The sequence below is a fragment of the Lytechinus pictus genome, chromosome 10 (assembly GCF_037042905.1).
Source record: "Lytechinus pictus isolate F3 Inbred chromosome 10, Lp3.0, whole genome shotgun sequence".
Classification (NCBI taxonomy): Eukaryota; Metazoa; Echinodermata; class Echinoidea; order Temnopleuroida; family Toxopneustidae; genus Lytechinus; species Lytechinus pictus.
Genome location: NC_087254.1, coordinates 25888309 through 26002229, shown reverse-complemented (window position 1 = coordinate 26002229; position 113921 = coordinate 25888309). Strand labels below are relative to the sequence as shown.

The 113921-nt window shown below is 35.4% G+C and overlaps 2 protein-coding genes across 4 annotated transcripts in view; both read left to right on the top strand.

Moving 5' to 3' along the window:
• The first annotated feature begins 10545 nt into the window (after positions 1 to 10545).
• LOC129270399 (dynein axonemal heavy chain 1-like) lies at positions 10546 to 81368 on the top strand. Of its 3 annotated transcripts, none has more exons than XM_064105672.1 (75): positions 10546 to 10685; positions 17267 to 17442; positions 18246 to 18413; positions 18878 to 19259; positions 19767 to 19928; positions 20622 to 20748; positions 21580 to 21696; positions 22376 to 22533; positions 23580 to 23794; positions 24466 to 24633; positions 25096 to 25229; positions 26308 to 26458; positions 26929 to 27122; positions 27757 to 27982; positions 28419 to 28621; positions 29066 to 29207; positions 29633 to 29788; positions 30294 to 30492; positions 30828 to 31081; positions 31836 to 32048; positions 32606 to 32770; positions 32969 to 33196; positions 33638 to 33817; positions 34285 to 34422; positions 35000 to 35163; positions 35582 to 35786; positions 36047 to 36250; positions 36480 to 36593; positions 36955 to 37104; positions 38067 to 38153; positions 38622 to 38728; positions 39275 to 39446; positions 39901 to 40055; positions 40666 to 40843; positions 41295 to 41489; positions 42156 to 42275; positions 44534 to 44692; positions 45193 to 45309; positions 48051 to 48092; positions 49732 to 49872; positions 50360 to 50520; positions 50955 to 51112; positions 51635 to 51808; positions 52477 to 52623; positions 53246 to 53511; positions 53859 to 54055; positions 54465 to 54600; positions 57836 to 58044; positions 59030 to 59201; positions 59869 to 60060; positions 60421 to 60540; positions 61068 to 61244; positions 61691 to 61882; positions 62061 to 62228; positions 62779 to 62970; positions 63496 to 63627; positions 64473 to 64718; positions 65083 to 65232; positions 65588 to 65748; positions 66333 to 66558; positions 68709 to 68904; positions 69226 to 69377; positions 69900 to 70013; positions 70618 to 70700; positions 70960 to 71263; positions 71887 to 72018; positions 72737 to 72910; positions 73349 to 73531; positions 74031 to 74207; positions 74702 to 74872; positions 75624 to 75754; positions 76369 to 76513; positions 77304 to 77510; positions 78249 to 78483; positions 79070 to 81368. In XM_064105672.1, the coding sequence occupies exons 2-75, from the start codon at positions 17275 to 17277 to the stop codon at positions 79189 to 79191; spliced, it is 12660 nt and encodes a 4219-aa protein (XP_063961742.1). In that variant the 5' UTR covers positions 10546 to 10685; positions 17267 to 17274; the 3' UTR covers positions 79192 to 81368. The 3 variants fall into 3 exon arrangements, with proteins under 3 accessions (XP_063961742.1, XP_063961744.1, XP_063961743.1); XM_064105673.1 differs by lacking the exon at positions 10546 to 10685 and adding an exon at positions 15831 to 15922; XM_064105674.1 differs by lacking the exon at positions 48051 to 48092.
• Positions 81369 to 106347: 24979 nt separating this feature from the next.
• The window catches only part of LOC129270395 (G-protein coupled receptor GRL101-like), a 17010-nt gene continuing 9436 nt past the window's right edge, over positions 106348 to 113921 (top strand). The window contains exons 1-3 of the mRNA XM_064106075.1: positions 106348 to 106381; positions 107247 to 107354; positions 108316 to 108484. Of these exons, the coding sequence (XP_063962145.1) occupies positions 106348 to 106381; positions 107247 to 107354; positions 108316 to 108484 (311 nt within the window). The remainder of the gene's footprint in view (positions 106382 to 107246; positions 107355 to 108315; positions 108485 to 113921) is intronic.

The following is a 113921-nucleotide window of genomic DNA, read 5'->3' as shown; positions in this document are numbered from 1 at the left end:
GGAGTCTGGAGGATAGGGGGTGAGATAGGATTTAAGTGGGAGAAGCAGGTTGATGGAATAAGGGTCAACAGAACATTGAGTCCCCGCCCCCTCCCTCTTTCCCACCCTCCCCCTCCCTCTTTCCCATCTTCCCCTCCTGTTGTGAGACTGATGGCTATTGTCATGTATGCGTGAAGTCCAGAGCAGAATGTCGATTTAATGATAAATTCTGAATTGGGGCATCAACTTTTTCCTATCAATCATTGAATCAACAATTTATTAGTAAATCAACTCATTCAATGTGCAATGTGATCAATCAAACATTCATTTTTTTTTCAATAAATTATTTCATTAATCATCATAATCATTAAATTTCTTGGTAATGATTCCAAAAAAAAAATTGACCATCAGCCACCGGTCACTTGGCAGTTAAGTTTTGAATAGGCTACAATCCAGGAAAAGAGACAGAGAGAGAGAGGGGGGGGGCTGGGAAATGGAGGTGGAGAAGGGATGGTACATATGACTATTAATATGTAAAAAGGACAAAAAGAAGAGGAATGCCCTTTTAACCAAGTCTTAGCATATCTCGCCCTCTTGCTTGTAACAGGTACCATCATATTACTCTTCCTCTCACGAACACACTTCTGAGGTCCAAAAGATGAATATGCTACACTAAAATTACAACTCCGGCTCACTCATGCATTAAATTTCAATTTAGTAACTCGTGAAATTTGCCCAAGAAACCAAAACTTATCTTACTTATCTTATCATCAATTTAGCTTAACACCCTTAGCTTAGCAAGTTCCAAAGGACTAACCACTCCAAAAAACTGTAAGGCTAATTCCTGCCCAGTCTAGCCGAGCTTAATCTCTCAGAAGAGAAGTGGGGGTTGAGATGGAGAGAGGGGTTGCTTAAATGTTCTGTTGACCTTTATCCCATCAACGTACTTCACCTACCTAAGTCATATTACCCCCTCTTCTCCTGACTCTCATGAACACATTGTTGAGATCCACATGATAAAGACAAAATGCTGCACTAAAAATTGCAATTCATGATCACTCATGCATTAAATTTCAATTTAATAACGCATTAAATTTACACAAACAACAAACTGATCACAAATGATCTTTAATTCACCAAATAACCCTCAACTTTTAAGTACCAAACAAAAAAACCTGAAAGAAATTGGAAGGCTAATTCCGGCCCACCCTAATTTTCATACCCTTTGTTTCAGTGGGCAGTGCTCGCTCAAGCATGAATAGTTTTCCAACTTTTTGGTGTCATTTGAAAGTTGACTTTATTGGCTTTCCATATCTATAAGTCTTTTCCCCCAAAGTGCTACATTTTTTATTTGGCAGCCATTTCAAAAGTGTATAGTTTTTTTTGGGACGCACTGTATATACGGTATATAGAGAGAGACAGAGTGGTGTTATAGGGATGGTCCGGGCTGAAAATATTTATAGCTTAATAAATAGAGTAGAATTCACTGAGCAGATCAGCAGAATGCCGAAAATTTCATCAAAATACGATAACAAATAACAAAGTTATTGAATTTTAAAGTTTAGCAATATTTTGTGAAAACAGTCGTCATGAATATTCATTAGGTGGACATCCCCGTCACATCTCCACTTGTTCTTTTGTATTTTGAATGAATGAATGAATCTTTATTTCGTTTCAATTCCGATATCAAACAACAACAATAACAACAGTAAATTATTGGGAGAACAAGTAAATAGCAAAGAACAAAAGTAAATAATTACAGGATAATATACATAATACATGCACTACTTTTTATGGAACATTAGTAACACCCATGAGAACAGATGGAAATGAAACGTGGTGACCTACTAAGAAGCTTAGCCGCTTGTTGGCCATATGCCACCAGAATGTTAAAAACTTATATTAGCGTGAATCATTTTAAAACATCATAGAACAAGTAAACAAAAAATTGGAGTAAACAACCAAAGTACAGATATACATATTTACAAAAGATACACTAAAAAGTAACAAAAAGGTGAAATGCAGAATGCAAACATTCTATTAGACCTAAAGTATAAGAATCTGAAATTCGAAAAGAAAGAAAAGAGGAAAATATAAAGAAAATAGGCAAAGCTCTATTGTTGCATAGATAATTGTGGGAAGAATACAATTTCTAAAGTTAGACGAGATATAACAAGCAGGTATTCGTTTACTGATTTAAGTACTTCTTCAGTAAATCGGTCTTTAACTTGTTTCTAAAAACACTAAGGCTAACTGATTGGTTCAATGAAGAAGGAAGGGAGTTCCATAATTTTGGCCCTGTATAAACAAATGTATTTAGCCGAAAACTAGTTTTGACCAATGGCAAGTGGAGAAAAGAAACTTGTCTTGTATAGTAAAAATGGATTTGGTCATTTCTAGGGCAAGTGGAAGTTCTCTTTTATTTAATTGATACATAATGCAACCAAGGTTGAGATCAAATATGTCATGTAAATTAAGGAACTTGTTTTCATAAAACAAAATATTTGTGTGAGATCGTGAACTTACTCCACATACTAGTCTAATTACCCTTTTCTGGACTTTAAATAACCCATCCAAATGAACTTTAGCAGCGTTACCCCAGGCATTATATAAAAAATTAGGTTTATTCAAAGTTTTTCTCCAAGAACTAGAAAAATTGTATTGACAACTGATTTAGTGCATTAGATATTTATTGCTGCAACTTATTTCATGATATGGGAGACATATTATTCACACAAGTATGAAATAATGAAAACAAATATGATTTTATGTAATAACATAAGAAAACGGAAAGTGGGGATGTGACATCATCAGCCCACCTAATGAATATTCATGACGACTGTTTTCACAAAATAAACTTTAAACTTCAATAACTTTATTATTTGTTATCCGATTTTGATGAAATTTTCAGCATTTTGCTCAGTGAACCCTATTCTATGTATTAAGATATAAATATTTTCAGCCCTGACCATCCCTTTATTGAGTCAACAGATTTGGGGTACATTTTGTCTCATAATGCATGGCCCTGGGATGGGGGGTTGGGTTGGGTTGGGTTGGGTTGGGTTGGGTTGGGTTGGGTTGGGTTGGGTTGGGTTGGGTTGGGTTGGGTTGGGTTGGGTTGGGTTGGGTTGGGTTGGGTTGGGTTGGGTTGGGTTTGGTTTGGTTTGGTTTGGTTTGGTTTGGTTTGGTTTGGTTTGGTTTGGTTTGGTTTGGTTTGGTTTGGTTTGGTTTGGTTTGGTTTGGTTTGGTTTGGTTTGGTTTGGTTTGGTTTTGGTTTTGGTTTTGGTTTTGGGTGGTTGGTTGGTTGGTTGGTTGGTTGGTTGGTTGGTTGGTTGGTTGGTTGGTTGGTTGGTTGGTTGGTTGGTTGGTTGGTTGGTTGGTTGGTTGGTTGGTTGGTTGGTTGGTTGGTTGGTTGGTTGGTTGGTTGGTTGGTTGGTTGGTTGGTTGGTTGGTTGGTTGGTTGGTTGGTTGGTTGGTTGGTGGATGGATGGATGGATTTATTGATTGATTGATTTCATTTGGCAAGTCACCATAACACATACAGTAGCATTAAAAATAGAAATTACTCAATAGTATTTTGTACCAGGTACGATCGAAATACTATTGAGTAATTTCTATTTCTTTTTCTGCGATATATTAATAATTTCATAATTAAATTATTTTTCCTTTTAATAATGTATATAACAATGATGCCGTTTATTGATTTATGAGCCATAAATCAATAACCGTCTGGGATAAAACCTACACGGCATGTCAAATTGCGTTACAAATCCATATAAATTCACATCAAAATGGAACAAATTATCTGGTATACTAACATGTAACTATTAATAGTCACTCACCCTTAGTGGTGTATAAGCCAAGTCAGCTCCATCAATAAATCACACCCTAAACATGGCGTTCATTAAATTAGCCACGTCAGCATGCCCTATTTATATTTCATCTAGTATGCGATTTAAAAAAGAACAATCTCAATAATTATAGCCCTAAAATTATTTTAGATACGGCGAGCGAAACTAATGATAAAAATAATCATCAGTTTTTAAAATGCTTTCACAATTTATCAATTATCAAATTCTGTTTGGCGACCAGTGAATATCGAAACAATAGTAACCGCTTCAAAGTTCTAAAAGCGTCAAATACCAATTGATTAAATTCCTGATTACCCCAACATGATCATAATCAAACAAATCATGCTTTTCTTGCAAAAGGTATAAACATTCATCTGGAAATAACTTTCATCCCTAAAGTCACATGACCAGTACCGTAAGCGGCAAAATTTAATGCCACGCCCAAAACCCAATCTGTACCAACATTGTACACATGAGGCAAATTGTACAAAATTTAATTACTATGTCTTTCGACTAATGTTTGCTACGATTGATAATGCTAATATTGCTACGTACCATTTCAAAACGGTCGAAAACTTGGCTATGCCAACAAGAATATACGTACAGCGCCCGGACATCTGTCGGCTGCATGCTATTACTGGTATGCGGCGTCGGGTGTTGCCCGACGCGTCACCAAAAACAACTAGCATCGGTATCGTGCATTTATCTAACAATATAGTTCCCTTTTCAAACCAAAAACATCACAATTAACAATTCTGCGGAACTGAACAAATATAAACGTGATGAATCGAAGGAATCTACAATCTCAGTAGCTCCTCCTTAAGCAATAATTTCCATTAATTCATATGTAAAAATAAATAACTCGTTGCGGTTCAATTCCGATGGTAATTCACTCAAATATTCAATTTAATTGATCCGGATCTACAGCATCCGTAAAAATAGTAAAAAAATGGGTACTTCGTCACTACAGGGTCATTTAGGTCATTTTGGTACCGATAATTTTTTTTTAACTTGGCAACGCGAGGGGGTGGTTAATAAATCACACCCTAAACATGGCGTTCATTAAATTAGCCACGTCAGCATGCCCTATTTATATTTCATCTAGTATGCGATTTAAAAAAGAACAATCTCAATAATTATAGCCCTAAAATTATTTTAGATACGGCGAGCGAAACTAATGATAAAAATAATCATCAGTTTTTAAAATGCTTTCACAATTTATCAATTATCAAATTCTGTTTGGCGACCAGTGAATATCGAAACAATAGTAACCGCTTCAAAGTTCTAAAAGCGTCAAATACCAATTGATTAAATTCCTGATTACCCCAACATGATCATAATCAAACAAATCATGCTTTTCTTGCAAAAGGTATAAACATTCATCTGGAAATAACTTTCATCCCTAAAGTCACATGACCAGTACCGTAAGCGGCAAAATTTAATGCCACGCCCAAAACCCAATCTGTACCAACATTGTACACATGAGGCAAATTGTACAAAATTTAATTACTATGTCTTTCGACTAATGTTTGCTACGATTGATAATGCTAATATTGCTACGTACCATTTCAAAACGGTCGAAAACTTGGCTATGCCAACAAGAATATACGTACAGCGCCCGGACATCTGTCGGCTGCATGCTATTACTGGTATGCGGCGTCGGGTGTTGCCCGACGCGTCACCAAAAACAACTAGCATCGGTATCGTGCATTTATCTAACAATATAGTTCCCTTTTCAAACCAAAAACATCACAATTAACAATTCTGCGGAACTGAACAAATATAACCGTGATGAATCGAAGGAATCTACAATCTCAGTAGCTCCTCCTTAAGCAATAATTTCCATTAATTCATATGTAAAAATAAATAACTCGTTGCGGTTCAATTCCGATGGTAATTCACTCAAATATTCAATTTAATTGATCCGGATCTACAGCATCCGTAAAAATAGTAAAAAAATGGGTACTTCGTCACTACAGGGTCATTTAGGTCATTTTGGTACCGATAATTTTTTTTTAACTTGGCAACGCGAGGGGGTGGTTAAGCCCCCCCCCCCCCCCCCCCCCCCGTAGATCAGCCACTGGCCTGTACACGTTTCCCAACGAGACAACGATTATGTTATCACCCGACCCCAACACAAACTCTCCTCGCAACAATATTTGTCTTCTCGAGTCGGCACCTCCGTATCCTACCCAACGATTTAAAGATTCTCCAAGCATTGATGTTTCCAAATTTAAACTAAAAAAGATGCTGATTCGTCCCGGGATTTACAACACTTTACACCAACAGGTCAAGCTCATGACTAAAAAAGAATTTCTAAATATTAAGTCTATTTTGCTAAATTATATTCTAACTAATGATTGCCTAGCTAGTGACCTGTTATGGGCGGCTTCTCTGTCCCACTTTTCACTATATTTTACCCATACGGGCCACACCCCGCCCCTCTTCCCCTTTCTCCGTCTTTCTCTCCTTCCTTTGCATCGCCATTTCTATCTTGCTGATCTAGGTTTGTTAAAGAGGTAGGCCTACTTCGGGCCTAAAAATAGACTTTAAAATATTCATTGAGCAAAACACTGGCAATAAAAATCCGATAACAAACAACGAAGTTATCGATTTTGTATTTGTCTCTTTTTTATTTAGCATTTTGTGAAAACGTTTGCTATTATGACTACACAATATAGATGGGCTGATTGTGCCATATCCCCACACCCGATTTCTTATATTATTAAACAAAATCTTAATTAATTCATATTAATATGCATGTGTATAACTTATGTCTCCCTTGTAGCAAAAAAGGTTCCAACAAAGATCTGAAACATTAAATTAGGAGGCTTATTCAATCCATTTTTCTTCTTCGAGGACAAAATTTCAATAATTGTAATGTTCATTAAATAAAATACAAAAGAATACTGGGGATATTTCTCGCTCGTTGCATATGAAGAGAAGTGTTTCATCGACATAATGCAAAATTTTACAATATCATAACTTTGTTATTCCTCTGACCCGTAACCAGGGTTTTCAGGAATGGATCCTTTGTCGGGGGAGAGGGCGGAAAAAAAGTCATCCACAAGTTCCCCCGATCGGCCGCTTGCACAGCAAATAATAGGGTTTTTTTTTTTTTTTTTTTTTTGGGGGGGGGGGGGGCTGGGGAGTTTGAGTATAATTGAGTTTTATTTTTCAAACAAGATAGGTGTATGAGGCATTCATGATGCGACCGCGAAGTTCGAACTGAAAGTCGATTTTTTTTTTTGGGGGGGGGACCAAAATTGACTGATACGACGGATCGGATGACCACCGACGAAATATGAAATATTCTAATTTTCTCCTCATTGTCAAATGAAACGACACTTAATTGCTCTCGATCTGAACCAATGGAATTAGCACTGTTTAATCATATGGTTCAGTCAAGTTGGTCCTTATTGTCATAGGCCTATGTAAAAAATGAAATATTGTATAATTCGAACAATAAAAAACAAAATAAATAGTGAGTGAAGGACATCATCGACTGTCTCATGCATTTGCATGTCACTGAATCAGTGGCGTACCATGGGTCACGGCATTGGGGGGCACCAGCAAAAATTTTGAGTCACTTAGTGAGCGCGCGAAGCGCGCTGTTGCCAGATATACTGACCTAATAAAAACATTTTAAGGACAGTGCCATTAAACGAATATGTATCTCACTGATCAAATATTGCGAGTGCGAAGCGCGAGCTGAAATTTTTTTATATTCAGACCTAAAGAGGGACATTATAATTTTTGTAATCGTGATACGTACCTGTCTCAAACATTGCGAGCGCAAAGCGCAAGCTGAAATGTTTGTTTATACTTACCCCAAACGGACATTTTAAGGACTACATTTTAGGAATCCATTAAGAGCATACATATCTCCCCATAGTCATCTAGTGCGAGTTTCAAGTGCTTGCTGGTTTTGTTAGAACTACATCTAAACACATGAAGCACTTTTTGTGGTCATTATAATCATGATTATCATACACATCTCACTAATCATATATTGCGGGCGCGAAGCGCGAGCTGAAAATTTTTATATTCAGATCTGAAAAGGGGACATTTTAAGGACTGATTTTAGGAATTCATGAAGAGCAGACATATCTCACCAATCCACTAATGCGTACGTAAGCTCGGACAGGAAATGTTTTATAATAAGACCCTAAAATGGGGCAATCACTCTATGAGAAGCCATGAAAAAAGAAACATATGTCACTACATAAAACAATAACTCGAAGTGCGAGGAAATATATTTGGTGTATATTGACTTGAAAACGGGAGGTTTTACCGGGGGGCGGGGGGCAGTCAAATATATTGCTGTAAACACGCGTGACCAAAAAAAAAAACGCGTTTAAAGGGTATCAAAACAACAGATTTTCAAAAAGGGGGGTAGTTTTGAAAAACTGGTCAATGGTCAATCGCATGGTCAAACGTATTTAGGGTATGTTTTTTTTTCCAAAGCTTTTTTTTAAGACTAGCCAAACGTGTTTAAAGTATGTTTTTTTCCCGGGGTCATGTTCTGGCGACAAATTGTTTAGGGGCCAAATGTGTAAATAAAGCCCGCGAAAAACTTATTTATGGGGTTATTTTGAACACAGAGAAAAACTCGTTAAGGGGTGTTTGGAAATAATAATTTGGCCATGCGTGTGTACATCAATACATTTGACTGGCCTCACCGGGATGTTTTAGTACAACAGGATTATATATCTCGTTAAAAAGACAATGCGAGCACCAGGAACAATGCAGACATAGTCCCTGGGCAAATTAAGTTTTATAAAGTTATGAAAAACATATTTCTTATGTAATATAACATAACATAATTATAATACAATATATCAATATAATGAACAGTAATCTTTTCTTTCCCACTACGTTTCTCTTCCTTTCTCCCTTTTTTCCCTCCATTTCCCCGTTTTTTTTGCCAGCCGATTGGGGAGGGGGGCACGTGCCCCCATGCCCCCGTAGTTACGCCACTGCACTGAATTGTGACATCACTGTTTTGTGAAAAAAAACCTTTAAAATGTCATTTGTATTTATTTTGTATTTTACATCCGATTTTGAAGAAATTTTTAGCGCTATGCTAGCTAGTTTGATTTTTCTCTTTTTATTCAAATCAACATTTTTCTGGCCGGGTGGACTTGACCTTTCGATAGAGTTAGACATGGCTGTGATTGCACAGGCTCGGATCAAGGGGGAGGGGTGCTAAGGGTGTGCAGGCCCCCGTAGGATTAAAAAAAAAGAGGGGGAAAGGAAAAGAAGCGAAAATAGAGGAGGAAAAAAGGGGAAATAGAGGAGGAAGACGAGTGAATAAAATAAGTTGAGGGGAAGACTTGGAAAAAAATCTTTCATATCACTACCAAAAAAAAATCGCTCGCGCTTCGCGCTCACATTCATTTTCGATGACATACATATCTTGCTCGATAGGCTGATATAGAGCTAAATATCAAGTAGGCCTACTGAAGTCAATATAGAAAACATATTTCAGTTCGGACATCAAACTTTCAGTATTTTGTTTGACAAATTGATTTTCAAAAAGTGCTCTTTAAAATGTCTGTTTTCATTGTCTGAGTCAACATTTTTTGGCGCTGTGCACTTGCATTATTTGATTTGTCAAGTACCTTTTCTCTTACGTGTTCCATAAAGTTCTCAAATATCGATATCCCTTGTCAGGTTTGATTGTAAAAACCAATCAGCTAGCGCTGCGCGCTAGCATTTTGATTGGACAGGTAAAGATGTAAAGAATGAAAAGTAAGGGACCAAGAAGTGATCCTTGGGGTACTCCGCAAGATATTGATTTCAAACTAGAATTTATACCTGCATAAGAAACAAAATTTTCAACGAGAATGAGGTAGCTCCTGAACCAATATAGCAAAAAAGTGACTATTTTATCCCTTGAGAAACTAACAAAAATCAACTTTGAGCGGCCGATCGCGCAAAATATGGTTTAATTCGCCCCCCCCCCCTTATTGGTGAAAGCTTGATCCACTACACTGTAGTGAGCGCTATTAATCCGTTTGGTTCTGTTCTGAAAAAATTATGAATGTCAACTCAACCTTTTAACCTTTGCACTTAAACTAGCTTTCTTTTGATAAAAAAAAATAAGGATAGAGGAATATTTACGAAAAGCTAGTGTCCGGTTTAAAAAAAGGTTATACAAACAAGTTTATAGATAAATATGGACCAGTAAACTAAAGATTCATTACACTCAAGATGTCTGGTGTGTAGTCACAACATTCCACAGAAATGCATATTATGGAGGTTTCATGCGGCAGTTTCTGCTCATTCATAGAATTTTGGGACTTAATCAATTTCTTTTATCAAATTGATTCTGGTTTATATTTCTGTAAAATTGAACAAGAAACATCAATTCATTTGTTCTGTTTAATGGGAGGGGGGGGGGTAGGTATACAAAAAATAAGGGGGTAGTACCCCGGCCTGTAACCACCCCCCTGGCCCCTGCGTACGCTACTGTTATTAATATTTTTTTTCTCTTTCAATTTCATATTCAGAAAGAGTCAACATATAGGCCCTTTTGCCCTATTGCAGTGTGGATTTCGGAGTGAGTATAACCTGTCGGCCTATTATTTAACACTTCCCTGATTTAAGCATGCCCGAAGTACAGTATACAGACGAGATCGAGGCCTCGTATCTCTCGATCGCCTAGCCTAGCGCTGCGACATATGCATTTGCATTCAATAACCTAGCAACCGATCGATATCGCGACACAACGATTATACGCGTAACCTGTTCAACGACGTCGAAGTCGACAAGAAATATTGCGAACAAGAAAATCCAGTCCTGAATTTGTCCTTCCAGGTATCTAGAGGTCTAAGAATGACACGTACTTAGGTATGTAAAATATATCCTTTGATGATCTTACACAGTCGTCTTCAATCAATTAAGATTATTTAAGAATGGCGCGAGCACTTTTCGGGTCGAGTACCGGTATGTAGTCCCGTGTGCTTATCTACATGTACGTAAGTCTTCTAACCTCGCAATACGTGTATGTTTGCGATCCGCGGAGCGCGGAGGAAGAACACAGCAGCAAATTTCAAAGGAGAGAGAGTTTACGTAGAAATTAGAATTAGAAATCTGCCTGACGAAATGGCCGAAACTGCACATTTCTACCTAATTAGAAGCAGTGATCATAGAAATGAAATTAAATTTGTATTTTTCACAAAATATTAATCATCTTGGTCTAGGGCCTACCACTCCTAGACCTAGTAGTAGTACCAATGAGGTCCAACATTACATGTATGGTAGGCACGGCCGTAGTCACTAGATGGCGCTGTCGCGGAAGTGCTCAAAATTTGTACGCAAGCTTCGTTCGCATGTCAATCATTGCAATCGCATAGCGATGCGATATCGTCAAAATTAAGCCCCTGTTATCGCGGATGAACATGATATTTTCTCTTTGTGCTTGTCCTCCCGTGCGATGAAAAATATGTCATCATATTGCACAGGACTTTCGCGAGCTACCGATGTCATTTTCGTGCCCCAAATTCCATGAAATCTTCCGAAAATAAACATGAAAGTGTCGGTAAGTCGAAAATGTCTTGAGTTGCTTTCAATTCTTACCTTATTTAGTTGTATTTCTTGTAAAATGGGTCTCGAAGGGTTCCGGATTTTCCGTTGATTGTGAAACTTGAGTTGATTTCCTTTCTGTGTATTGCAGTGAAATTGCAGCGCGGGGAATCGCAAGGGCTGGGGAAGCCCTTCTCAGTGAGGTTTGCAAGCTGAGCTGCCCTTGAATTTGGTCGAATTTCGAGCCATTTTAATCGCGCGCGGGATGATTAATTTACATCATAATAGAGATTAAGATTACGTCACGTACGTGCGTACCTGTGATACACACAGAAATGAAATTGAACTTGAATCACACGGAATCACAGTCAAGAAATGCTTTGTTTTCTTCGTTTGCTGAATGATTTCCTGAATTTAAAATCATGAATAAACACCAGAGTAATGACATGAATAAGATAATCATGGTCATATTTGAGAAATAACTAAATATTTTCTGAAAACTAGTGAAGATGATGGGGCAGTGATGTGCATGCACTGGAAAATGAACATTCACTGTCAGTGTCAGTGCCGTGGTGTCAGTGTTTTACTGCCAATACTGGCTTTACTTTTGCACTGGTTTTTCTTTTGCCAACTAGATTAAAAACTCATTTATTGATATGTTTATTGCAATTTTTGAATAAATGGTAATACAAAGTGGGAAAAAAAAGATAAATGAAGATAAAAATACTTTTGACTAAAAACTTGTCATGCCATCACCCCCCCCCCCCCAAAAAAAAAAAAAAATACCCACTATCTTGAATGACTCAGGTAATTTAATTTGTATTGAAAAAAATAAACAATTGTATTTATGCATTTTATATTTCTGATTCTTTCTGCCAGAATACCAGATGCCATCATGAATAACCTCACCACCAGGTTGAACTCCTAAACATCTTGATGATGACTATCTCCCGAGATATATCTTGCCTTCTTGAGATTGGAAGTTTTAAGTTCAAGTCAGAGCGACCTAAGGCCCTACTACCAAGAAGAATCCAGATTTACATAAAAACAAATCCCACGAAAGATACAAACTGATTTTACTATTAATGTGTAGTGTGTGTGTGAGACACTGTGTTTGTGTTTATTTTGATGAGGATCTCCTGTCTCTTTTTATTATTTAATTGACTGAATGAATGATCAATACCTAAAAGTGAGAACTGATTTTTGAGGAGAGTAGATAAGTGTATGGTTTTGAGTGAATTTGAGTAACTTTTGTTTTTATTACCGGTATTTTTTTCATCATTATCATTATTTTGCCTTTTATTACATATTTTCAGTTTATTTAACATTAAGTTTAAGTAACCAAACTTGATCAAAGTGTTCAATTTTTGGGATAGAATTTTGTAATTTCATTTATCAGGTAATAAAACTGAGTTTGGTAAATCTAAAAAAGGACACTAAAAATATGAACACTTGGAGATGCTCACTAAGATGAGGAAAAAACATGAAAGGAACTGGAACTTAAGTGGATGTTATAGCATGCCTTTCGAAGATCTCCAAGCACCTGGAATCATAGGCGGTGGAAGTGGGGGGGGGGGGACGTATCCCCCTAAATTTTAGGTGGGGAGGGGACGACCCCCCCCCCCTCAATTTTTTGTTGATAACCTTTTTTTTTTTTTTTTTTTTTTTTGGCTTGTCAATTTTCACTTTTGTTTCCTGTGTCCCCCCCCCCCTAAGATTTTTGGTCACTATTTATTTATTTTTTTGTCAAAAAGTTTTGGCGGTTCCCCCCTAAAATTTTTGGCTTCCGCCGCCAATGCCAGGAATGATGATGTTCAACTGAAAGTCGCTGAAGTGGAACTTGTTGCAGAGAATGATTATTCCAGGACAAGTTAGATGATATTACCCAGCCCATACATCACAACAATGGAAGGGAGACAATATACCCCTGTACTACGTGAAGTATCATATTATCTTCAGGTTGGTTTGGAAAGTAATAATAGTCCTCTAGTCAATATTAACGTCTGTCCAACATAATGGTACTATCGAGCAATTTGGGGGTTCAATCACAAACAGCAAAAGTTTAGTAAATTGACACTAGTAAGATAATTAAACAAATATAATACAGCCAAACTGTCTGACCCCTTACTTGACTACTGACTTAACTACTTATTAAAAAATGACAAGTGATGCTTAGGCCCTTTGTAACCATTGTATTGGGCAGACTTTGAAGCAGATGACTAGAATTCATACTTTCATGAAGATGAAGGAAGATCAAAAGAATTATTACAATTTAGCAAATATGAAATTAGAACACTGTCATGGTTATAAAAAATAATGAATTTCTATCAAGTAAAATGACAATACAATGTAAGAAATAATTGCAATCAAGTAATTTCATTTGCAAAAGATATTTTCCATAATATTCTTCTGCACAGAAGTGTATGACACGCTCAGTGTAAATCATGCTGTTTATAAATCTCTAGGAAACCTTTTTTTTCAAAATGAAAATACATGTAAACTTAATGAAAACCAGGGGTGGATCCAGGATTTATCCTGGGGGGGGGGCACATTTTCATGATGAAAATTTGTCAAGCAAAAAAAGGGCCTTGCTTTCCGGGGGGGGGGGGGCATACTTTGGTGAAAATGGTATATTTTCATTACAAATCTCGACTGAGGCTCTCTAAGGGGGGGGGGGTGAGCCAGATGTGCCCTCCCCCAGATCCACCAGTGATAAAAATCAACATTTGTGAAAGATGGCATACGTACCTTATACTGAATTGGTAAATTCAATGCATATGTCTACAAAATGAAACTGACATGTTTGAATAAATTGCTTATTTTTGTTTCTAGAAAGAATTCATTAATAACAGCTTAGAGTTATTGAGAAAACATCAGGCAAACATAACATTCTGATATGCAATAACTAAATCTGTTTTAAATATGCTTTGTTTATGTCAAAGGCTTTATCGAAATAAGATTATGCTATAATTTATAAATTACTGCATTTTGGAGCCCATTAAAATTCAAAATGAATCATATAGGGCAGTGCCACACCTTATTCACTAAAATAAAGGAAGGGTGCAGCTGAAAAATCTCATCAGCAGGGGCAATAATTTTCACCGCCATTTCAATAGTACTATTAGAAATCCTGAAAACACATAATTAAAATAAAATTAACTTTCTCTCAGGAAGTGCCCCTGTATACTATTACAGCCCTTGACCAGTATATTCTCTCAAGAGGTTCAATAATTCCTTCTCTTCCCTTAATTGTAGAGTCGGTTCGGGTGCGAATGTGTCTGAAAAAATGATAAGCCAAAAAAAAAGATCATAAGTAAAAATTGTAGAGTGAACAGAACATATCATAAAAAAAAAATGACAAGCAAAAACAAAGATTGATCTGGCATTGGAAAATAAAAGGAAATTAATGAACACCGCCCCCCCCCCCCCGCTTCAACATTTTTTGTTGTTTGCTTCTCCTGCTTACAACTTTATAACTTTACCTGATACACCATATATGGACCTTTCAAAACTTTTGGCTCCATTATCATGACTTTGCCACTGTCCAAGTATTATTTATTTGAAACCAATGCTAAGACTATAAGGTGAAATGAAATTATATAAAGAAAAAAAAAAAATTCACAAAGTATAAAATCATAATGATGTAGGTCATGTTGAAATTAGACCCTGGACTGGACTCAAAATTAGATCAAGTGTAGTGTAGACCAAATGTAAATTACACAAAGTGTAGACCAAATGGCAATTAAAAAAAATTTATAGACCAAATGGTCAAGCCCATTTGGTATAAAGACTAAAAAAATATATATAAGTAAAAAAATATAATTAAGTAGGTCATGCTGAAATTAGACCAACTGGACATTTCGCAAAATGAGGATTAGACCAAGTGTAGACCAAATGGGTTTAGCCCATTTGGCATTAGACTAAATGAGAAGTGGGCAAACTGCATGTAGACCAAACGAATATATACATATTTCACACTGTGGAACTGCATGATTTAAAGCCAATTTTATGTACCGGTATTTGACAAAGTAAAAAAATTGTAATTATGTAGGTTATGCTGAAATTAGACCAACTGGACATTTCGCTAAATGAGAATTAGACCAAGTGTAGTGTAGACCAAATGGCAATTCAGTAGACCAAATGGGTTTAGCCCATTTGGCATTAGACTAAATGACAAGTGGGCAAACTGCATGTAGACCAAATGAACATACACCATGTACACATATTTCACACTTGGGACTGATAAAGAGAGCCGTAGCAGACGACGGAGATGCGTACATGATCTGCGTCCGCAAATAACGTGCACGCATGTATGTACTAACATGAAAAACAGCATATGGGACGATCTTACAAAAAATTGCACATGCGGGGCTATTGGAGAGTCACAGCAGATGACGGCTAGCAGACGCCGATGGGCGCGCGCATTTAGCGAGCACATCGTGATCGTTTTAACTATCGATAGTACGAACAGTGTATTAAAAAGGTACCGCGATGTCTATGGCTTTTTCGGACCATGTTGGTGCTATGAATTTGTTTTTTTTTACAGTTTAAATGAATTTTACGTAAGTTTTAAGTGGTTTCACATTATAAATTAGATATTAAGGAATATTTTGATATCATTCTTGGGACAACAAACACATTTTGAAATTCTTGTTGTCCTGCCTATGTATGGACCTCATAGGCGACATCAGTAGTATTTTTGGTTAGAAATCTCTGAGAACAGGATATTTATACATTATATCACAAGTACAAGCTATATTCCTTTCTCTTATTTAAATTATAATTTTATAGTGTAAATGCATCGTTAGCAACAACAAAAAATGAAAGAAATGAAGGGGAACTTACATTTTCACGGCTTTTTCCTGATTTTCTGGGCAGCTGCTCTTCTCTTCTGACTCGCGATCGAAGCTGATATGAAGATCACGTGATTCGCGTTCTCGTCAGCTGATCGGTTGGTTATTCTTTTCGTCAGACGTTAATAATATATATTTTATAATGCTAGCATTCATCGCTAATTTAGGTGAAAGAGATTGAAGTTAAACAGCGCCAGGTCGGAATCATAATTATTTTGGAAGAGTGTATTTATACACTCGATCTCATACCTGACGTAGACGGCGCTATTCAACAAATGCACAATCTTCAATATAAAAAATAAAACAGAAAGAACGCCTTGAACACAGGCCAAAATGCCTAACGATTTCTCCGCGGCATTAACAACTATCGTAAAGGGCGCTCCATTTATCAATAAAGATGGACGCTAAGCTGTCTATGGCGACAAAATTTGCCGCAAATATTTACGAAGAATTGTGAGAAATGGTCTGAAAATGCAACGAAAGAACCGGTGAGTACCGATTAAACATTATTAAATTTGTAAATAGATTATACATACCTTGTAGATTTAGTTTTTAAGGTGATATTAGTGCTTAGTTCTAAGCTAGGGAGGCCCAAACGCGCGTGAGTGGAGTCCCAGTTTATTAGCACGGGTAAGTATTGGGGTGTCGCCAAGAGTGGGGCCTACCCCTTCCTCAGAACCCACTCTAGTATGGATACTATGGGGTTTTGGGACCTCCATAACGTTGAAAAAAACTACCAGAGTAGTCAGACTTTAAGCATCATTTTACAAAATCCACAGATATTACCTTACAATGCATAAATAAATCTGTAATTTCTTTTTAATGTTTAGTGCTTACTTCTACCTTGGAATTCAATGGCAATTTTGAAATATTTTATATGAGTTTCAACTTTTTTTCAAGAGCAATTTTGAAATTTGGCATTTGAAAATATATGTATTTTAACCATGACCAGATCTTCAAACTTTTTGTTCACATGTATTTGAATTTGAAAATCTTATTTTTTTTAAAACTTTATTTTCCCATTTTCCCATTTTTTTTATTTTCATGTTGTAGTTCCAACCATGAGTTCAAGAAATTCCCTGAGGAGCAGAGATGGTGGAAGGCCTTTCTCTGCAAACAGAACTCAGCTTCCCCCAATCCAGACAGACAACAAACCTAAGTACCCTGAAATAAAACAGAGGGGATATTATTCTGATGTGATCAGCGGTGATGGACCAAAAAGAGTTGGAGTATGTTAACTTTATTTTAATGCTGCTCAGTCTTTTTTTTTCTCATTTAAAATTTACTGTAAATGAAACCCTATTTGCAAACTTTGAATGCTTCTAAGGATTCATTCCAATAGTAGCATGTTTTGTTAGCCTATTTTCATTTGTTGGAACTTATTCTATTTTTTGGTGTGTTTTGCTCAGATAATAGTACTCTGTGTATCCATTTGTAAATTATTTTCTTAATACAGTTAAAACCTGGATTAATGCAAAACTACAAAATACTAAACAGGAGGTTATCTTGTACCTGTTTAGCCATCTTTACAGAGAATACCTGTTTTTATAACAGAATACTTAGCCTTTTTGTCAATTTCATTCTTGATTGATCATCTTTTGAAAAAAAAAACATATTGAATGTACCTCAGATGTTAAAATCCAATAAAATTGATTTTCTGTTATTTGGCAAGTGTTCTTAGAATGGAAAGAAGGATTGATTCACTTATTTTCAAGAATACAGCTAGGTCTGCATAATATGACCTTCCACAAGTCAAGTATCCAAGTCAAGACTCAAATTAGTATGAAGACTAGAATCACTAGATTACATTTAATGTTATGTGGAGCGTGATATTTTCGCATTAAATTAAATATATCCAGAGCCGAAAATGAACAGATGTCTGTGGTACTTAGAGATTGACTGAGGCAGTCTTGCCTATATTTCAAATAATTTTGTAATTCTACCTTCTATTAATACCCCTATTCATACTGGATTTCATAAATTATTTCCCAATTCTTTCACATGGTTACATATCTCATATGATTTTTTTTAGAATGTTCTTAGTGGGGCTCCGACTCAACAAGATGTATTGTGGAATGTCGCCAAAGACGAGCACACACCGAAGGTCACAAACTTTACTGGACCTCAGGCACAAGAAGAGTTTGCAAAGGAGATGGACAAACAAGTTTATGGAGCAACGAGTGAGATCCTGGCAAAATCAGTATGTTTTTTAAGTTTTCTACAACTTCGTGGCTTATTTAGAATAATGAGAAATATGAGATTGGAATTTGGATTAAGTGTATTGGATATTAAACAATTTATTTTGCAATATAACTATTTTTGTTATTATTTTATCTTTGGCATGGAGGGTATTGAATTAAACGTTCACTAATAATGTAGATAGATCTAGAAATAGCTTTCTCATTGAATTGTAGGAAAGTAAGTAACAGTGAGATCTTTATTTATAGAATAATTATAGGAAAATGAGAAATACAAAAATAGAAACTCAAGTGTGGAATGTATATGTCATGTCAATATGAGAACATGAATATTTGCCACTATTTTAAGCAATGGAAATGCCTGTGTTATATCTGAATAAGTTTCTGAAATTGAAATGATTACACTGAAATGCTATCTGTTATGGACTATTCAGAAGACATCTCTTTTATTTCAATAACCTTACAGGATTTCCCAGAGAAGTCCTTCAAACCCAAAGTGCAGTTACCCTACTTCGTCCCGCCAGGCCGCTGTCCTCGAAAAATAGAGATTGAGAGACGAAAGCGGGACTACCAGAGCCAAGACCTGGAGCAGCTCTTGGAGCAAGTCGGAGCAGAGACCAGCCAGCTCATGCCCAAACAGATCCAGGGTAACCTGGCTGTGAAGCTCAATGGAGCCGGGGGCTCTGATCCGGCTCCCTTCCCACCCTTCCTGCCCATAGATATCTTCACCGATATGGAGTTTGAGTGCAGAACTCCAGAGGAGTGGCTTCAGCTTGGACAGGACAATGGCTGCAGGAAACCCATACCAGGAAGAGCCCTTCTTCCTGCATGGGACTCACCAGAGGAATGTAAGTTGCCACATCTTATCCTTTTTCATTGTTAGTGTGTGTGAGTGTGTGACTGTTTGCCATATCAAAGCTACATGGTCATAGCCTCAGGATTCTCATAGCCGACTTAGCACCCTAGAACAGGTTCCATTTGCGTGTTATATCCCGTGTGACTATATGAACAGCTTTGTGAAACATCAACACTGGACGCATACCTCTATATTACCCCTATTTACTGACAAGAAGGAAAAAAAATGATGTCACCTTAGGTTGTCTGAATGATTGTGTATAACTTACATAAGAATCATGGTCTAGATTCATATCAATTGGATCAAAGTGTTTTGATTTAGATTATGTATAGAAACTTTAATTCTTATAAATTCATTATAAAGAAATTTGTTGCACAAATGTGATATGATTGGGTATACACTGAACAGATTAGAGGGTTATTTCCAGAGAGGTCATGCAAAGTAGCAGAAGTGAAGGACGATTTTGTTTTAAATATTTTTTAATGCTTTTCCATTGCAGTGGACCCCAAAGATCCCAGCATTGAATATGAATGGTTTGATGTGGGTATGCTGACCTATGACCCAGAGACTCAGCTCTACCTAGTGCAGAAGACCGATCTGAACGGTCGCATCCTAGACAAAGACGGCAATGTGGTGGTTGATGGAGGCAACAATGGCAAAGGTTGGTCTGGAAACAATGAGAAATCATATTTTTCAAAAGAATGTGAAGCACCTTCAAGCAGTGTAAAAAATATCTAAGGCAGATGGACATGCTTTCCGTTGGTGCAGCCCGAATTTCCCCCTAAAATCCCCAAACACTTTTCTACTGCGCAATCTTTTTGGTCGTCTTCAATTAGTTTGCCACAATTTATTTTTTGTAATATTTCTATATGACACTATTTTTAATACTAAAGTGGATGTATGTTGCAATGGTATGCTAGTAATATTCAGAATGATGTGGTATTGTTTCCAAAAACTTTTAGAGACTGTAATCTTAATCAGGTTGGGAATTTTATGGCTATCCTTTACTAGGGATGGGGGAAGGGGACCATCCCAGGTAACGTATGTATTCTAATAAGTGTATGATCAAGCAAAATATCACAACAGAAATTGGATAGTTGACTTTGAGCAAAATTGATGTATTCTTTTTTAAAAGTATTTTTATATCTTTGCTTACTTAAGAGTTAATCTGATGCTATAAATCACCAAAGAAAACTAAAAAAATGATAATATCTTGAAGTTGATAGTCTTTTTATTTTCCATTGAAAATGTGTTTATGAAACTAAAATCCAAATTAATTTATAACATATTTTATTACATTTTGAAATGTTCTCATATATTTCCCATTCAAAATATTCTGACTTGTTGATTCCAGTCCTATCTCCTGGTCAGTATTGGGTCCCAAGAATCCGCTTGATGTTTGCTGCAGAGGACCCCACAAACTTTGCCATGGCTGTAGGCAAAGCATTTCATCTCAGACAACATACAGAAGCATTGCTCAGGTAAGCTAGTTCTCAAGAGGGTGCGTGTACTTGTAACTCGGCCCCTCCCTAAATGAGGGGCAGAGTTGACCAAACAGGTAAAAATTAATCAAAGATCAATTTCATGATTTCATTGGGAAAGATTTTAGTGAAAATTACCTGTTTGAGAGTTGGTGTATACCTGTTGTAATTCTAGGATTCTAGTTCTAGGATCAGGGTTAGAGTTTAGGATTAGGGATAGGATTTAGCATTAGGTTCAATATGTCATTCTTTAGGGAAAAGATAAAATCAATGTTGATTAATTCATACACTTCTGGATAAGTAGACCCTCAGTTGGCCGGATATTTGTTACCCAGGATGTCTTCCATATTATCTTTACATTAGGTATATTTAGCAGTTCAAGGAGATAAGCATAAGAGGAGGGAGAGGAGTAGGATGATTGGGTTGAGGTTAGAAGATGCACCGAATCTTGTAATAATAAGCTCATTATGACACTACATCTTCTATAGCCCTCAGCTGTACTGCACCCACAAACGCATTTACTGTCACATGAAAATATCAATACAATAATGTCATTCATATCAAAGGGTGGAATAGATGCAGGGGAAGGTGAAAAGGAGTAGCATATCATGAAATAGCCCTTTTCAAATTGTATTTGGTATTACATTCTATACCAGATATTTCACAATGAGGTTTGGATACTATTTTGTTGCATTGCGAAGGAGATAGCGATATTTCTAGTTATTTTCACAAGTGGCGAGACACAATATTGCTAATATGCCTTGTGTTCTTATTCTGCTATTCCAGAAATTCCTTGAGATTTATCATTCTTGAATATCATGATTGTTTCAGGTATAACCTCTATGTTGACTTCATGCCAATGGAAGGTGTAGGTGAACTAGATCCTGAGAGTCTAAGGCGTATGGTGGAGTGGGCCACTGGTGCTCCTTCATTAACAAAAGCAAAGAGGTGGGTATACCGATGAAATGCTGATTGCAACAGTATTCGGAGTATATTGCAATGCCACAATCGCTCTGGCAACACCAACTCCAGACAGTCAAAAGCTATTACATTACTACCAATTATATTACATAGGTTGCTATTGAGTTGGTTTTGGTGGTGTGAATACCATAAGTCCATACCGACCGCATATTTTTACACACACAAGCTTAATAGAGTATTACACATTGTGTGTGTGTTGATAAGAGAACAGTGGCAACAAGAACACACAAAAAAATGATCACACAAGAGGAAAAGTGGACTTAAAGGTCAGAATCCACAGAAGTTATCAAAATTTAACATTCCCACTACTGGTTGTTTATACTATACCTAGATCCATTCTCCATTTCAGATATTGGAAGTTTTCAGAACAATATCCCTGTCAATTGTAAGCTTACTTCATAAGTATCTAGACTTATTATATATTTTGACTGATTTTAATTTTGATTTGTATTTTATTTTTGTAAATCCATTTTGTTATTTATCAATTTTATTCAGTTATTCATATTTATTTATATTTTTACTCATTTCTTTTTTGTTTTGTCAGTTCTGTATCTTTCATCTTTCAAGATACTGTCTATTTTTGTTTGTCATTGTTTTGTGAGAGAAATGTACAATTAATTTTTCTTTTATATTATTATTTCTTTAGTCTTGATGACTATGTGCACACCCTTGAGAAAGAGGTCAACATTGAATTCTGCAGAACAATGAACAGAATCACCTTTGACAGGATTGTTGCCAAGAGTCCTGACACGTATGCTTTCGTCACACTACCCGAACCTGTCATTCCAGTCATTCCAGAAACAGGTGAGAAAAATATTTTTCTAGCAAATCCTACTTTGGCAAGAAGCATCCCGAGGGCCCTTTCATAAAGCTGTCCTTGAGTTGTTCAACTGAGGACTGGTTACCCTTGTGCTAGATATTATCCCTATGTAGCTCATGTGCCACTCAAGAACATGGTCCAGTTTATGTGTAAAATCATTCATAACTTTACTATCTACTTTTAATATGACACACCACCCTGTTGTCTATCTCTCAAAGACCTGAATTTACAGCTTCAAACATCTTACTTTCTCTATCACAGTCCTTCTTGCACCCCCAATCTTTTTGCTAAATGTTCATTATCTAATAGTGGAATGATGATCACTTTTTGTATCCATATCACTGTGAATCAAACCAAAGCTATTGCATTATTTCAAATGGCATATCATTGGTAGGTTTGGAGTCTGTTTTGATGTAGCATTACAAAGGATTTAGTGATGTTACATTTAAAGGTCAATTCCAACCCGGGAAAATGTGGATTTGAATAAATAGAGAAAAATCAAACTAGCATAGTGCTGAAAATTTCATCAAAACAGTGATATGCACAACTCAGTGACATGCAAATGAGTCAGTCGATGATGTCCATCACTCACTATTTCCTTTGTTTTTTTATTGTTTGAAATATACAATATTTCAATTTTTACAGATTTGACAATAAGGACCAACTTGACTGAACCATATAATATTAAACAATGCTAATTCCACATGTTCAGGGAGGAATTAATCGTTGTTTCACTTGACAATGAGGAGAAAATTAGAATATTTCATATAATAAAATACCAAAGAAATTAGTGAGTGGATGATGTCATCAGTCTCCTCATTTGCATACCAGCCAGGATGTGCATATAACTGTTTTGTGAAATTAAGCAAAACTTTAAAATGTCATAACTTTCTTATTTTACATCCGATTTTGATGAAATTTTCAGTGTTATTCTTGTTGCATTTTTCTCTTTTTATTCAAATCAACTTTTTGTTGGGATGGACTTGCCCTTAAGTATTTATGATTACCATCATTCTTTATTTTAATTCAGGTATGTGCCCCAATGTCCCATCTTACCCATTTGATGAGCAGTACGACAACTTTGCTTTCAACTCTCTCCTCACCCGGGAGGAGGCAATCTTTGCTGTCAACAAGGTGCGAGCAGAGTGCAACAAGGTGTCGGCCATGTCCCTCTTTCACGTTCCCATGACCAAGTACATGAGATTAGAGGAGTTTGAACAGACCCAGAGCCAGCAGAGTTCACAGGTTAGTAATAGGTCAAAACATTTAAATGCTTTTGGGATGTTTAGTAAAGCATAACTGTTCTGCCATATTGTCAACCGCTTGACCTTATGGAAGCTTGGAAAAAAAAAACCTTCCACCAAATATGCTTGAAATTCACACTTAACATCTACATGTACGTATATATAGACATCAATCAATGAAATGTGATATTCAGCAACTTCCTGTGTTGGTTAACTATAATCACCCATTTAGAGAAAAAAAATGGTTAGATGTTCTGCAAAATAAACATAATCACTAAGGACTAGTTAGTTGAGTATATTCTTCTTCATGATTGGTAAAATAATAAAAGCTACATGTAAGTTACAGGGGGGGGGGTGATTCAAATTTAACTTTAAGTCAAAGTTAAAGTGATAACATGAGCATGATACCTCATTAATATGTGGTAGAGCACATTACATGAATATGATCTGACTAATGTGGTGATACATCATATGTTCGACAACAACTGGGAATTTATGTTGGATTTTTAGTTATTGTGAAACGTGCCTTGTTCATAAAATAGAATTATGATTGGGAAATGTCGATGATAATGCATGATACAATTGATGTGAGCTTTAAGATTTTGGAATCTCCAAAATAATCAGAATATAGTGATTTGCTGTGAGTCACAGGAATGTTGTTTCCTTGTTTAGGTCCAGTTATTCTTGAAGGACACCTGGATCACCACACTCCGTGCTGCTATCAGGACCAGCCTACGTGATGTAGGCAAGGGATGGTTTAATCTTCATGAATCTAACTGGGAGGTCTACCAACGATCCAAACTCAAAAAGTTTATGGAGATGGTCAAATTCTGCATGCAGGTGAGTGATATTTTGTTTTTATTTGCAATGTTGCTCTCTCTTAATCCTTTGTCTGTGAATTTTAATTGGTGTTGCAAGAAAATATTTGCAATCGATTGCAAATCTCCTGTTGCATTTTTACAATGTATAGATCAATTCTAGTTTTAGCAAATCAGATTACACTCCTTTTTGAAAGAGCAGATCAGCAATCAATGGCAAATTTGTGTTTAATTGCATGACATATGACTTATTTAGGGAACAAATATAGACTTGTAATTGATCGCAAGTTTCTTGCAATACCCCATTAGTGTCTGTTTGCATCAGGGATAGGGTCTTGTCTAGATGTCTAGTTTTGATTGAACAATCATGAGACCTGCCAACTACACTTAAATGGTCCAATATATTTCACATTGTCAGAACTGTACTATAATTTTTTGACAGGTTTTAATACTTTGATATTTATCATTCTTGTATTTCCTTAAGGATTCTTTGAGGTATCTGGTCCAAGATTCCCTGGTGAATTTTACCCAGATGATCATAGATTCATCTTTCTCTGTCATGGAGCTGCCCGAAGAGGAGATGACCTGGGGTGATGATCTTATCAATAGTCCTTACAAGTAAGATATGCTTGTGTGAACATGCTATTCATTTAATAAATCATGAATGGTCAGCTCCTAGGATTGTTCTTATAGAAGTTAATCCTTTTAGAATCAATTAATGCATAATATATGATGATATTAATGCAATCTTTTGGTGAAATAAAGTGATGACTTCATCAACAATTGTTATAACCCTTGAATTTTGTGAACATTTATGAAGGGCAATCTTAGAAATATTTATTAAAATGATGATAAGGATGAGGATGACAGAGATTAAAATGGGGATGATTGATGATAAAATTGATGATGAATGATATGATGAAAAAAGTATCTCATTTAAAGAATTTTTGATTTATTTGAATTACTTTGCATGTATGTTTTTCTTTTAGTGCATTTGGAGTATTAAAAGATAAAGATAAAGGCTTTAAAGGAGAATGAAACCCTTGAAACCAGCTGAATCCATATCAAAGAGAAAAATCAAAGAAACATATTGTTGAAAGTTTGAGGAAGATTGAATGAATAATAAGAAAGTTATGAGCATTTGAATGTCGAGATCACTAATGCCATGTAGATCCTCCTATTGGCAATGCGACCAAGATCTGTGATGTCACACACGTACAACTCCCTCATTACTTTAGTACTTATGTCACTTATATTCTCACTTTTATAGAGTCTATCACAAGGTGAGGTGTTCTCTTTATGAGAGGACAAGTACAGAGGTTTCACAACATTATATCATTGATGAATCGTTTGTCATATGATTAGAATGAGCAAAAAGAGATGTTTTGGGGTATATTTTCAGTGTCCAAAAGGGGAGAGTTGTTCATCTGTGACATCATAGATCTTGGTCGCATTGCCAATGGGAGGATCTCCATAGCATTAGTGATCTCGACATTCAAATGCTCATAACTCTTATATTGCTAGTCCTATTTTACTCAAACTTATGTTGATCTTATTCTTTGATTTTTCTGCTTTCACAAAAGCTTACTTGCTCCAAGAGTTTCATTCTCCTTTAAGTACCACGGATGTTTGGTTGTTGAAATTTCTTTCACAAGAAAGGTCAGCATTTTAATATTTTATTTTCAATTCTTTACAGGCCCAAGAGAAATAGCTTGTTTCTTGTTGACCTGATTCTTGACAAAGAAGGTAGTCATTTCAGCACTAACCTGACCAACTTTGAGCCTTCTATGGCCGGTCTGTTTGATAAAGGCATTGGAGCTACGCAAAATGTCCCACAGCTTGAAAAGGTAAATATCTTGTCCTGAACTATTTATGTGAATTAAGTTACTTATATATGAAGTCGAGATAGTTGCTTCATCGGTCCTTCAATTGTTAGTTAATAAAATGTGGCCATCTGGCTGGGGTGAATAGAAATATCAATGTTGTTATTTTTGTTGGCATGTTGTATATCTCCTGTATGTACTCCTTACTGATGTCAGCAGCACCATCAGAAATCATGATCAGTTTCAGTTTTTATATTCTGTAATATTCATATGCACCTTTATCACCATTCACATGAACATTTTTCTGTTATGGTGATGATAATAACTATAAAGATGAAGAAGAAGGAGAAGGATGAGGGGAGAAGAAGGTGTAAAGGTGGAGGAAGTAGAAGAAAGGAGTAAAATGAAGGGAGGAAGATAAAGAGGAGTAGGAGAAGAAACATTTTGTAATCCTTGATATTTCGATTGATTCTCTGTTCCTTATCATATCATAGTATGTCTTAGAGGACATCTCCTGGGCAGACACTCCTCTTCTAGAGTCAGTGGGCGAACATGAACCCAGGGTGGAGGAGCTGAGAGATACCATCCGCACTGCCATTCGCAAGTCCCTCATTCCCCTCAGGGCATACGCCAGAGCGTATGAACAGTTCCTAGAGATCAACAACTTAGAACTCAGCGACTACATGAAGTAAGTCTGATAAGATTTCTTTTTCAATAGATGATGGAAATGTTAAATTGTTTTGGTGTCTTTAGTATTAAGCATATATTAAATGAAAGATCTTAATCAACATGATATAAATACCTTAAATCAGGTTTTCACCTTTTTCATCTCATTCTTCATCTTCGAATCTCTGGAATAGTTTTGGCACAAATAATAGATAATGCATCTTACTAAGCAGAACAGTGACAACTTAACAATTAACAATGTATCATTGATTGTTTGGTTACTACCTGAGACGTTTTATCAAACTTAAAATCATTTTATGTCAAATCAATTTTGGATTAAAAATTATCTTTATGTATTTTCCTTTCAAAATAAACGCAGTCAAACCTGTGTTAGTTGCAACCTGTCTAAAGCAGCCACCTGCCTATAGTTACCACTTAAATTGATTCCCATGGAGGCAGATTGTGTGTATAAGAACCTGTCTATAACAGTCACCTGTCTATTCAGGCCATGTTTAAAGTTTCCCTGGGATGTAGAAGGGCCATAAAATGGTTGTTTTTTATTCAACAATTGATTTTATAGACTTAAAACAGATTAAAAAAAAAAAAAATCAATTTTAAGATTGATGAAAACACCCCCTTTTGTCTTGTTAAAACAGGGAGTATGATGCCACAGAGCATACGGCATCCGAGGTTAAGAAGGAGATTGAGATGCATTTGGATCGTAAGGAGTTCCTTGAGAACACCATACCATCTAACATCATGATAGGACCATTCTTCATCAGTACAGAGAACGTCAGGCAGACACTCTCTAAGAAACGCAAGGCCATGGCCAATGCTCTACTGGAGCTCCTGGCAAAGAAGCTCCGCACCCAGGCTGAAGATGTAAGTTTAGTCCCAAAGCACACATACAAAAACATTTCTGGGAAGGAAGGGGGCTACAGGTTGCTATTTATATTTCATGGTTAGTAACCTAATAACAATGTTACCATATTCTATTTCCTTTATGAAACAGGCTTCTGTCTTAGAATACATGTTCCAAAAGAAGGTAAATTGGATTTCATAAATACATTTCCACATTTGTGAAAGATGATGTAATTGACATCACAAATATAGCAAAATAAAATAGTGGTAAAGTATATGATAAGTATATGATAACAGAAATAGATTGAAAATAAATTTAGGTAACTTGCAAAAGTTGGAACTGCATCTTGCAAGCAGGAATCCTGCTGGCATCAAATATAAATTTCATGCCCTTTCAAAAGAGAAAAAGGAATATCTTTGTAGAAATAAACAAAGAAGTTTCATTTTTTCCCCCCAGGCATGTGAAGAGTTCAAGTACATCTCAAGGAAGCTGTATGAAAAGCAAAACTGTATTGAGGACCTGGCTGAGCAGAAGGAATGGATGAAGACTATCCCTGATAAGCTCAAAGAACACCAAGAACTCATTGACAAGGCCATGACGGACTATGAGCTCATAGAAGAGTTCTACTACAGTCTCTCTACAGATGACTTCAATCTTAAGTAAGTAGCAGATTTTTTTTCTTTGAAATCTGCTAATTATGGGGTACAATGATTGCCTTATTGCAAAAGAGAGGATGTCATTTGTCAATATGAAAAAAAAAAATAGTGATTACATGTTTGTCTTTCATAACACAGAACTTAGTAATTTTCATGGTTGTTGAGAGGCAAAAACCTTTTTAATACTTTAATAAGCTCACTTTAAAATTATGATTTCCATGAAATATATATTTGAAAAATCATGATGAGTGATATATACTTGTTTTAAAAGTTAACTCTGCCAGTTGTTTAACACTGTACAGATGCTATTACTGCAAATGAGAGAATGGGATTTTTAACATGGGTAAGAATAATCGTTAAATAGTATTTATGGTGAGTAATGATAACAAAGAGATATTAGTAAAATAAGTTAGCAATAGTAACATAAATCTCTACTTTGTTACACAGATGGAATGCCATTGGCTGGCCACACAAGATTGCAGAGCAGATGGAAAATACCTATGTACAGCTGGATGAGGACCAAGAACGGTTCCAGAAGATCCAAGTCACAGATCAGAACACATTCCAAGATCGTCTTGATGGTCTTCAGGTGTGTATCTTGTCCCCTCACTTGTTCAAACAATTCTTGTAATTCTCAACTATTCTACAATCTTTCAGTGTAGGATACATTTTCAGCAAAAAGAAACATGATACAAACCCGATGAGAATTCAGCAAATTGATTGTGTTTTTAAAGAAAATTCATGCAAGAAATAATTTTGGAGTAGAAGTAATTTCTTACTGATCATCAAGGCATGGCATTCTCTTAATAGATGGATTTCATTCTAAGCAATTACATGTATCAGTACTCTTGCCAATCTTTGCATATGTGCATTGGTATTTTTCAGTCTTCTTAGTCTTCTGCTAGTTTACATTATTTCTCATTATTAGGGTTGCTTAAACTATGTCAGCCTTAAAATAGAGTAAAATCAAAGAGAGAAATCATATTGTATAATTATCACATTGTTCATCCGTAGATGGTAGTCGCTGGTTTTGCAGCCCATACTGATAACGGCAAGGCCCATGAGGTAGCCAATGAAGTCCGTAGGGTCAACAAACAACTCAAGGAATGTCAACAACTAGCATCAATGTACAACAACAGAGAACGTCTCTTTGAGATGCCTGTTACTAATGTAAGTCTTACTACGTACATCGTTTAAGGCGTGGATCTACCCGATCAGATACAATTCGTTGGATGGGCCTAGCATTGTGCACAAACAGTATGCCCTCTGAAATTGTATTGTATCTAACCTGGCTGTATTTGCCACTACCACATATTGCAAGATGATCTTGGTAATTATTGTTAACTTGGAATGGCATTTTAAAAACTATTTTTCTCTGTAATGCACAGTTAACTATATGGTTTTCTAAGCAATTAAAGTTGCAAATTATCATTATCATCATCATCATCATGGTCATCATCTTCGTTGTCCTCATCCCCAACAACACCATCATGACTGTCATCATCATTTGATCATCATCATTTTCATCATCCTCATCTAGATCATCATCATCACAATCAACATCATCGTTGTCATCATCATTATCATCATCATTATCATCATCATCATCATCACAATCAACATCACCAACATTTTATATGAAGTTTACTTTCCACCCCTCGTCTTCTTTGTACAGTATGACAAGCTGAGCAGGCTTGTTAGAGACTTTGAACCGTTCAAGAACCTCTGGATCACCTGTTCTGATTGGCTCAAGTGGCATGAGAGCTGGATGACCGACCCACTAACCACCATTGACTCTGAACAGTGTGATAAGCAGGTCAACGACTCCTTCATGACCATCCACAAGTGTGTCAAGATCTTCAAAGACATTCCAGGTTTGTTGAGGAATGATACCATTTCCTTAAAATCCATTAGTGGAGATGTTATTCATGTAAGCTTCATTATTTGAACAGCTTTCATTCAGTTTGAAGATTAATCCCTTTCAGCAGCTCCAAAGCTATCCCGGGATGAATAAAAATTCTGTGTATCAGTGTAAGATACCATTACTTCCTTCAATTTTCTGTTAAATTTAATGTATCAGAATGTGTTTTAAAGAGAAAGATTTTATGAATTGTGTAGTATAATTTTGTTGTAATGTTTACACATTGTTGCCAGTTTAGTGATTTTAGTGGTTATTTTTCTCAAATACATGTACTCATCATCTTTTCAGGTGTTCAGCTGGTAGCACAGAAGATCAAGGGTTGGATAGAGGACTTCAAGCCATTCATCCCCCTCATCCAAGGTTTGAGGAACCCTGGTATGAGGAGCCGTCATTGGGACATCCTCTCCAAGGAGCTTGGCTTTACCCTGGTCCCAAAGGCCACTCTCACCTTCAGCAAGTGCTTAGAGATGAACCTTGAGGCTCATATCGATAAGATTGCCAAGGTTGCAGAGATTGCTGGCAAAGAATACTCCATTGAACAGGTATGTGTTTATCAAACTTGCTCATTCAACAAGAAAGAGGATTAACAGAGATTGTGAGAGGGGGAAGGGAGGTGTTTCGTAAAGTTGTTTGTAATGTTATGCATGACCTTTTGAATGGCTGGATAACCTGTGAATTTAAGGAGCCTGGCTTTACCCTGGTCCTGAAGGCCACTTTCAGTTTTAGAATTTGCATGGAGATAAAAGTGAAGGCTTTCATTCTAAAAATTATCAGTCATTGCAGAAATTGTTTTTGATGAGAAAGTGTCAAAATGGGCCTGAACAAAGACATGCTTGAAATTTATTCAGCACCATTTTGAGATTTTGTAGTATCAAACAGCTTTTCAGATGACAAAATTGTTCTTTAAGAGATTTTCACAGGCCTTCAGCATTTCAGCATTGTGTTAGTGACACTGGGGGAGCATTCCAAGTTAAGCCCACAGCGTTCAAATGACCTATCACCATAGGGTTTGGGGGTCCTGGAATTGAGGGTCATAAGGTGTTAGAAAGATGTGTACAAATGTCTTTTTGGGTTGAATGTTGTCTTTGCAAATCTGAGCAAATCAGGAATGTAAAAAATGATATTCAACTTTAGAAATATGCTTTTCATAGAGACCAGGGTCCCCAGCTTTCAACTGTAAGACACATTTAGCATCATCCATAATTTTTTTCTTTCTTTCGTATTCTCATACATGATTTTTATCAATTTCATATTGTTAAGAATATAATGTTCTTACTGTGTTTTTGGTGAAACTAGGCTCTTGATAAGATGGAAGGAGAATGGAAGCCTGTTGTGTTTGAGATCATGCCATACAAGGAAACAGGAACGTTCATCATGAAAGGATCCGATGAGTGCACTCAGCTGCTTGATGATCATATCGTCATGACCCAGAGTATGTCCTTCTCGCCGTTCAAGAAGCCCTTTGAAGAGAGGATTAATACTTGGGAAGGAAAACTCAGAATGACGCAGGTGAATGGTAGCTTTTTTCTGAAAAATTTGTCATCCCATTGGGTTTGGGCCACAAGTTATGAGATGTCGTAACATACATAGATATCTACCATTTCATTTCCAAGGAAAGATTGATTTAGAAGTGGATAAGTTTTGTGTCAATGTGAGAAAGGTCTCCTTCCATTGTAATCCAGATTTGAGTTTGAAATCTTTTATGGGTTGTTGCAATTGAAATTATTATTTCCCCCCCTCCCCCCCCCCCAAAAAAAATGGACCTCACATTGATATTATCATTGGCAATAGACTCTTGGGTCTGGAATTGCAATATAGCATGACATTTGATTGGTAAACCTAATTGAGACACTAATTTTAGCTGGAGTGATTATTGGTAGATATTTGCCTTGTTTACATGAGATAATTTTTTTTGTTCAGTTCTGGTATGTCACAAAAATTTGCCCCAACCGAATTGCTCATTAAATTGATCCATAAAAAATCTATCAACGTTTGTATAAGAAATTGGGAAGTGTATTTATCTGTTGAAAGTAATGAAATTGTGTGATTGATATATTGTATTTCAGGATGTATTGGATGAATGGCTTGTGTGTCAACGCTCATGGCTTTACTTAGAACCCATCTTCAGTTCTGATGATATCAACAGACAGCTTCCGGTAGAAGGCAAGCGATACCAGACCATGGATCGCATGTGGAGACGGATCATGAAGAATGCCAAAGAAAATCCTCAGGTATGGTACAGCAGTTTAATGCCCCCTTGTGGCTGGAATACATCTTGGCAGTGACCAGGGTAATAAGGTCCAAGCACTGCAGGCATGATAATGTGACAGATACGAGCATGATACAAGTGGACATTGTAACAATTAAAATGTCTTCAGAATTTTACAACCCCTTTCAGGTCAGTTCTGTGTTGTCTTTCATCCCACTAGGTGATTTCATTGTGTCCTGATGCCAGACTCCTTGACAACCTGAAGGAATGCAACAAGCTCCTGGACCAGGTTCAAAAGGGTCTCAGTGAGTACCTGGAGACCAAAAGGGCCTCCTTCCCAAGGTTCTACTTCCTGTCCGATGACGAGCTTCTTGAGATCCTCTCCCAGACCAAAGATCCCACTGCAGTACAACCCCATCTCAGGAAATGCTTTGAGAATATTGCAAGGGTGAGTCTTGTTCAGTGCTGGATTATCAATTATCAAACTTGAACAATGTCTCATGGGTTGTCTTAAAGAAGAAACCTTTTTTCAAGTGATGGCAAATATCAACTACAAATTTGCATGTGATAGATCAATAATTAGCAGTTTAATTCATTCTTCCAATGGCAATGAGTAGCCTAGCAGTCAGTTGTAAAAATTTGCCATTACCAGCAAGACTTATTTAGACTCCTAAAATTGATGTAAGTTATTTGGAAGTTTATTTTGCAATGTCCTGAAAGCTCGCCATAAATGTTGCTTAGGTTGGTAGAAGTTTAAACTTTATTTTGTTTGATAATTCCCGACTGTTAAAAGTGTTCTGTATCAATGTCTTGTAGTTTTCTAGTAATCTACTACTTTTCATGTATTTTTCTATTGATATAATTGTTATTGTCTCATGTATGTTTTCAGCTGCGGTTTGAAGATGATCTTGAGATCACCCAGATGTTCTCCAGTGATGGTGAGATGGTGCCCTTCTCCCAGAGCCTTTATCCGAAGGGTAATGTTGAAGATTGGCTTCTGGAGGTGGAGAGGGTCATGAGAGAGAGTCTTCGGGAAATCCTGGGGAAATCCCTGGAGCAGTATCCAAAGGTGAGCAGAGCAGATCTCTGTAGTGGAGAGGTTTGCAAGGGTGGAATAGAAAGAAAAGATGGGGGAGGAAGGGATGGGATGACAGGAAATGAGATTGCTGGATGTGGAGTATCCTGAGAGAGTGTCTCAATACCTCCCCCTCAAAGCATTAAAAATCCAGGAGTTGGCTATTGCTGGGATCCTTGGGTGGTGTTTAGGGGTGGTTCGGGGACATGGGAGCAGGATGTACCGAAAAGAGGAATGGAACAGTAAAAATTGCACAAGATTGAGGAGTGTGAAATAGTGAGGTGTGACAATATATGGGTATTCTAGGAAAGGGAGAAGGGAGACTAAACATAACATTTTGAAGATGCACCTCTCTCTCTTTTCTTTCCTACACAGGCCTTGATAAAACAATTTGCACTTCGATGGAATCAACTACTGTAATTACATGTTTATCACTGTTTTTTATGCTTTGCTCATACCAGGAGGAGAGAACAAAGTGGGTGTTGAACTGGCCTGGTCAGGTGGTCATTGCTGGCTGTCAGACATTCTGGACAACCATGGTAGAAGAAGCACTCGAGAACAAGGTCTTGCCTGACCTATCAGAAAAACTCTACCAGCAGGTTAGTTACACTGAGACTCAGTAGTGTAGGGGAGCTTAACTAAAGTCATAGTCTAATATCTTTTGGGGGCTTTGCCACATGTGGGATCTCTCAGTGGCTTTTGGAGCCAACAGCTTATGTTTATCATGTAATGGGAGATGATGCTGTGCCAGATTCTTTGCTGAAAACCACTGCCAATTTTTTTGTTTCAAAGGGAAGAAACTTTTTAGAATATTTGAGAATATTTTTGTCAGTCTGCTGAGTTTCAACAGATCTAGCATAGTAGGCACATTTAATGTTTGAGTGAACCTTCAACTTTAATCCTCATTTTGTTCGTGTAAATTTTACCAGAAAAATTATCTTCATCACAGTTAGTAGTTATGTTGGTTAAATAATGTTGATCAATTTTGGTAGCTTATATTTAATTTTCCAGCTTAGGAAAATTGACTTTTTCAAACCAAATACAAATCTCAAAAAATTGATTTAAAAAAGAAAGCAACTAAATTATCATTAATTTGGAGCTTTGTGTTCATGTAAAAAAAAATTGAAACCAATATTATGCATTGATATGGAATCCCAACTATTTGACCCTTGATAGATTGCTGACCTTGTTGCATTGGTTCGAGGACCTCTTCAGAAGATTCAGCGAGCAGTTCTCTCTGCTCTCATTGTTATCGAGGTTCATGCCAGAGATGTTGTCGCTAAGATGGTGGAAGAGAAAGTCCAGAACAGCAATGACTTTGAATGGATCAGTCAGCTCAGGTAAGTTTCTTTCTCGACTGTACATTCATAAATCCAGTTTTAATTTTGTTTTTTATGGATGAAAATTGAAGAATATCAAAATGGCTTTAGAAAAATTATTGTGCATTGATATTAAATAAGGCAGCCAAGAGGTTGTTTCATTGCAAAACTGTATTCGTTTTTCATTTTTATAAGTTGCAGATTTGAGATTCTATTATTGCTTGATTATTATTTTTTTTAGCTATTAATAATTTGGCTTAAATGTCTTTTTATAGTTGTGCATGATAACAGGTTAATAACGTTTGAATATAGACCACTGGATGATGAAAAATATAACCTTCTTTTGGTTCACTTCATTTCATTAATTTTTTGCAAAATCTAATGATCTTTATTTACGTACTAGAGTGTCATTTTTGTGATCGTGGTTCTTCCGTTCCAGGTACTATTGGGTTGAAAATGGTCTGTTTGTCCGAGCTGTGAATGCCGAGTTCACCTACGGGTACGAGTATCTTGGTAACAGTGGACGTCTTGTGATCACACCCCTGACTGATCGATGTTACCTGACCTTGACAGGAGCACTTCATCTCAAGTTTGGTGGTGCCCCGGCCGGTCCGGCAGGTACGGGCAAGACTGAGACAACCAAGGTAAGTTACAGATTTTGAGAAGAAAGATAGAAGGCAAATTTTCAAAATTACTCTCTTCTTCAAAGGGGTCAAATGGTTGGTGCAAGTGCTTCTGATTCAAAACTTTGCTCAGTTCTTAAAATCTAGACAGTTTATCTCAAAGTTTGGATCCAGATAATTTTGTAAGAGACTTAGACCATGGCATCAGTTAAACTTGAGTTTGCAATATGTGCTAATAATTTTCAAACTGATACAATGTCACCTTCTATTTCTTTTCCCAGGATCTTGGTAAAGCCCTGGCCATCCAGACTGTAGTGTTCAACTGCTCTGATCAGCTTGATTTCATGGCTATGGGCAAGTTCCTCAAGGGTTTAGCCAGCTCTGGTGCCTGGGCCTGCTTTGATGAATTCAACAGGATTGACATTGAAGTGTTGTCTGTGGTCGCTCAACAGATCACTACCATCCAGAAAGCTCAGCAGCAGCGGGTAAGCTAATCTATGGTAATAAGTCTGTGATCATGTCCCTGGCTCACACTATACAATCTGTGCCTGGTGACATAAAGATACAGTAAACTGTTGATTAAGTGTAACTTTATGCCTATTGCAAACAGTGTACAGAAAGAATCAATCATATGTCTTGCAGTTGATTGCAAATTATTATTCAATTTGTTTTCTGTGATACACGTTTTATTCATACAATTGTTTGTTATTGCAGGTTGATCGGTTTGTATTTGAGGGAGTTGAGATTGCATTGAAGGCATCATGTGCTGTGTTTATCACCATGAACCCTGGCTATGCCGGTAGGACTGAACTACCAGATAATCTCAAGGTAACATATCACTTCATTCATAATCCTATAATTGGCAATGGAATTGTAATGTAGAAATCATTGTTTTGGGATTTGTGGGCAAATTTTTAACATGGAATCATTTTTAAACAATTTATAGTTTTCAGATGCAAAAATTAAATAAACATAGACTGTTGCTAATGTGAAGAATAAAAACTGATTACATAATGCTTCAACTAGTACATTGTCTTAGATTGGTTTCTTGATAATAATTTTAAAGAGTAATGCTTTGCAGTAAACCATATGATATTCTTCCCAATTACAATATATCATTTTATAGATCACAATGATAACTTGCATCTTTCCTACTACTGTAAAATCTCTTTTGATCTGTCTCCTTTAGGCTTTGTTCCGTCCAGTGGCCATGATGGTTCCTGACTATGCCATGATTGCTGAGATCTCTCTCTATTCCTTTGGTTTCAATGAAGCCAAGGTCCTCTCCAAGAAGATTACCAGTACCTTCAAGCTCTCTTCAGAACAACTCAGCTCACAGGTATGAGAACAATGTTTATACATAAATTCCAGTGTTCTGTGACACCAGAGATGTGAGAGTTCAGCTTTTTATCTGATTTCAGTTATTTTTTATTTTGATATTCAGCTTAATGTCAGCTAACTTCAGCTTTCCGCTGTTGCCCAGCACTTTCAATTTCAGCTCATCAGCTATTTTCAGCTCTTTTTATTTCCGATCATCATATACCTGGAAGCACAAAGCTTATCAGTTGATGGTAGGAATTGTTTTGCAATTGATTGCATTGCCCTTATTGTACAGTGTATCATGAAAATCAGTTTTAGAATCAATTAGTTAGCTGTGTGTTGCTGGACCCTGTTTGATATTGATTACAACATGAAGTCAAACAGGATCTAAAAAAAAAATGATTACCCAAGTGTTTGTGTCTCCAAATGAAAGTCATGTGTCAAATGGTTCTGGTAGAAAATAAGTAATTGTTTGGTAAATGGCAAAAATAAACATGGCATTGATGTTGTTTTGCAGCTCTTAATCCGAGCAATTTTTATTTACACGTAAATATCTGCAGTAATTTGACGTTTTTTCCAACATTGTCTGTTTTTCAGCCTATGTTTCATTATTTCATGTTTGGTTTACCAAAAAAACCATGCCAGAACTTTAATCTCAATCTCCTATGATTTTTCTTTTACTATGTAACTCACAAACACTCTACACAGTAGATTTTTCACTTTCTGATTCAGATTATTACAAATTTATATGAAGATTTGTGATGATATGGTGAAAACTACCCTTGGTATTAAAAACAATATCAAACAGCATATATGGGCTGTGTTTTATTGGAAATGCTATTCATTGAAAACTAATTTTCTCTTTACTTAGGTGGTCCTTCTATAGAGATGGTAAATGAAACAGGTTTGACTGCAGCATATATATTAGTTTTTGTAAAGATTCCAATAATATATTTAATATTTTTCTCCTTTCAATAAAAGGATCATTATGATTTTGGTATGCGTGCTGTGAAGACTGTGATTTCAGCTGCTGGCAATCTTAAGAGAGAGAACCCCAAAATGGCAGAGGTAAATAACTTTTTTTTTAAGATTACCATCTTTGTAGAATTTAATTATTCCAGCATTTTGAATCTATTGTAAAATTTGTTTTTATCACATGTTTATATCTCATTTCAATTTTTCCATGATCTTCTTGCCCTTATTCATGATGTTGGAGGGTGATGTAATGTATCGAATGAATAGATAGATAGATGGATGGATGGATGGATGGATGGATGGATGGATGGATAAATAGATAGAGAAGGAAGGAATTAGTTTTACTAAAGAAGTGCAAATATTTGTAAATGAATAAATGATTGAATGAATGAATAGATAAATCAATAAATGAACAAATAACGTAAGAGAATGAATGAATAAGTAAGAAAATGAACAACAAAGGAACATAAATTACTTAATAAATAGAAATTATAATAAATAGAACATTTTAAATAAATGAATGATGAAATCAGTAAATAAATGAATAATTTAATTTTTCAGGATCTGATTGTTCTGAGAGCCATTCGAGATGTAAATGTTCCCAAGTTCCTTCAAGACGATCTTAAACTCTTCAACGGTATTGTGTCTGATCTCTTCCCTAAAATCAAGTAAGTCTAAGCAGGTTTTAATTGAATCTGTGTGATTAATACATGATGTCATGGGAGTAAATCCAAGAGGTGAAACTATTATTTAGGGGGATAAATTATTGTTCAACCCCCCCCCCCCACCTGAATAGTATGACGTCATGGATTTATGCCACTGCATAACATATATGGGGAGTTGGCACCTTTGAATGTTTCTGACAGATAAATAGCACTAGATATTGTTTGTCATCATCTTCATTATCATCATCATCAGCTTGTTAAGTTGTGTCCTCATACATAGAAAAGTACAAGTACTAGTATTTCTTAACTTTGCATTATTTGTACACCAAAGTACATGTACTAGTATAATTTTTCAATGATCTATAATTTGTTTCAAGCCTCCTCCATGTAACATTTTATGATTACATATACAGTACTGTATTGTTGAGAATAGAGTGAAACTAAAGAAGAAATCATTAAGATATTAACAATATTGAGCTACCTTTATTGTATGTCTGATATGCAACAGGCTTTAGAACTAAAGTCTTATCTTTTATTTTCATCCATCAGGGAGGAGCCAATAGACTATGGTGAGCTAGATGCATCCATTCGTAAGCATTGCTCTAAACTCAGTCTCAAGGATGTAGATGGCTTCGTCACAAAGTGCATTCAACTCTATGAGACCACAGTGGTACGTCACGGTCTCATGTTGGTTGGACCTGCTGGATCAGGAAAAACTATGGTAAGAATTAACTTTAACTTGTTGACTTCTCAATTCCATGATTGATATAATGATAATATCATAGGACACTAAAATGTATATTACAAACACCTTGTTAGATTCCCAAGGTGCTGCTATACTACCCCAGTAAAGCTATGCTGCCAATTCCAGTGCTTACAGCTTTTTAAGGATTCCCTTCCTGCCTGTACCTATTTACCTCAACTTGGTTGAGTGCAGCGCAATGCAGATGAACTTCTTGCTGAAAAAAATGAACTCTACGATGGGATTTGAACCCCTGACCTGATGATTGCTAGGCAAATGTCTGGACCATGACACATCCACAGAGACTTTTTAAAGGAACCTGTCAATGAAGACCACCTGCTCATCATCCCATTTTTCTTGGGTGTTTGTTCTATACAGTAGAGGTTTCACCTTTAAATGAAAATGTTCTATTTTTCCCATGCTCCATCTGCAGTGCTATGAGGTCTTGAAGCGAGCTCTGACATTCCTGAGAGGGAAGGAAGCGGTAGGAGGAGGCAACTACGAGACTGTACACACCTACATTGTCAACCCCAAGTCAATCACTATGGGTCAGCTGTATGGAGAGTTTGATCTGCTCACCCATGAATGGTAAGAAAGCCTGCAGTATCTTAATTTAATTTGTTGGAGACTGAGCATGCATATATGCATACTGAAGTCTACGGAAAAGGCTTGTTGCAGCATAATCAGCTAGTCTCTAATGGGTTCATAAGATTACACGTTAAATATCATGTGTGCAGAGGCATTTCAGCATGTCTGTCATTCAGACTTGACTTCTTGTGAAACAGCCTAGAACTAATAACAATCCAGGCATGGGGGTTCATCTTTACTTTTTTTAAAGGAGAGTAATTGGAGGCATGGTAGCTCAGTCAATAGAGTGATGGTCTTGTAATTCCAGAGGGTTTGAAACCAAATCAGTGTGCCCATGCCCTTTGAAAAGGTATTTATTGTCATAACCAGGTCCCTTGATGAGGATCTGAAGCCATTTGTTCTCTGGTTGGTTACTAAAAAGGCACTCAAGCTTTCTTAGCAGTCAGGAGAGCATTTCCTCAACATTCTTCATATGACGAGTTATCAAATCTGACAACTTGCCTTGCCTTTGATTGGCTAAGAAGCCAAGATTTCTTACTTAATGTAAAATACGGACTTTCCTGAAACGCTCCCAACCACACTATAATTTGATATTTCTTCACCTATCCAGGACGGATGGTATCCTTTCATCCCTCATCCGCTTTGGTTCCTCATCAATGGATGAGGATGCTCGGTGGTATATCTTTGATGGTCCTGTAGATGCTGTTTGGATTGAGAACATGAATACTGTGTTAGATGACAACAAGAAGCTCTGTCTCAGCAGTGGAGAAATCATCAAACTCACTGAGGTACTAAGCCATTGGAGTGAAATATGTTGTTTGTTTTTTTAGTAAATTTTGTTGACTTATATTTCATTGTGCTAAAAGCCTGTATAAAGCTTTCATATAGGATCGTTAATGCATTATATTTAACAACATTAACTCTGTGACTTTAATCTCACAAATTTGTACTGACCTTTATATTTTTTAATTGATTCTTTTTGACATTTGAAGTTTTTCATCAATCAGAAGAGCATTTTTCATAAAGCAAATAGCGATTTTCACTGACAATTTATATCATAGCCATTCAGATGTAATGATTTCAGTAACATACATGTACATGTATAACAATGTTTTTTGCAGTTGCAGCGTATGATCTTTGAGATAGCTGATTTAGCCATTTTTTAACTGCTACGTTTAGCCTGTTCAGTATGTTGTACCCAGAACCTAATTTTGTTTTTGCTTTCTCATCTTATCACAGTTCCAGCGTATGATCTTTGAGGTAGCTGATCTGGCCGTTGCTTCACCTGCTACTGTCAGTCGGTGTGGTATGGTGTACCTAGAGCCTAGTATCCTGGGTCTGAAGCCGTTCGTTGAATGCTGGCTCAAGAAACTTCCCGAAGTCATCTATCCTCACAAAGACAAACTCCAAGCCCTATTTGATGCTTTCCTGGAGGTATGGCAATATTTTTAAAGATGAAGATGAGTTCTGGGGAGGGTTTCATGAAAGGACTTGTCAGACGTTTTATCCGACAAGTCCTGTTTTATCTGACAGTTACCATCGAAAGTAACCTGCCTCTCAGCTGATAAGAATCAAGAAGTTAGATCTGACAAGTTGTTGGACAAAAATGTTGATGAAACACTCCCCAGGACATGAATTATATTTTTAAAGAAACTGCCTATGAATATGATTAAAAGATCAATACATGATGCAAGGTTAAGCGGTATCGAGGTGAAATTTCGAAGATCACTATAGACCAGATGATTGCTTGTTCTTATGCTTCATGTAACTAAGAAAGAGTTTGATGGATCAATTATTCAACCTGAAAGTTGCCTAATGTATTCATATAGCAATTATGGTGATCTCATTCGTTTAGGGCTTTCAGGAACAATTGTCACACTGCTTTGGCTCATTTTTAAGAGCTGAAGAATAAATTTTAGGATGCACTTCAAACTTGATTCTTGTATGCATATTGGAGTCATTAACTGACTTGGTTTCGTTTATGAAATTCTAAATTTCAATTTGTAATATACTTCACGTCTGGCAATGATTGGAGGCATAAATTTTAACTGTGCAATTGAGAATCTGTTGATTTTTTGTTTATTATTACTTTGTTTACAGGAATCCATTGAATTCATGCGAGCCAACTGCAAGGAGATAGTATCCTCCATTAATAGTAACCTTACCCTCAATCTACTCAAGCTTCTTGATTGCTTCTTCACCCCTTTCGTTCCAAGAGAGGTAAGTAAAGACACCCCCTTCAGGCTTTCTAGGGGGGGGACAACAGGTGTTTCCTCTAAAGCCTATTGGAAGGAAAATATGAATCAAAATTCATATCATTCAAGTTATCCCTAGCTAACCTTAGATCACACATTTATACTTACAGAGGAGCAGTTGCTGAGTACAATTTTTTTGTATTGAGATTGAGCAGAAACAAGTATTCAGTAAAGGTCTTGAGAAAAGAAATTGAATTAATTTGATATGTATATTCCCATTATGTAATTAGTTTTGGTGCTTAGATTGTGATAAAAGGGTATGGGAATCGTATGATCCAATGTGATTTAATCAAATTATTTGCCCCTGGTTTGAAATAGGTCTGTGCTATTCATACCATACCTGTCTAAAGCAATTTATTATGTTATTCACAGTGTACAAAATTTGATGCATGCATGAAAATTGGATATATTTGCTCATTCGCCCCTCTCTCTGTCTCTCTTGACCTTCCCATCCCATCCCGCCCCTTCCCCACCCCACCCCATCCCATCTCCCACCTCACTCAGTTGCTTCTTGAAAGGAAAAAAAAAAATGCATTGTTCTATTACCATTGTCTATGAACAATTCCATTACTAATACATTAGTATTTGCCCATACCGTGCTTTTGTATGAATCCAGATTGTGTGTATTATAAAAATTGTTGCCATGTGTCTATCAGTTAAACAATGAACTCCCTTTGCTAATACAATGTATTTACCCTCCCTTGCTTATATCGCCTCATTCATTATTTTTTCATTCATTTAGGATAAAGATGATGTAAGTTTGAATAAGCTTTGGAGAAGAAGTGAATGTTGTGTGACTTCATTGCTGCCAATGTGCGGAGACTAATGCATATAATAAAACCTTAACAGCCTACTAAATACAAATCCTAATAACAGTGCACTCCGTAATGAACATTTACAAAATATGTACCCAATGGTACCTCAGAAATTAAAAGAAATATTGTAAGATTAAACGTAACTCTAATATCCCTTAATGGATTTTAAACACTCTCCAATATGTTTCATTCATTTTTCTGTCCTTATTGAAACCAACAGTTTCAAAACAGATTGTACTTCCCTTTCAAACAGTTGAACATGATTTGATTTTAGTATAATGTGTATTCCCTGTAGACCCTAGCTTGATTTAGACTTGGCATATTAATAGATAACAATAAACATCATATAAGATAGAACTTGACTTAGGTCTGAAGTTTTCCCCATTGATTCTAATGACAATTAATGTGTCCATGACTTTGTTAACCTTACATAACCATTTACGTTTAAAGATACTAATGCATGTTTGTGGTGCTGCTTTGCATATTCAACTGTGTCCAATATTGTTTGTCTATTATTGAAATAATTTGATAAGATATACACGTACATTTTAATCCAACTGGCATTGATATTCTCATAATTTCATCTTCATGTGAGGCACATTAAGTAAAATCTGTGATACAAAAAGACACCTTCCCTCACTTCTAATAAAAAAAGAATATGAGTGTACTCAAAGTATAATCAGTTAACCCATTGCAAATAGTTACAATAATTGTGCATTATTATCACATTAACTTTAGTTAGTTAACCGTAATTTTTAAAGAAACAAAATTTAAATTTCAAGTGATAAGAATACATCTTGTAATAGTGAATGTCAAAATTTGCATAATAATATTTCTATTGATTCTTGAAGGCAATGTTCTTATTATTTTATTATCTTATTGCATAACAACAATAGTTTTTTCAGCAATGGTGATCTTTAGAATAATTTCAGATGACAATAACAGTTATTTCAAATCAGCTCAGGTGAACTTTTTCATAATCCTGTGAAAGTTTATTCATATTAATGATATTAGATACATATATTTTGTATTTTCAGTATTTTCAGTATTTTCTGATTCTGATTTTTATTTTGTTCAAAATTAATGAAGATTGACAAACCAATTTGATTAAAACCTGTAACTATGTGATAATATTGTATATTGGAGAGATTAAAATGTTGTCTACCACACAGATTGCATCATTCAGACCAAGGCCCCTGTATTAAATTTCTTATTGATTAATTGTACAGTTGCTTACATAATTAATTGTACATAATGATCACTGCATTCTGATCATGAAAATCAATACTAAGATCAATTACAAATCTTTGAGTTGGGATTGTGTGGGACCTTAACGATACTGCACTACACTAGCATTTCCATTGCTTACATCCCTGATTATATGTGTTTTAATCTTAATGTTTGTTAGGGGGATGCACCATTACCTCAGGAGAAGATGGATCGCATCGTTGAGCTGATAGAACCATGGTTTATCTTTTCTCTCATCTGGACAGTGGGAGGAACAGTGGACATGGATGGAAGAACCAAATTCGATGGGTTCTTGAGGGAGAAGATGAAGAAAGAAAATGTAAGATAAGTTGGAGATTGATAAGAGGCTTATGGCTTATGGTGATGATGGTGACAATGGCAATGATGATGATGATGAAACAATATTAACGAATGCATGTTATGGTGATGATGAATATAGCAACGTTGATGGTGATGGTGATGATGATGAATGATGATGATGATGAGCATGATGATGACAATGATGATGATGATGATGATGCTGATGGTGATGATGATGGTTATGACTATGATGATGATGATGATGATAATAATGAAGATGGTGATGACACTGATGATGATGATGATGCTTATAATAATAATAATAATAAAAATAATGATAGTGATGACAGTAATGATGGCACTGAAGATGATTATGACTATGAGGACTTTGTTACCAGTGATGATTATGAAAATGATAATAATAATAATTGTATAAATAATAAGCATAGCATCATGATGACTCAGATGTTCTCCAATATATCATATTAGAAGCATTTATTTCTTTCCAATTTGGTCTAGGTCCAGTTACTAATGCCAGAGGAAGGTTTGGTCTTCGACTACAAACTGGACGATGGCGGGATTAGCAAACGCCCTTCAAGGGATGATGATGAAGACGAAGAAGGAGCTAACAAGCAGGTAAAAGTTCATTTAGATTCACAGTCTCCTTTTATATCAACCAAATAAAGATTAACCTTGAATACAAATAGTAATGCAGGATATATTTGTAGTGTACCTATATTTGATTCTAATAATTCTAAATTTCTAGAACCATCTCTATAGTTTTCGATATGTATCTAACTTAAGATTTCATCTCATTCTTCATTATGCTAATAGATGTGGCCTTATCTAATCCATGATGTATATTATAATCCTCCTTGGTACATTAAAATAATGCCTTTTCAAACATGAAATAAATCATTTGTGATTTCTAATTAGATATTCACTCACTTTGGTGCCAAAACCGTGTAACTCGAATGTAGTTGAAATCACTCCTTTGTTTTTATTAACTAGATAGCTTAATTAATTTCCTCTCCAATTTCCAGCCATTTATCTTACACAAATATTCCATGGTCTATTAAAGAGTCTATCCCAGTAGATATACAGTGTTATGGCAGTCATATTTGCATTTTTTTAAACATATTTTTTTTTAATACATGTATTTTTTTCACCTAAGCAATTTTTTGAGCAATGTCCATTTGATGATTTTCTTTTCTTGCCTTATGGTTCATTTACAAAACTGTGAATTTCTAATTACAGCTTAATTTTAAGCTCCTATGCAATTTCTGAAGCTATATTCTTGGTGAACTCTGTTCTTCCAGCCTCAGTGATCCATTTTAAAGAATTTCAAACATTCTCTCTTTCCAGCAATTTTATACTTCATATTACTCATATTTGTGTTAGTCTTTTTTCAGAGACTACAAAGTTCAGAAATTGTGAGATGAATTTATCGCTATCTATTTTTTCTCTGATATGTACTTCTACATAGGTATGAGCATTATTATTTCAAACTCAAATTCCACCCTCTCAAATATTTCATTTTTTTTTCCAAAAATTTACTTGTCAGTTGATAGTTTTGATTCCTTATCTGTATTTTATTTTCTACTCTGATGTCTGTTAAATATTGTTGAAAGGAAGTGAAATTTTTCAAAGAGCAGATCTGGGCCCCGTCTTACAAAGAGTTACGATTGATCCAATCAATCGTAACTCTATGGAAATCCATCAGTGTCATAATTTTTTCTACGGGTAATTTACACAATGTCCTCAGTAAACAAAGAGAAGCACAGTTAATTTTCAAGAAAACATTGAATGCATGATTTTACATCATAGAAAATATTTTGAACAAACATGCATAACAGATGTTGATGTTGCTGGCCGTCCATTGTTGTGATTGATCGGATCAATCGCAACTCTTTGTAAGACAGGGCCCTGCTATTCTAAAAACGTTCCTATTATCTAGACTTGAGTTTACATAATTGTAAACTATTTTAATTTGATTTCATCATGTTTCTATTCTCATACTAACATTTTCTCTACATCCTACTCCTTTTTAAATGGCGTTCTTAATCTAAGGGATTTGCCTTCTATCTTTTGGACGATGAACAATGTTCAACAGACCCGGTAATCATACAAGCACAGGCATGACAATGCATGATGTAGCTACGGTCTCAAATATAGACCTAGACCTGTATCATGGCAGAGTTCAAAGACCAGAAAATGGCCCAAAGATGAAATTAAGATCGGTTTCATCCAAAATCATGTGACAGAGTTTACTTGGACAGACTCCGCCCAAACATAACACTCAGTGATTGATCATAGAATGATTTTTAAGGTTGATTGCATGGACAATAATATGCTATGTCAAATGTGCTAATCAGATGTATGATCAATTACCTAAGTATGTGTTCCAGAACCCAGGTATTATATCCTCGATCAAGATCATTTTTTAGACATTACTCATATATTTGACATAGATCAAAATAACTTACTTTAGACCAAGACCTAAGCCATTATATTATTAATTACTTAGACTTTGCTCCTTACACTATATTGGACTTACATACATATAATGATCCAAATCCAACTGAGCACTGTGTCAGAAAATTGTTCACCACTGACAATCTTTTTTGTACTTTTATAGGTAATCAAAGACCATTTATTTTCTGTCATTCAAAACCAAGGATTTCATTTAAATTGTGATATTCTGCTCAAATGAATTATAACATTTTGTTACTTTTGACAACTTTTATGAAATGATATCATGGTGTCAACTTGGTAATTTCTAAAAAATAATATTTTGACATAGTAATGGCCAGTGATTGTATAGATTTTTTCTTTCCCCGTTCAAGGTCTACGCCATTACAACTAAATTGTTACCTTTATGAGTTTTCTCAAACCAAGACTAAAGCACAATGCCAAATCCTGAAAAAGATTTCCTAGTATTACTTAGACTGGAAGTTTTCACCTAAAGTTTTCATAAGAAATGGAAATATTGTTTCCAAATTGGCACCCTTACAATGACAATGACTAAGATATGTACTATTTTTTAATAGGACCTGACAAAGTTTTTATTCTTATTGGTAATTCTTCGAGACCTATGCATGATCATCAACTCACCCTTGATATCTGCACTGCATGTTAGTAGCCTTTTACAGTGTCATTCCAGATAACTTTATTGTAGCATTCAAGTAATCACTCTCATCTCTGTCTTCCTGTCTCTCTTTTATAGGCCCCTCACCTATATAATGCTGCATATTCATATTCTTTGGTTCCAATTGCTTTACATGTGTTTCTAATAATCTTGTCTCATTTATGCTAATGTGAATGATGTAGTCCATAAATTAAATTGAAATTGGATTGAATCTTCATACATAAAACAGGCTGAGAAACAGGCTTCTGAACCACGATTGGTCTTCACCGAGGTTTGTAATATGGTCAAAATTTCAGGTTCAGTTGAAGTTTATTTGGAATCAATTCTTACCATTCTCAAATTGCAGTTTACAATTTGGTTCTGTTTTTTGGGGGGGATTTTTAAAGATTTGTGTTTTCTTTTTATCCTGGAATGAGGGTATTTGTATTGTGTTGCAAGTTCTCCATATTTTTTGTTTACTATCCTTTTCTTTTTACATGTAGTTAGTTTGGTATGAATTTACCTATCATATATTTTTTTTCATTTATTTTTTTTCTCATGATAAATTGTCCACAAAAGTTTTGATATTGTCAAGAGACGCTCATCAGGGCCCGTTTACACAAACCTCAGCATTTTATTTTAGGGCTGAGTTTTAAGCTTGATTGAATTTATTAATTATGTGCTATCAAACTTAAAAATCAACTGAATGATTAATTTGCTAAGCTTTATGTGACAGAACCCAAGTTATTACAGCAAAACTAAATGTCATAGCTGTAATATTCCAGAGATTAGTGACTATCATAATGCATACAACATATATTTGCACAGTGTCTATGTAGAATTCTGTGTGTTGATTTTTAATGTCCTATTTGGGGATTGTCACATCACAGTTTCAAATGCATGATGACTTTGATTTTGTTATCATGCTATATTGTTTATTATCTTCACATTCACTTTCTGCACATTTTATTGTTGGCTGTTTCCGTACACATTCTTAATTTCAGTTAAAAAAGGTTCTTCCTAATACCTTGGTCACATTTGCTCTACGGCGAGTGGAAAAAAGCCGTTTTTACATTATATGTACGAGCTACATATAGGTGGTTTGTATAAAAATGAACAAAACGGCTGTTTTTGACTCGCCGTACGGCCGCCGTAGAGCAAATGTGACCAAGGTATTACTCCCTTTTTTTTTGAGGGACAAGGCATTGAGTGTAAATCAGAATTATTCATTCACTCTTCTTTTTCTTTCTTGTCTTGATCCATCTCTCCCTCTCTGTTTCTCGCTCACTGTCTCCCTCTCTCTCTTTCTCTTTCATTTCCTCTCTTCCTGTCATCTCTTGGAGTCTTTTCAGAACTTGTATCACATTTTATTGAAATATGTTACATTATACTGTCAATGCATGAAATGTAGATGGATTTATACAATAACATGATCAATTTATCAGTCAGTTTCAATCCTCGTGGATCAAAAGAATAACAATTTGGCACACAAACATGTAGTTGCTTCAGCTGTGGCTATGTTACTCAACAAATTTGTCCCAAGTGATTGGTATTATTTAACCACCCAGAAATTTATAGAAAGGGGAATAACATTGATAATGATAATAAATGAGGATAATGAAGTTACTGATGATAGTAATAATAATGATGATGATGATAATGATATATCGTGACTTCATCGTGGTAAGAGGAATGATAATATCAATAATGATAATGATAACTTTGCATCAAACTTAAGAGGGATTTCTTTCTCCCAAACCTAGATTCTGTTGTCCTTCACATCACCTACCATTTTGTGGATTAAATAGACCTATTGTTCTCATAGCAACTTGGCATATAATGATAATAATAAGGATAATAATAATAATGATAATGATGGTAATAGAAAATAATAATATTTGTAATGTACACAAATATTTTGTTTACATTAGATCTGTTGGAAGCATTGGATGAATGGAATTGCTGAGGTTCAGATATCTCCTGAGATGCAGTACTCTGATATCATTGTGCCTACTAGTGACAGTGTGAGAGGGGCTCATCTTCTTGATATGCTGCTCACCAATAGAAAACAGGTAGGTAATACAGTTAGGGTCCTGTAGTTTATTGAAATATTGTTACAAGTAGCAGGTCACCGTGACTCTATGACACTATGTATAGCCTCAATAGATTTTTTTATAATCTAAACCTTAAATCAATCTTAAAACTTTGACTCCTCACAACTGGCAACAATAATTAAGAAAATTACCAACTTAAATTGCAAAAGAAATAAAATTGTAGATATAACACATTCAAATGCACTCTGAAACAGTGGCATCATTGTTTTTGTTATGTTGCCAAATTAGAGAGTGCTCTGTTACACAGTTCATTTTAATAATATGTTATATTTAATCACTATCATATAGGATAAGGATAAACATTACACCCCAGTGACTTAATAGATGACACAATCATATAAGCTGTTGCTAAATAGTAAGATATGTGTACCTGAAACTCTCACCTGATTGGTTCCTGTGTCTGTTATGACTTTTTGTTTTCAAATACCGTGACCTTTGATCCCAGGTCATCTGTGTAGGAGACACCGGTACAGGGAAGACCATGACCATCTCTGACAAGCTCCTCAAGTCTATGCCTGCCAAGTACATCAGTAACTTCATCTCCTTCTCTGCTCGTACCAGTGCTAATCAGACCCAGGATCTCATTGACAGCAAACTTGATAAAAGGTATGCATACAGAAGACTCTGCATAAGTAGACCTTTCTTTAGTCTAATAATTGCCAAACTCAACGCATTATTTCAGTCCAGAATATGCAAAATTTGTGCTGTTTACATCCTATTAGTACAATTTCACCTAAGTCGAATAAATTTCTGTGGTCCCACTAGATTTAATTTAGACAGATTCACCTGTACATTTTCCTAATGGTATGAAATGTTATGTTGATTAGTGATTGCTAAGGACTGAATTTGCATGGGACCAATTGAAAACGGTCTCAGATTGTCTACTCATCATTGATGTTCCAAATGCATTTTCTGGTGATTTTGAAGTAAAATGAAGTACTACTTCAAGTCAAATTATCACATAAGTTAAAAGTTTTCTGCGTTCCTCAGAGATTTGAATTGAAATGAGTACCATGTATCTACTCTTTTTAAATTGAAAGGCGCAAAGGAGTGTTTGGTCCACCCCTCGGCAAGCATTTCATCCTATTCATTGATGATCTTAACATGCCGGCCCTCGAGGTGTATGGAGCTCAGCCTCCCATTGAACTGGTCAGGCAGTGGATGGACCACAAAGGATGGTATGACAGGAAACAGATTGGTAAGTTAATGATTATCATTATTTTGATATTAGGAGGAGGAGTATAATGATGGTTGTAGTGGTGATGATGATGATGTTGTTGATGATGATGATGATGGTGTTGAGTGGTGTTGGTGGCAATTGATGATGATGGTGATAATGGTGATAATGGTTGTAATGATCGTAATGAATTTGATGTTGATGATGGTTTTAATGACGATGGTTGAGATGCTGATAATGATGAGTATGATAATGTTTGTGATATTAACGAATTTGAGATGTTGATCATGATGATCATGATAACGATGATGATTATGCTAAGTTTTATTATTATTATTATGATAGTGGGGATAGATATGATGATGATGTTGTTCTTAATGATGGCAATGAAGATGATGATGCTGCTGGATATGATGATCATTATAACTATCATGTATCATAAAAAATAATGATGCAGGATTAAAGGGGACATTATTAACTCTACTACCACTGATAATATTAATCTCTTCTTATCCATCTCACACCCTTCCTCTAATGATATAGGTGCATTCAGGGAGCTTGTTGATATTGGGTTCTGTTGCGCCATGGGTCCACCCGGTGGAGGTCGTAACCCTGTGACAGCCCGTCTGATGCGTCATTTTAACTACGTCTCCTTCATTGAGATGCAGAGGAAGAGTAAGGTCCGTATCTTCTCCACCATCCTCAATAGTTGGCTTGGTAAGTGGTGGCTGCTTGTCTGTCTCATTCTCTATAAGCAGTGTCACATACTGCTGTCTTATGATGCAGTCTGAGAAACTAGTGTGTATCTTTATTTGACTCTTTGAATTCATTTGTCAGGTAGTATTTAGATGTAACATCTGCTCCAAACTTGGACTCATTCAAATTTAATTGTTACTATCTAACAAATTTTGTATTATATTACAGAGGGGTAGATTGTATTGTTATTTGGCAGTGTGTATGTTGCAGGAAATTTACATATGATCACAGTATAATAGCTTATACCTGTCCTTACATGTAGCTTTAGATTAGTAATTTTGAAATCTTCAAGAATTACTTGTTTTCTACCCTCTTGTAAAACATGATTCAAAATATTCAGTTATGAAATCTGATTAGAATTTGCATCTGTAATAAGAATTGCATTAATTTTCATTATGATGCCAAATTAAGGAGTGTGATCATTGACTTAAAGTTAAATTTATTTTATTCAAGAATGGTTAAGGATACTGCATTGGAAGTGGTATCTAATTTATGTCCTATATTTGTTGTGCACAATTGTCTCCTACTGGAGGCGCTTTACATCTATGGATTTTTCAAAGATGCTGTATACCTTATCAGATATTACTAAGAATAATAACAATTAATTCATCCCATTTTCCCCTATACAGCAGGTAACACAGCCTTGAAAGAGTATGCTGGTCAAGTAGTGAATGCATCTATTGATGTATACGAGACCATCATCACTCAGCTTCTACCAACCCCTGCTAAGAGTCATTATACCTTCAATTTAAGAGATCTCTCCAAGGTCTTCCAAGGTAAATCCAAATTTCCTTAGATATTTTAGATGATATATTTCAGAACTTCTGCCTGAGAAATTTTTCAGACATCTGCAATAGCCAATCAAAATTCCTTACTCTGAAAAGTGTTTTAGAAGATAAGTCTGAATTGCTTTAACACTGTAATGTATTCAGAACTTAGTAAGATATTTCTCTGAGATCTTCAAACACAAGTCAAGATTGCCTTACTATTGAGGTAATTTTTAATTGCAGCCTAAGCGATATTTCGAATATCTTCAGAGGCAATTCACACTTTCCTTACTCTGTATGGTATTTTAGGAAATAAGTTTGAATGACTTTACTCTGGAAGGTATTTCAGAATTTCAGGCTAAGAAATCTCTCAGATCTTCAAAGCTAAGTCAAAATTGACTTACTCTGTAAGGTATTTCAGAACATCATGAGCCATCTTTCCAATTTTCATAGATATCTCTGAATTGCCTCACTGTATCAGGTATATTAAAATTCAGTAAGAGAACTATCATTGGTCTTCAAAGGTATTTCTCATGTATCAATCCTTATGTATCTGTATAGTTTGTAATCTTGCTTCATCTGGATGTGAATAAATTTAAATTAACAGTTTGAAATTCACCTCCATTTTCAGGTATTCTCATGGCTGATGCTTCCAAGATGGAGGACGTGAGCCATCTCCTGCGGCTGTGGCATCACGAGAACTGCCGTGTCTTCCAGGACCGTCTGGTGAACAACCAGGACAGGGATTGGTTTGCAGGGTATCTTGAAGAAAAGATCACCAAGGATTTCAGCTGTAAGATGGAGGAAGTCAACCCAAGGCAGCCCATGCTCTATGGAGACTTCATGATCGCCAACGTGGACAACAAGGTCTATGCAGAGATCACCGATCAAGAAAAGGTATGCCATGTGTTGATGTGACTGACTTTGGGATGAGGGAAATTTTAAGTCTGTTGATTCCAAGAGATAAAGCCTGGGCCTGATCCATAGAGAATCTGAAGTGTCAAAATAAGAGACAGAAGTTTCCCACAATTTTACAAGTTTCACTGTGCTTCTAACCATTTTTAATGAATTGTTGAAGAAAAACTTTCATTTAATATTTGTATTAACAGCAATAGTGTTTAAACCACACAGACTCGGTAGCTTGCCTAATAGTTGTTACCATTCACTCACTAAACAGTCAATATTGCATTTTATCCCATGTTTCAATGATGTAACTGTGCAGTGTATGTTTTATTTACTATCAGATGGTGAACGTTATGGAGGAGTATCTGGAGGATTACAATCAGGTCAATACAGCAGTCATGAGATTGGTGTTGTTTGAGGATGCCACTAAGCATGTGTGTCGTATATCTCGTGTGATCCGTCAACCTCTTGGCAACGCTCTCCTTCTAGGTGTAGGGGGTAGCGGAAGACAGAGTCTCACAAGACTTGCTGCTCATATGTAAGTCTAATTAATCCTAGATTCAATAACTTTTACTATTCCATCCCCCAAAAGAAGTATTTATGTAAATTTTGATAATGTCAAACAGATACCTATTTCAAAATATGAAACAAATTCAGTAGATAATGAAATTTGAACAATAAAAAGCTTATGATAAAGAAATGGAGGGGACACTTGAAAATAATATTTTTTAGAGTACTTAAGTGTAAATTCATAAAAAAAAAATAAAAAAAACCTGTTCTTTCTTTGATTTACAGCTACCTCTCAAGCATAGAATGGGACAACACTGTGGAGTTGAATCTCTGTTTATGATAGATTTGGGAAAGCCACTGTCTGCATACAGCAAAGCTGTGTATATGACTTTTATAACAAAACCTAATCCTTTTCATGATTTTTTTTTCTCTGACAGGGCGGAGTATGATCTGTTCCAGATTGAATTGGCAAAGAACTATGGTGTGAATGAATGGAGAGAAGATCTCAAGACTATCCTTCTCAAAGCTGGTCTTGAAAACAAAGCCATTGTTTTCTTATTCAGTGATACTCAGGTATTCTTTATTATCTTTTGCTTTCTCTTTCTCTGCTATTTTTATGTAATTGATTTCTTACCTGTCCTCTTGTTTTTAAAGTCAGCTGTATGTTGACTCAACCATTGGTTTGTGAAATGCTATTAAATGTTAAGAATTACACAAAGCTATGATGAATACTTATCTGCAATATACTCCGTCCCAAAACAGCTACAATCATGATTACATTCTTAACTCTTACTGTGCCAGTACGAATACCCCTTGACTGCCAGGGGTATTCGAGGAAATCCTAAATTGACCGAAACGTAAGCAGAGACCGATTTTAAAACGGTCATAACTCTTTACCCGTACATTGTATAATGAAACCTTCTACACATGAAATCATGCATGGTTCATGGACTTTATGATCATGTTATTATCTTTCTTATTCGCGTTTTTAAAAAATGAGAAAAAATGTAATATTTTCCATTGTTTTTTTTTTCAATAAGTAAAACCTACAAATTATAATTTCATGAACATTTCAACAAGCAAGTAACCTGATGAATTGTAGAAATACCAAGAAATTAAGAAGATAAAATGAAAGTTCAATGTTTACCCTTTTAAATGACATAGATATTGATGAAACTGAACGAACAGAAATAACAAAAAATAATGCTCTTTTGAATGAAATACTATTTTGGCTATTTAAGTTGCTTCCTCTGAAGAATACACACACAATTGAAAGCGTTCTTTTCCAAAAAAGGGCATCGTCTTCGATCAAGTGACCAATCACAGAACAGCTGTGATCCCCACGCAAACACACACAGTAATATATCAGAACCCTATATCTTCAAAGTGTGGCCAACCGTAAACTTTCATTCGTGTAGTCTTCAAAATAAGACCCTGTGTTTTTTTTATTCGTAGTGTACCAACAAAGTTATTGCCAGTCAGAAGAAGACAAAATATAAATTTAAAGATGATATATCAAAATATAAAGAGGGATCGGACAGATTCACTACTAACAAGTTTGGGGTATAAAATCCCACAAACTGATATGGGCGTTCTTGGCAAAGTACAAAAAAGCAAGAAAAAAAAAACCGTTCTATTTTTCGTGAATCAAAGAAGAGGAAATGCAGATCAGTTACAAACAAAAAATCAATACAAATTTTCAAAAAAGAAAATAGGCCTATTTGTTCTGTATTACCGGTCTGACCAATGTAGCCAACTGTTAACATTCTCCTCGACTACATGCTTTTGTTCATGCCACTAAGTCATGAACAATGGATGCCCAGACTCTCTTTCACGAGGAATCTCTAATCCGCGCTCCCTTCTGACCTATTATCTAGGAGAGCAATTTAGCACAGGATGTTCTTAGAAATCGGGGCTCACGCACGTCTTTTGATTTGACTATTCAATACTTTCTAAGGTTCCGATATTTATTTCTTTTTACATTTTACTTTTTTGTGGGTGACCCAGGTAAAAAGAAAACAATTAGCCCCCCCCCCCCTACATAAAAATCCGGCGTCCACCCAGGGTCTCCCCAGCTCGTAGCACTATCCGTAGTAAAAACAGAATAATTTGTTCAGATAACATGATGTACAATATATAAAGGCCTGGTCACACCGCCCGAGCGTTGTTGGAGCGGAGAGAAAAAAATCATCACCGCTCGCTACTGTTCACCATTTTCGATTTCGATTGTTTTTTTTTCTTCTGATTTTTGTTTTTTGTCTAATATCTATTAATGCATTAAATCAGTTGTCAATTCAATTTTTCTAGTGCTTGGAGGAAAAAAGATTGAATAAACCTAATTTCATATAATAAAATACAAAAGAACAAATGAGGATGTGACATCATCAGCCCACCTAATGAATATTCATGACGACTGTTTTCACAAAATATTGCTAAACTTTAAAATTCAATAACTTTGTTATTTTGTTATCCGATTTTGATGAAATTTTTCAGTATTTTGCTCAGTGAATTATGCTCTATTTATAAAACTATAAATACTTTCAGCCCAGACATTCCCTTTAATAATAAGAAGGTGAATGAGAAGAATAATGATAATAATAATTACAATAACAATCATGATAATAATGATTATGATAAAAGTCATACTAATAATGATAATAATAATAACAATAATAAATGAATAAATAAATAATGAGTGTGATGATTGTAGTGCACAGACGAGAGTTGGAAATGTCAGCCTTCTTTACTCATATATTCATAGCGAGAACAATTTTTTGAAAATGCTAAAAACAAAGTATAAGACCTTTCCCCCGTCCCCCCCCCCCCGAAAAAAAAAAAATCTTCCACAAATCGTGCACATTTGCAGGCAGAAAAAAGCCTTGACACAAGAATACTACCATACCGGCCTGCAAAAGACCCGATCGATAGCTCATGAATATTCATATGACAATAGCGAATGGGCGAGTAGTGTTGGGTGAGGAACATCGTACCGCTCTGTCATCGGTCAATTCCGAGCTGAATGCCCTCGCACATTCGCCTTTGCTCTGCCCATAGAAGTACGTGTATTGCTACACACAACCGTTATATCACACGTGTCTATAGGGGAAATCTTAATTCAGATCGCGGCAATATCCGAAATCAACTCTTCAAAATAATGATGCAAAAATACAATTTTACTCAAAAAATGTCTATGTAAACCACTATTTTTTATATGATAAAATGAATTATGAATTCCTTGCCAGTATAACAACATAAAAAACACAGAATATGGTGTTGATTTTCTGGCTGTAAAATTGGTTAAACAAAAAAAAAGTTACTTGGGCACGTATACGTGCCAATGGCATTAGAGGCCTAAGGGCACAAATAGCTGCCAATGGCTCTTAAAGAGTTAAATAAATTTTGTTACATGATTATAGATCATTCCAAATGCATGATGATTACAAACATTAAGTAAAAGGTTCACATTTGTATTTATAATAGCGTTCACTATGTTCCCAGCATTGTCAATTAAGACAGAAATATATATATGTACCTTAGGTTAAGCATGTTATATGTAGAAATGGAGTAATGTAATCCAGTGGAAATGGTATCATGTTTTTTTTTTGTGTTTTTTGGTGTTGTGGGGGGCATTTTTCAGTATATTTTTCTCTTTTTTCTTCCAATGTGAAAAAATAAATGTACGATTGCAAGTAATCAGGATTAAGAGAAAATAGAAAATTAGATCCTCTATATAAAGTATTTCTTAGTTTAAAAGAGTGATTTAAGAAACATATTACCAAATTAAATATATTCTGTCAAACCCAAACAGATCAAGAGTGAGTCTTTCCTGGAGGACATCAACAATATCCTGAACTCTGGAGATGTACCTAACCTGTATGGTTTTGATGAGTTGGATTCTATCTACAACGCCATGAAACCCATCGTACAGGATTCGGGCATGCAACCCACCAAGGCTAACCTGTTCTCGGCGTACACCAAGAGAGTCAAATCCAACATTCATACTGTGCTGTGTATGAGGTAAAGGAATAGGGAATCGCATCTCATATTTGTTTAACTCCATAAGATATGTACACTTGTCCCGTGCATGTGGCACCTTTTTTAAATGATTTCTTTTGAAAAGTTGTACTGCTTTCAAATTATCACAGATTGAGCAGTTCATGAAGTAAAATGACAGTGGAAATAATTGGGGGCTAGATATACTAAAAGGTTCATGATTTAATGAGATTACCAATTTAGGGTGGGTTGGGTTTGTTTTTTAGCTACAAAGTGCCAAATAGCCAAGCTTCTGAATAATTGAGTGGATAATTTGATCGTTAAATTCATATCGTATTCACATATGATTAGGTGATACTTAAGCAACATGATCTACATGGAAATACAAAAAGTAATTATTGACAGTTATCTTATTTTTGTGAATTTTAGTCTAGATTCTATGGCCTGTATTCTGAAGTCAGGTTTAACTTAGACCATGGTCTAACTCTGCTAAAATTATGAGAAACCAAGTGTCAAAATTTTTATTAAGTTGTATGTTTCTTATATTTACTGTGCTCTTTCATGATTCTTCTATGGTGAAGACAATCATCTATTTATACTTCCTAGACAATTATGAATGATTTGAGAGCCAAATGAGCTTCATCTCTAGGGTTAGTGAATATGTAACAATTGGCTATCCATACTTAAGCCACAACTTTAAACCTGAGTTTAAGTTAAACTCGACTTCAGAATACGGGCCTATTATTTCAAATTATTTTTTTATTGCTAAACTATGACCAAAGTTATCATGGTGTACAGTTCACCATGATTCAAAAACCTGTCATCAAACCTATTGGCTGCTGTAATTATTTGAGTTTAGCTTTTAAATCACCATTGAGTTTGGTATGTTATCTTACTACCAACATATAACCTTTGTGATTTGTTTACTTCAGTGCTTGCCTATTGCATGAGAGTCCATATTTCATTCTATTTGATTAATTTGCTACCCAACATTGTTTGTTCCTAATAGTCCTATCGGTGAGGTCTTCCGTGCCCGTCTACGTCAGTTCCCGTCTCTGGTGAACTGTTGTACCATTGATTGGTTCAGTGAATGGCCGGACGAAGCCCTGCTCTCTGTAGCCAGGAACTTCCTGAATGACATCCCAGAACTGGAGGAAGGACCAGAGATCATAGATGGTCTGGTAGGTATCCTTGCAACTACCAACTAATTGTAAACTTGGAACAAATTGATTATATACTGTGGCCCAAATTCACTAAGTGGGTTTTAAATGCTCTAAAACCATGGTTAATGTGAAATTCATTTGTTAATTTTCTTGATTTCAGCATGTACATGTATATTTGTAAACTGTCTATTGATGAATGTGTCTTTGTTTGACGAGTGCTAAATTTACTCTTATTGTTATGGTGTGAGTCCATGGTTAATTAAATGTAGATTACGTACCCTTTGACTCATTGATTCGAAACTGAGGGCTCATTACTACCCAGACCATAGCGGCAAACATGAATTAAGTATTCATTACCGAGTCCTTCCTTAATTAACATGCTAAATTGAAATCAACAAATGCATGATATCTGGGGTAATAATTACGAGGTGGATGATGATTAGTAGTTGTTGTATAGTACTGTGGGAATTCTGCTTGTTATTAAAAGTATAAATCATATAAATATTAGTTACATGGGATGTACAAACATGTGAGCTCAACTTATATAACTATATCCAAAATTGAAATAAATTTCATCATGACAAAGTTGAATTTAATGTCATCTTCAATCTGATAATTGAAGTCTCTTTTAGTGAAATTGTAAACTTGTAATCTTAATACTGTCTTCCATTCATATTAATTCCAGGTCAGGATGTGTGTCGTAGTACATCAGTCTGTCGCTACCAAGTCTATTCAGTTCTTGGCTGAGCTCTCCCGTCATAACTATGTGACTCCCACCAGCTATCTGGAGCTCCTAGGAATCTATGGCAAGCTACTGGGGCTAAAGAAGAATGAGCTCAAGACTGCCAGGAACCGCACCAAAACCGGTTTGGATAAGGTATAAAGGGGGCCCTATGTCCGCCCACCTTATATTGGACTTGGGATTAAACATGAGATTTCTTAATGGAACATAACAAATTCATTTGACATTGTTTCCTTGTATTCTCAAGATTTTGTATGACAAAAAAATCATTTTATAAGTTGAGAAAAATATTGAAATTTCTTACAAAACACCAGATATCATGATTTTTAGATTTAAAAAAAATGATGGTGGCTATATCTGCGCACCATTTTGCTTTACACATGATTCCAGTGTTTTCGGTGAGGGACTACATTTTGAGGTCATTTTGCATGAAATTTCCTAAATTTAGCTTTTTTTTTCTTTGAATAAATCTTAGTTTGACTGTTTTCGTTGTAGCTCTTGAGGACGGCTGATGATGTAGCAGCCATGCAGGAGGAACTAGAAACCATGCAACCTATGTTAGAGGAAGCTTCCAAGGAAACCTTGGTTACCATGGAGAAGATTAAAGTGGATACGGTAAGTCATGTGACCTTCATCTATTCTGATATTTACCACTGACAAGTTACTTCGAAATTTACTCCTGTCCTCTTTGACCTGGATGACTTAGGGTTGTGATAGGGTGTTTTAGTTCTGAAAAAAGTAATGATTGTCATACTTGACATGTGAATATGATGATTTGAATATGATTATAATGAAGATGTATGTAAACATCTATAATATAAATATGATTATCATAAAAGTAAATATATCAAAGATGAATGAGTATTAAAAGGAGAACATTGTACAGAAGAATATAGTATAGATGATATCATAAAGGACAAAATTTGATAATTAAATAAAGTTAAGTTAAGGAAGGTGATATTGAAAAATTAAATGATTATAAATATGAAAAAAAAGAGATTAGCATGACAAAGTTGAAGATGACAAAGATGAAAACGATGAGAATGAATATGATAATGAATGTAAAAAATGTTGTATTCAGATGAAATGCCAACTTTTTTCTCTCTATAATTAAAAACGTCTTTCGTAACATTTTTTTCTAGGCTAAAGCCAATGAGACAATGGAGATCGTCCAGAAGGAAGAACAGCAAGCCATGGCTAAGGCTAAAGAAACCCAGGAGATTGCTGCTGATGCCCAAAGAGACTTGGACGAAGCTCTTCCAGCCCTTGATGCTGCTCTGGCCTCACTTAAATCACTCAACCGTAATGATGTTGTAGAGGTTAGTTTAAGAAATGAATCATTCTTTTTTTATTTGGAAATGTCTGTATTAATGTGTGTGAGGGGGTTTTTATAAATAGGGCAAAACTTTGTCTTTAGTATGGCGTAGTAATTTTGACTCTTGTGTTTCTATACTTTAAAATTTCCTTCAATAAGAAATTCCCCCAGCCTCGAGCTGTACCCAGGTGAAGTAAATTGGGACTAGGCAGGAATATATTACTAGAAACAAAGAGCGCATAACAGCTGCTCTGCTATAAAGAGACTGAATTGAGGAAAATGCAAATTGTGCTTCCAAACAAGATGAGAATCACATCCAGATGAATGATTATATTTGTGAGAATCTGATCACCACTATGTGCTTACCTATGTCATCAAAGACTATATCTTGCCTTGTTTATTCTAATTCACTCTTGATCCCAATCAAATCTCTTCTTTTCCCATCCTCAGGTCCGTGCTCTGCAGCGTCCACCCCACGGTGTGCGTATGGTGATCGATGCTGTGTGTATCATGAGAGGTGTCAAACCTAAGAAGGTTGCAGGAGAGAAACCAGGAACTAAGGTTGATGATTACTGGGATGCTGGCAAAGGTCTCCTACAGGATCCTGGCAAGTTCCTGGAGAGTCTCTTCGCGTATGACAAGGTTTGTATCTTCACCATCGTTTCCTGTTTATGTCATGGAGTGTTACATGATACTACACCCTTAATGCTTATTTTCATGAGAGGCAAACTTTTCTGTGGCGGTCAACAACTGCCTCATTGACTTTCCTTCTCAGATGCCGTGATGTTATTGAAGTTCATTATTTTTTCATACTCCATAGGACAACATTCCAGACTCAGTCATTACGAAGATCCAACCATTCATTGACAATGAAGAGTTCACCCCTGCAGCCATTGCTAAGGTCTCCAAGGCTTGTACGTCCATCTGCCAGTGGACCAGGGCTATGCACAAGTACCACTTTGTGGCCAAGAACGTGGCACCAAAAAGGGTAAGTCCTGTACAATCTCATCTATGTTATTTGTAGACTGTCCATTCTCCTCTTCATCTGGTCATCATTGTTATTATTCCAAATGTATTGCCTATAAAGTATTTTTAGCTTGAACGCTCTTGCAAGAATGCTCCTCAGAGAGTGGAGAAAGTGTATGCATTATGCACATACATGCAGGCCATAATATGATGAATGGTGTCATGATATATCTGGAAAATGACATTGTTCAGATGTGTATGGCATTATCTTCTAGCAGAATATTTGTAATACATAAAGTACAAGTAGTGGTATAAGCTGATATATCTGTAAAGTGCAAAGTGCTCCTTACAAACTTTATTTAGTATTTAGCACCATGAAAAAATATCTGCATGTACTACTACTACTAATAATAATAATAATAACGGCATATTTACCCAGGGTAGCCACTTCAGTTCTGAAAACTGTTCTCTCAGCGGGCCCTGCAAGGCCAGTACTACATGTACAAATATAAGCTTGGATGTATGTAATTGTCACTGATTTATGATATTAACAACTGGTTGTCCCTCTACAGGAAAGCCTTCGGATGGCCAGAGAGGATCTTGAGAAGACCCAGCGTATCCTGGATGCAGCCAAGGCTAACTTGAGGGAGGTAGAGGAAGGTATCGCTACCCTCAAGGCCAAGTATGAGGACACTGTTGCCAAGAAAGAGGAGCTGGAGAATAAGTGTGACCTTTGCAAGGCTAGGCTTGTCAGGGCAGACAAGGTATGTACAAGAAAGTGGGACTCAAAGTCCCATGACCCCAAATAAATTATGACTTATGATAAATTTTGCATATGAATGTTAATGTTACAGGAATGTTGTACCATGAAGCCTCTATACTGATTCATTCTTCGTCATGGAAACTCCATCAGTAATACACAAGGAATTTAATCTACTAAGATCAGATTTCAAATTTGGCTGATGGAAATAAAATTGATTGAGAATCTGATTTAGCTTCCAATAGTGTGTTACAGTCGTGCTTAGAGTCTTGTGTAAAGTCTCGCTTAACTTTCAGCTCGAGAATATGTTCATTGATGTGTATTCCTAATTATTTGTATATTATTACATGTATATCTGTATTATTGTAAAATGTGAAAAACGGTAATCTCTTTGTAGAATTTCCATTTCATCATCCCTTTGTACCATTCGAATTCAATATATGAATTGTAAATAGTTCTTTGCCTCTTTGGTAAATATTTTCAGTGAGAAAAGTCTAGATCATAAAGATGTTTCTTGTTTCCTTTGTAGCTTATTGGCGGTCTAGCCGATGAGAAGGGTCGATGGCAAGAGTCCGTTGACCGCTTAGAGAAGGTCATTAACCAGATCTCCGGAGACGTGCTGATATCTGCCGGCTATGTAGCATACTTGGGACCATTCACAGTAAGTGCCAATATTCACAAGAACGTTTTATTATGGATAAATCTATCAATTAATTTATTAATATGCTTCATAATAGCAAAAGTTTCCTAGTCAGTGATCAGGGTCCCGTAACACAAAGGTTAGCGATTGATCGTATGCTTGATTATTACGATTCATTGTACATTGTAGTCAATGGAATCAATCGTAGAAAAATGTTCTACGATCATTGCTAAGCTTTGTGTTACAGTGCCCAGAACATTGTTTTCTTCATTAAAGGAAGCTTTGCTAAAATACACAAGATACACATTGTCTGTGTGTGATAGAAATGGAAATATGGTTTTGTGTGTCAGCAGTTAAAAGGATTTGTGTTTATTTACAATAATGACTTTACCAGGGGCCCGTAAAACAAAACTTAGCAATGATCATAGAACATTTTTCTACGATTGATTCCATTGACTACCATGTAAAATCAATCGTGAAAATCAAGCGTACGATCAATCGCTAACCTTTGTGTTACAGGACCCAGAAGTTTATGTTTTCTGATAATGTGCCATTGAGTGATAACCTATTTTTGCTCCTGCCATCTCTCTCCTCTTTCATCTTCTCTTACTTTTTCCTCTTTTATTCTTTCATCTCATCTGTCATTCTTGTCTTACCTTCACTTCTTTCTCTCATATATGCTCAAATTATCTTACTTACCTCCCCTCTCTGATCATTCTTTGATTTTCTTGTACCACATTTACCTCCCCCTCTCTATCTCTTTCATTCTAATCTATATTTCATTCTATTCTACTATGTTTACATCCCCTCTCACATCCAATCTTTCTTTCATTCTCCTCTACTACCTTCACCGTCTCTATCCTCAGGGTGAATACCGAGCATCCCTATCAGAGGAGTGGCAGTCTAAGTTCGGTGAATACCATGTGCCTTGTACCACTGATCCTGGTTTCATCCAAGCCTTTGGTGACCCTGTCAAGATCAGGACATGGCAGATCGCCGGTCTCCCCCGTGACAATCTGTCCATTGAGAATGGTGTCATCATGCAGTTCTCCCGCAGATGGCCTCTCTTCATCGACCCCCAGGGACAAGCCAATAAGTGGATCAAAGCAATGGTAAGAAGCTACGCATTTTCATAGTTGTAGATATATTCATCAACATTGAAATCCTTCAAGAATCCTACTCAGTTGCGAAGATTGAGAATGTAGAATGTGCCAGCACCTTAAGATTAGTTCTGTTGTTATTGTCCTGTTTGCTATTGTTATTGTCCGTAGAAGTAGAATAGTAGCAGCAGTAAAGTAGTTTTAAAGTAGTAATGGTCAAAGCAGAATTTCTAGTAGTAGCAGGAGCATCAGCAACAACAGCAGCAGCAGGAGTGGCAGCGGCCGCAGTGGAAGTCTTAATACCACTCTGTGAATTTTATTCAAAAATTCAAAACTTAATTGTATTTCACTGTTTTCAATCACTATGTTTTTCCAGGAAAAAGACAATGGTATTGATATCATCAAGCTGTCTGACCGTGACTTTCTTCGTAGTCTTGAGAATGCTGTTCGTTTTGGCAAACCTTGTCTACTTGAGAATGTTGCAGAGGAGTTGGACCCCGCCCTAGAACCCATTCTCTTGAAACAGGTTTGTAAAGCTTTACATACATCACCAAAATTTAAACCTCCATTTATTGCCATTTTAAGTCTAAACAGTGAACACTCAACAATTTATGAAAATTTTGAAGGAGTAACATGCTTATCATGGCCAAATATGCCATGTGAATCTATAAGGTATTTCTCTGGTAAATTGTATCTCACATTGGCCTGTAGCACTGATGACTCACATTTAAGCCATTTGTGAAATTCAAAAGAATATGATGTGATATTCAACTCCAGAGAATGTACTGTATATGTATGATATACAGTATAATGATCTAGGAATCAGTGCCACAGCCCATATAGATATCCTCTAATGAATGAACCGTACTATCTTTATGCAGACCTTCAAGCAACAGGGTAGTACTGTCATCAAGCTAGGAGATGCTGTCATCCCATATCATGAAGACTTCAAGTTCTATATCACCACCAAGCTTCCTAACCCTCACTACACTCCTGAAGTCTCCACCAAGGTCACCTTGGTCAACTTTACACTCTCACCAAGGTAAGTGGTGTTTAGGATTGGTGGTTTGAAGTTCAGTGTTGGTGTAGAGTTCTACACACCACCACCACCAAGCTTCCTAACCCTTACTATACTCCTGAAGTCTAAAGTAAGGATACCCTGGTCAAAATTACACACTAAGGTAAATGGTGTAATGCCATGAGTGACTTCAATGCATTGTTGGTGTTGAATAGTCATATACTCGGGTCATGTTAAATCTATCGAGTATTAGGTGTAGTGTTTGTACTTTGCGCTTTACAACTTGCTCCACTCAATAAACCCGATGACCACTAATTAGTGATAATGTTTGAAAAGAGACCAAATGGCAGCAAAGACTTGTAAAAGATGTGTTGGAGGGACGAATGAAGTAAGCTTCAACTAAACAAAGAGAGAGGTGCAGAAGAGGGACAGGTGGGCGGGTTTGCGGACGGGCAGCTCAATATCTAGCGAGGCTGGTTCCAACACCAACTACATTTTACAGTTATAGAATTAGCCCATTATAAGTGATTGTAATTTATTTTCTTTCAACCTTTGTCCATAAATAATCAATACCAATGCAAAATCTGTCTTTCTCGCACTTTCTACAGTGGTCTTGAAGATCAGCTGCTGGCCCGTGTAGTAGCCGAGGAGAGACCTGATCTTGAAGAGGCCAAGAACCAGCTCATCGTCAGTAACGCCAAGATGAAGAGTGAACTGAAGGAGATTGAAGATAAGATCCTTGAGAGGCTGAGTTCATCTGAGGGTAACCCAGTAGATGATGTTGATCTCATTCAGGTCTTAGAGGCTTCCAAGGTCAAGGCTCAAGAGATCAAGGTCAGTATGATAAGGGCTCATTAAAACTTGACACAACAAAGCTAATCAAATATTCTCAGCAATGTATCTGTGTACAGAGTCAATGGAATATAAGGCATCAAAATAATGTTGTATTTTGACTACTGACACAAAGGAGACTAATAGGGAAGTTTGTCAAACTTATTCCCAGACTGATCTGTAGAACATATGATATTGATTTGTTCTTACTTATAAATGATTTTTTTGTCCTCATCAGAGGTATTTATTACATTAAAATCAATAAACAAACACAAACAAAATATACAATTAGTTTCACATTTCACAAGCTTTTGATTTCATTGTACTGTTTTTCTGTTATTTTTATCTTATTACTCTTTTCAAGAAATCTCAAATTAATGACCAGTTCTCTCTTGAAATCTGACAAGATAGAAAAATAACTGAATTTTTTTAAAGTGAACTGAGCCAACATATAGACTCTATAAATCGTATATTGTGCGAAAACCAAAATTACGTTCAGAAAAGCCATGTTTTTATTTTCAACATCGTGGCCAATCAATAATGTTTTCTCATTAATTTGAATATTCACATTAAACTGGATCTTAATGAAATACCGTAGTTTCGGCCAAAATAAATTCACATGTGGACAATGCAAAAAAACATGATCTAGAGTTTCAATTTGTTCACAATGGTTACAAGCCATGTCTGATATGATATTCCATCGAACTAAATTCTCTTTATACGGCAAAATCCGATGCAGCAATTTGAAATTATATTGTTTAACTCTCTTATTAACTAATTTTCCAAACTTAAAGTTCAGCAATTTGCTCCAATCATAATCTTCTGCAAGTGAAAGCCTATCTTGCCAAAAATATAACACCGCTGGGGTAAATTCTTTTTTAAATCTACAAAATATGTGTAGAATTGTTTTTTTTTTATATTGTAATGTCAATTGAGTCACCCGTTTTAATTTGAATAAATTTATCGTTTTGCATTGGTTGATCACCATGATTTTCAAGCTGAGCAGGGTTCAACTTATCGAACCAATATTTTGGAAAAGCGGTTTTAATTTTAGCATATTGAAATAAGATACTAGGAGAATTCATCGACAGTAGGTCTGTAATACTTTCAGAGTTTTTCCATGATCCATTTTCAATTAAATGGTGTACTTTTACTATAACCTTATCGTACCATACTTAGAAATTATAATGATATTGTAAAGTACCTGTATCCAATTCTGCTGTGTGATCCTCAAGGCATAAGTTACATACATTTGAAAATGGTCAATGTACAGTTTATACAATATATTTTTAGAGCACAGAAAGTATCCAACAAAAGCATGTGATACAAGAACTGATATTTTTGTAATTGATGAGTACATGCCGATGTGTCTCATGTTTTGATTTGAAATTAATCATAGATGAGACTTACCTGACTTTCAATCATAAGCTATTCTATAGTGTTGGTGCTAATTGTTGATCACCTTATGTTGTTCATATTTTGATAGTTCATAAGTTCATTTTATTTGTCTTCCAACTTTGAGTTTGAATACATGACAAACATACAAGTGTGTATGAAAAAATGAGCAGAGTACATGATAAAACATACAGGTATGTTTTACATAAAACAGAGTATGCAGAAAACATTGTTTTTAAATACATTATACAGCTTAAGACAGAAAAGAAATAATTTTAAAGGAAGACGAGGAGACCTAAGTGAAGCAATGCTTGTAAATTAAGGTTCCTCATTACAAATATGATAACTAAAGAGAGAGGCGGGGAGAGAAGAGGGACACATTTATGTACAAAAGGTACAAAAAAGGGGACATGAGGACAGAGACCAGCCAGGCCCGGGAAAGGGGGGGGGGGGGGGATGAAACGTATTGATAATTTAGCATTAACTGATAAATAACACACAAAAAATAGGCTTTACGAATCACTTCCATTGTTACTCAGTAATAAGATTTCAATTTTCGTTTTAACACTGTAGAACTGACAGCATGTGTAATGTCAGGGTCAAGTGCATTCCATAACCTGGGAAAGATGTAATATGTAGAAGCAAGAATTTCATGAACCACACAAATTGAGACAGATTATCTTTGAAACTTAACAATTCTGTGATGTAGATAGATGCTTGACCTAGAAGTGCTTTATACCCACATTTAAATCAATCAGGCTAAAGTGATTGTTGCTGAGCAGACTGAGCGAGAGATTGACGAGACCCGTTCCCAGTACATCCCTGTTGCTGTCAGAACTCAGCTTCTATTCTTCTGTACTACCGATCTAGCCAGTGTGGATCCCATGTACCAATACTCTCTCGGCTGGTTCATTGGCATCTTCTTAGCAGGCATCGCTAATTCAGAGAGAGCAGGTAACTGTGATTTATGATAATTATGGTAATGATAATAGTTGATGATAATGACAATGATGATGTGTTAATTTTGATGGTAATAATGATGATGATGATGGTGATGATGCTGATGATGAAATGACAATGGTGATGATGACGATGATGATAATGATGATGAAGATGATCATGATCATGATGATGATATTAGTCATCGTAATCATAATGATAAGGGTGGTCAATTTGTAGACTTTTATAAAGATTTTTTACATCAAATGCATTCTAATACAAGTAAACATGTTAATATTTACGTTTCATTAATTATATCTTTGATTTATTTGACAGACAATCTGCCTCAGCGTATTATCAACATCAATGAGTACTTCACCTTCAGTCTGTATTCTAATGTGTGTCGTAGTTTGTTTGAGAAACACAAACTCATGTTTGCATTCCTGCTCTGTGTCAGGATTCTACAGAATGAGGGCAAGATCAATATGGTAAGTGAATACCTTTATTTGCAACAAAATAAACAAATTATTTATTAGCAGGGTTGGTAAAGTATTTTTTTTTGTTTAAAAACATTTTTTTAATCAATTTGAAATGTTTTTAAATCAATTTGAAATGTTTTTAAATCAATTTGAAGTGTTTTAAGAAACAATTTACAATGTTTTAGATAAATTAAAACATTTAAAAACAGCTTGGATTTTTTGTAGATAAAAATGTTTTTATCACAATCCTGTTTATAAGAAATAATCATTTTACAATCATTGGAAATATAAAATTAGTTTGATATTAAGAGTAGTACAAATACATGTATGAGCAAGATATTAGAGAGTGTCATGCCACATTCTTTTCCACTATTTTTTTTCTCTTTTTTTACTGCATATGACGATTGACCTTAATATTCTTTAGGTGTTAAGAAATATGGATGTAATAATCTTTTAATAGCATAACCAACAACCATCTGATTGAAAGGCTAAAGTCCAAACCACAATATTTTAATGTTTTATTTTTCATAGGATGAGTGGAGGTTCCTGTTATCAGGTGGTCCAATCAAAGAACAGCTTCCCAACCCTACGCCAGATTGGCTATCAGAGAGAGCTTGGATGGAAATTCTTTCACTTAGTGCTTTGGTAAGATGGATAGATTGAAAACAAAATTATGAAAGGGAAGCAGTGAAATAGAGAGAATACATGAATGAATATTAAGTGAATTCTAAAAAAAAGAAAAAGATTAAGATCACAGAAGAGATCCCCAATCCTAACCCAAATGGCTAATGATGAATAGATGAATATATAAATGAATTATTCATTCATTGATTGAATAAAAGAACAGGGGCCCGTTGCAGAAAGAGTTGCAATCAAACGCAACTCTTAAAATCATGCGCTACTTGATTTTCAACCAATCAACAACGTGCATTTTGGACTTGCGATTGATTTTTTTACTTGCATTTAAACGCAACTCTTTCTGCAACAGACCCCTGATTATTTAATGAATCAATCAATTTATCACATAATTGTATGGCACCATGTATCCATTAGGTCTAATCTCATCCAAGTGAGTTGCATAAATGTATTAATTGAATGTCTGGCTAAACATGTAAGCCATGATGATGTCTTTGCTGCTGGACACTTTGCAAATCAGTGTCAGATATGACAGAAAATTATTTAAAAAAAAAACAGACATAAACAGAATACAGATGATATCCATTTGTTTCATGCGTCATTCTCCTTTCAGGACAAGTTTTCAGAGTTTTCAAGAGACTTTGGAAATCATTCTGCAGCGTACAAAGCGATCTTTGACAGCGCAGAACCTCACAGGTGAGATGATCAGGTTATATTCTATCCGTTTGGTTTCTATACTCCTGGCATTGTGCTTAATACATGCTGATTTTTTGTTTTGTTCTAACCAATCTTGAGGGTATGAAATTGATCTAAAAACTTATACCATATTTGGTGTAGAAACGTATGATTTCATGTCTGCTCCTTTGCCTTACTGCAAAATAAAAATAAGAAACATTTGAAACATAGAAAGTGATCCTACAACTTGGGACTTTAACCTTCACTTATCTTCTCCTAGGGAACCGTTACCCGGAAAGTGGAACACAGACCTGGACGACTTCCAGAAGATTCTGGTCCTGAAGTGTATCAGAGCAGACCGTGTCACCAACGCTATGCAGGACTATGTCGCTACCAACCTTGGACAACGCTTCATCGAGCCCCAGACTGCCGATCTTGCCGTAGCATACAAGGAATCATCTCCCACGACACCGTTGGTCTTTGTACTTTCCGTGGGAACTGACCCCGCTGCTGACCTCTACAAGTTTGCAGAGGAGATGAGATTCTCTAAGAAGCTGACCTCTATCTCTCTAGGTCAAGGACAGGTCAGAGTTCATCTTACTAATAATTCCATATATAACCACTCAATACACTTAAAATGTATTAATGAAGATGCCAGGCAAGGTTCTATGTGGTAAATCAATTTAGGAATTTGGCTTCAGAGATTTAGACAATTATTGGTCTGAAGGATAAACTCTTTCTCTTCCTACATGTATTGTCCAAATATTGAATTGAGAAAATCAAACATGAGTTAAATGTACAAGAATTTATTAAAGACCTTTATTCTGATTGCATAGATTTAAGACAGATTTTGCACAAGAGTGTTTGTGAAAATATTCCCAATCGTGATTCCTCTTTAAATACTGAAATGAAAACCACTTAACACTGATACATATTAGAGAATGAATGAGTAAAAAACAAGTATCATTGTTGAGCATTAATTATATATTGAATATTTTGGAGGGGTTGTATTTTTGCAAATTCATCAACTATTAAAGCAATCACAAAAATTTCACCTGACATTAGCGTACAAATTGGATTGAAAAAGAGAATAAACTAACTAGACTCTTAGGAATCTCCCTTATTGACCCAAAATGGTGAAATATTATGTAACTTAAATACATCATGTATGCAGTATTCTCATTTTCTATCCCTGTACTCTCTATAGGGACCCAGAGCCGAAGCGCTTGCTAGGAGTGCTATGGATCGTGGTAAATGGGTGTTCTTCCAGAATTGCCATCTCTCACCATCCTGGATGCCTGCCCTTGAGAGACTTATTGAAAACATTGACCCTGACAAGGTATGTTTATCTTTACTCACCATATAATGTTACAGTCACATTGAGAAAACCAACTCCAGGGTCCCATAACACAAAGGTAGTAAATGGAATCAATCATAGAAAAATGTTCTACGATCATTGCTAAGCTTTGTGTTACGGACCTCAGATAGATGAAAGCTACTATTAATTGTTAAGAATGTAATAACAATTTTACCAATTTCAACCAATTATTATGTTATTATATTATTACCAATAGCATACCATTGGTCACTTTGGAGTGGGTTTCGTTGACTGGAAATATATATGTATTTCTTTATGCTTAGAGTCACAGCGATCACCAGTAGACAGGTCTGCTATATGTGTTAACTCTAAAAAGACTGGGAGTTCATAATGCCTCCCCCTTTCTGTAATGATGTTCATTGGGAAATATAACATAAAACTGAAGATGAAACAATGGATACGTAAGATATGGAAAACAACAAGGGAATGTATAAAGGAAAACTTGGTCATATGGTGAATTGCCAAGATCGGGACGGGGTTTATCTTGCATGCCCCCCACCCCATATCCAATATGCAAAACAGTACACTAAAAAAGCCCATTCCTTTTGGGATTAAATTTTGAAGGATTTTAAGATAATTCTTTTGACCAAAAGAATTGTACAATTCCTTCACATTCTGTGTTATTTGAAGCTTAAAATATGTACTGATTTATTTCAAAAATCCATTTCTCTGATACTAGGTCCATCGTGACTTCCGTCTGTGGTTGACCAGTATGCCGAGCCCCAAGTTCCCTGTAGCCATCCTACAGAACAGTTCTAAGATGACCATTGAGCCTCCTAGAGGTCTTAAGGCTAACCTCCTACAGAGTTACACCAGTCTGAATGATGACTTCCTCAACTCATGTATTGGCAAGGTAAGTAATAAAGGGCTGTTCACATTAAATGTATTTTGACAATGAATACCATTAACAAACAACATGAACGATTAGGGGATGATAAGGATGATGATGATGATGATGATGAAGATGATAATGGTGGTGATGATGATGATGATGATGGTGGTGGTGGTGGTGGTGATGATGATGATGATGGTGGTGGTGGTATTGGTGTTGGTGTTGCACAACAGTTGGCTCGGTCAAAGAATTATGTCTTACTCAACTGTATTCCCAACTTATTATAATGATGATGATGATGGTATTAGTGAAAATAATGATTATAACAATAGCTCTTAGGATAAATTGTAATATAGATATCAATAGTAATAAAAAATATAATTGTCATTGTAATAATTATGATATTAATAATGATGATATAAATCATTCAGTTTGGATCTTTTTATCTGATCTTTACAGACACATGAGTTCAAGAGTTTACTACTCTCCCTCTCCCTCTTCCATGCCATTGCCCTGGAGAGACGTAAGTTTGGCCCCCTTGGTTTCAACATCCCCTATGAGTTCACCACCGGTGATTTGAGAATCTGTATCAGTCAGCTCAAGATGTTCCTCATGGAGTATGAAGATCATGTCCCATTCAAGGTAAAACTTCAAGCTGTTGCTTGTAAAATTTAAAGCAGAATTTGGGATGATGTCTGTGTAACTTGAATAAAAACTCAAGATGGATGTTGAGCAAAACTCAAGATGTTTCTGGTAAAAGTCAACGCAACACTCCATATATTGCAAGGAAAATTGAAATCACAACTCTCAATGTTGTGTGTAAAACATTAGAATGTTGCAGGTAAAATTTGTGATATTGCAGAGAGGAATAGTTTCAAAAGATAGTCTTTAAATCAAATTGTTACCATATCATCATTGATCTAGAAATTATGCAAAGGAATTAGAACTACAAGAGCTAGTCGAGAATAGCGAGAGAGAGAGGGAATCCTTTTTTCTTTGTAGGTGAAGTCCTGAAACCTTGAGTATGACCATTTAAAGCATGTGAATAAATATCAAAATAAGAAAGCTTAATTTTCTTGGCAACTTGAGTGTCTATGATTCTGAACGAATTTTCATATTTTTGTCTTATCCCCTTGTGTAGGTACTGAAGTACACAGCTGGTCATATCAACTATGGTGGTCGTGTGACTGATGATCGAGACAGACGTTGTATCATGAATATCTTAGCTGATTACTACTGTGCTGATGTCTTAGAGGAAGGCCATAAGTACTCAGAATCGGGCATCTATAATCAGATCCCAACAAACCATGATCACAATGTGAGTTCGTTATTCTCTCTGGCCTATATTCTGAAGCTCAGTTTATAAATGATTGTCTAAATCTATGGTTTAGCTATGGATAGCCAAATGCAACATAATTTTTTATAGTTGATATTCAATTTACCAGCATTCTTTTTATAAGTTACAATTATGTGGCAAGTGTTAGTTAGCTAAGGTACATGTACTATTCTTCACTACTGAAGCATGAAAAATAAATGCAGTGAAATATTAACATATACAGCGTTTACATGTTTGGCTTCCCATAAACTTTAATAGCATAGTCTCAGACCCTGACTTTAGTCAGACCAGAGTTCAGAATATAGTTTGAATGTTAAAAATCATTTTAGCATCATACTAGTTCTTGAAGGAATGCACTATGTTTATTTGCAAGAGTTCTATTAATCAACAAAGCTTTGTAGTCTATCGTGATATTTGTAGTCTATCGTGGTAAAAGACGAACTGCATTACTTTTATTTTTGTTGAATGCATTTTAGGGATACATGTCCTACATCCGTAGCCTGCCAATCAACGATACACCAGAGATCTTCTCTCTCCATGACAATGCTAACATCACGTTTGCTCAGAATGAGACCTTTACTACGCTCAGTACCATCATGTTACTACAACCTAAGACTGCATCAGGAGGAGGAAAGTCAAGAGAAGAGGTAGGTTAAAGGGTTTGAGGCTTATCGCATCTTAAATTTTGGGAATATTAATTTATTGGTTTCAGTGACTAGATTTTTATTCAATTTAGATTGTCAATTTAGATTAATATTTATGTTCTTCAGTTTAACATAAAGTGATTACATATTTTGTACAATATACAGGTGAATATGTCCAAGACAAGATCCCTTTGTTCCACAGAATCTCTATGTACCACACAAATCTGTTCAATACCAAAAAATCAATGTAAAACATGTAAATAATGCATGCTTCACAGAGAGTTAAGTCTGACTATAAAAGGTCATGCTTTAATTTCAAAGTGCACAAGATATTTAATGTGCAATCACATTAATACATACAAAGTAGTACATGCTTCCATGTGGTCATGGGTTTTTTACCCCTGTGGGAATTCAAGTGCTATTTTAAGTCACATTTCAATCTCTGTGATACACCCCCCCCCCCCCTCCTCTCCGATTTTTTCTGGGCTCAGGGTTTGAAGGAATATGGGTACAATATGAGTCGAGTTATAATAATAACAAAAGTAACTCTTATTTACCCAGGGTAGCCACTTCAGCTGTAAGCTTTTCTTCCAGCAGGTTATTATTACCATTCTCAATTCTCATATGTCACGCGCCAGACAAGAAGGTCCCATTTTTGTAGGTCTTTGGTATGACTCCCGTTCATGAGGTAAGCACTCTACCACTGAGCCACACAAAAATAATAAGCGATTTCCATTTCCTTTCCTGTCCTCAGGTAATTGAAGAGTCGGCCAAGAGTATCCTTGCCAAGGTCCCTCAGCCTATTGATTCTGACATGGTCTCCAAGAAACATCCTGTCATGTATGAAGAATCTATGAATACTGTACTCATTCAAGAAGTTTTCAGGTAATCCAGTCACTCCCAGCACTCTGTCATCTGCCTTTTCTTATACCCCTCCCCACTTCTAATGATGACAATACCTTAGCCCATAACACTATCAACAGTGACCCCAAAACGGATATGATCTGATGATAATATCATCGGATTCCTTTACACTCTTCGAAGTTTCATTCAAATAGCAAATACAAAAAAGTGCACTGGCTAGAAATTTTATTGAAGGGAAATACTGAGATCTATTCAAGTCAAAGCGGAGGTTGATAGAATGTCTCTCTTTCACTAAAAGACTAAACAATGTAATTTTGCGTCATAGTACGAATGAGGATTGGCTAATTAGATCATAGATTAGTGGCAGTTACAAAAAATTATAGAGTTCTTTGTCCAGAAATCAATGTTTTAAAAATCAGAAAATAATTCCTATCGCATTGTTAATTTTGTCAGTGTGTATCTTTTAAATTTTGAACCCACACCATTCTTATTGAAACTTACATGGCCAAGTAATGGTACATTATAATACTCACTTACAATAGTGTTGATAGTTCAACAAGCAATGTATGTATTTACAATGCTCATTGCAAATGCTTGATGTTGACTATGAACTATGTTCCATTTTCTAATTCTAGGTACAATCGATTGCTGACTGCAATCCACAGCACTTTGAAGGACCTCCTGAAAGCTCTGAAGGGTTTGGTTGTTCTCTCTTTAGAATTGGAGACTATGTCCAACAGTATCTTCAACAACACTGTTCCAGATCTGTGGGCTGGCAAGGTTGGTGGCTCAAGCATTAACCTATTGAATGCAGCAATTCTCATATTCTTAATGCATGGACCAACTGGTTCCAGTCGGCGATGGGGGATATGAAGTTGGTTTTGACCTTTTGGTGTTTTTTTTTTAGACCGATTTCTGTATCAGTGGCCCATTCCATAAAGAGTTGCAACTATTGTAACTTTGCCATAGAGGCAACTACCATGGAAACTTTGATTGTAATTATCCTATTGAGCCCTGTTGCCATGGTAGTTGCCATTATGGCAAAGCTACAATCATATAGTAGTGACTCTTCATGAAACGGACCCTTGCTCAGCATCAATCTTGAAATGAGGCTGAGATCAGTTTTGCAAACTTACATTAGTTGTTGGACATGTAGCTAGGGAAATGAAATATGAATTATGCTTTGAACACCAACAACTGAAATAAATCTGAACTTGATTTATGACCTCATATTTTCCAGTTCTATCATTGTCTTTCATATCACAGTTGAATAGTTTAATATATCTTAATTATAAGTTCCACAGAATTTGAGGTATAATTCTGTGTCAGGTTTTTCGTAGTATATTTAATGTATTAAATGTATTATTACTAATTTATTCACAGGTGTGTATTGAGCACTTTGTGACAGAATTGCGTGTTCATTTATAGACTCTTTCTTAATATACTTGCTAAAATTAAGAATAATTTATGAGTGAAATCTGCATAAGCTGTAATTTCAGACCACAGCTTCAAATTTCCCCTTTGCAAGTTTCGTCCATTAACTTCTTATCTCCCTATCTTGCTAACATAGGCTTACCCATCACTGAAACCACTCTCCTCCTGGGTGACTGACCTGGTGGAAAGGATGAAGTTTGTTGAATCCTGGATCTATAACGGCATCCCAAGCGTCTTCTGGATCTCTGGATTCTTCTTCCCCCAAGCCTTCCTGACTGGAACCCTTCAGAACTACGCCCGTCGTGCTATTATCTCCATCGATACCATTGGATTTGACTTCCAGGTAAGGCACCTGCTATGTACAGGGGTGTTAGTGTTCAGCTTTTTAGCTTTTTAGCATTTTAATTTGCAGCTTAATTTCCTCTGTACAAATGTATGGGAGGTTTACCAATTACAGTGTTATTCAACACTTTATCTGCTCTTTTTATGCATGATCACTCAAACCTTGCTTGCACTTGATAAGCTTTTAAGAGAATCTGTTCTTTTGCTAAATGGTCATATTCCTTATTGATATCATTTGCAATAAGTTGTTAAAATCATTCAATCAATCACTAATCAAGGGTGGTGTTTCATAATTCACACATGAGTTTGCTTATGACTGGTGACCCTTGGGTGCCAAATCAGCAATGATGATTCTCAACCACTTTGATTCTTATCAGCTATGTTTGAACCCTGAGGTTTATAGATTAAGATTTGTGAATCAGAATGCAAAGTGTATTATTTTTCATTTTGCGATTGAGGTTATATGGGAAATCCAATCTCACTTAAAAGTTAAGACAGGAAAAAGTGGGGCATTTCCTGCAATACAAGAAGAGGTCACCATACATGTAACGTGTATAACTTATGGACGGCTTTACAACACACCCACCAGACTATATATTGCTATTGAAGATAAGAAGTTCTTTAGCAAGAACCAAGAGACCTGTGCAAATACACCACAATTCTCCCATGTAGAAGATAAGGATTAGTTTTCTGTTTACTCCATACTTTCTTAATTCATTGGTGATATATATATATATAGGTGATGAAGGAACCCGCTGAGCAACTGACCAAGCGTCCCGAGACCGGCTGCTTCATAAGAGGTTTGTACCTTGAGGGAGCACGCTGGAGTTATGATTCTCACCTCCTGGCTGAGTCACGCCCGAAGGAACTCTACACCGATATGCCTGTCATGCAGCTCATCCCGGCAGCAAATCGCAAGGAACCTGAGACAGGGATTTACGTCTGTCCCGTCTACAAGACTCTTACAAGAGCAGGTATGTTACATGAACCATTACCATTACATGTTTCATAAGAATGTCAACTGTGGTTACTTTGCCATTATGGCAACTATAATGGTATCATGGCTCAGCAGCCAATCATAATCAAGGTTTACATTACGTTAAGGGCAAAGTTGGTATAGTTGTAACTCTTATGAAATGGCGTCTGATTGAAAATAGGCAGTGAAGTTTTCAAGATGATATGTTGTAAGTTGGCAGTTTTAAGTTCATATTAGGATTCCAGACTAAACCAGACCAATGAAAAGAATTATATTTGTCAATTGAAATGGAACAAAAGATTGTATACTTCTGATATTAAATATTCTTCTTTCATTGAATCCAATCACCCAAACAGTGTGAATCATTTTCAGTCACTGGAGAGTGATTCTTACAATCTATGTTCCAGAGAGGGCATGTGAAAGCCCGTAACTCAAAGACCACAATTAATACAGAGATCTACATTTAAAACCTGTAGATCTATCAACATAGTATAAAATTTTCTTTTCATATTCCTTGAGATTTAGTTCTTTCTGTTAATTGAAAGCTATTGCAATATTATCCATTCTCTTTTCTTATCTTGCAGGAACCCTGTCAACCACCGGTCATTCAACAAACTATGTCATAGCTGTGGAGGTACCTACAGTCAAGAAACAGAACCATTGGATTAAGAGGGGTGTGGCTTTAATCTGTGCCTTGGATTACTAAAGCCAAGGTGCCTACAGATAAGAAACAGGGTCAGTGGATCAAGAGGGGTGTTGCCTTAATCCGTTCCTTGGAATACTAAGCTAAGAAACATACAGAAACGAAACAGAACTACTTAATCAAGGGATGTGGCCTTAAAATATGACTTGGATTATTAAGTTAAGAAACCCCCAGACTTGAAAAAAAAAAAACATTGGATCATATAGGGAGGGGGTGGCCTTAATCTGTGCCTTGGATTACAAAGCTCAGCACTGTTGATAGACAAAATTTCAAGTTCTGAGCCCTGTCTTTCATTTGCAATTCTAGCCAGTATTATTTCCCTTTTAATCTGTCCAGTCCATCCTAGATGCAAAAATGAGGATTGTTGGAAATTTAATTGTGTAAGATACTGAGTGGGATTTCCGCTAAAGTTATTGCACATAATTTGTTTAATATGCCTAAATCACAATCATTTAACTATTGTCATTTCCAAATTTACTGTAAATGGAGTATACAGTTTTGTTTGTTTCTTCCTTTTGGACTATGAATTATCTGAGATGCTTGATTGTAAATATAATTTATTCGGAAATGTAAATATAAGAATTGAGACCCATTCTTACCATGGCATATAGCGTATATATCACTTAATCACCTTGATGAAAACATTGGAGTCAGTGCCAGCCACAGCCCACAGGGTACAACATCGGTTGTATTAAGTCGGCCGTGACTCCATTCCATTCTTTCTTAATGAAAACCTTGGATATTGTAACCAAAGAGAAGAGAGGCCTTATTGTGTGAGGCTATATTCTGGCATTCAAATTTTTTCATAAATTTTCACCCATTCTGCATATTCAGTAGGCATGGCAGTATATACATGTATATCTACATATGGAAATATTCAGCTACACTTACCTGATGAAAATAGAGATTGTTTTATTTGCAAAATTATTTCTAGAGTAGGAAAAGGATATGCAGACTTTTTTCTCTCTTTATACAATTCATAAATGTATGAAGAATTGTCTCTTTATCAAAAAGAAGAATTAATGAATATTGTACAAATAATGAATGTTCATGAGTGCAATTGACAGAATACTTCATGAGGTGAAAGATGAAATGATCCATTCAACGAGGCGTAGCTGAGTTGGATGGATCATTCATTTCATCTTTCACCAAATGAAGTATTCTGTTCATTGCACAAATGAAAAGACTTTCATTATTTTGTTTATATTACACCTAAAAACAGATTCTTTGTCATATGAAATTTATCAATTCTGATGCAAAATATGATCATGCAGTGCGAGCTTGGTGTGTTTATTGTCGCGTACATACAACATACGCACTGCATGCAGACGGTTTTACTTGTGTGGCCTGTTACGTGCGTGCAATGTTTAAAAAAAATATATGAATTCAAATTGCATGGTTGATGGCGTCATTGTAATTGGGCTGAATGATTGATATCAAACAGCCAATCAAATGACAAGGATCTATCTAGGTGTCATATAAATTATTATAAGTTAATGAATACCAATGATAGCAGAAGAATATAGGTAAGATTCGAGTAGAAACATATTCGTAGTTCAAATTTCATTGACAGAAAACCTGAAGGTATGCGCCAAAGTGTTAAAGTTCAGTTGGATCATTCCTATTCTTCCCATCCTATTTTTCTTTAGCCTTTATTGCAATATAATTTCTATGCGAATTGACATTGCAGTGGGGTGGTATCATTAGTGTTGCTACAAAGTTGTGAGTTTTGTCAAAATAAACATGAAATTATTGTCTGTTCAGTTGAAGTCAAATGAAGAATTAATAAAGAATTTAAACTTTACAAAGATATATGCACTCTTTATGAATCCATGTATGTAAATAAAAATTTGTATTTGTATATTTATGTAAATAAATAAATTACAATGGGAGAGAAATGTTTTACTTTGTAGATAATATATATCTTTCTACCATTTATTGCAATTTGATATTCCATATGTCATTGTATTATATTATCATTGTTCCAAGGGAGCTTATTTACTTGATGTTTCCGTCCACAAAGAAGTACATTACACGTCTATGTACTGTATTTATAATTGATAGCAAAATATCTATGAAATGTCCACACATTTCCATTAAAAAAAATAATCAATTGCCTTTTCTTTTGAATTTGTTTGTGAAATGATGCTATTGGTAAATAAAAATATTCCTATAACAAATTTGAGGGAGTACAATTTTGTCTTAAATGTATATGTTATGTTCAGTTTTGATCTTTCTTTTGTTTTAATTAATGTTAAACTACACTAACCTTATATTACATTCAACGAAAGTGTACAGAAATGTTCTGTAGGAATATGAAAAATGCTCTGTATCTTAAACTGATTTAGTTGGATATTTCCGTCCTGGCACAAATCCTACATTCAGACTGTGTTTACTTTCATTTGCAAAAATTAATATGAGCCAGTATTCTGAATCTGGGTTCCAGTATCAAGAGCCCACCTGCAATACAGTGCATTTCAATAAAAAGTTTACACTTTGAAAAAGTCCCCCTAATTGACATAAATACAATTAGGGATAATTTGTAAACATATGTTCTTAGGCTTTGGTTTCATCTCCCAGATGAAAGTATAATTTTTGTCAGAACTTTATGCTTAAGTGAGCACTGCCCATTTTGGTAAAGTTGGCAGAAATCAATTTGAAATTCAGGCTGTGACATGGGATGAGGCAAAAAAAAAAATCCGACGTGAGCGTGGTATATATTTTCACCTTTTGGTGAAAATTTGGGGGTCAGTAGAAATAAAACAATTGCATCGTAATTGTTTATAACAACCCTTCTACGCGAATGTACATTCTAAGCCTAGGTAAACATAACTTTTAGGTTGTTTGTGTTGGCTGGATCTGAGGAAATAAAATGGAACAAATAAACAAAAGTTCATTTCAGACGTCTCCAGAATTTATCTTTATTAAGTTTTGTCATTTATAGGGGGGGGGGGTAGCATTTAAAACTTCATGTCATGCTTGTTTCTCAACACTTCCTCAGGCATGACAAGGAATAACAGAAAAAAAAAATCAAAACTATTATGTCATGTTAATCACTGTTACTTGTAAAGCAGATATCGTCGCAATTGTCTAGGTGTGGGGACAGTAGTGCTCGATCGATTCTTTTGGCCAAGGTAACAAGTTTGAAAATGAATAAGATATTTTCAAATTAATCCTTTCGGCTAAAGTCTATGTACTCTCCATGATTAACGTCTACTTATATTCATATAACTATTTTCAAGTTCTGTGCAAATCTTTTTTCACGAATATTTTAAAAGTAAGTGCTGCTCACTCATATACCACTTTATCAATGTGTAAAAAAGCTTTAAGATATTACACACATAATGTTATAGGAATATTTCAAAGTGTAAATTTTTTTTAATACGCACTCTATTGTTCTTTAATAGAGCTGTTTTTTTTAAGTATAGTGAAGCCCTTTCAAAGACATTTTTTTCGTTCTTCCTTGAATTTCAAGGAATTCTTTAATGCAATGTCTTTTTCATGAATGTTGAATGAAGAACATGAAATCTAGCGTTCCATAGAAGTATGGGCTAAAATTCCTGTTAAGATGAAAATATCTGTCATCAACTTTTAGATAAATTAGATGTAGGCCAAGAGTGAAGAATTGCAAGTTTAGAACTTTCATTATTTTCTAATTACAGTGTCTCGAAGTGTAGCATACATGTAATTACCCTGGCTTTAGTAGAGCTGCTGTTAAGAGCTAAGCGTTTCAAGGAATTAATGAATTCCTCAGGTCTCCATATAAATCCACTGGGTTGATTGCAGCATAATATGGATGAACCTGATCTTGGTGGAGGAAATTACTGCCTGGAGTAGGATTCGATTCCATGGCCATGACCCTATCATTAACAGACGCACCACTACACTATGATGTTTCCATACTTTACGACCAGATTCTGAGTGAAAGTCTCAATTCAAAATTCGATTCAATTTGTCTCTTTTCAGTATATACGGAGAGATGATTCAAACGCTGGCTTGTGCAGTTGATAAATAACACACCAAACACTGCACTTACGATAATGCCAGTGAAGTAATCCATACAAACAGAACAAAGATAAATGAATTCATGGGATAGTGCTAGTCTGCTGGGCAAACCCTTCACTCGAGTAAAGGGTCTGAATTACAGCCTACTCGTGTCTTGTGCACAGAAGGCCCTCTCGCTCAGGACAGCAAGTTTTGTATGTGCTAGTCTTAGCGTAGAGACACTTGTTGATCAAAGTTTCAATCAGGGTCTGTGCCTGCAGACTAGGATAGTGATGGGTGAAACAACCTCAATGCAGTCGGTCGTTAAATGCTTTTAAATCAGGATTTAATAATCAAAATTGAAGGATATTATGATATTCCGTCAGACAAATGTTTGATATATTGATTTTATATTAATAATCGGATTAGGACGAACTTCATATGATTTGTTTACTTTTTTCAAAATTTTTTGGGGTTTATTTTTGAGGGTTTCGTTTATTTTGAAACCAATTGATTCATTGTTTAGATTTAGTTGTTTGGTAGTCATTTTTTTTTTTTGGGGGGGGGCCATATATTACTTATAACAAAATGTATGTTATGACAGGGCCGTTGTGGAAACCATTTTGAAACTGACAATTCCACCCTGTATAAATAAAACAACAAATAAATTAATACACATAAACATATATGTAGGCATATTCTTATCATACCCCCGCCAAACGAAGTTTGAAGGGAGTATAGGAATATGTAGGCATATTCTTATCATACCCCCGCCAAACGAAGTTTGAAGGGAGTATAGGAATATGTAGGCATATTCTTATCATACCCCCGCCAAACGAAGTTTGAAGGGAGTATAGAAATCGGCGTAATAGGAGTCGGTCGGACCGTTTCAAATCTTGCGCTTCGAACTACTTCCTCAATTTCTAACTAATTCTCATGAAATTTGGAACACACATTGGTCTTGGGGTAAAGATGTGCAAGACAAATTTTTTTGCGTGTGTTGGAAATTGTGCTGCCATGGTAACGTTATCTTATGGCAGAAATTAGGTAAAATTCTTGCGTACAACTTCTTCCTCAGTTTTCAACAAATTCTCGTGAAATTTGGCTCACACATTGGTCTTGAGGTAGAGATGTGCAAGACATATTTTCTGCGTGTGTCGTAAATCTTGTTGCCATTCTAACAATATATTATGGCAAAAATTAGGTAAAAATCTTGCGTTTCAAACTACTTCCTCAGTTTTCAACCAATTCTCATGAAATTTACCACACACATTGGTCTTGAGGTAAAGATGTGCAAGACAAATTTTTCGCATGTGTCGGAAATCATGTTAGCAACATGGTAACAAGATAGTTCATATGGCAAAAATTGGGTAAAAATCTTGCGGTTCAAACTAATTCATCAGTTTATAACAATTTTTCGTGAAATTTGGTTTACACATTGGTCTTGAGGCAGAGATGTGCAAGACGCATTGGTTTGTGTTTGTCAGAAATTGTGTTGTCATGGTAGCAAAAGTCATATGGCAAAAATTGGGTAAAATCTTGTGGTTCAAACTACTTAAGTAGTTTTTAACCGATTCTCATGTAATTTGGCATGCACATTGATCTTGAGGTAAAAATGTGCAAGATATATTTTTGGCATGTGTCAGAAATCATGTTGCCATGGTAATATGGCAAAATTAGCTAAAAACCCTGCGGTTCAAACTACTTCATCCGTTTTGAACCAATTCTCATGAAATTTGGCACACACATAGGTCTGGAGTTAAGGAGGCCAAAAATCGAAAAAAAAATAATTGTTGAATAAAATTCTTCCCTAGTTTTTGGCCAGTGCTCATGAAAGCTTGCACCAACATTAGTCTTTGGGTTAAAAACATGCAATTCCTTTTTCCAAATGTGTGTTTGAAATGGTGTTGCCATGCTTAGAAGATGTTATTGCCAAAAACCCTGTCTTTTTTTTTGGGGGGGGGGGGCCCTTGCTCTTGAAATTTGGAGCAAAAATTCATCTTGGGTACATACAAGATTAATTTTAAAAAGTGTGTTGGAAAATGTATTGCCATGGAAACGGCATATGGCAGGGGTATTAATCACCATCAGTGATAGTTTGTACATCATCTTCTTTTTTTCTTACATTGATATTTTCTGCATTTGAAAAGCAGCTTAAGAGGGTTCAGAAACGTATTTAAAGATTGAAAAATAACCTATTTAAAAAATGCATTACCCTTCAAGTTCTTATCTTTCTGTTTACTTCTAGCATCAAAATTGTTTCATGTTATTAATACTTTTACGGGTTCTCATCTCGCTAATCCTTTCAAAATATTTGTAGGCGGATTTAAGTTGAGGGAGTAATTTAAAGAGAGAAAAATCTTGATATTAATTAAACCCCGAAGATCTGGCATGAATCGTGAGAAAGAAAAACAAAGGTTTAAGTTAGATTATACATAATGAACAAAAGCCGACTGAGTAATATGATGGCACATCTGGCATATCAGCCATTATGGGCATGGAAATGGGGAGCCCATTGCGTTTACTGTATAGTACAAATAGAACATTAAAATGTATAAGAAATTAAATATGCATGTATATACACTTTAAAAATGAAGTGCTAATTTAGGAATTACATACTTGTACAGTGCGTCCCACAAAAAACAAAACCGAGATTTATCGATGATTTATCATAACTTAATCACAAATACGATAGACAAGTGACTTACCATTGTAAAGCTTAGAATCTCCTCTTTCATCTGAAATTACTTAAATTATTTCTCATTCACGCATGAGTGAGCAGAAACAATTTGAAGTAAGGATACCAAAAACTCATTTGGCGGGGGGTATCTGAATTTCAAAAAGAAAATCACATGCCTAAAAAGTTCAATATCTGCTCTTTTATTATTTTGATACCTTAATCACAGAAAATGGTCAAGAAGTAAAAAAGTTCTGTCCACTCGAAACAATGCTTGTATTTCCATAATTTCATTAAATAAACGTGTTTTCACCGGTTTCCCACAGAAGCTATCGCACGGTTAACAAAATACTAATGCATGGCCGATCGTCAACAAAACGGAGTGTCGAGTGAGACTGAACGCTAGCCTGTAAAACCTCTTCATTTTATGAATTTATTAAAATTCAAGCCTTTTTTCAAATAATCAGAACTTTGTTATTTCTGTAATTGAGGTATCAAATTAAAGAGCAGATATTAAACTTTTTAAAAATGTGGTTTTCTTTTTGAAACCCAGATACAGCCCGCCAAGTGACTTTTTGGTATCCCCTCTTCAAATTGTTTTTGCTCACTCATGCCTGAATAAGAAATAATTTAAGCAATTTCAGATGAAAGAGGAGATTCTAAGCTTTACAATGGTAGGTCACTTGTCTATTGTATTTGTGATTAAGTTATGATAAATCATCGATAAATCTCGGTTTCGTTTTTTCAGGGACGCACTGTATAGTGACTGCACTACGAGTGCTGATTTTCTAGTTCAAATTTAAACTAGAAAATCAACACTCGTAGTGCAGTCATTATACAAGTGTCACGTTGAAACACTGATTCTAATCGAAAAATGGAATAAAATAGCAGCAATGCTAACTTGACAAAATAAAAGAAAGCCTTACTTCTGTCGGTACAGACTAATTTTCATAACACCGAAGCCGATTCAACCGGCATTGATCTATTATACAGACTGGTAAAGTTTTATATTTCATGGCCAGTATTCTTAAGTCGGGTTTAATATACACTCTGGTCTAAAGTTGTGGTTCAACTATGGATAGACGATAATGTGACATAATTTTCTAAAAGTAGTGGTTCATAGCATCAGCTTATTTTGACTCTCAAATCATTCCTAACTGCCTGGGAAGGGTAAATAAGATAATTGTCTTCACCATTAAAGAATTAGGAAAGAGCATATTAAACAGAAGAAACATACCACGTGAACAAATTTTGACAAGTCATGTATGGCTTCGCATAATTTAAACACAGAGTTTGACCACGGTGTAAGTTAAACCTGAGTGTAGAAATCGGGCTCAAGTGCAAATTTAGCACGGGATCTGTTAAAGAAAGAGTTGGATTTCAACGCAATTAAGAAATCAAGTGCAAGTTAAAGAGTTAAAGAAAATGGGCGCGTCTGATTGGTTGAAAATGAAAATTCTATGAGTTTAGAGTCTAATTTCAACTCTTTCTCCATCAAGCCCCTAGCTGGTCAGTTGTAGGGCTAATCTAATCACACAGTACTTTTAATTATGCGTAAAAAATAATAATTTTCTATGGATGAACTATGAATACAATATTGTGAGATGAAAATACAAGCCCTTGCGCTGGTTCAAGTCACGAGGCAAGTACATGTTAAATAAACCTGTATCCATTGTTTCTTTTTTTTCTTCAAATAAATGGTTTAACCAACCGTGTTTCTTATAAGGAGTGGAAAGACATTTACAGCGATGGACTGCAATCCAATCCAACGTTTTAAGATATAATAGTGAAATAAAATATCAAGATGCAGGTGAGGAGCCTGGAAATTTGGGCGAATTATTAGCAGACGGGGATGGGCGGACGGGGGGGGGGTGAGCAAGCCCTCAATATTTATTGTAAAGATGTGTAAACTACGAGAGAAAAAAGTTGCCTATACCGGTTCGATGGCGTAACGTGGGTCACGGCATGGGGGGGGGGCACCAGCAAAATTTTGAGTCACTTATTGAGCGCGCGAAGCGCGCTTAGTTGCCAGGTATACTGACCTAGTAGAGGCATTTTAAGGAAAGTGCCATCAAACGGATATGTATGTCACTGATCAAATAATGCGAGCGCGAGGTGAAAATTTTGGTATTCAGACCTACAAAGGGACATTATAAGCAAATTTTTGTAATCATGATACGTACCTCTCTCGCTAAACAAACAAAACAAACGAAGCGAAAGTTGACATTTTTGTACATATTGACTCAAAATAGGGACATTTTAAGGACTGTATTTTAGGAATCCATTAAGAGTATACATATCTCACCATAGTCATCTAATGCGAGTGCCAAGCGCTTGCTGATTTTATTAGAATTACTGAAAAGGAAATTCACACCTGAAGAAGGGCATTCTAAGGCTTGTTTGTAGGATTCACTAAGACCAAACGTATTTCACTAACATTTTTTTTATATATTTAAATCAGAAAAAAGGACATTTAAGGACTGATTTTAGGAATATATGAAGAGCAGACATATCTCACTAATCCACTAATGCGAACGTAAGCACGGACAGGAAATGTTTTATATTAAGACCTTAAAATGGGGCAATCACTTTAAGTAGTCATGAAAAAGAAGCATATATGTCACTACATAAAACAATAATAACATGAAGTGCGAGGAAATATATTTGGTGTATAAAGACTTGAAAACGGAAGGTTTTAGTACAACAGGATTATATATCTCGTTAAACAGACAATGTGAGCACCAGAAACAATAAAGACATAGGCCCTGGGCAAATTATGTTTCATAAAGTTATGAAAAAAATGTTTCTTACGTAATATAACATAACATAATTATAATATAATATAACATTATAATGAACAATTATTTCTTCTTTCCCACTACGTTTATCTTCCTTTCTCCCTCTTTTCTCCTTTTCCCGTTTGTTTTTGCCAGCCGATGGGGGGGGGGGGGGAGCACGTGCCCCCCTATGCCCCCCCCCCCGTAGTTACACCACTATACCGGCTATTGGTTGTAACGCGCCAAAATAAGTTCTTCTTTTTATTTTCTCCCTGATTTTAAGAAGAATAATGAGTATAATTCTTCATGCATAGATTACATTAGAGTTATAGTATTCAATGAATATTTGATAAAGGCTAAAGTCCCACTCGTAGATATAAAATGAAGTTCCAAGAAATCATTATTAAAGTTCAATATATACAGTTAATCCCTATGCATTTGATATCCTCCTTTTTCTCATGTAATATTTCCGCTTTTATATATTTCTCTTAGATCACAGTCATGACAGTAGGAAGCATGATCAATCAGTTCTAATTTTATTATTCATAGTTTAAAAATATGAACGCATCATATACTCGATGAAATTCTACATTTCCATGCATTATTAATATTGGGATAATAGAACCAATCAATTTGGCATCGTGTGTCCATTTCCTTTCTCAATGGGGTGGCATACATATAACAAATATATCAATAAAATTGGGTTAATGGAACCAATCCATTTTGACCCAAAATTTGATACATATAACATCAGTTCCAGATCGACATCTCACATTTTAAAAGAGTATTCATAAGTGCACTTTTGATGTATTAATGTTCTAATAAAAAAAAAATTATGTAAACTGAAATTTAATTTTAAGTAATATCATATAAATAACTAACATTTGAATATTACCGGGCTAAAATATTTACGAAAAGATAGAGAACACTGTAAGAAAATGTATCCTTAAAATAAAATAAGTTCCTGCAGCATGGACTCGATAATATCCCAGTGAAAGTCCTGGCAGACGGTGCTCGTCATCTTTCACAGCCTCTCACTTTCATATTCAATTTGTCACTACTTACGGGCATCTTCCCTGGCTCTATGCAGATAGCTAAAGTAAGCCCTGTCTATAAAAAGGTGAGTAAATTTGACCCAGTAATTATAGACCCATTTCAGTCCTCCCAATTCTTAGCAAAGTTTTTGAGAAATTGGTAAAATAATCGTTCGATGAAATATTTGAATAAGAATGACTTGCTAATTAAACATCAATATGGTTTTAGAGAGAAACACATCACAAAATTATCTTTAATCAATCTAGCCAACCATCTGATAAATTATCAAGATAAGGGCAAAGTAACAGTTGGCGTTTTTATAGATTTTGCCAAGACTTTTGATACAATCGACCATGAAACACTTTTCCATAAATTAAAGAATTATGGTATACGAGGCATTCAACTTGACTGGTTTCGTAACTATCTATGCAGTCGCCAGCAGTATTTTCAACACAATGGCTCATCATCTTCCCTCTCATCAATTATTTGTGGGGTGCCTCAAGGGTCGTGTTAAGTCCAACGTTATTTTCGATATATATTAACGATTTACCCAAATCGTCAGAGTACTTTAACTTCAGATTATTTGCAGATGATTCCAATATTTTTCACTCATTCCCATCCAAGCATAAACAAATTGATTTTTTAGAAATATCTGAGAATCTCAGGCCAATTAGTCAGTGGTGTGATGCTAACAAAATTACTCTTAATATAAAGAAAACTAATTATATGATAGTAAAGCCTAGAAGGAAAAACGTTAGCGTTGTAGGTGAGGTAAAGATTAAAGGTAATAAGTTGACTAAAGTGCAAAGTTCATTATTTGTTGGAATACTTATTGATGAGTATTTAAGTTGGAGTGAACAGATTAATCATGTAATTGATATACTTCGCAAAAAAGTAGGAATTATATATCGTTTGAGACACTTTATTCCTCAACGAATACTTTTGTTGTTATATCACTCATTTATTCAATCACATATCTCTTACGGGCTTGAAGTTTGGGGGTGTGCCCCTAAAACGAAAATACATAAGATTTACATTATACAGATAATGGCACTGAGAGCTATTACATTCAGTTCGAGAATGACACCGACATCACCTTTATTTAACTCTTTGCGTGTTTTAGACATATTCAAATTGTACAGGCACTCTGTAGCCATTATTGTTTATAGACTTATAACTGAGAAATTGTCTCACTCAGTGTATGAGTATTATAACTTCTTTGAGAATCAATATAGTATGAGACAAAAACAATCAGCTCTACTCTTGCCAAGGGTAAGGACAGAACATGTCAAAACTCAATCTCATTTATGGGTTCACAAATCTAGAATAGCCTTCCAGATGAAGTAAAACGGCTTAAATCTGTAAATTCCTTCCGCAGAGCACTTAAAACATTTTCATACAAGAATATTCATGAGTTCCTCAATCATTTGTAAATATTGTATATATGTTTTAATTCATTTGTATGCAATTCTTGCTTTTACACTATTGTGCTAGACCTATTCATTTGTAAATACACTAGATATGTTATTTGCCGAAGAGCATGATTTGTTAAGTTACTGTTTTAACGTTATTTCATGCTATTAATTAGGATTACGTATATTGTAGGATAGGGGCTCCACGTCCCACTAGCAGTACTTGCTATTTCTGTGGAGTCCTTTTACCAATGAAGTTTATATGACAATTTACCCTGTATCAACGTATTTTGACATTATTTGGTAATAAATTCAGTTCAGTTCAGTCTCGAGAACACCTGTAATCTTACCAGATTGCGTTATCTTACAGGAAATTGGTATTTGGTGTATGGAATCTTACAAATTTCCTTAATTAATACACCCTTTTCTCCTTCTTAAACAGACCTCTTCTGTTAAATTGCAGAAAAATTCCTGTTTTATGAATTTACAGAATGATTCTGTTAATGCTTTCTGCAAAATCTTCTTTTTCCCCTGTAAAATCACGTTTTTTGAACAGTTTGGGGACTTAATTTGATTGAAATGTAGTCTACCTTACTCATAAATTAATGTTTCCCAATTTTATTATATCTGTCCGCTTTATTCGGCAAGGGACGTGTCGGACAGCCATTTCGGGGGTAAGTACACTTTATTATTCATTAAAAACGTGTCTAAGAAAGTTGGTATTCTCTCAAAGAGAATACATTGCACCGGGAACTTTTCGAAATTTCCCCCTAAACCTACAAACTTGTAGCACTGTTTTTTAATATAGATTCGTACTTGATTCGACATAATCCAATGCAATCGCTTAATTGAAACCGAAGAAACAACAGAAACCGACCTCCTTTCCAATCACTTTGTTGGGTTGGAGTCGTTTCCGCTGTATAAAGAAGGATCTTTTTGTTAGGTGTGTAATCGAAAAACTTCCAACTGTAAATTAGTATTTAAAAATGGTTTTAAATCAATTATACAGCTATAGATCCTACGGTGCTACCGTGAAAAATGTGAAACATGAACTTATCAACACCGATCGGTTTACACACATTTTGATAGAGAACAAAGATACGAGCGACAAGAGCGAGCTGATTTTTTTTCTTTTTTAGGGGCGATTTAGACCCAACAACAGGATATTCTAATCACTTTTATAATCATTATCTAATGAAACAATGATTCGAGCACGAAGTGGGATCTAAAACTTTGTATATTCCAATCTGAAAACAGGAGAGTTTGAGCACGTTTTGATATAGAATACGATAAATAGTTGAAAATCCAATTTGAAAAAACAATACATTTTTAGCACGTTTTTAAACAAAGAACTTCGCCATTAGGGGAGGGGGGGCGAAATTGTTTCATCGGCCGCTCGAAGTTGATTTTTGTTTGTTTCTTTGAAGGGGTAGTCCTAATAGTAACTTCTATGCTTTAATCTTATAAATCAACATAAATATGTAATAATCTCATAAGCCTTACAGTGCGAGCGCAAAGCGCGAACTATTTTTTGTTACTTCATGTACTTTGTCCTAATATTTAAACATTCCAGGGCAATGTTTGCGATATCATGAGAAGTGTATCCAACTCACTAGACATTTTTAATAAACGTTTTGATCTGATCAAAAAAGGATCTTTTAACGGCTGCTTGCATTTAGCCATTTAAAAGTTACATCAACAATAAAATAATGAGAGCGCGAGCTGGAAATTTTGACATTTCTACCTGAAGATCTAAAGTGGAAATTCTAAGCACTTTTTGTAATCATGAAAAGGATAAATATATAACTAAACAATCGATGCGAGCGCGAAGCGATGATAAAAAATATTACACCTAAAGATTTACACCTAACAAGATTTACAACTAAAAATGGGACACTGTAATCATGTTTTGTAAATCATGAAAAAAATGAGTGCTAGTAATTGGAAATCTTCCTACATTAAAAAAATAATGCAGACAAATTTTGATATTGTGATCTGAAACTGGATAATGATTTAAATAGAGAACAGGCTGTGTATCTGTATAAAAATGCTCGCGCGTGTTTCAGATTTCGAACTAGAATCTGGGCATTCTAATACCTTTTTTTATTTTATCATTAATCGCTGTTTTTCTTGACAATGATGAGAAAATTAGAATATTTTATATAATAAAATACAAAAAAATAGTGAGTGGATGACGTCATCCGTCTCCTCATTTGCATACCGACCAGGATATGCATATAACTGTTTTTGAAATTGAGCGAAATCTTAAAATGTCATAACTTTCTTATTTTACAACCGATTTCGATGAAATTTTCAGTGTTATGCTTGTTGGATTTTTTTCTATTTATTCAAATCAACTTTTTGTTGGGGGTGAACTTGTCCTTTAATGGTCACTATATACATTAGACCGCGCAATACAGCAGAGCACAGATATAGAGCGAAAAGAGCATGTATTTGGATATATAAGCAAAACGAGTTATGTAATATTCCTTCGTATTACAATTTGGTAGAAGAAAGCCTCGTCAGTATGCCAGTGTGAAACAGATGATAAACACACGCTCCCCCAGCAAACACGCCCCAAACACACACACCTACTTACCCTCACGCACGCAAACGCACGCGAACCTCTCCCTAAAGCAGTGAACGTGGGTGGATTTTTTTTTCTTTCTTTCTTTTGGAGTTGAATTAGTCAACCAATCAGAGAGCATAAAATGCATATAAATATCGATTTGGTAAGCTACAGCATCTTTCACAAGGTAACACGGGCCTACTCGAAGGCCATTGTTGACCATGCGACTCCACATGATATGGGGCATAGTTTCGTTTCCAGCACTTCTACATCTTGGTAAGATGTTTGTTGAATTACTTAGCACATTTAGATGTAATCACATTGCCTGCATTCACTTTGAAATATGTCACGGGTCATTATTTTTTATTAGGGGGCGGGAGGAACTTTATTTTCTGTTTGAATTTGTGTTAAACTTGATAGGATTCTGACTGCCTATTGGAATATGAATGAAAATAATGTTTTGGATGTGTTGTTTATAATGCAAAAAGGCAAATACACCTGTCTCCATTTCTTTGCCACATGATATTGGAACATAGTTACAGTAGGCCTATATCTCCTAAATTCATTGAATTCATTTGAAGATCAAATATGATAGGCCTGTACAATTTTGTGACTGTCAATGCTGTAGGCTTATGGCATATATTTGGATACATTCTTTATATCATTTTTTTCTTTCAACATTTACTCACTTACCTGCTGAAAATATACATCATTCAAGTTTTTGTCAAAGTGATATTAACGGCATTTCATGAAGCTGTTCGTAAGTTAAGAGTGACTTTAAAGGCCAAGTCCACCCCAGGAAAATGCTGACTTGAATAAATAGAGAAAAATCAAACTAGCATAGTGCTGACAATTTCATCAAAATCGGATGTAAATTAAGAAAGTTATGACATTTTAAATTTTGGTTTATATCTGCTAAAGTCTTCACATTAAATCACATATAATAAAAGGGGTACTCCAGTCGGAAAATAACAGATTAAGAAAAATCAGACAAACAAAATAATGATAATTGCTGTAATCTTTCCTCTTTGTATACCCAAACCTAAAACTGAAAAGATCTTTTCAATATCAAGGATCTTGTAAATGGAACAAACTCACTCATTCTCTTAAAAACTATAATCGTTCAAATCCAAGTGCAAAATCCTTGCTTCCGTCAATCGCCTTAACCCTTAATTTGTGTATTTTTGTGATTGTTTGTATTGTTTGGAGGCTCTTTCTTTCTTTTTAAACGTCCCTCTTCTTTTTAACCTTTTTTTCATATTATACATTTTGTTAGTGTATGTACTATTTTCATTCTATTTCTATTTTGTATATGATTATGTTGTAATATCAATCTTGTGTTTTTTGTTATTGTGTTGCAGGGCCCTTTTGTAAATCATTTTAAACTGAAAGGGCTTCCCTGTTGAAATAAATCGTGAATTAATAAGTAAAAATAAAATAAAATATGATAAAAATCGGACAGGGAATAACATTTAACTTATAACACTTTAGAGACTTTAATAATTTCGGGGACACAGTCTATGCATTAGTTCATGAATATTAAAATTGATGATGATAATTATATCCCCACTTGTTCTTTTGTATTTTATTACATGAAATTGGATGTTTTTATTCAAATTTTGCCCTCCATAGAAATGAAAATATTAGATTGACAACTGATTGAATGCATTGAATATTCATCGCTGAAAATTATTTTATTATAATGGCGACACATCATAAATGTAGAAATAAAGGAAGAAACAAAATGTTGATTTGAATTCAATGAGATTGAATTGAATACAAAAAAAATGAAATGCTTATAATTTCATGTAATATGTAGGACAAGAGAAAATTGGGGACACGACATAAGACATATGCACATCAACTTTTTTTGCAAAATAATGCCAAACTTTAATCCTTTATAACGCCGTTATTTCTAGCATTTTGCTTTACGAAATTTCCTCTATTTAGATATAATTATTTTCAGCGCGGCGTACCCCCTTAAGAAAGGTAAAGTATGCCTATATACGGAATAATCCCGTGAAGACCTGCAGATCCTTTATATATGTATAGGGTTTAGAGCTGAGACTGATCCGTTCTTAGTTTTTTTTTCTTCAGAAAATGTAAAGATGGACATGAGGAAATGCTGAAAGTGAGATTACTGTTTATAAAGAGAAACAATTTTTAATTCAAAATGTGACCTTTTTTGGATATCTACAGAAAGAAATGCTTCTGTCTTGCTGTTAATATCTTTGTTATCAGTCTTTCTGTTAAAATTATTGAAAGCATTACATCATTTTTTTCCATTGATATCATCATCATCCTCAGCAGCAGCATTATCGCCATCACTGTCGTTGATTAACTAATTCGTTAAGTCATTTCTTTTCACACTTTAATCATTGAAAATATAGAGGGAGGTGATCATAACCGCCGATTTGTCAGATATGACTACTATGCATTAAAACACCTCCCATTACACTCTAAAAAAGGTTTACCCAATATTGGGTAAAATGGGAACATGCATGTTTGTTGGGTAAACAGATACCAAATATTTTGTAAATTGTGCGTTGAAAATTACCCTTCAATCATGCATTTTGCCCAATATTGAGGGGAAAAAATAGCCAGCAAACATGCATGTTCCCTTTCTACCCAATATTGGTTAAATTTTTACTCTCTGTTTTTAGAGTGTAACATTAAACACAACGATACATGCAAACCGATATAGATTAATGTAGCGAATAATGTAATATGTGGATAGGACAGAGGAAAAATAGAAACGAAATCGAAGAGGGCAATTTACGGTTAATAGCTTTTCTGAAGTCACCACTTCTGCTTCGAAATTTATCAATAATTTATTATTCCTTACTTTCTAGATTTAGGTGTCACACTGAACTAAAGGCCAGAAAACGAAACGTAGCTTTCTCGAAATGTGTGTGGGTATTTTTTTATTCATATGTCGCTGACAATTTCACCTACCATTACTCCAAGTTTTTTTATTTTTACACCTGACTGAATTATTTAACACATGATTTATATAAAATGAGAAATGAGGATATATGCTTTTCAAGTGAAGGTTTTGCTCTATTTATTCATTCAATTAGAAAACACATCGTCGACTCTTGGTCACTTTTTCTGAATGCACTTTACATGTCACTTTCTTTATTTTTCGGTACTTAATTGCGTCAAGGATTCTTTTTTCACTTTAGAATTAGAATTATAATATATGGAACACTAAGAGTTAAAAGTAAACGAGTAAGAGTTCATGCAAGAAATAGTTAACTTAACTTCAGACAAGACTGATATAAGTATTTTTTTACAAGAACTGATGACGATATGAATGGGAATGTTGCTTGGTGTTATTGGAGACCTGTTTGTAATGATAAAAAAGAATCTCATTTGCCTAATATTGGTTTTATTAATTGCATGCTCCGTTTACTTCGTTAGTTAATTATTGTTCCACACAGCTCGGTAGACTCTACCTGTGACAACCATTGTTATTTATATAGCAGGGAATTTCATTGTCAGTGCTCTTTTACCCTGCATTCGAATGAATGGAAATGCGATAAATATGCATTCTTAAAAACTTGGTGTGGATTGTTTTTTTTTTATAATCCTTCACAGGCTGCCGTACGTCCCCTGTCCCAGGGACCACTGCCAAAGCTCAATTATCAAATTACAAGTAATTATAAAGCACACAAAAGAAAGCAAATAAACAAAATATCATATATATATATATATATATATATATATATATATATATATACAGTGCGTATCAAAAGAATATACAGCAAGTGAGTTTTTTGGGGTCTCATCTATCCAATGAAAGTAAATGTTTTGACAGAATGTTACACTTGAGTGAGCACTGTCCATTTTTGTAAAGCTCGCAGAAATCTGTTTGCGCAGAAATGCTCGTTTTCACGCTGTGTCAAGGGGAAAGGGCGAAATCAAACTTACCCTGCGAAACATTTCTCATACATTTTCCTTCTGCACTTTTAGCCAATTGAAATAAAACGGATACATTCAAGCATTTTGTAACAAATTTGCCACCCAAAGTGAAATGTCAACACTTAGTAAGCACAACCTTTACCCTTTTTCTGCCAGCTGGATCTGAGGACATAACTGAATGTGAACAAAAGTTTATATTAGACATCTCCAGCATTTTTTTCACGAAGTTTTTATCATTTAAAGTGGGTTTACATTTCATGTTTCATTTAATACTTGTTTCTCCACACTTTTTCCAAGCTTGACAATGATTAACAAAATGAAAATCAAGCCTAAGCCATTTCATGTAAATCACAGCTCAGTGTAAAGCAAATATCGACACGATGGCCTCGGTGTGTGGGGGAGTGGGGTGGGGCGCAATGCACTCTTCGAAGTGTTTTGGGCAAGGAAACAAGTTTAACAAGGTGAAAGATATCTTCAAATCAATTTTACTAGCTAGATCTCACGTGTTCTTCATGATTATGGTCTACTTTTATTCGCATAAATATTTGAAAGTTCTGCGCAAATCATTTTTCACTAACTTTTCAAAAGTAAGTGGTGCTCACTCAAGCGGACATTTTTTATTGACAGTTCTATCGTTATTTGCTTAAATGGATCTGTACCAGTGTTAAAATGCGGAAAAATCTTCAGGATATTACAAATGTATAATTTTACAGGATTTGTTTCTAAGTGTAAACTTTTTTTGATACGCACTGTATATATACATGTATATATATATATATATATATATATCAAAGAAAACTGATTTGAGAGTTTTTACTTGGTTGAAGGAACATTTCAAAGGGAGTGCCATTTCCCCATTTTTACCCACCCCCTTTCCTTCTAATTTCATGTAAAACAACGTAGAAAGTAGCGGATCCGAAATGGAAGGGTTAGGCATAATGTTCAAGCATTCCTAGTCTAATTCATACAGCAAAATAACAAAATGGTACGATTGGAAAATTATCATCGATTTATTTCTAGGGAATAATTTCAAACGTATTTTAGTCATCAATCATTTTTAGTTGTCGTAGGAAAGGCATTACCGTAAATACTTCGAGCTTCCTGCCATAGTCTTAAATGAGATATCCAATCGATAACGAACCCCATATCCTGTCTTGGTTTTGCATGTACAAAAAACGTAAAATGCTAAAACATTTCGCCCACACGAATGAAACATTTTCCTTTATATCCCTCTAGAATTGGTGATTCATAATCAAAACGTGTCATTTATCACAGCAAAATGCATTTCCTTATTTATGAATTATGAATTTATGATATGCGATATCCAATATAAACCACTTATCTATCCATCTATCTATTTACGAATTTTTATTTAGTCAAAATGGGTAGCTTATAATATGAAACACCTACTCAAAAATATTTGATTTGAAATGGGATCGTAATCATGAGAAAATTCATCTACCTTTAATCTAAGCCGGTTCATCTGATTATATTCATTCTGATAAACTTTTTTAAGAACCGGTTTAATGGTTAAATTCCTAGTGCAGGAGTTAAATGAAGCAGAAATCGTATTTTTTTTTTTTAATTAAAAGATAAATGAAGCCATGTCAGTTCCATGAAATTTGCTCCGGCGACAATTGCTCTGATGCAAAATCTGCACGTTAAGCCAAACATGAAATCTAAATAAACAATTAAATAAATCCTAATTCCTATATTGGCATTATTCTGAACCAAAACTTTATTACAATCCTAACTCTAACCCTATGCCCTCTGAGATATTAAGACCCGAGCAAATGTCGCAGGAGCAAATGTCGTGTCATCCCCATATCTGCCACCATGTCCCCAAAGCATTATTTGTAAAAACGTGTGTAAAATAAATCAACCATCCGTTAAATCCACTGATTTGATATTACGAAAATAATTCAAGTAAACAGTTTTAACCTATTTCTTACTGTGAGAAAATTGAATGCCAGTCAGATCAACACAAATAAGATAATTTAGCGTATTTTAGCATCCACTTCATAGACATGCAAAGTTCAGAATCTATTGAAAATGCCCGACAAATAACAATGGACAGACTAGAGGTCATTGTCGAAAGTTGGTGGACAGGACCAGCGAAGAGCACACCATCTTCAAATTCGGACCGGACAAAAAATTACAAATAGGTTGTTTGCCCAGAGTCAAAGACGACACTGTTGTTTTTATTCACCGATTTCCGATAAGGGCTGCTTTATTATGAAGAGCTTTTGACAAAAGATTCTCTCCGTTATAGAAAGCATAGATCTTCGAGTTGATTGCCAAAATTTCCCACTGAGGAAGGGCCGACGAGAAGGCTGAGCTTGCAACATAATTGAAGACGATCTGGCCCTGCTGGTTGTAGAGTCACTGCCCGGCACGCAGTAGATGACAGGTATAAATCCCGCTGGTTGCAAGATTTTTTCCGACTGATCACTCTAATAGCTGTACGTATAAAGCCAAAATTGCATTTACATGGGCAAATAGATTAACAACTTCAGTGGGACATGGATGTACAAAGCAAATAAACATTTTGACCAATAAATCTCTAACGTTCTAGGAAGTTTGATGGTACAAGCATCTTATGAATATGAGATCAAAGAGGAGTATCTGACCACCCTGGTCTCCCCAGACTACCCTGATCCTTACCCGCCAAAGACGAGGAAAGAATGGAGTTTCATCATACCGCCCGGATCCATGGTAGGTACAACAACACATGATTTTGAGATCAATTCATTTCATTCATTCACATCCTGTAAAATATACGACAAATAAAAAAAAATATGCATCAAATCACAATGGACAGATTAGAGGTCTGTGTCGAAAGTTGGTGGACCGAGACAGCACATCGTCTTAAGATTTGGATCGGACAAAAAATGCAAAGACCAGAGTCGAGGACGACACTGCTGTTTTGATTCACCGATTTTCGACAAAGGCTGCTTTGTTATGAAGGGCTTTCGACAAAATATTATCTGCGTTATAGAAAGCGTTTGGAAAGTATTTTGCTAACATGCCTCATCCTATTCACACCACAGTCACACAGGGAATCAATGAAGGTACTGTTAGATAATTCGTTTTTTGATTTCGAAACTGAAAAAGCAAATACGAAATATTGAGTGAAAATCGATTCTATTTTCGAGATTTAAGACAGAAAAACGGAAATTTTTTCAATATTTTGATTCAAGAATGAAATATGTAAAAACGGGAAAACAGAAAAAGCGGTGAATTTTTTCGTTTTAATGTTTTTACATATTTCAATTTTTAGTTTTTCCTTTGAAAAACATACAATCGAATTGAAATTTTCGTTTCCTTTTTCTGTTTCACATTCACGAAAAAGAAAATTAAATCGAAATTCTCGTTACCTTTTTCTGTTTTGCATTCACGAAACCGAAAAACTGAACTGAAATCTCGTCTCCTTTTCCTGTTTCGCCTTCATGAAACACGAATTATCTGATCGTAGTCCAGGATAGGCCCCATAGACAAGGGGTCGAACCTTGTTTTTTTAGATATACAATGTTTTTTGATGGTTTCTTGTCAATTCGAGGGTGCTGATTCCGAATCTGAATGATGCCACTCTTGTAACCTTGAGCATTTTCCGCAAATTGGCAAAATCCAATATGGCCGCCAAAATATGCAAATTACCCATGAAAATCATAAAATTGCCCACACATTAGCTATAAAATGCATGTAGTTGTTGTGCAGAAGTGAAATACCAATTGGAAAAGCGATATTTGACAAAATATTTATTTTATTGATATTCAAAATGGCCGCCATAACCCTGTATACTTTATTATGTAGATTATGAATGGGGAAAAATATTTTTTCAAACAAGAGCGCTATTATTGCATGTGATTGTGACCTGCGAGTGGACTACTGTCTGAAAACATGACTATTAACAAAACTATGTCATTTGTATACTATCTAATGTGATAAATACTGTATTATGATATTCAAAATGGCTGTCATAGACCCCTTATACTGTGTACAATATATAAAAGGGGACAAATAATTTTCACAACCTTTGAATTTGTTTGACTTTAAAATGCCAATAACTGCGAAATATTGGTGTAACACTGTCTGACAACAAGTATTTCTAACGAAACATATCATTTCCCTTGCAATTTCGGTAATTGCATGTTGACATTAAAAATGGCTGCCATAGGCCCTATCTGTATGATGAACAAAGCGAATGAAGAAACTAATTTTCACAAGAGTAAAAACAATAAAATGAATGTAATTGTAATCTACGAGTGAAATATTGTCTGAAAAAATGTTTTCTGGCGAAACATATCATTTCCTTTTTCATGCATGAGATAAATGCTGTATTGTAAAATTCAAAATGGCCCCTATGGGCCCTTAAAGTATTGTCTACAATGTAAATGGGGACAAATACTTTTGAAAGAATTAGGATTTGCCTGACTATGAAATCCATATAATTCTGTTGAATAAGGAAAATATTGTTTGAAAACGTGATTTTTTAAATGAAATATAACATTTCCTCTCCCACGTAGGTGATAAATACTGTATTTTGACTTTCAAAACGGCCGCACAAGCCCCTACAAATTCTGTAACATGCGTATAGGGAAACTAATCATCACCAGAATGAGAACCAAAAACGCACGTTACTATGTGATGTATAGGTAAAATTTGGTCTTGAACATGATTTCTGACTAAATACATCACATAATGATTGAGAAGGTAATAAAGGCCTTACTTTGAAATTCAAAATTGCTGCCATAGCCCAAAGTAGTATGTACATTGTAACTGGGGACAGATAATTTTGATAAAATTTTTACTATGAAAATGGCTTAATTTTGATGTAAGTGTTAAGTATTGTCTAAACCCAATGATTTCTAACGAAATATATCATAAAGGTGATGAATGCAGCCTTTTAAAAATGAAAAATGGCCGCCATAGTCCCTCATCTTAATATGTAAAATTTGAATGGGGAAAGATAATTTCCACAAAGAAACATATTGCAGCCATTTTGAAATTTAAATATAGCATTTATCACCTAAATAACATAAGAAATGATCTATTTGGTTAGAAATCATATTTTCAGACGATATTTCACTCATACATGCAACACCATTTAGTCAAGCAAAGCCAAATTCTGTTAAAATTATATGTTCCCATTCACAAAGTACATAATAGGCCTACCGTTAGGGCCTGTAGCTGCCATTTTGACTTTCAAAATACATTATTTATCACCTACCTGGCAGAATGAATGATATATCTTGTTAGAAATTATGTTTTCAGACAATATTTTATTCTTAAATCACAATTATATGCATGTTATTGTGCTGACTCCTGTGAAAATTGATTTCCCAGATCGATTGTACATAATACAGTCAATGTCTTTTGGCGGCCATTTTGAAAGTCAAAATACAATATTTAACACAAATATGAAACCCGAATAATATATTTCGTTGCAAATTATGTTTGAAGACAGTATTCCACTAATTTACCACAAAAAATTACGTTTTAGTGCTCACCTTGTGATTGTTTTTGTCCTCTCTCACATCGTAGATCATAATTTTAGGGCCTTTGGCGGCCATATTAAATATCAAAATACAGGATTTATCACATAACTGACATAACAAATGATATATATCGTTAGCAATCATGTTTTCAGACATTGCTTCACTCATAGATCATAATTACTTGCATTTCAGTGCTCAAATTTGTAAAAATTAATTTTCCCCATTCATATTGTACAGGGGTCTATGATGGCGGCCATTTTTATATCAAGAAAATAAATATTTTGACAAAAATCTTTTTTTCAGATATTATTTCACTCCGGCAGCACAATTGCATGTACTTTATAGCCAATGTGTGGACAATTTATGATTTTCATGGGTAATTTGAATATTTTGGCGGCCATATTGGATTTTGCCAATTTGCAGAAAATGCTCAAGGTTACACGAGTGGCATCATTCAGATTCGGAATCAGCACCCTCGAATTGACAAGAAACCATCAAAAAACATTGTATATATAAAAAAAAACAAGGTTCGACCCCTTCTATCCCGGACTATCGTACCGCCGTCAAGGTACGATTAGATAAATCCTTTTTCCTTTGGCCAAACAGAATATTGAAGACCGAAGCTTTTGCGAAACTGAGGGGCGGAGCCAGAACTAACTACCTATGGCTGGCCGGCCTTGTCAAACTTTGATGTTAACAATTATGTATTGTATATCCACTATGGCACTGCAAAAATCACAGTTAGTTGCAACTGACTTTCTGTACAGTTATGCAGTACCGGCCGGTAAATTTGTTAAGTAATATTATAGACCCACCCCAAAGTACAATTGTTTGCATTATCATTCCATCATCCTAGGTAAAAGTGTGTGTCTATAAGGCATAAACCAACGTATTAAAAGTAAGATGCGTAGATAGAGAGGAAATGCAACGTATTTGCAGAGCAATACTTTAAAATCAAGGTGGATAGTTGTGAACATAATGGTTTCACATAGCCGGCCAGCTTTAGGAGCTTATTTCTGGCTCCGCCCTTTTTTCAAAAGCTTGAGCAGTCCTCATTATTCCGTTTGGCCAAAGGAAAAGGAATTATCTAATCGTACCTTGATGTGTTTCTGATTTCAAAATGGAAAGGCAAACGAGAAAGCGCGCTCAATAAGTCCTGTTTTGTGAACGCAAAACAGAAAAAGAAAGCAAGAGTTTCGATTCAATTTTCTGTTTCTTGAACGCAAAACAGAAAAAGGAAAAGAAAATCACAATTCAATTACGTGTTTTTCAAAGGAAAAACTAAAAATTAAAATATGTAAAAACAGTAAAACGGAAAAATTAACCGTTTTTCTGTTTTCCCGTTCTTACATATTTCATTCTTGAATCAAAATATTGAACATGACGGGTTTTTTTATTTTGATCTCGAAAATAGAATAAATTTTCACTCAATATTTCGTTTTTACTTTTTCCGTTTCGAAATCAGAAAAACGAATTATCTAACAGTACCTTGATTGGAATCTTTTCAAGATGGGTATGACAAAAGCTATAACCTTTTTATCAAATGACAAACCATCGTTTGATTTGGAGTCGGATTTGTTGATGTGACTGCACTGCAAATACTCCGGTTTTGATTTCACCAGCCCGGAATCTATACATGTCAACACAAGAGAAGTATTGAAACAACACCAGTTTGGAATCAAACCGATGCTGTTTTAATACTAATTGGTGTTGTATAAACACCTATCTGATGTTAGACCAAAACGAAACTGGTGTTGTTTAACACTTCTCTGGTGTGGACATATATAGATTCCGGGCTGGTGTTAAATCAACACCGGAATTTTTGCAGTGTGTAACATAAGATCCCCCCAAAAGTTTTAATTTTGTTTCTGGAATTTATACCTAATTGACCAACTTTGACCAACCAATAATATTCCAAGGAGTGTTCACCTCAATGGAGTCATACGGGTTATGCTGTCCATCAGGATTATCGCGATTAACACATTTGTCTATATATTTATGTATTGTTTCAAATCCAAATAATATTCTGTTTTTGTCATAAACATTTTTATCAGTGTGTATCGTAACATAAACGAGAGTTAAAGTTCCTTTCAAAATGTCGCAATCTGTTTATTCTATAAGGATGTTTATCACACAATATGCTGAAAAATAATCACATACCCTTGTAAAAAGTACTCTCCTTTTCGACAATATTTTCTTTCGAATAATATTTATAAAACATTCTTCTCTAACAGGGTCACATTAAAGTCAATATCCTCCGTGTCGAACGGTTTTGGGATCCTCTTACCCTAACACTCAGCAGCCAATCAGCAAACGGTACGAACGTCATTACCTTCCGAATGGTCAGTAGTAATGTGACGTCGCTTTTACTACCCGAGGGCGTAGTTGAAATTCGGTTCTGCAGTGATGAATTCTTAAGGCATGATGGTTTTGCCTTAGAAGTCACAACACTTCATGTAAATGGTAGGCCAATTTCTTCACAAGTGATATAAAAAACTTTAATAAGTAATATGAAATTATATGTCGCAGAGAGTCAACAATTAGGATTATGTTTTCTATTATTATTTCCTGTGGGATAATGAGAAAATAATTTGAGAAGCTGTGTATACAAGCTACATTAGTCATTCATTCTCTCTCATCTGATTATGGAATTGGAATGAGATTGGCCATTACGGTTATAATTGTAGGGCTGTATAAACATAATATTATTTTTATCATCATAATCATGATTATCGCTTCACGTAGTTCTCACTTTTTTCATTATTATCATCGTTATTATTTTTACTAAAAATTTGATTTATTATCTATTTATTATTAATCGAACATGGGCTCGATGCCAAGCTATGACGTATTTTCCTTCTGCAAGAAATTTACCCAAATTGTCCTGCACTCAACTCAGGTGAGTTGAATGGGTACTCAATAGGAAGAAATCCTCGAATGCTTGACAGCCCAGCAGTAGCCGGGGTAATAATAACATTATCATGTTTAGCAGGACCCGCCGGGAGAAAAGTTTTCGGAACTGAAGTGGCTACCCTGGGCAAAATGATAATATATATATATATATTTGTATATTTATTTGATGATAAAGGTACAGATTTCACCAACGCCTCCTACGATTTCGAGAGTCTTGCCAAGGCGCCTGACTTCATGTGCCATTCTGGAATGCAATTCATTGATGGGATTGCGAGATGTGATCAGATCGTTGATTGCCATGATTTCTCAGACGAAATTGGTTGTCTCATTCCAGGTGTGTTCTTATTTTTAATTCACGTTCAGATGATAAATGGCTGGAGAACTGAGCTTGATGGTTGAAGCAGGTGTGTATGTTACGGTTTGCGTTTGTGTACTTGTATATGATGACATGATCGTGTGTGAGGGTGTGTGTGTGAGAGAGAGAGAGAGAGACATACAGACAGACAGACAGGGAGATAAGAAAAAGAGGATGTGTGAGGGTGTATCGCATTAGGGTGTGCGGGTGTGTATGTGTGTGTGTCAAGAGAGAGAGAGGGGGAGGTGTGTGGGAGTGTGGCCGGAGATTTTGTGCGTGTGTTGGTGTACGGTGTAATATACACAGAGAGTGGTGTATGGGACGTGATTTTTGTGAGGTAATGAGCGCATACTGCATAAGGGAGAGTAATTAAGACATGGTGTGTGACTAGATTGGGATTTTTTGAGGGTTTGTGTGAGTGTGGGCTTTGTGTGTAAGAGAGAAACAGAAAGTGGGGGTGGGAGATGATTTGTGAGGGTGTTTTGGGTGTTTGTGTGTGTGCGTATATCGTGAAAGGCACATGCTTGGATGGATTGTTGGTAAGGGAGGGTGTGGGTAGGTGCGTGTATGTGTGTGTACGTTGAATGATGTAGGCTATAGAAGCGAGGAAAGGGCGATGAGGGCAACAATAGAAGGCTGAAAATGGGATGTGGTCGAAAATTTATAAAGATATCGGTATTTATATAGATATTTATATCAATATTTATAAAGATAAACTTGTCTAAACTTGATTGTCGAAACTTGTTTATTCTGTTTCAAGACAAAAATGTCATTCCCATCCCAACTGTCCTCATTCAAATATCACCATGGTTAACATCATCATCATTATCATTATGTCGTCGTTTTTATGGTTAGTAATATCATTAACGCCATCTTGTTCCAACAGTATTGAAAAATATCTTATCATATTTTAGATGAAGAATGTCCGTACCGGTGCCGAGATAGTGATATATGCCTTCTCGATACATATCAATGTGATGGATGGTTCGACTGCCCCGAACGCGACGATGAGGACAGCTGCGGTAAGACTGCACCTTCCTCCGTTTCTAGTGAAGGAAGACCAATGCACAGACCCTTTGCAATGAATAACAATGCCTCGTTCACTCGTTTCTATATTGGATCACTGTTATTTTATTTGCTCTCGTCCAAATTTGAACTATGTTATCAATTTGAAATATATTCAAGTTGGAAATGAGAAAATACGAATTTGAGCTTTACTGTTTTCCAATGGGTAAGGTACGTATCAAGGTTGACCAAACTAAACGCACCACCTGACTTTAACAGAATTTCCTATGTTTCTGCCCCTTTACATCAAAATCCATGCTCCTGGCATGTTACGACAATAGAAAACAATACTTACTAAGATTGTTAGAGGTCCATAAAATAGCCCCCCTCCCATTCCTGATTCATGATATTGGTCACTTGGCAAACTCTAACGAGAAAGGCTTGAATACTACTTCAACAAAAGTATGTGCTAAAAATCTGCCTTTCCCCTATTAGTATTAGTAAACGTGTAAAATTACCATCAAACTGTGATTATGTGAATTCTCACCCCCCCCCCCACCACTATTTTTTTCGTTCCGCGGCCCCTGACCTGTCCACAGGTGTCAATTTCACATTACAACAATATTAGTTAATCATAAATCTAAAGATAATTGAATAGCAAACACAAAGATAAATTAAAGCCATGCAGTACCTCATATTTTCTCTATATCTAATTAAGCTGAAAATATTCTTTGTATTCCAGTTTAATAAAGATAGTTTCATAGTTTCAAAAGAGGTGTTTTTTAGAGAGAAACCAGTCTAACATCCGCACGTTATAGTTTTGAAGCAGTAATAATTAAGCGCGAACTTTATGAATTTTATTAAAATTAAAATCGTTTCAAGCATCCATCAAAAAAAATTGTGGTCTCACCACTATCGTGGACTCACCACACGGGGTAAACACCTAATAAATTTTTATTTTGTCTATTTTTCAATAAGAAATTGCGAAATGTCCCGATGGGTATGTGTGTGGTGAGGCTCCATTCAATGATATAAACGGTCCAGTCAACTTTTGTGAGGGATGTGTTTGGCAGCCATTTTGGGTAAATGCAACAAGACCATGGAAGAAGGAAGATATCAAGAACACGGCTAAGAAGGCTGTTATACTGTAAGTACATTTGCTATCTTAAAAAAAAATATAAATGTGGACAATATAGTCTTTTTTCTTGATTTAATCAAATTTGTGTCAATCCATAGGAAGCTCCCACCCCTCCTCCCCGCTTGTAGCTCGGTCAAACTACTTGTTCATGTAGGGGGGCAGTGGGGCACAGTGTCCCTCCCCAGTTTTTTAATCACTGAAAATGCCCCCCTCACGAAGGGTAAGTGCCAATTTTTACCAAAAATTGCCCCCTTTCGAACCTGTTCTGTGTCCCTTTCACCTGAGAAGGACCCGTTTTATGTGTTAGCAAGTGCCATTTCTCGTATCAGTGCCACTTTTGCCAAAAATGCCCACCCCCACGAACATATTCTGTGCCCCTTTCACCTGTGAAGGACCCGTTTTGAGTGTGAGCAAGTTGCCCCCTTGTGTTAGTGCCCTATCTCGAATGAGAGCCCCCTTTTTTCCCGAGAAAGGCGCAGCTCATGAACGTGTTCTGTGCCCCTTTTACCTTAAAAGGACCCATTATGTGTTAACGAGTTCCCATTTGCCTTCCCATAGGGGCATGTCGTTCATATTAGATAAGTTGTTCTTAAAACCACTCTTTTCGTGCCCGATGAGCGCCCGGTTTATTTATTTAGCGTTCTGCTCCCCTCTGCAAGTGCATCCTTTAATCGCATAATCCTTTTCCAGATATGATTTGCCCCTTTCTCTACTTCTTTTTCTATTGATAATGAAATTCATCCCTCTAATTAAATGCTCAGTGCGCTTATTTACTTTGAATAAATGCCCCTTTTCTTTTCTAGTTTGTTCAAAATGTTCAGTCTGTTAATCACTGTTCTGATGGCGCCCCTTTTCCTTTTGAAGAAGTGTTCCTCTTATATGATTCTGGAAAAACACATATCAAATTGATGAATTTCACATATTATCTCGAGAAATACGAGGCTGTTGCTATTCAAAACAAAACGCTGCGCAGACGAAAACGTGTTCAATACGCGCAACTGAAATGTTCCATGCATGCAACACGCAGGGGGGCGTTTCATCAATATTTTCGTCCGACAAGTTGTCAGATCTGACAACTTTCCTGGATTCTGATTGGTTGAGAAGCACTGTTACCATAGTAACTGTCGGATAAAACAGGACTTGTCGGATAAAACGTCCGACAAGTCCTTTCATGAAACGCTCCCCCGGACTTCAATCTGAAATGCGTCAAGTAATAAAAGGAGACAGTCATTTTTTTCATATCTTTCTCTTTTAGGTAAGGGTTGAGTAGGCCTATGTAAAATAGTCAAACTCGTATCATTACTTTCAATATACTAGTTTGTTTCTAAAGAATGTATAATTGATTATTATGTTTTGTCCTGAGTTTTATGCTTAAATAAAGTGGCTTGAATTCAAAGTTATCTATTGAAACTACTGATATTGAGGAGTTCTGGTTACTGATATTTAATGAATTCGTTCAAGTTTATTAGGTGATTTTGGTATCTAGTCATTGTTTTATACCATCAAACATAGATGTTTTTTAATGCAAAAAAGGAGTGCTTAATGAAATAATGGAAATTTGGCAAATTCCCATAAAGAAACAGCATCATTGATAAGACACAAGTAAACAGTATTCTAATTTTTATATGTTACTACTTATGAAGGAAAACAAATTGTTAGAAAAGCCTTAAGTTTCAAGAGTCATGTGAGTGGAGAAGATACGTCATTTTTTCTTTTGTTTTAAGTAAGTGCCATTTTCGAAAGACTGAGTACCTTTTTTCTCTGTGCCCCCCACACTTTCAACTCCCTAGGTTTCAACTTCGCTCTGCCGCCCCTGTGTTCAAGCTTACCTTCTTACTTAGCGACACCCACCAACACAATCAATCGATTAGAAATGCTTTTTAAAAGTTTTGTGTATGGCAACCTGAGTTTTATTTACCTATTATTCAAAGTGTAACCTTTTCTTGGTAGAAAATGATATAATTTCAGACAAAATCGTTTCCTAAATGATGCATTTCATGTCTTCGATTTTCAAAGCGATTTTAGTATACATAATCTTTGACAATCCCTCTTTTAATCAAATTGCAGTATAGTCATTTGAAATTTATTCCTACAACAAATCAGTTTATGTATGTCTCTATTAAAAATGAAGTGATAATTTAGCACTTACAGTGCTTGTATAGTGACTGCACTACGAGTGCTGATACGAGTGCTGATTTTCTAGTTCAAATTTAAACTAGAAAATCAGCACTCGTAGTGCAGTCACTATACAAGCACTGTAAGTGCTAAATTAGCACTTCATTTTTTACAGTGTACTACATATTCCTATACCTTAAAGTTATTTGTGGTATATCTTTTCAGGTAACAAAGTTAAGCATGGTAACACAATTTGCAATATTCTTGTTTCCATGAAAAAAAACGGAAATAGTAAATTAATTTAATGAAATCAATACATCTAGAACCTCTTTTTGTAGCTACATGAAAGGCATACCCATTACTTTAGAAGATGGATCGTTTAAAGGATTGCATAATATTAACAATATGTAAGTATTTCATCTTCTCTATTCCACCTATTTTCTTATTGTATTTTAGTACTTCAAATAAAAAAGAATTTGAATTGGACATTCTGAATATTGTGAGATAGTTTGAGGAAATATTTGATTGCGCATCAATCTACATTTATGACAAAATGTTGTGCAAATTAAGTTTCAGACCATTCACAATTTAACTCATTCATGCAACATGTAAAATTAAAATATTTCTGCCAATATTATTTTACTACATTGGGAGAACTCAAATAGTTGTAGGAACGTTAACCTCCGGCATGTTTCTGTATTCTGTGTAAATTATATGTTTATCGAGTGAGAGGGTCTCATGTTGAAACTATTGTTATTCCAATGGATTTAGATAAACGAATTGAGAAATAAAATAAAATTCGATGTATTTGGACAACCATGTGTTTGCATTAATCGAATTCAACTTTTCTGTCAATTTTTCAAACATATATTTTAGAAATCTTGCATCGTGTGAATTATCTTACCTGACACCAGGAGTTTTCGATGGTTTGGATCGCTTGTATATAATGTAAGTCTATTAATGTTGCACCACGGATCAGTGGCGTACAGATGCATGGTTTGGGATTTTCATGACAAAGAAAAAAAAGGAAAGGAAAGAAAGAAGGGTGAAATAGGATATTCTTTTCTGAATATTATGTCAAAATCTATCACATTAATGGATTTATGTAATGAAAATGTCCAAATTTTTTCGTGCTCGCGATGCGCCAGATCTATCCCCCTCAAAGTTGTTGGTTCATTACGTACGCCACTGTCCCGGAGAGTTGGTTACCATGGTTTTTACACATTATTAAACAATTGAAAGTATTTGAAGAACTTTTGCCTCAAATATAATCGGTCGGACGTCTTGAAAATAGCTTTATGAATTGTGCAAGGTATATTATTACGCCTAAAAAGACAAATCTGAAATCTGTGTGGATTGAAATTTGTTTTGGGTTTCTTTAGGGCCGAGAGAAATTGCAAAATATAATAACTGACCTGCCGAAATGCTGAAATTCAGTCATGTTGATTGTCTCAGCGGTGTATACTGACCGACATAATATTTTTTCATGATGTTCTTGATAATATGAAATGACCGTTGGAAACCAAGAGATCCAGACTTTGACAATCGAGTCCATTATTTCTATCCAAATCAATATCATTTTGTATCATAATACAAAGCTTTTCTTAATTTCACTATTGAAAATGTAAAACAGCCGTTAATTCAGTTAACAAATTTACGTTGCACTCGAAGAAAAAATGCTTAGTTTAGAATAAATCAAACAATTTCTGGAATATACAAAGAGGTTTTAATTCGATCCTTTCAAAACATGCAATATTGTAATTGTTTCTTATTTGTCTTGTTTTGTTGTTGATTTTTTCGTAGTAAACTTGAGGACAATCGTCTGACTATTTTAGAAGAAGGTTTATTCAGGAATCTGTTCTATTTGGGAGTGATGTAAGTATTGTTACATTCAATCATTCTCTTAATAATATGCAAAACTTGACCCAGGTGAGGAAAATGGGTACCGGCAGGAAGTAATTCCTTAAACAGCTGTGGGCACCGGAATCGATGGCCTAGATTAGCCGGGGTAATATAGGATCGCATTAAGCACCTTACAAGGTGGATATACAAATACCTTATATTATCAATATTATTATTGATTAATTGAAAAAAAAATTGTATGTCAAGGTAAGACATTTTAGTTGAAAGAAATGAAGAAAGAGAACGATGGTTCTCTTCATTCATTTCTTTCACAACATATTTTAATATAAAGATTTTCGAAAGCAGTTTTATATGCATAAGTTTACACACAGACACACACAAACACCAAACACGCACATATATATATATATATATATATATATATATATATATATATATATATATATATGTGTGTGTGTGTGTGCGTGTGTGTGTGTGTGTGTGTGTATTTATGAACACAAATTACAAAGGTTTTTGGGATGCATGATTGCTTTCATTATTATCATCTTCATCATTATCACCGTCATGATAATTATGATCATGGTCAATATTATCTAGTGCGTCCCACAAAAAGGAAACCTTTTTTAGAGATAGATTTTACAATTATTAAATATTTTTCAATATGAATTTGATACTTATGCTAGTAGTGGAATCTCATTTTTAATCTTAGACCAAGAGCATAGCAAATCGTTCACGCACGGTAGATGACAAACAATTAATATGATTTAATTAATTAGATTTATTGTTTTCTTCTGCATTGATAACTTTCGTATACAATACTTTTTTCCTTACATAATAAACAATACATTGGTTATTGTTTTTTGGCACGAATCATGTAGAAAAAATAGACTAAATAAAACAGTCATTCTAAACAAATATGATCTACTACCAAATAATTTCAACATTCACAGTTTGCTGGAGAAGGATCGTCAATATCAGCAGATTGCTTGAAAAAAATAACAACCCCGGAATAAAACTCATGAAATTAATTGATACATTTATACAGCAGAATGGTAATATTTCTTCATAATTTCAATGATGAAGATGGAGATGAAAATGATGAGGATGATGGTGACAGTGGATGAAGATGATGGAGATGATGATGATGGTCATGGGGGCATGGGAGATTGGAAGAGTGATATTGATTAACTGCAATGCTGACTCAGAAAACTTACTTCAAATAATATTCTGATAATACCATGTATTAAACATTTCCCTTTAGTTAATGAGTAAAGAGATGAACATCTTTTAACAGACTCTGGTAGAGAGTTCCATAAATCGGGACAATGGTGTCTTATTGATCTCTGTGCAATAAGCAATTTTGGGTTGATTAAGTGAAAATCTGAAGAGTTCCACTTAGGGTATGGATGAATTGATGTGTCCATAGTATAAAAACATTGTGGAGTGAAGGTGGAAGCATGTTATTTAC

Bases quoted from the DNA above. Each gene is read 5' to 3' on its own strand.
- LOC129270399 (XM_064105672.1), top strand. From the start codon at position 17,275: ATGAGTTCAAGAAATTCCCTGAGGAGCAGAGATGGTGGAAGGCCTTTC. The intron at 19,929-20,621 runs GTTGGTCTGGAA...TGTTGATTCCAG, and splicing joins TGGAGGCAACAATGGCAAAG to TCCTATCTCCTGGTCAGTAT. The intron at 41,490-42,155 runs GTATGGCAATAT...CTTTGTTTACAG, and splicing joins TATTTGATGCTTTCCTGGAG to GAATCCATTGAATTCATGCG.